This window comes from Ceratotherium simum, chromosome 20 (assembly GCF_057802395.1).
Source record: "Ceratotherium simum simum isolate JZ-2026a chromosome 20, ASM5780239v1, whole genome shotgun sequence".
NCBI classification, from domain to species: Eukaryota; Metazoa; Chordata; class Mammalia; order Perissodactyla; family Rhinocerotidae; genus Ceratotherium; species Ceratotherium simum.
Window position 1 is genome coordinate 7,347,933 of NC_141919.1, and position 126,632 is coordinate 7,474,564.

General features: G+C 39.1%; 3 protein-coding genes and 3 pseudogenes across 36 annotated transcripts; 5 read left to right on the forward strand and 1 right to left on the reverse strand.

Moving 5' to 3' along the window:
* The first annotated feature begins 34,872 nt into the window (after positions 1–34,872).
* Positions 34,873–35,184, forward strand: LOC101397119 (ATP synthase F(0) complex subunit g, mitochondrial pseudogene; annotated as a pseudogene).
* Positions 35,185–63,873: 28,689 nt separating this feature from the next.
* Positions 63,874–82,771, reverse strand: RMI1 (RecQ mediated genome instability 1). Of its 24 annotated transcripts, XM_087444372.1 has the most exons (8): positions 82,516–82,737; positions 81,046–81,097; positions 80,205–80,261; positions 76,363–76,423; positions 75,685–75,797; positions 69,145–69,242; positions 68,689–68,785; positions 63,874–67,867 (listed from the first exon to the last, which is right to left on the reverse strand). In XM_087444372.1, the coding sequence occupies exon 8, from the start codon at positions 67,858–67,860 to the stop codon at positions 65,953–65,955; it is 1,908 nt and encodes a 635-aa protein (XP_087300498.1). In that variant the 5' UTR covers positions 67,861–67,867; positions 68,689–68,785; positions 69,145–69,242; positions 75,685–75,797; positions 76,363–76,423; positions 80,205–80,261; positions 81,046–81,097; positions 82,516–82,737; the 3' UTR covers positions 63,874–65,952. The 24 variants fall into 24 exon arrangements, with proteins under 24 accessions (XP_087300498.1, XP_087300489.1, XP_087300488.1 ...); XM_087444363.1 differs by lacking the exon at positions 75,685–75,797 and having other exon boundaries at positions 82,633–82,762; XM_087444362.1 differs by lacking the exon at positions 75,685–75,797 and having other exon boundaries at positions 81,046–81,111; positions 82,633–82,742.
* LOC106803591 (V-type proton ATPase subunit G 1 pseudogene) lies at positions 68,773–69,521 on the forward strand (annotated as a pseudogene).
* A 98-nt stretch (positions 82,772–82,869) lies between the features above and the next one.
* On the forward strand, positions 82,870–94,846 carry HNRNPK (heterogeneous nuclear ribonucleoprotein K). 11 transcript variants are annotated; one of them, XM_087444387.1, is made up of 17 exons: positions 82,870–83,012; positions 85,069–85,145; positions 85,255–85,342; positions 85,847–85,944; positions 86,801–86,857; positions 88,327–88,370; positions 89,251–89,323; positions 89,851–89,922; positions 90,423–90,536; positions 90,913–91,041; positions 91,680–91,987; positions 92,116–92,170; positions 92,497–92,580; positions 92,854–92,869; positions 92,946–93,028; positions 93,431–93,600; positions 94,371–94,846. In XM_087444387.1, exons 3-17 carry the CDS (start codon positions 85,285–85,287, stop codon positions 94,399–94,401), a joined length of 1,392 nt encoding a protein of 463 aa, XP_087300513.1. In that variant the 5' UTR covers positions 82,870–83,012; positions 85,069–85,145; positions 85,255–85,284; the 3' UTR covers positions 94,402–94,846. The 11 variants fall into 11 exon arrangements, with proteins under 11 accessions (XP_087300513.1, XP_087300514.1, XP_087300515.1 ...); XM_087444382.1 differs by having other exon boundaries at positions 82,871–83,012; positions 94,311–94,846; XM_004440787.3 differs by having other exon boundaries at positions 82,871–83,012; positions 85,258–85,342; positions 94,311–94,846.
* Positions 94,847–97,777: 2,931 nt separating this feature from the next.
* Positions 97,778–105,268, forward strand: LOC147914343 (phosphoserine aminotransferase pseudogene; annotated as a pseudogene).
* A 3,863-nt stretch (positions 105,269–109,131) lies between these two features.
* Positions 109,132–121,631, forward strand: QNG1 (Q-nucleotide N-glycosylase 1). The gene is made up of 4 exons (XM_004440786.3): positions 109,132–109,569; positions 110,095–110,354; positions 116,244–116,439; positions 120,806–121,631. The coding sequence occupies exons 1-4, from the start codon at positions 109,233–109,235 to the stop codon at positions 121,036–121,038; spliced, it is 1,026 nt and encodes a 341-aa protein (XP_004440843.1). The 5' UTR covers positions 109,132–109,232; the 3' UTR covers positions 121,039–121,631.
* The last annotated feature ends 5,001 nt before the right edge of the window (positions 121,632–126,632 follow it).

A 126,632-nucleotide genomic window follows, 5' to 3' on the forward strand; every position in this document is an offset into this window, starting at 1 on the left:
GCCAATGTGCAAGTCTAACTAGGAAGTAGCAGGACCCCATGTGAAAATCCTCCAGGTAGCCCTCCATCCGCAAGGACAGGTTACCCTAGAGCCCTAAGACTGCATAAAGCACCACATTTGGGAGTCCTTCCCTCACTCTTTCTCCTTCCCTGCTTCCTGACTACTAGCCCTTCAGTTTCTAATGAAGCCCATCTGGGTGGGAGTGGAGGACTAAAGGAATAGGATGCTGCCACTCTGGCAAGTACCACATGCACCAAATGCACAATGTCCACTTCAGCTAAACCCTCTTAACTTTCAAGAGGTAGCAAGCTGTATTTGAGCGTTAATAACATATGTGGCCCTGGTAATGAGAGGGGAACTGAGAAAGGGGAATGGAGCTCAAATCAAAGCAAAAGCCAGCTGCCCGTTCCTCTCTCTCTCTGTAGGCATAAATCAGCCATGAGTAGCCCCTGTTTGGGGAGGGTGGGGAGTCTGGGAGAAAACACAAAGGGGAGGCCTCTCTGAGGAGTTCTATTTATTTTTTTACAAAGGTTAAAGGGCTTCTTCTGAAATGCAAGCCTAGAACTTAAACCACTACCCCAAATAAGACAGGACATCATCTGCAGATATCACCTAATCCTCCACTGTGTAATTAACATTCATCTAAAAGACGGGAGTTTTCTCTGTAAAGAACTGACCCTTTTTAAAATTTTTTAAATTTAGATGATTTTGGTTTAGCAAACGAGAAGAATTAGAACTTATCCAAAAAAATTGGTTTCAACAGACTTTTTGTTCTTTGCTAAGATTTTTTGTTCAGAAATTTGGACTCCTGCTGCGTAAGAAATCTTTGGCTTTTGTGATGCCGAACAATGTTTACCTGATTTGGAGCTGTGAGTGAAGCTTCTTCTCAAATAAGGCTGAGGTATCTTATCTACAACACCCCAGTTCCTGGCACAGACTGCCTGAATCTCAGTGTTTTCCCAGTGAAGCCGGCTGGGTTGAGGCACAGCTTAAAGGAGTCTCCTCTTGTAGTTTGCACTACCTCAAATTCATTATTACACTTCATTTAGAAGTGTAATGCATTCATTCACTTTTTAAATCATTGAGTGTGCTAATGGGCAAAGTGGAAATTAGTAAAATTTCCCTGTACCTCACATCTGTTAATTTATGTTTTGAAAAAATTAAGAGTAATAAACTTTCGTCTAAGCCTCCCCAAATGTTACACCTTAGGGCAGTTACAAAGCAGAGGGATTATCAATTGTGTGAATCAAATGCAAAGATTACAAAAAGTTCAAAATTCATAATGTTCTATTCAGGAGGAAAACCTATCTGTTTTGAGCATTACAGTCATGAAGTGGTACATTTCTGCTTTGGTTAATAAGAGTCCGATTATATTTGAAGTGTAGATTAATTCTCCTAAAAGTGTTAACCAGTAATAGGGTCTCTTTATTGCTTCCATAGGGAGATTGTGCCCCCATAATTGTAATCAGCTTATTGATGCAAATACCTCTTCCCTTCAGTTAATTCAAATAGAACATTTCGTAGCTACTTTCAGCTGATGGGATGGTAAATAATTTTTAGACTAAAAGTTGAAGTAGATTGATTAGAAGCAATTTTTTCTGTTTTGCACAATAAAAAGATGAACTACATGGTTCGCCAAGCCAATTTGCAGAGCAACCTCTCCTCTCTAATTGCTGCCAGACTAATGTAGTAGAAGCCGAGTCCCAGGAAGTAGAGAAATCCATTTACCCAGCCATGACATTTAAGTAGCAAACACAAGTACTGGATTTTTCCATTACCCTTCATTTCAGCCCTGCTATGTTCCACCTGTGACCCTTATGCGATGAGGGCAAAGTGCTTTCATACAATTTGGTAACTATAATAAAGGTCCACTTCAAAATGTTTGAGAGCAGACTAAAAACATTTTTTAGAAAAGCATAATTAAGTCCATAACCAATCTCACTAATTCCTGATAATGTATTGGAAAACCAAATTATTTGATAAATGCTTTAATAAACGCACACCGTATCAGAGGGGAAAAAAATTGCATAGTTCCTCTATCACAAATAACACAGTGTTTATCACCAATAGTCCCAGCCTTGAATAGTGCTTTTAGTTCATATAAGACTTTCTTTCAACAATAAGAAGCAAGCAAGTTCTCCAAAAACAGCCTGTGCTCCTCTGTTATATACCTTACCAAAAAGAAATGGGAAGGCATCTTCAAATAGAATCCATATTGAAATGCATATCGAAGAGGAAAAAAACTCTGTATCTTTATTTTTCACAACTCTCCTAAGACATTTTAGTCTTACCCAGAGTTTCCTCAGGTAAATTATCACTGAACTGGTACAGAGAAGCTCCCAGGAATGTGTCTTTCTGGGGTTTGGTCACTGTACTTCCTGGTGCAGACAACAGTACCTGGAATGTAGTAGATGGCCCATAAATGTTCACTGAATGAAAGGTGAATGTTTACACGGCGCTTGGACTTTGAGGGTGGGGAGAAGACCAAAGCAATATTTTTAAATGAAGCAAAGTAAGTCAGTTTTATTTTGTTTTCTTTTTTTTACCCAAAGGAGGTACTCTTGACCTCCAACAAAGAAATAATTAAAAAGAATTTAGGATTTTTACCTCCAATTGAAATTTCTCCAGTAATTCATCAACCCCACACTTGAAGGTGAAACATTCACTTCAGGATTGAATTCATAAGCTGATTCCACAAAAAGTCAACCTCAAATGTAGCATCTTCAGCCTCAAACAACTCTGTACAGTGCCGCAAAAATAGAGGACGGTCCTTGGAGGATATGTTGTCTGAAAGCTAAACGCTTTACCCTTTTCTTTATTTTTGTTGTTTACTTAAATTGCTTTGGTAAAAGATTTATCCGCCAGAGTCCTTCGTGGTATAAATTTAATAGCCTAGATATTAAAACCATCAAATTTGAGATTAGAGAAGAAAATGCCAACCTTGCTTCATAATGTCAGCGGCCCACCCAAAGACGCTTAAATACTGTCAACAATATCCTTGATGCTTTAACAAGTGTATTTAGAAAGCAATTAAGTATGCCAATCTCAGGCTGAAAACAATTTTAAAATAACACAAGCAATAAGTCCCTGCTTCTTGACAAAGTAGTGATTTGCACTGACATGATTTAGATACTGTGCATTGTTTCCGCAAAGTAATTTCCACAAGGTGGGGGAGCGCAGGAGCACGTGCTTAGGAAGATTCATGTTACTGTTTTTTCTCCCCCATTAAAAACTGATATAACTGACTCTAACAGTTTTGAGTAACTACCAAAAACTTCACCACTATAGGAAGCATTGATATTAGCTGCTAAGAGCTAAAACTTAATATTCATTGATCTTTGACTCTGACTGTATTAAGATACAGGAGAGTGGAGGATGGTAGGCAGCAGGATGGAAAAAGAGGTGTAGGTAAAGAACTTGGACTGAGGAATTTTTCCAAGAGGGTACATTGAAGTTGAGATTGTGCCAAAGGTCACAGATGGTGTCAAACACCACTGAGTTCTCAGCCATCGTAATTGGGGAAGATGACTAACAGCTAAGTCCAGGAAGTTGAACTGGGAGGACAATGACAAGATGGCTACCACCTGGACAGCAGAGCCTGCACAGTAGGGTGGGTTTTAAGGCCCACCAAGAGGCACTTCCTATCCCAGGAGGAAGGCACAGCCCATGGCTGATTGAAGACATATTTGAGGGAGATCATTTAGCAGAGGATAAGACAGGGCAAGGGATGCAACGGCAAACAGGAAGGTAGGACTCCAGGTGAGCAGTCCCACAGCCGTGTCCTTTGGTCAAGCCAAGACCACATGGATATAAAGGTATCTCAAAGCTTTCCACTTGTCTGGAACCAGTGTGTCTGGGCAATCATCAAAGGTTTGGGGGTCCACTTACTTTCTCAAAACTATCCTGGTAGGATCAATCCAACCCCTTTCTCAGATGGGATCATTTGACTTTAACAAATCTGGTTCCTTCATGTTCAATGTGGGCAATGCTTCAGACTCTGAGATCCACTTTAAAGATGCCCAGGTGTTTTTTCTAGAAAGCAGTCATAGCTGCATAGCTTATCTTCATCCACAAAATCAGAGGCAGTAGGGTGAAGATGTTAGGAACACAGGTGTCAGAGCCACACAAGCTGGGTTCCAAGTGATGCTTCCTCCATGCGCTAGTCACAACTGTGTGACTTTGGGCAAGGTAATTAACCTCTCTGAGCCTCATCTGTAAAAGGAGGACAGCAAGTAATTTGAGAATTAAATAAGATAAACCAGGTTAAGTATTTAGCACAGAACTTGACACTGTGGGCCATCCAGGAATGATGACTATTGTCATTATTATCAGACAGCAAAATACCACACTGGACAAGGAGTTGGAATCTTACATTTGGGCCTCGAAAGGCATAATGCTCCCAGTGTGAGCCACAGCTATTATTCCACCTCAAGATCTTTTTTTGGAGTATAGAAGGTATCAATAAATAATTGACTAAATGTTGATTCTTCTGATTCTGAACATTTTACATTTCCCTTTGGCCCATGTCCCAACTATTTCTAGATTGCCTCTTCTTAGAAGCAGTTTGGTGAATACTCTAGAGAATTATTTATTTTAATACTAGTCCAAACCAAATGTAATTAGTAAAATAAGCTTCTGTGAGAAAAAAGTTGTATCGTGCATTCCAATGCCAGATATTTTCAAATTATCCATTTGATCAGTGCCTCTTGTGCAGATAATTGAGAAATAACTGCATGCCATTGCAGTGTAGACATTCAGAAATTAAAATATGTGTATTGGGGCTGGCCCCGTGGCTTAGTGGTTAAGTGCGTGTGCTCTGCTACTGGCGGCCCGGGTTCAGATCCCGGGCACGCACCAACACACCGCTTCTCTGGCCATGCTGAGGCCGCGTCCCACATACAGCAACTAGAAGGATGTGCAACTACGACATACAACTATCTACTGGGGCTTTGGGGAGAAAAAGGGAAAGAAAAAAAAAAGGAGGAGGATTGGCAATAGATGTTAGCTCAGGGCCAGTCTTCCTCAGCAAAAAGAGGAGGATTGGCACGGATGTTAGCTCAGGGCTGACCTTCCTCACAAAAAAAATAAAATAAAATAAAAATTAAAAAATATATATATATATTGTCCATTCAAATGAGACAATATTTACCCCTTGAGAAAAAAGTCACTCCACCTGAAATACTCAGAACTCCTTTAACCTGGGTCATTCCCACTGATAAGTTATTACATTCTTAAGTGCTTATTTCTATCAAAACGTGTTTTATTCTCAGAGTAAGATGATATACAACTGGAGCCTTATAGGAAAGGTAAATTTTGTATAGGAAAATAAAGACAGAAAGGGAAAGAAGGGGCCTGCCAGGTGGTGCAAGCAGTTAAGTGCGTGTGCTCCCCTGCGGTGGCCCGGGGTTCGCAGGTTCGGATCCAGGGCGGGCACCCTGGCACCGCTTGTCAAGCCATGCTGTGGCGGCGTCCCATATAAAGTGGAGGAAGATGGGCACGGATGTTAGCCCAGGGCCAGTTTCTTCAACAAAAAAAGAGGAGGATTGGCGGATGTTAGCACAGGGCTGATCTCTTCACACACACACACAAAAAAAAGAAAGGGAAAGAAGACCAGAGGCAGCAAGAAAAGGAACAATAAAAGATGGAGAGGGAGAAGAAGGCTAGATGGTGGTCAGGCGTGACGGTGGCTCTAACTCCTAGGTATCCCAACTGGGAAAGGCAGCAAGCTACTCACCATGCATCCTTTTACAGGTAGCTGTACCTGGCTCCTGAACAGTGCTGAGTAATACCCAGGGGCTGCACATGAAAATAAGTCCCAGACGTCCAGATCCCAGAAAGGGGTTATTTCTTGAAAAGCCCCTTAGATTCCAAAGGTTTAGGGACAGTTCTGTGACAATTGTCTAAGAAGCTGAACATGTATTGTTACTCCAGACCCTGACTGCTTCATTCTCTTAGACTTTAACCCTGGTCCTTTGTCTGTGTCCCACTGCCAAGGCGTTTAGGTAAAAGTGAAAGGGAGCTTGCTACAGCCACTGAAGAGGGAGTTAGAGTAGCAGGGGGTGGGACAGGAGAGAGAGGAAAAACGTCATTTAGAGGCCCTCTAAATTTCGGTGTTGGGGGACAGAGCTTCGGTTACACTTCTCCATTGCACATTATTTTAATAAGTTTAGAAAAATGGTGATGTTTCAACAGCACTGTGGAAGCATACCGTACTCTTTTTCGGTGATGTTACATACAGGTAGAGAGGATATCTGTTTTCAAATGTTCAGTCGTATAAGTTAGCGTGAGCCCCAGACTTTAATTTTGAAGGAAAATTAGATTGGATCTAAATAATTGAAGACAAGTGGAGAAAATATTTTAATAAAAATTGATAATTTGGCTTGCAATTCCTTGAGCCATTTGTGCTCACTCTCATTCGATGAGTGATTACCAAGTGGTTGGTGAGTATCAGTTAATAACCTGAACATTTGGGGGCCTTTTTACCCAGCTGAAAGCTGACTATGTTTATTAGAACTGCGTTCATCCAGCTTCCCCAACCCGAATTGCCCATTCACCCTCGATGTCATTTTCTACCTTGTTTAAGTATTATTTTTATATTACAATGCATGCCAAAAAATAGCAATACCACATGTTTATACGGTGCGCTTCACAGAGAACTTTCGCAATTATTATTGAATCTACATTATTTAGCTTCAGGTTTAAATTAAAGCTTTCACTGTAAATCCCTAGAAGACAGTGGCTGAATATATGCAGATTCTCTTGATACAGTTCATACTCAATAATATTTTCTGATAATGATGCTTTTTTTAGATAATGATGAAGCCGTTTTTTAAATATGTACCATAAACAAAGCCCTGTCAGCTCCGTTCACAATAGAAATTTAAAACACAATGACTCTTACAACCACAGAGGAAAGGATCGTTAATATTAATGAGGAAGATGAATAAACTAGGCCAAGGCAGCTGAAACTGTCCAATATTTTCAATTCTATACTTTACATTTATTAACAAATTTAATTATTTTGGTGAATAAGTGAGCTGTGGGCAAGTCACTTGCTAGTTCTCTGGAACCAATTTGCCTTGAAATTATTAAAAGATATTTAATTGATCTAACTTGAACTAAGAAGACAAGGCTGAAACACTTTGCATCAAAACAGGAGCTTCACTAAAATGATTTGATGTGCACTGAGCCTTGAAGCCTGAAAAGAAGAAGAACAAAAGCCCTTTAACCCTAACTGCCCGCTTGAGAAAAGCTTCCTGAATGAGACGGGCCCGACCAGGGAAACCTGTCTGATTCCACTGCTGCTGCTGCGGCCGCCACTGCCTTACGTGTTATTTCTGCAAACACTTAATAGCTACACCAAAGGCACCAATTCCCCTAAGTGTGTACAAATCTGAAATAACATTCATTTCTTTATTGTACCAACTAACGAATACAGAATATTTCTTAGATGAAATATAATCGTTGTCTTCATCATTTATTTTTTATATTTTATTCAATTTTTAATGGCAATATAGTCAATGGTTCAAGAATCAAACAACATATAAAAGTACAATGAAAAGTGTCACACTCATCCTGGTTCCTATCATTGCTCCAACAGGTAATCACTTTTATTAATTTCTTTTAATCCTTTTAGAGTTTCTTTATGCATCTAGAAGTAAACATGAATATGTATTTTTATTTCCTTCCCTTTTTCCACAAATGGTTGCATATTCTATAGTCTTTTTTGCACTTTTTTTTAACTTAACAATGCAGTTTATCCTGGAGATCTTTCCATGTCAACTCTTCTTTAGTTTTAGTTTTGTGTTTTTAACAGCTGTATGGTATTCCATTGTATGAATATGCCATAGTTGGAGTTTTTTTTTAACCTTTTCCCAATTGATTTACATTGGAGTTGTTTCCAATCTTTTGCTACTGCAAAGAGTGCTGCAATGAGTAACCTTGTTCATTCATTGCAATATTTATTCTAAGGCCAGTTTGTGAATGTTTTAATCATCACTGCCATTTTATACACCATTTCTCCATAACGATTCAGTATGTCTCAACAGATGCAGCCGTGGGAACATAATAAGAGCCAGAAGAAATAAGCACCCTTATGCTGTGATGTCCATCTTATGTATCAGGTGCTAGATGCAAACCACCATCTTCATCAAGGGTTAGAGTCCTCACATTCATTCCTTCTCTCTTTTGACAAATATTTGTTAAGGGTCTGTGATGGGTCAGGCTCTGTTCTAAGCACTGGAGAGACTGCACTGAAGAAAGGAGGCAAAGTCCTAATTTTGTGGTACTTACACCCTAGTGGAGAGATGCATAAAACTAATAAATAAATACATAACAGCAGCCCTCTCTTCCTTACAGAAACCAGAGGAGACCGGGTACAGCCTAAAGTTCAGAATGCCCTGGTGAGTAAACTGCCCTTCATGCCCATAGTTTAGAAAGATATGAGCAGTGGCCATTAAACCCTGGCTTTCTTAGAGCTGTGACTTATTTTAATTATTTCTGGACAAGTTTTACTTACCTGTTTATGTTCACACTAACAATTGAGAAAACTACATATTATAGAGATGATGATTCTCAAAAAAATTAATCTATACAAATATAAGGCAATTCCACTCAAAATCTCAACAGGATTTTTTGTAGAACTTGACCAACTGATTTTGAAGTTTGTCTTGCCCTACCTGATGTGAAATATACTATAAAGCTATAGTAATTAAAATTTTAAAGATTACAGCATGCTGCAAGTGAAGAAATATAGATTGATGGGCAGGGAAGAAAATCTATAAACATTCTAATATGTATAAGATAATTTAATATTAAATTGACTGAAATTGCTGTTTTTAGAGGTCAAAAATGGCTGAAAGTTGTCAGTTTTATATGGTACAGTCAAATATATGAATAAGGGTAACATTTTATATAGGTAGAAAAAAGATAAATTATCCCAAAAAATTGACTGTCCATTTGTTGTGGGGTGGGGGGGTAGTTAGATCCTTATCTCATACCAAGCATAAAAATAAGTTATTTTATCAGCTGTATTAAAGATGTAAATATTAGAAATATATATATATGTAAATATATATTAGTTAAGGTAATCAGTAGCTGTAACAGATAAATCCCCAAATTTCAGTGGCTTAAGATTCATGTAAAATTCAAAACAAGTGTTTCTCATTTAGTAGTTCTTCTCCGAGGCGTGGTTCAGATCCAGGCACCTTTCATATTGTGGTTCCATCTTCAATACTTAGCTCCCCATTTTTCCCTGGGGGTTGTATCCATTACAGCCAACCAAAAGGGAAAGGAGCATAGAAGATCACACAGGCAAGTCCTGGAAGATGGCAATCTGCCTCTGTCCATGTTCCATTAGCCAGAACTCAATAGCATGGCCACACCTGGTTGGAAGGATGGAATATAAATCTGGTTATGTGCTCAGGAGGAAAAGGAAAAGAATTTGCTGAAGAGCTAACCTGTTTTTGCCTCATCTACACATTTTTATGCAGGAGAAAACTAGGAGGATATATTTGTGAGCTTGTGGTAAGGAAGATTTTCTTAAGCCAAAAGTGAAAAAAATGAAAGATTGGCAGACTTGACTTCATAAAACAGAAAAAGCTTACTGTAAAAGACACCATAAGCAAAGTTTAAAGGACAAGTGAGAAACAGAAAGAAAATATTTAAAACATATAAAGCAAAAGATTAATATTACAGAATACAAAAGTTACAAACAGCCAATAAATATGTGAAAAATGCTCAATCTCACTAGAAATCAGTGAAATGTACTTTAAAACAAGAAATGGATAATCTTTTTTTACCCATCAGATTTGTAAAAAATCTTTAAGTGTTTAAAACATCCAGCAATTCCTCTTCTAGATAGCTATCTTAGAGAAATGCTTCCAAAAACGTTCAAAGCAGAATGAAGAATTTTGTTGTAGGATCATTTATAATAGTAAAACATTGGAAACAACTTGGGTCACCGCTGTGGCATAATGGGGTTAAGTTCAGCACACTCCACGTTGGCAGCCCAGGTTCAGTTCCTGGGTGTGGACCTACACCTTTTTTCAGCAGCCATGCTGTGGCAGCAACCCACATACAAGACAGAGGAAGACTGGCACAGATGTTAGTTCAGGGAGAATCTTCCTCAAGCAAAAAGAGGAAGATTGGCAACAGATGTTAGCTCAGGGTGAATCTGCCTCAGCAGAAAAAAAAATTGGAAACAACTTAAGTGTCCATAGAGAAAAGAACATTTAAATAAACTCTAATACATCAATATAATGGAATATTATGCAGCAATTTTTTTAGGTAGGTCTAGATACACAATGTGGAAAGTTCTCCAAACATATGCTAAGTGAAAAGTAAGTCACAGAATAATATATACAGCATGATCTCATTTTTGCATATATACTTATGTGATTCCTATATGAATTAAGTGTTTCCACACACTTACATTTAAATATCTCGAAGGATACACACCAACCTGACAGATAAGTGTTTTTTCCCTGAGGAGGGAAGTTAAATAAGAACATAGGAGTGAAGGTTAAAAGAGGATATTTTCCTTATATAATCTGTATTCTTTGAATTATTATAGGAATATATAATGTGTTACTTGTACAAATAAGAAGTGTGATGGGGGGCTGGCCCAGTGGTATAGCGATTAAGTTCACAGGCTCTGCTGTGGTGGCCTGGGGTTCACAGGTTTGGATCCTGGGCGCAGACCAATGCACCACTGGTCAAGCCATGCTGTGGTGGTATCCCATATAAAGTAGAGGAGGATGGGCACAGATGTTATCCCAGGGCCAATCTTCCTCAGCAAAAGGGGAGGATTGGCAATGGATGTTAGCTCAGGGCTAATCTTCCTCACCAAAAACAAAAAAAACAAACAAACAAAAAAAACGCATGATGGAATTTTTTTGGAAGTGAAAAATAAAAATATGACTTATGGTTTCCATTTCTGGATGTAAGGAGCTTGGAAATCTCTGCTCCATGAGACTTCAAATCTCAAAGTGTTGGATCAAACACATGACCAACTATATGTTGTCTACAAGAAACCCGTTCTAAATATAAAGGCACATACAGGTTAAAAGTACATGGATGGAGAAAAATATACCATGCTAACACTAATAAAAATAGAGCAAGATTAGCTATATTAATTTCAGAGACAGCAGACTTCAAAGGAAGGAAAGTTATCAGGGATAAAGAAAGTAATGAGAAAAGGGTGAATTCTCCAAAAACACATGAAAATTCTTAATGTGTATGCACCTCACAGCAGAGCATGAAACTGCATGAGGCAAAAACTGATAGAACTGCAAGGAGAAATAGATGAATCCACTATCATAGTTGGAGACTTCAATATTCCTTTCTCAGAAATGGACAGATCCAGCAGGCAGAAGATCAGAAAGGACGTAGTTGAACTCAACAACACCATTAATCAACTGAATATAATCAACTGAATATAATTGATGTCTATAGACTACTTCATTCAACAACAGCAGGATCCACACATTTTTCTCAAGCTCACATGAAACATTCACCAAGATAGGCCACATTGTGGGCCATAAAACACACCTTAACAAATTTAAAACAATAGAAATCATCCAATATCTGTTCTCAGAACACATTGGAATTAAACTAGAAATTAATAATGGAAATATTCCTGGAAAAATCCCAAAATACTTGGAGATTAAACAACACACTTCTAAATAGCACATGGGTCAAGGAAGAAATCTCAAGAAAAACTTAAAAATATTTTGAACTAAATGAAAACAAAACACAACTAATCAAAATTTGTGGAACACAGCAAAAGCAGTGCTTAGAGGGAAATTTACAGCATTGAATGCAAAGATTAGAAAAAAAGAAAGAGCTAAAATCAATAATCTAAGATTCCAACTTTGGTAACTACCAAAAGAAGAGCAAATTAGGGCTGGCGCAGTGGTTAAGTGCATGCACTCCGCTTTGGTGGCCCGGGGTTCCCAGGTTCAGATCCCGGGCGCACACCAATGCACTGCTTGTCAAGCCATGCTGTGGCAGTGTCTCATATAAAGTAGAGGAAGATAGGCACAGACGTTAGCCCAGGGCCAATCTTCCTCAGCAAAAAAAGAGGAGGATTGGCATCAGATGTTAGCTCAGGGCTGATCTTCCTCACCAAAAAAAATAATAATAATAAGAGCAGCAAATTAAATCCAGAGTGAGCACAAGAAAAGAAATAATAAAAATTAGCTCAGAAATGGTCTCCCAAGAAATTAGGATTTATGAAGCAGGAGGTGAGAGGAAATTAAAAACAGGATGTCAACAGAGAAAATCAACAAAACCAAAAGCAGTTTCTTTGAAAAGATCACTAAAATTGATAAGCCTCTCACCAGGTTAACTAAGAGAAAAAAAAAAGAGAGATACAAATTACCAATATCATAAATGAAAGAGGATATCACTAAGATCCCATAAAAATTAAAAGAATAATAAAGAAATGCTATAAACAACTCTATGCCCACAAATTTGATAACCTAGATGAAATGGACCAATTCCTTGAAAGACATAATTGGCTAAAACTCACACGAGAAGAAATAGATGATCTGATAGGCCTGTATCTATTAAAGAAATTGAACCCATAATTAATAACCTTCCAAAAAAAGAAAAAACCAGGCCTAGATGGATCCACTTGTGAATTCTACTAAACATTTAAAGAAGAAATTATACCAATTCTCTAGAATCTCTTTCAGATGATAGAAGCAGAAGGAATACTTCCTCACTCATTCTATGAGGCCAGCATTGCCCTAATACCAAAGCCAGACAAAGACATTAAAATAAAATGAAAAAACAAACCTACAGACCAATATCTCTCATGAACATAGATGCAAAAATCCTCAACAAAATATTAGCAAATCAAAACCAAAACAGCACAAAAATAATTCTATGCACAACACAATTCCAATGTGTGGGTTTTTTCCCCCAACCAAGTAATTCTCCGACACCACCAGCTGGATATCCTACAATTCAACTCAATTCTGACACTGTCTACCCAGAAATAACATCAGATTCCACAAGTTAAGGGCTCAGTCTCACAAGACTACCCCCACTTGAGATGCAAATTGCAAGTCCAGGTTGGTACCTGGCTATAAATCAGAGGTTCCCACAACCCCCTCCTTGGGTTTGATTAATTTGCTAAAGTGGCTCACAGAACTCAGGAAACCATTTTACTCAGTAGATTAGTGGTTTATTACAGGTAAATAATAGAACTCAAATAATATACTGGTTTATTACCAGTAAAAGGATATAACTCAGGAACAGCCAGATGGAAGAACTGTTTAGCACAAGATAGGGGGAAGGGGTGAAGAGCTTCCACGGTCTCGGAGTGCATCACTCTTTCTGAATCTCCAGATGTTCACCAACCCAGAAGCTCTCCAAACCCCACCCTTTTGGGTTTTTATGGAGGCTTCATTATGCAGGTATGATTGATTAAATCATTGGCCATTGGTAATTGAACTCAATCTCCAGCCCCTTTCTCCTCTTTGGAGGCCTGGAGAGTGGGACTGAAAGTTCCAACCCTCTAATCATAGGGTTGGTTTCCTTAGCAACAAGCCCACATCCTTAGGTCCTTTCCAAAAGTCACCTCATTAACATAACAAAAGACACCTTTAGCTGTCATCACGTAGGAAATTCCAAGGATTTTAGGAGCTCTGGGCCAGGAACAGAGATGAAGACCAAATATATATTTCTTATAAATCACAATATCACAATAACCAAGTGGGATTTATTCCAGCTATGCAAGGCTGGTTCAACATTTGAAAGTCAATTAATATAATCCATCACATCAACAAACAAAAAAAGAAAAATCATATGACCATATCAATAGATGTAGAAAAAGCATTTGACAAAATCCAATACACATTCATGACAAAAACTCTCAGCAAACTAGGAATAGAGGGAAAATTCCTCAAGTGGATAAAGACTATTTTAAAAAAAAAAAAAGAAAACTACACTTAATATCATACTTAATGGTGAGAAACTGAGAGCTTTCCCACTAAGAGCAGGTAAAGGCAAAGATGTTCCCTTTCACCACTCCATTCAACATTGTACTTCCAGTTACTGCTAATGCAATAACACAAGAAAAGGAAGTAAAGGAATACATATTGGAAAGGAAGACATAAAACAGTCCTTGTTCACAGATAACATGATCACCTATGTAGAAAATCTGAAAGAATCAACAAAAAAAACTCCTAGAACTTATAAGTGATTACAGCAAGGTTACAGGATACAAAATTAATATACAAAAGTCAATCACTTTCCTACATAACAACAATGAACAAGTAGAATCTGAAATTAAAAACAATACCATTTATATTAGGACACCAAAAACGAAATTCTTAGGTATAAATCTAACAAAATATCTATATAAGATATATATGAGGAAAACTACAAAATTCTGATGAAAACAATCAAAGAAGAACTAAATAAAGGGAGAGAGATTCCGTGTTCACGGATAGGAAGAAAATATTGTCAAGATGTCAGTTCTTCCCAACTTGATGTATAGATTCAATGCAATCCTAATCAAAATCCCAGCAAGTTATTTTATGGATATTGATAAACTGATTCTATAGTTTACATGGAGAGGCAAAAGACCCAGAATAACCAACACAATACTGAAAGAGAAGAGTAAAATTAGAGAACTGATGCTACCCAACTTCAAGACTTACTGTAAAGCTACAGGAATCAAGACAGTGTGGTATTGGCAAAAGAATAGACAAATAGATCAATGAATAGAGAGCCCAGAAATAGAACCACATAAATATAGTCAACTAATCTTTGAGAATGGAGCAAGGTCTATACAATGAAGCAAAGATAGTCCTTTCAGTAAATTGTGCTGGAACAATTGGACATCTACTTGCAAAAAAAATAGCTAGACACAGACTTTACATCCTTCACAAAAGTTAAAATGGATCATAGACATAAATGTAAATTGCAAAACTATAAAACTCCTATAAGGTAACATAGGAGAAAACCTAGATGACCTGGGGTGTCGTGATACCTTTTTAGATACATCACCATAGGCATGATCCATGAAAGAAATAATTGATAAGCTGGACTTCATTAAAATTAGAAACTTCTGCGAAAGACAATGTCAATAGAATGAAAAGACAAGCCACAGACTAGGAGAATATATTTGCAAAAGACATATCTAATAAAGGACTGTTATCCAAAATATACAAAGAATACTTAAAACTCAACAATAAGAAAGCAAACACCCAGATTAAAAAATGGGCCAAAGACCTTACAGACACCTCACCAGAGAAAATATACAGATGAAAAATAAGCATATGAAAAGATGTTCCACATCATATGTTATTAGGGAAATGCAAATAAAAACAACAATGAGATATTACTACACACCTATTAGAATGGCCAAAATCTGGAACACTGACAACAGCAAATGCTAGCATGTTTGTGGAGCAGTAAGAACTCTCATTCATTGCTGGTGGAAATGCAAAATGGTATAGCCACTTTGGAAAATATTTTGGCAGTTTCTCACAAAACTAAACTTATTTTTACTTTATGATCCAGCAATCACACTCCTTGGTATTTACCCAATGGAGTTGAAAACTTATGTGGACACAAAAACCTGCACAAGGATGTTTATAGCAGCTTTATCCATAATTGCCAAAACTTAGAAGCAACCAAGATGTCTCTCAGTAGGTGAATGGATAAAGTATGGCACAATCAGACAGTGGAATATTGTTCAGCACTAAAAGAAATAAGCTATCAAACCATGAAAAGAAATGAAGGAAAATTAAATGCATATTACTAAGTCAAAGAAGCCAATCTGAAAATGCTACATACTGTATGATTCCAACTATTTGACATTCTGGAAAGGCAAAACTATGGAGACAGTGAAAAGATCAGTGGTTGCCAGGGGTTGGAGGAAGGGAGAGATGAATAGGCAGAGCATAGAGGATTTTTAGGGTAGTGAAATTATTCTGTATGATATTATAATGGTGAATACATGTCATTATAGATTTGCCAACCCCATAGAATGTACAACACCAAGAGAGAACCCTAATGTAAACTATGGACTGTGGGTGATAATGATGTGTCAGTGTATGTCTATCAGTTGTAACAAATGTACCACTGTGTTAATGGGGAAAGCTATGCATGTGTGGGGACAGGGAGTTTATGGGAAATCCCTGCCTTCCCCTCAATTTTGCTGTCAACATAAAACTGCTCAAAAAAAATAAAGGTTTAAAGAAAAGAACAAATTCAAAAAAACTATATAACTTGCATACATATTTTTCAAAAGGAAAAGGTAGACTAGCAAAAATATTTGTAACATAAGTATTAAAAATGTGATTAATATTGTTCATATGCAAGGAATACCGATACATCAATACAAAAAGAAACTCAATAGAAAAATCCGTAATACATTAGAATAAAAACTCATAAAAGAAGCAATATAAATGAAAACTAAGTACAGGAATGAAAAAATGCTCAGCCTCATGAGTGATAAGAAAAATGACTTCCCAAATTAAGGCTTCCCACACCAAATTGTCCAACTGCCTAACTGAAGTTTAAGGAGATGAGAAACCACCAAGGATCCCATAGAAGCAGATGGAAACTTGGGGCCATCAGGAAATGTTTAAAGAAATGGTCTCCCAAGAAATTAGGATTCATGAAGAAGGATGTGAGAGGAGGCAGCCAGAAGCAGCTTCAGAAGTAAAGACGTCAGAGAGGGCAGGAGCCAACGAGATGAGCCCTTATGTGTGTATGCTAGTTAATATTCCTGGCTTCATTTTGTTGAGTCTACCCTTATTTTCCTTTCTTTTTTCACTCCTGGTTTTCGTAGGCAATTTTTTTTGTTTGTTTTGTTTTGTTTTTTGTATTTTATTCATCTTGTAAACTGTTTTCCATGTCTGGAAGATTTTTGAGAACAGAAAGTCAAATGAATGGATGATTTATTCATCAAATGGTGAAATGAATGAGTGGTTGAATAAATTGTGATGGTTTTTGAGAAGAGAAAGGTCCTCAAAGTGATTTGGTGGGATGGAAATGCCAGACATTCTGAAAAAGAACTACTTAGCATTATTGGACAATAACCTAGACCTCAGATTCCCAGAGAAGGGAATGCATGAGGATTAAAAGTTATACCAGGTGCTTAAAAGTGTCCTGGTCTGTGTCAGCAGAACTCATTGCCCTGTTAAAATGTATACTGTGACTGAAAGTGTAGAAAAAGAGTAAGCTATATTTAAGATAGGTTAACTGCTATAGCAAATAAACCCCCAAATGTATAATAGCTCAAACGCAACAGAAGTTTATTTCTTGCTCACAAAACAGTACTGAGCAAGTGAACAGGTTGGCAGAACAATCATTCAGGGAGCCCAAGCTCATGGAGACGCTGCCATCTTCAACACATGGCTTCCAAGGTTGCCTTGGGGGACACCTAGTTCTAACTAGCCAGAGGAGAAAACAGCAAAGAATTTGTGGGAGGTTTATATGGACCAAGCCTGGAAGGAGGACATACCAGTTTTGGATAAAAGTCAGGCATGTGACCACACCCAACTATATGGGAGGTAGGGAAGTGTAGTCTAGATGAAGAGGAGAACATGGATTTGGGTGAGCCCCTATATTTCCTGCCACAGACCATGAGCAGACCTAGAGTCAGGCTTCAATAAGGGACCTCAATAAATTCCAAGCTGTGCATTGTGATTCCCCTTCTCAGGAGACTGGGAACATGTGCCAAACACCTGTTCAAGAGTTACTGTGGTAATAAATGCCAGACGAGAATTCTACCTCCCAAAATTCCATTACTGGAGGCTTTTTCAGGAAGCTCTCCCATCCCAGCATAGAGGGAGGAAAGGCAAAGAAAGGCCACCCCTGCAGTGCATTTTAAGAGTCACTGTGGTATCAAGGAGAAATCAAGAGATGGAAGATTGATTGTACTTGTAAATAGGGGAGATTTTTCTGTGCAGCCTTGTGCATTGATGGAGATAGTGTCATGCTGATGTCAATCTTTGTTAAACCACTGATCAATCCTTTGCAGAAGCACATTTTTAAAAAATATTATTTCTTCTGTTCACTTCTGGCTTGCTCTGGTAGGGCTAATTCCACACTGAGTGGGAGAAATAAAGGAACAGCTGCACCACATCTCTTAACCATGAACCCTAATAGGCACCCATTCTGCTAAAAAGAGGAAATCAATTTTTAGTTTTACAAGAGAGAAATAAAGCCCATTTAAAAGGAAATATTAAGAATGCCTATTGAAATGCAAATTGGACTACGGCATTTACGTGTCAATTAAAATCCCTCGAAGAATTTTCTTGAAATATTAGCACTTGCTTATGTGAATTTTTTGTTTTAAAGAAAGAGACTCACAATTAAAAGTTGTTCTGGGGGCCAGCCCGGTTTCGCAGTGGTTAAGTGCTCGTGTTCCGCTTCGGGGGCCCCGGGTTCGCAGGTTCAGATCCCGGGCTCGCACCAACGCACCGCTTGTCGAGCCACGCTGTGGCAGCGTCCCATGTAAAGTAGAGGAAGGTGGGCACGGATGTTAGCCCAGGGCCAATCTTCCTCAGCAAAAAAAAGAGGTGGATTAGTTTGGAAAACTGGCAGTTTCTTAAAACGTTAAACATACACCACCATACGATCCAGCCGTTCCACCCCTAGGTATCTGCCCAAGAGAGATGAAAGCATATGTCCACGCAAAGACTTGTACATAACGTTTGCAGCAGGTTTATTTGTGATAGTCAAAAACTGAAAAAAACCCAAGTGTCCATCAAAGGTAAATGGATAAATTATAGCAAATCCATACAATAAAATGTTATTTAGCAATAAAAAGGGATGAACTTTTAGTACATCCAACAGAATGGATGTATCTCAAAATAATTACGTTGAATGAAAGAGTCTAGACTGTGGCTAAATAAGAAATATATTTGGTCTTTGTTCCTGATTCCTGGCACAGAGGTCCTAAAACCCTGGACTTCCCTGAGTGATAGGAGTGTCTTTTGTTATTCATAATGAGCCCCTTTTGATCACACCCAAGTTTACGCTAATGTGGTGACTATTACGCTAATGTGGTAGGGCCCCTAGATAGCCTCAGGATGGGGCTAGTCACCAGAAGGACCAAGTGATTAGAGGGCTGAAACTTTCAGCCCCACCCACTAACCTCCAGGAAGGGGAGGCGGTGCCTTAGAGATTAAGCTCTATAAAAACTCTTAAACAACAGGATTTGATGAGCATCCAGGGTGGTGAACACATCGAGGTACTGGGAGGGTGATGCTCCTGGAGAAGGCATGGAAGATCTGTCCACCCCTCCCGCACACATTGTCCTATGCATCTCTTCCATTTGACTGTTCTTGAGTTGCATCCTTTAGAATAAACTGGTCAACATGAAAAAAAAAACAAAAAAAGAGGAGCATTGGCATCGGATGTTAGCTCAGGGCTGATCGTCCTCAAAAGAAAAAAAAAGTTGTTCTGACTTCCATGGCAGTTTTTTAAAAAGCAAATCATTATTAGCTCTGGAAACATTTGAGTTCAGGGACTGATTTAGTTTCAGCATGAAAAACATGGTGACCCCTTCCCCATCCAAGAACAGTAGTGCCCATGATTTCCCCCTTGCTTGCACCCTGTTAGAAGAACCAAAGTGAGTGGTGACTGTTGACACCCACAACACAAGCTAAGAATAGTAAAAAGCTAACATTCGCTGAGTACCCACTGCCTGTGCCAGGCCTTCTCCAGATTATGTCAGTTGGTCTCCACAATCGCCCAAAGAGGGAAGTGGGTAAACATTACTACCCTGTTTTAACAGATGAGGAAATCAAGTCTCAGCGAGGTAGCAGCTTACCCTCAGTCTCACAATTAATAAGTCGTAAATCCAAGATTCAAAGCCAAGTGTGTGCCATTCTAAAGCCCATAGTTCTAATCACCCTTCTAAGCTGGCTCACATATGGCCAGGTCAGGTAGGCTCTTCCCAGTCAGATGCTTTTCCCCCACCTGCATGGAGGCCAAGACTCCTTGGGCTGCATTTGCAAGCTGTGGGTCTTTTTCAATGGAGTAACTTTTGCAGGAAGAAAGGAATAGCAGCCACTGACCCTGATATGAAATTCTACCTACTGGCTGGCACCATTTCATTTGTCTGGCCTGCCCTTTGATCCTGTCCGTCCCCTCTTCCAGTCAGGGAAGGCTCCCATGTTATCACACACAGATGAACATGATGGGTCTCACTGAATGTACAAGAAATCATGACAGGATTCAGAGAAAGTCTGCCCACCAGCACCCACTGCCTTCCTCTCCCCCAAAATTTCCTACAACTGCTCACTGATCCTGGAAATGTTATTGTTAGGGCTGCTTAAATAGCTATGATAGATATGTAGTCACAGGTTAGCATAAGTTAGCATAAGAGAAGCCATCTTGTAGAAGGGAACTATAAATGACCCTGATCCACAAGACCTCCCCGCCCTTCTGAGTCAGCAATGCTTTAGTGTGCACGTAGTCCACACCTGCTTGTGAGCAATATGCATGCCCTGCTACTTTCTCAGCCTTGGCATATACATAGACCTCCCTATTGCGACAAGGCAGTAACTTTGTTCTTTAAGTTTTCTCAGGAATGTAACGACCTCCAGAAAGGAGCGCTATGCTGGTATCCGTCACTGGTGACAAGGAAAAGGGATGATCTGGCGTCTCAAGGACTGCAGCACCAGATGGTCGCATTCCGAAACCCCCTCCTTTCAGCCCCTGTGCCCTATATAACTGCTTCAAAAGTTTGTAGTTTTAAGATGGTTCTTTATGGACAGCAGTCTGCCATCTTCCCCCTTGCTAGCCAGCTGTAATAATAAAAGACCCTTTCACTCGTACCACCTTGCCTCTGGACTGTTGGCTTGTCTTCGTGGCGAGTAGAGGACCCCTATTTGGCGGTGACATTATCTCATCCCCTCACCTCAATACCTCCCACCAGACCAAACTCCAACACCAAATACACACACACACACACACATCACACCTATTATCTGAATGTCTTCGTTAAAACTGATTTTCACCCAAATTATCAAAATAGTTGCCTCAATTCATTTTGAGTGTGCAGAGGCAGTCTTGGGCATAAGGACAGAAGGGAGCAGGGAATCAAATTAACAGTGAGATTATGAGATCTGCATAGAGGACAATTTTAAAAGGAATTTCAATGTGCTCATATATGAAAATTGCCACCCACACATCCCTGCCACGTTGGTCAGGTTACGTTTGATGGAGCTTCCTAACACCATTATGTTCTCTGGTCATAACATAGTATCTGTAGCTCAATTAAAGAGGAATAAAATATGATTATTTAAAAAGCATAAAGCTTCTTAGAAACCTCAGTTTATGGCAGTTATTTGGAGATTTATTTTCTCCCCACATACAATGTATCTGAGCAGTTTAGAACTATATCAAGCCCCACTTCACGCCTACTCTTGCAAGAAAAGGGTTTCATGCAAAATGTGAAAATTGCAACTGGAGACATTATATGTAGGCTACTTAACCTATGATAGGGGAGATCTACATGCTATATATTGCCCTAGATGGACACGGAAAAAGGTAGTTAAAAGAAAATAAAGATTATGTTCTGAGGTTGTGTTTTTCCCCTGAGGCTCTTTAAACAACGCCTTTATCTGTTCCCCTTTTTCCAGTTGTCTTCTCCAGCGATGTGGCAATAATGTAGCAGTATTATGTGCTGTCACTTCTGCATTAGTGAACACCAGGACTTGCTGAGTAATTACAGAATAACCTCATAATGAAATGCAGTGAAGAGTTCTAATTAAATTTTAATGTTGCTTAACTATTCTACTTTAAAATGAGAATGTTCCAACCATGTATCCTAATGAGTTATCAGAATGCATTACCCCAAAAAATGTACAAATGAGAAGGTAAACATAGAAAATTACCACCAGTGGGCGTGTGTGTGGGAACATTTATAATCAAAATTAATATACCACATTAAAAATTATTAAAATATAAAAGCACATCAAAATGCTATAACAACTACAGAGTAGGATTTTTTTGAAAGCTCTTATTTCACTTTGAAGGGGGAAAAGTGCTAAATTATTCTCTAACAGAGGAATTAAGGCTGTCTTCTTCTGAAGATGGGATTAATACAAGTTAAATTGAGAATGTCCGTTCCTTCTTAGAAAATCACAGAGCTAAAAGAAAACTCACTAGCAAACAAGGCCTTCCATTTCCTTCATTCTTTAAAAATCTGCCAAGAAGGAGTACCCACCCATAGTCTATTGTTCTACTGTTTTCATCTACACAAGGTCCTTCTGAGTATTTCTGTAAATCCCTTTGACGCTGACCTAGGTAGACATGGTGACAATCTGTTACGCGTTTCTCTTCTCATAACACAGAAGAATGTCACAATCCTCCTTCTCTAGTTACATGGCCAGAATAAACAGGTTCAATCCGTTTTGCTTTTGGAAAAGACCTATCCCCCAACTCTTCCACCATCAGTTGCTGAACTCTGCGGTAGCTCCTCCTCACACTTCTGTCAAAACACAAATTGCTTCTTCTACTCATAAGGCCTAATTAATGCCCTTTCAGGTATAAAATTTTAAAACACAATCGTGTTGAGCCCAGCAAGGAGATTGCCTATAGAATTCTGCACAAAGTGCTCCTGTCTTGCCCTTCCTATCAGCTTTCTCTTTTTCTCCAAGATGCAGAGCTAACGTAAGTACTGCCATTGACAAATTTGAAGGCTTTATTTCTGTTATCCAAGCTCTTCTGTTATTAGGGATATGTGCCCACTTCACTGACCTGACTCTTATAAAAGTTGTTGATGCTGCTATTGATGAAGATATTTGTTTACAGGTGACTGTGACAAGATATTTTGGGACCTTTTCCGTCCTGCCTATACCAAATAAGTAGACGAGGTGACATCTCAGCTTTTCTGGGATTCTCTTTGGCCAAGGCTATGTATGGAACAAGGCTAGAAGCTCTGGGACCTTCTGCTGAACAGCCTGCACAGCCTGAGAGAAGAGGGAAGGAAGGAGAGGAGACACCTGGGTCCTCGCTCAGACATCTCATATTTCATTCCCGTACCTTTGCTACAGCAGCTAGACAGGGAACTTTCCATCTGTGTGCAGGGAATTGTCTGTGTCATGCAGAACCAACATGGTGCTGACCTCTGCTCAGTCACCAGACACCACAAATCGTTTTTGAGAAGTGGCGGGACTTCCCCTGCTGCCATTTGCAGAACATGAAATAACTTTACTAAGCAGTTTTCAGGGGGATAGTGCTTCAGGACACAAGCTTTGGAGTCAGATAGACTTGAGTTTGAATCTCAGCTCTGCTGCTTACTAGTTGTGTTACCTTGAGCAATTTGCTTTATCTCTCTAAGCCTCTATTTCATCATCTCTAAATTGGGACTAATAATAACTCACCTCACAAGACTAGTGTAAGAAATAAGTGATATGTGGCACCTAGTGATATATGATAAGCACCTGGCATGACTGATTCAAGTATTCAGTTAGTGGTAGCTGCTATCATTACTACGACTGCCCTGATTAATGCTGTCTTTCCCCACAAGTAGCAACACCTCTTGGCTTCTATAATAACAGTGCTGTTCTTCCCAGGAAAAACTTTCAAGTCACTCTTGCCTCTTACCCCTCCCTCAGTCCCCACATCCAAAGAATCACCAAGTTTTATTAATCCATCCCCCCCTTTCCATTTCCATTGTCACTCCTCTAGTTCACACCTTCATTACCTCTCACCTGGACCTTCACTCAATAAATGTTTATTAAAGCACCTATTGGGTTCTAGGCATGGTGGAAAATTCAGACATGTATAATACTTACCTCAAAATACTTATAATTTCGTGGTACAGTGGGGAAATACAGACATTTACACAGGTAACTAGAACAAAGGGCCAAATGAAACAGAATGGAATATATACGAAGGTTTCACACATATATGATTCAACAAAAAAACTTGATATATAGGGAGGTTTTCTGGAGGCATTGCCCCTTAAGATAAAACTTGAACAATGAGTAAAAAGAAGAAAAAAAGACATTTCAGTCTGAGAAAACGGCATGAGCAAATGCAAGGCCTCAGGAAATACATCACGTGGAGAGAATGCTGAGTTGTACAGTGGGACTGGAGGATGGGCGGGGAAGGACAGAGCAGCTGAGGATGGAAGCCCTTGGGGGCATTCAAGGTGGGGAGCATAGGTGTCAGGCAGCTCTCCTTCAAATTCTGCCTCCACTCTTAAAGGTCATGCAGCCATGAAAAAATTATTTATCTTCCCTGAGACTCAGTTTCCTCATTTGTAAGTTATAGGCAACAAAATATCTACCTCATATAGTTGTCGAGAGGATTAAGTGAAATAATATATGTAGAGAACTTTGCACAGTACCTAGAAGATAGCAGGCACTTCGTGGATGGTAGTTATTGTTTTCATAGGAGGCTGTTATGGTCTGAATATTTGTGAACCCTCAAAATTCATATGTTGAAACTCTAAAATAGAAAGAGACAGCCTGGAAGAGAAAGAGATTTGGGGGAGCAGACTTGCCCAAGAAGCAACAGGAATCGCTTGATGTGAGTGCCTTGTAAGCCTGACTGCAACACCCGCCCCCCCCAATTCCCTATAGAGCCTCCATCACTCATTACCCTCCCATGCAAGGAAATTCTCAGCAGTACAGGGTGAGACGCTGGATGAGACAGATGCTTATTAGGTGGCAATAATCATAATTCTAGGTAACACATGTAGAAGATATATCTGGTGCCAGGCATTGGGCTACAATACAGGTTTTCAGTATTATATACTATGTTCTTTTTCAGTACTGAAATACATGTCTTTCTGTTGGTATAATGCTGTTATTTGGGTGTTTTTTAAACCTCTGAAATCTCAGTCTGAGGTTTATCCAGAGAATTACATGCTGCATTAAAATAATGACTCCAGTCAAGGAGCATTCATTTAAAAAGTTCTCTAACCATATCCCTCCCCTATTTAAGACCCATCATCGTATCTAACTTTTGTTTTAATTCCTATTTTCTGGCTTATAATGAGGGCAAGCAACTTTTTTTACGTCATTAATCACTTATACTTGCCCCACCAGTCTGTCCAAGTCACTGGGGACCACTGGCAGAGAGTGTGGGGGGGGGGGAGGGACTTGGGGAGAGTGATGCAAGGAGGGAGGCTCCCAGGACCACCGCAGTCCCTGGCCTGGAGCCTGGCTGCCTGCTTCTCCCAGGGCTCCTCTCGGTCCCCTCTCCTCTCTTCTATTCCTCCAGAGCCAGCCCCTACCTCTCCTAGGATATTTTAACTAAGAACTTTCCAATAATTCAACCTGGAGATACTGAAGTCAGAAGGACAAAAAGACCCACAGTCAAAATCCTGGCCCACTCACAGGTGAAACAGCATCTGGGGACAAAGTTTATTTTTTAATTAAATACAGAGATTTCTCGTTACATGAAATAAATATACAAATTACCAGTATTATCAATTTGCTTTGATGTTTGTAGTTACTAGCCAGGCCCTTTGCCCTTTACCTGCATTATCTATCTTGGTCCTCATGGAGGAAGGTACTGAATAATTACTGTCTCGTTTGGCAATGGGAAGGGGTAGGAAGTTACGGGTCAGGAACTCTTCTTTAGATGCCTCAGGGCACTGAGAGTTCTGTCTTAACTTTGATACAAGGAAAATAAATTTTGCTCTTTGCCCTCAGCCAGCTTAAGCAAGAAAGGGGGAGTCTCACTTCCTATTTTAATCAACGTATCACTGATTTAAAGGAGCCACACCCGGGTTCGGATCCCAGGTGTGCACTGACGCACTGCTTCTCTGGCCATGCTGAGGCCGCGTCCCACATACAGCAACTGGAAGGATGTGCAGCTATGACATACAACTATCTACTGGGGCTTTGGGGGAAAATAAATAAATAAAATAAAATTATAAAAAATAATAAAATAAAATAAAGGAGCCGCAGAGGCCTTCAGCACTAACAAAGCACAATTTCTAGAATTCAGGAATGACAGTGAGGCCAGCACTGTGGGCCTGAGGCATGATGCCACAGGGGCACTGAAAGCAGATGGTTTGTGTCACATCTCACACCCTGCCTGGAGGAGGCAACTTTGCTTTCTAGGCCAAGTTCCAGAGGCTGAACCTGACACTCATTGTTATAATGTTCAAGTTAAATAAAACTGCTCCCAGGAATACAATCACTTTCCTGTTTTTAAATCTTTATTGTTTTTTATTGCAAAAGCAAGTACACCACTCCCTCACTGTTGCTGTGCACACCTGCAGCTTCTTATTGCAAACTCTTCCAGCCCTCTGCCTGCGGCTCTCTCTGGCTGCAAGAATGAGCTCATCACTGCACAGGGCAGGCCCGAGCTGTCAGGCGTCAGCTAACCCCTGCTCCAGACAAGTGGAGGCTGAGGGGGTCGACGACCCAGCCTCCTCAGCTATCAGGTGGGACAATCTGAGGTGTGTTCTACACAGTCTTCAGAGGCCCACGGTAAAACTTGGCCCAGTTGTCCCCAGCAGCTCTGCACTGGTTTCCTTCCTTTCCCTCTCATGTCCCCTCTCCCGTTTAGGGTTTTCTGGGATCATCTCCCAAATAAACAACTGGTGCATAACTCTTCATATGCATCTGGGAAGTCCAACCTGATTCAATGCCCATGTATTAGTCAGCTCAGGCTGCCATAACAAAATACTACAGAGTGGGTGGTTTAAACAATGGAAATTCATTTTCTCACAATTCCGGAGACTAGAAGTCTGAGATCAAGGTGTTGACAGGGTTGGTTTCTCCTGAGGCCTCTCTCCTTGGCTTATAGATGGCCGTGTGCTCCCTCTGTCTTCACATGGTCTTTCCTCTGTATGTTTCTGTGTCCTAATCCCCTCTTAAAGGACATCAACCATACTGGATTAGGGCTCATCCATGTGATCTCGTTTAACTTAATTACTTCTTTAAAGGCCCTAAATCCAAATATTGTCCAGTCACATTCTGAGATACTGGGGGTTAGGACTTCAACATATGAATTGGGCAGAGGTAGGGGGGTTGGCAGGGGCAGAATTCAGCCCATTATAAACAAAACAAAAAAGACATAAGTATATAAAGTTAAAACATGTGAGCTCCTCCAATTCAGCCTTCAGCCTTCTCCAAAGGAAAAAGAAAAGAGGCGAGAAAAAAGAAAAAACCTATTCTGTATATCCTCAGGCTCCTTTTCTATGTGTGATAGGAATGATGTTACAATGACAAATTTAGGTGTAAAGAAAACATCAATTTCCTTATTTTCTTTGATTCAATTTAAATGAGAACTCCTGAGAGAATGAGAAGAAATGGGAAAAATTCAATCTCGATCAATCCTAGACTCCTTTCTTTTCCTCAGGTCACCCAAGAATCACCGAGACTTGTGAGATTCCAAGAAAACGTGAAGTCCTCACCTTCAGTCCACTGTGGTCATTGCTTATATCTCAAGGTCCAGCTGCTCAAAGGTAGACAGCTTTCGTGCCTGGCTTGGGACACTAGATTTTGGGGGCCTCAGGATCCAGTCCTGCAGATGTATCTACTCCCCTCCGAGGCCCAACCATACCCCCAGGCCACAGGTCCCCACTGCCAGGAGGCAATAGAGAGAGAGAAGCAATTAAGAGCATGGACCAGGAGGCTAGACCACCACGGGCTCAGTCCTGGCTCTCTGTTTTGCTTAGTTATGTGACCTTGGGCAAGGTGCTTCACCTCTCCATGGTTCAGTTTCCTCATTTGAAAAGTTTTGAATAAAATAGTCTCTGTTTCATGACTAATACTCGTATTTACCCATTTACTCATTACAATAAACCCTATCATATGTTTCAGATGAAAAAAATAAAGCCCTTATTCAAAATCACACAGCTAGAAAGTAGCAAAGCTAGGATTCATACCCAACAGTCTGACAACTGGTACCAGCCTCAAGGAGACAATAAAAATCAGGAGGCTGATATAAAAGTTGTTAAATATCTTCTTTCTATTTTTGTCTAATGTAATTTTATCACTAGACCATGAGAATCCATGATAATGGGCAATTCCAAGAAAGTTATAGCAAATATTTTCTTTACACACATGTTCGTGTTGACTTGGCCCAATCAGTGGACAAGACAAGCTCAGTAGGCTGCAGTAGGATGCTCATTCTGAATCTGTGCATGCTGGCTGATGCTTTGGCTTCCAGGGACACACATGTTCTGGTGACATAAAGTAGCCATCAACATTAAGAGATTTGCCCACAGTCAGGAATTTAACCAAGAATTTAACCCAGGTCCTTTAATTCCAAATCATTCTACTACATCCTAGGGTTACCAACTCATCCCAATTTGCCTGGGACTGTCCTGGTTTTAGCATTGGAAGTCCTGTATCCTAGGACACTCCTCATTCCTGGGCACAGCAGATGATTGATCACCCTTAGTCTCTCATATTCAGGGGATGAGGGTGGAAGATCAGAGGTGGGTGGAACGAGAGAGAGAGAACAGATGACCATTTTGTTTATAAAGGCTGGATCAGATTTGATGATTTCTGAGGCTGTTTCCACTCTAATCAGTGCAACAAAGGAAAGATGTTATCAACTCCTTGGATGTTGATTTTGCAATTTAGTAGCTAGTAAGCAAGTGAGACCAAAGATGAGAAAAACAATAACTCTAGGCAATACTCCAAGAGAAGCCAAGTGAAATACAGTGGAAGGTGAGAGAGAAGATCATTCAGGAAGGCTGTCCTCACACCTCCAGACAGAATAGACCCTAATCTCTTTCTGACACTGCACTCTATGGTCACACCCAAAATTGTTTACTGAACTTATTTGCATGCTTCTTTTTCTTACTGGACACCAAAGTTCCTTGAGAGACTGAATCTTACTCATCATTACAGACCCTGGCACAGAACGGGTATTTGTTAATTGTTCATTGATTAAATGAACAAATGAATGATGACTTTTTTCCTCCTATATTTCATTAACAATACATTTTGCTACGGAAACCAGCATTATCTCCAGTGGGTATCAAAAGTACCTTGAAAAAAATATTATGTAATGAGTAGTATCATCCACAATAATCAAACTAATCCTGTTACTAATAGAATTACTGATTTCTGATGCCCTTTTGCTCCTTGAAGTTTTGCATTTATGGTAAATTTACACTATACATTTCCATTTGAAGCATGCAAGATCTAGCTGCATGGTTATTACATGCTGTAGCCATTTCTCAACCAAGAGTGGTTCTGTTGCTTCACACTATGTATCTAATCTGATAGATAAAGTCTTGTGTCTCTAAGGTTTTCCAATGTTTTTGTTGGATCTGTCCAACATTTATTAAGCACCCACTGAATATTTTGTATGAATACCTCGGATTCATTCAATAAATTTTTTGTTGAATGTTTTAAGACTAATGAGAACAGCAGGGTTGTATTATGTAATCTCTGCCTTCAAGGAATTTCTGGTCTACTGAAAGAGATAAGACTTGTATACCATGAAAAGATAACTAATAATGGATCTTATGTAAAGCAATATATTTAATGTGCCAAATGAGTGGCATAGAAAATAAATGACAGTATCCTTATTATTTCACCTGTCTTTACCATTCTACTGTGAGTGCCTTAAGGATACATTATTTCTTACCTCAGCACCTGCTTTTCAAGAAACAACTGATTTTTAACAAGTTTTCCAGGTGATTCTGATGTACAATGAAGTTTAAGAATCACCATTGTAGACAATAGGGAGGGATTTGGGGCAAGAAAGTGTCCTGATAGAAGTGTTTGATGAAGATTCATCTAGTAGAGTGCAAGAGGAAGAAGAGCATGGAGAAGCTGGAGATTGAGGATACAGAACAAAAGCTGCTACATTTTTCCATGCATGAGATGATAAAAACCCGAAACATTAGGAATAGTATGAACAGAAAGGAAGGGATGGGCATGGAAAACACTGGGCAGGAGGAATCACTAAACTTGGTGACTGAGTGTTTGCTAGAGAAGAAGAGGGGGAATGAAAAATAACTTCAATATTTCTAACTTAAGGAACTGAAAAAATAATAACAATAATAGCTAACATCTAATAATCACTGTGGCAGTCACTGTGGTCTAGCTACCTAAACAACATGCCCAACTCTCTTTTGCTCATGTCCAATTACAGAGGCTAGAAACTAGAGAGTCACTTTCCCAGCTTCTTTCACAGACAATGGTGGGCAGGTGACTTAGTTCTGGCAGTCAGATGTGAGGAGAAGTCCTGTGGTAGGCTTCTGGGAAAGCTTCTGCTTTCCTGATGAAAGGGACAGGTGATGCTGGCCCTGCCCTTCTCCCTTCTTTCTGCCTTGAATGTGACTGTGATGTCTGGAGCTGCAACAGCCTGGTGACCATAATATAATAATCATGCAGATGAAAAGCCAACATGCTAAAGACAGCAGAGGGGAAAGATAGAAAGAAATGGAGTCTTTGGTGGCATGACTGAACTACTGCAGCAAACCTGGAACTACCCACTTCCAGAATTCTCCTTATGTAAGATAATTAAATATGTTTATTGCCTATGCTACAGTTAACCAGTGTTCTGTTTCTTGCAGCCTAATACAACCAAACTGATACAAACACTGACTACGTGCCAGGCACTAGTCTAAGCAGTTTAACTCAGTGCTTACAACAACTTGATGAGGGTTGTGTTATTATTATCCCCATTATACAGATGAGGTAATTAAGGCACCAAAAAGTCAAATAACTTGCCCAAGTCCACACACGTAGTAAGTAGCCCAGCCGGGATTTGAAGATAGGCAGTCAGTCTCCCAAGCCCTCAATCTTAACCACTATATATCCCATCTCTCAATAACGGTAACATCTCTTCATGTGCCTGTTAACCATGTGTATATCTTCTTGGAAGATATGGGAAAATGTCTGTTCAGATATTCTGCCCATTTTATAATTGAATTTTTGTTTTGTTGTTGTTGAGTTGTATGAGTTCTTTATGTATTTTGGATATTAACCCCTTATTAGATATGTGATTTGCAAATATCTTCTCCCAGTTAGTAGGCTGTCTTTTCATTTTGTTGATGGTTTCCTTTGCCATGCGAAAGCTTTTTAGTTTGATGTAGTCCCATTTGTTTATTTTTCCTTTTGTTTCTCTTGCCTGAGGAGACATACTCAAAAAGATACTGTTAAGACTGGTGTCAAAGAGCATACTGCCTATGTTTTCTTCTAGGAGTTTTATGGTTTCAGGTCCTACATTTAAGTCTTTAATCCATTTTGAGTTAGTTTTTCTGTATGGTGTAAGATCATGGTCTACTTTCGTTCTTTTGCATGTGGCTGTCCAGTTTTCCCAACACCATTTACAGGAAAAGATGTTCAACATCACTAATTATTAGGAAAATGCAAATCAAAACCACAATAAGATATCACCTCAACCTGTCAGAATGACTATTATTAAAAAGACAAGAAATAACAAGTGTTGGTGAGAATGTGGAGAAAAGGAAACCCTCGTACACTACTGGTGGGAATGTAAACTGGTACAGCCACTATGGAAAACAGTATGGATATTCCTCAAAAAATTAAAAATAGAACTATCATCTGATCCAGCTACTCCATTTCTGGGTATTTATCCAAAGAACATGAAAACACTAGTTTGAAAAGATATATGGGGGCTGGCCCCATGGCATAGTGGTTAAGTCCGGTGTGCTCCGCTTCGGCGGCCCAGGTTCTCAGGTTTGGATCCTGGGCACAGATCCTGGGCACGGACCTACACCACTTGTGAATCCATGCTGTGGTGGCAACCCACATACAAAATAGAGAAAGATTGGCACAGATGTTAGCTCAGGGCTAATCTTCCTCACCAAAAAAAAAAAGAAAAGAAAAGATACATGCACCCCACGTTCATTGCAGCTTGTTCACAAGAGCCAAGACTTGGAAACAACCTAAGTGCTCATCAATGGATGGATAAAGAAAATGTGGTGTATATACAATGGAATACTACTCAGCCATAAAAAAGATGAAATGTTGCCATTTGTGACAAAATGGATGGAACTTGAGAGTATTATGCTAAGCGAAATAAGTCAGATGGAGAAAGACAACTACCATATGATTTCACTCAAATGTGGAGGATAAACAATCAATCAGACAAACCTGTAGATAAAGGGAACAGAGTGGTGGTTCCCAGGGGTGAAGGGGGTGAGGGGAGGGCAAAAGGGGTAAAGGGGGACATTTGTACAGTGACAAATGGAAACTAGACTTTGGGTGATGAACATGATATAGTCTATACGGAGGTCGAAATATAATGATGTACATCTGAGATTTATATAATGTTATAAACCAGTGTTACCTCAATAATAAATATAATAACAGTAATGGTGATAGCATAGATAGAAATAAGGAGCTTGGGAACAGGTGTTAACAGCTGGAAATCCAAGTGGAAATGTCCATCAAGCAGTTAGAAATGCCAAGTCTAAAGCACAAGAATATAAAAGATATTATTTAGAACAACGAGCTATCTGCATTGAAATATGAGTTGATTTAGAAGCTACAGAATTTCCAGATTCTTCTCTTCTATCTACATGGTGAGTTGAACAGAACCATATATGTAGCAACCCTAGCTTGGCCTGAATAATGATGCTTTGTTGACAGAATGCCTTGACTATCCAAAAGCTGGCTTCCTTGTTAGTGCAGCATTTAAATGCTGGCTTATGAGGACATCTTTTAAAGGAACGCTGTTAAGTGGGGTCCAAGGCTGCTCTTCACTTCTTGTTGCCAGGGAAGATTGTTGGCTGTGCATAGCAGTTCCCAGTGTAGGCCAATGCAGAGCATGACCTCAATCTTCCAGGCAGCTGCCAGTTTGCAAGGCTGTGCTGACCCAGCAAAATTACCTGGAGTAGGACTTCCAGGGCTGCTGACTGTGTCCTCTCACCTTCAGCATCAGGGCAGCCTGTCCGCAGAAAAGAGAGTGAATGCTGTTTACCTTCATACCATTGAGGTTCAGAGTAAAAGATGCTTGTGAGGACCAAAATGGGAGAAAGAGAGGAAATAGGTGACATTCATTCCAAATAATAAAAATAATGGTAATAAAAGCTTGCATTTATTGAGCACTGGCCCTCTGCTGAGTGAGTGCCTTTCATGCATTATCTCACTCGAAGCAAGATAATTTCTGGTCTGCTTCTATTTTAACAGAATCACAAAGTGTCTAAAGAAAATTGTTGTTAATCACTGACGGTAACTTGGCACTTGCCAATTGTTTTTCGTTGTTGTTGCTGTTTCTGTCTTTCCTCAAAGGCCTAACAAAAGTCAGCTGGAACATTCCGCTGATGCCCCTGACACTGCAACAATTGTTATACAAGGCTGACAACCAGGACAATAGACGAGTCCTGTGGAAAACAGACTGGCCTGCCTGGAAGAACTGAGAGGTCACATATGTGAAAAAGATACATCTGTGAACTTCCTATCGCCAACTTTGAGAGATTGGTATTTACATGGTTCTAGATGCGGAGCCGACCTAATCCTCACTGATCCACCTTAAGATTGTAAATGCTCTGCTGCACTAGAAAAGGACTAAAGAAGAGAAAGATATCTATTACACAATCCAGGTATTGGTCAGAATGTTTTGTCCTTTCCTTGGTGATGAGCTTCAATTAACCCACTTCTGATCTGGATGTGCTGATCTTCATCACAAACCACAGATGACATGGGAACAATTTCACTATCGTTAAATGCTTAAATGATGTTACAATCTCTTAAGCAGCTAGAGTACACATATTAAAGCTTTAATTTATAATCCTTTTGCCAAAGCACTTCTGTTAGAATTTAATTTAATATTTCTCTAGACTCACTCTCCAAGTCCAATAATTACAATTAATTCCAGTCTCCCTAATCAAGGATGTATATCTTTACTTCTTCTCCCTAAAAGTAGCGGAGATTATAAATGGATGAATTTCACTACTGTTCATGATCGTGGTCAGTTGTTCTCAGGTCTTTGGTCTGGCACCCTTCCCCCCAGGGAGGCTATTTGAAAACTAAAGAATCCCACATTTAGCTGCTAACAACAAGAAGAACAAAAAGAAGACAGGGGAAAAAAAAATACACATCAAGCTTATTACAGAGATAAGAATGAGACAGGCTGAATCACCACTGAAGGGGTCAGTAGTCCAAGGCCACTCATGCCTCATGGTTGGCAGCTACGAAGGGTTCCCTCTGCCAAGCCCACTGGCCAGAGGGCAAGGGGTCAGAAGAGCGGCACACTGCCTTGGAGAAGTGGCTCACCCAGTGTTAGTGGCTAAATCCTGACGGACCGGAATAGCACCTGCAGGCAGGATCTGATCAGCATTTAAAAGCACACGGACAGGGAAGTAGTTAGCAAATCCTCTCACAATTCTGCAAAAGTTGGTTTTTTGTCCTAAAAGGGAATAAAGGACAAGTGAATTCCCTCCTAGACGTCAAACTCCTTGAGGATACAGCCCTAGTGGATTATCCAGCACACAATAGGAGATTACTAAATGTTTGTTGGAACTGAAATTAACTGACATGTGCTATCATTGAATCTGCAAAACTACCTGACAAAGCAGGCACTGTTGTCACATTTTACTGTGAAGAAATTGAGAAAGATGGGTGGGTAACTTGTTGAAAAGGAATAAAGCCAAGACTCAACTTGGGTCTTTCTAGCTCCAAAGTTAATGCTCCTCCCATTACATCATGCTACTGCAAACCACCTGCTTTGCTAAACCAAGAAAAACCCTTCCACATCTTTTCTAATTATAAAATTTATAAGACTAGTCTATATTTGTAAAAGCCCCTTCTATTCTGGTCTCTTTATTCTCTGCAGATGATCTGATTCATTCCTGTATTCAAACCGTGGAGATGATTCCACATTAACACCACATCTTTGTCTTTTCCCCATCCTCCCTTCCTTCACTACTGTCACAGAGAAAGAGATGACCCTTTGGTTCTGGGTGACAGATTTTTCCAGCCCAGAATCATGGCCCAATTTGTCCATAACCTTGCAGAGAAGGTTCCAGGCCTGGTAAACGCTGCTGTGACTTACCTGAAGCCTCGATTGCCCACATTTTGGTACTATGTCAGAGTTGAACTGGTTCCTCCAACCCCTGCTGAGATCCCTACAGCTATTCAGAGCTGTAAAAAATAGTCACTAGAGCTCAAACTAGTAGCTTCAAACAGCTCACAGTTAAGGAAGCTGTGCTGAATGGTTTGGTGGTTTTATTTTGGCCAGATTATAGGCAAGCATGGCATCATTGGCTATAATCTTTGGAAACCAATCTTTAACATCTGATTATATTTAGTTTATTATTTGAGTACCCTTGGACCATGTGTAACCAGACTGCTCTCTGAATAAAATAAGATAAGATGTCAAAATCAATGTTTTCTCTATCAAACACTGCATGGAAGGTTACAATTTCTCTTGGTATTAAGTTGGGTTGTCTTTTGTTTTGATACATTAATACAGCTCTAAATGTCTGTCTTTGCGTAGCCTCAAATTGGAAAGTATATATGCAAATATATCAACTGGGTACATGCATATATGAGAATAACATTTTAATTTGAAAGTTTGAAATAAATGATATTTAAGCTTTATTTCCAGAAAAGTTGAGGCAAAGGCCTTGAAAAAACTAGAACTCGCTAGAGTAGGAAAAATAGCAATACCATGTGCCAGAGTAATGTAGTTAAATCATGTCAGTAGTCATAAAGAATAAAATTTGGACTGTTTCTTTTTGCTAAAATCACAGAAAGATCCTTTTGATAACAGCTATGTCTACAAATGTTGGGGTACTTCTTGTCAACTTGCATATAATCTCCTTAAGAGAGAACACCAGGGTGGCCTTCTAAATATGTATCTGCAACATCTTTAACAGTAGGACAGAGTGAATGAGAGCCATGACCTACATTTTAAATCTAAGTTTGAATATGTGTTATATTATTAATCTGTCTGGTTTTATGATTTTTAGAACCTATCTTTGCCAAATAAAATATCCTACACATATTTAAACAGGGTTATAACTTAGTATCATCCATGGGTCTGAATAGTATATGATGTCCTGAAATAAATAGAAGTGATTGGTATCAAAAAAAAAAGAAATGATCCTCCTCTATTTCAAGGTGAAAGCCCCCTCTGTGGCCCTCATTCTCATCCATTCTCTGGGGGCTTACTCCTTCAATAATCCCCCCAACCTGACCACATTTTATTACATCTTCATTCTTTCTTCTGTGACTTCTACCTGCCAGTGTATAAATGTGTGGGAGTGCTTCCCATCTTAAAATACACACGCACACACACACACACACACTCCTCCACTTACCAGGCTACCCCTTGAACTACATTCCTGTTCCTCCTCCTTCCCTTCACTACCACGTTTCTTTCTCACAGCCTCCACTTCCTCACCATCTAACCATATGCATCCTCACCATGTGCAAAAATTCTCTCTTGATAACCACTGAAGGATCAAATCTAACAGCTTTTTCTCAGTTTTCATCCTTCTCAAACTCTCTGCAGCAAGCCACTAAACAACTCTTAATTCTTCATACTATCTTCTCCCATGATTTTTTATAATGCTGTTCACTCTCAGATCGACCTCTCTTTCTCTGATTCCTCTTTCTCTTTCTCACCCTAAATATAAGTACTCCCTTTGGTTATGTCCATGGCCCATTTTTCTTCTCTCTACGTTCTCTCCTCCGGGAATTTTACTCAATCTTTTCTACCAATCTTCAGTCCTGACTAGTACTGCAGTCCACATTTCCAACTGCCTGTTGGACATCTGCCTGTCCTACTAACATCCCAAACTCAGTGCACTCAATATATAGTCATCTTTCTTTTCTGTACATATCTATTTATTATATTGTAAATACTATTCTCCCAATCATTGTGGGAAAAAAAATTCACAAGTTAAGGTTGCAGATGTCCAATGCTACAGAAGCCAAATATTAATCACAGGAGATCTAATATTCAAATAGGACTTATTTTCTTTTGTTTTCTTTTGTTTTTTGTTTAAAAAATGATTATTCAAAATTAATGCGTATTTTTCTAAAATAATGTACATAGTAAAAAGAATAATTCAAAAATACAAAATAGTATATTATATACAGTAAAAGGTAGGTTGTCCTCCCATCCCTGATCACCATACCTTCAATTCCCATTCTCAGAAGCAGCCAGTGTTGTCAGTTTGCTATATATCTACCCAGATGTTTTATGTATTTACAAGTATACATGCCCCTTAAAAGTTCAGCATGCTTAAACGGTAGCATGCTACATACATTTTTCTCCAGGTTACTTTTGTTCACTTAACAATATATTTTGGAGTTTATTTCTTTTTGTGTGTGTGTGTGTGAGGAAGATCAGCCCTGAGCTAACACCCGTGCTAATCCTCCTCTTTTTTTTTTTGCTGAGGAAGACCGGCTCTGAGCTAACATCTATTGCCAATCCTCCTCCTTCCCCCCGCCCAAAGCCCCAGTAGATAGTTGTACGTCATAGTTGCACATCCTTCTAGTTGCTGTATGCGGGACACGGCCTCAGCATGGCCGGAGAAGCGGTGCGTCGGTGCGAGCCCGGTATCCGAACCAGGGCCACCAGTAGCAGAGCGCGCGCACTCAACGCTAAGCCACCGGGCCAGCCCCTTGGAGTTTATTTCTTATGAAACATACCTTATTCATTTTTAAGGACTGCATAATATAATCTTGCATGGATGCATTCCCTGTTGATAGACATTTAAGTTGTTTCCAGTTTTTGCTTTACAAGCAATGTGTCAATGACTAATCTTATATATATGTCTGCAAACTTGTGTGGGTATATCTGTAGGACAAAGTATGGCAAGTGAAATTGTTAGGTCAAAGAGCATACGCATTTTCCTTTTTAATAGGTATTGCCCCCCCCACAACAATGTATGAGATAATTAAAACAATAATAGCTGGAGTGAATTCAAATGGTCTTAAAACTTTTGAAAATGTCCCACCCTCCATTTTCTGTCAAGCATCTGACATTCTCTCATTATGGGGGTAAAGGGTGGCAAGGGAAATGTGGTGGGAAAACAAGCAGGTGTGGGGCAGTCTTGGATATTGCCAATGAAGGCCACCTGGAATAGTGTGACCACCTCAGCAGAAAGATGCTAAAGATGTACGGACAGATATCCAGGGGTTATTGAGGTACTCATAAATGACAAGCCAGAGGAGGTCTGTTCACCTCTGTCAAAGCATCTGCAAGTGGAGATCCCCAGCAATGGGAGGTGGAGGGTGGTCTCTGAAGAAACCACTAAAGTGCCCCAAGAGGTTCAGACAGAATTAGCCTTAAACAAAGGCTTGGGAACAATAGCAAGTTAAAACCTTTCCTATGCCTTATCTCTTCAACTTTGAATGTGTGAGAAGTAATGGCTGCCCGGGGCAGGGGGTAATAGAATGGAGGTGCAGCCCAACCTAATCTTAACTGACACATAAGCACATGCCTTCAAAGAATGATTACACATGTGCACCAAGACCTGTACAAGGATATTCATAGCAACAACATTTGTAAAATCAAAATACTGGAAACAACCTGAATGTCCATGGATGCATGGATGCATAAAATGTGGTCTTTTCCCACAATGAAATATTATGCAGCAAAACGAATAAACCATAGGTACATGCATCAACATGGATGAATCTTATAATGCTGAGAGGAAAAAGGCAAGAAACAGAGAGGCACATATTGTATGATTCCACTTATATAACTGACTTTATATAAGTTAATGCTTTTAAACTAAAACATGCAACACTAAACAATATATTATTTAAGAATATATAGAGCGTGGTAAAATTAAAGAAAGCCAAGAGCAAGAAAATGTTAAACACAAAATGCAGGATAATGATCCCTTCTGAAGGAGGGAAGTGGAATTGGGAAGGAGCTTTCTAGAGGATTGTAAAAGTACTGGGAACATTCTAGTTCTTAAGCTGTGAGTGGGGACACTGATGTTTGTTTTATCATCAATCTTTAAACCTTACATGTATCTTATAAATGTGGTTAATCTGTTCATTATTTAATAAAAACAAATTTTAGAAAAAATAGAACAGTAGATATTTTAATTAGTCTGAAAATCCCTGAGTTTTCTTTCATTTTCATAAACATGTGGAATGCATGTAAAGCACTTAGCACAGTACTCAACGAATGGGATCTATTTTCATGGGCTTCCAACTCACCGCTGGCTTGTCCGTAGGGATTTTAAAGAGCTAATGAGGGCCGGCCCTGTGGCTTGGTGGTTAAGTGCGCGCGCTGCGATGCTGGCGGCCCGGGTTCGGATCCCGGGTGCGCATCGAGGCACCACTTCTCCGTTCATCCTGAGGCCGAGTCCCACATACAGCAACTAGAAGGATGTGCAGCTACGACAAACAACTATCCACTGGAGCTTTGGGGGGGAAAAAATAAAATAAATAAAATCTTTAAAAAAAAAAAAAAATTATTTAAAAAAAATAAATAAATAAATAAAGAGCTAATGAGAGACTGGCAAGAGCATTGATTCTCTGAGTGCAGCATGTACTCAGCAGCTTTTCATGGTCCCAGGCAGGGTCAGCCCAATATCTCCAATTTGAATTATCTTGTCACCAAATTGACTAAGTCTGCCCTTCCTCTACATCTGTGTTCACCTTCACAACGTGTCACCACCAGCCTGCAGCGACCTGCTCCAGGACCCTTGGCAGTTACCTTCAGCATCACTGGGTCAATAATGGCCATAACTCCATATACTGCGTGGGACTGCTATCTCATTTAGCCCCCCAAAACCCCTCAAGGGTAATGAGAATTAACCCCATTTTACAGAAAAAAACAGCTTCAGGGAAGACAGACAATCTCTCTAAAATCACAGTTAGTAGCAAGGACTGGAGGCAGGATTGAAGCCCAGGTTTCTCTGACCAAGTGCAAACGTCTCACCTGGTACCCAGCAATCTCCACCACGGGACTTCCCCTGTCTATCCAGTTTCCCAATGAACCCTCCTCTCCCATGAGGCAGACAAATCTCCTTAATGTCTCCAGAAAAAGTCAGGCTCAATTTGTATCCATGCCTTTCCTTATGATGGTCGCCTGCTGCAAACATCCTCTCCTCCTTTCCTCCACTCATCCAAATACTACACTTCTTCCAGCTTCCATCTGGGACCGCTCTCCTTCTGAAGCCTTCCTGAACCCACTCAACTCCAGAGTGGTCTCACTTTCTCAGAGTCTTTTTTGTCTTCTGGTTGTTTCATTACATAGGCTATAGGTCCCATAAGAGGCAAGGTGCTATCTTCCTCTATGGCATTTAGTTTTGCTTTATTTGAGGTTCTCCACATCTGGTGACTGTAAAATAAATGAAGAAACTAGTGATCCAGGTACAGTACAGACACAATTGTAATCCCTGTGGCAGTGGCTCCAAGGAGATTCCAAATCCCTTTAGGGGCTTGTTAAATCTACAGATGCCAAGCGCCATTCCAGGAACCCGGTGAGTCAGATCTCCTGGGATGGGGGTGGGCGGAATAGGGTAGCTATATTTTTACACATGATCTTAAGTGCACCCTCAGATGAGAACCTTAACACTTTACTGCAGTTCAGAACCATGTCCATCCAGATATGGGATGCGCCACGGACATGGGACAGCCAGACAAGGGACAGCCACAGAAAGAAAAATGAGCCAAAATTCTAAGAAATACATATTTATAAGACATATAAATATGTATTTCAAGAAATCTATTTCCTTATGGGTGTGATTGTTTTGAAGGAAGAAGGAGAAGGAGGAAAGGATGGAAGGAAGCAAAGAGGGAGGAAAGGAAAAGAAAGGGGAGGTGAGGGGGCTGTGACTTTACGAAACTGCATAGAAGCTCAAGGCAGCTCATGCAGCATTTGAGCAGTTCTGATTGCTAGGACTTCCTTACCTTTGCCAAAATCCGTCCCTATGACCTTTGCTTCAGTGGCCCTGGCTCCTCCCTGACAGGCCTTACAGAACTAGCTTATCCAGGGGTTGCAAATTCAAATACCTACAAGGCCAAGGAAGATACATAAACGAGCGAAGCTGGAGCACGTTACACAGCAAAGGGTGGAATCTCAGGAGAATTGGAGAGTGGGAGCCCTAGCCAAAGGAGGGAGCAATGAAGTAGGTCTAGATAATCGTCACCAAGCAGCTCAAGCCCACTAGATCCTCCAATTTATCAAGAAAATTGTGATGCCTCCCAATTTTTAATTAATTAAAAAAAAAAAATTTTGACACTGGTCAGGCCTAGCTTCCACAGGATAAATATCCTCAGCTCTTCAACCGCTTCCTCCCCAGCACAGTGTCAAGTCTCTTCTGCCTGTAACAAAACACTACACTCCTGGTGCCATCTAATTAAAAAGACAAAAGTGGAGTGAGCACCTCATTCCTTCCAGATGCTTCCCCCTAGTAATAAAATCTAAGACCACTATTAGATTTCATAGTGGTCACGTTATATTGTGGACACCAGGTATTTTTAATACATTAGGTATTTTTATAAATGTGGCTGTTAAGACACATTTCCTCCCATTGTAAGCTTCTGCAATTGTGTTTTTGGCCCTAAGTATAAGACTTTTAAGTTATATAAGTTAAGTTAATAACTTAAGTTAGTACTATTAATAACTTACTATTAAGTTAAGTAATAAGTTATTACTATTAAATTTAAATTAAATTAAATTAAATTTGTCTGTCACCCTAGGCTGTCAAAATCATTTCTGGATTCTGATTCTGTCATCCAGTATTTGAAAATCCCTCTCATATTTGAAAAAAATGTTCTCTCTCTACTTATGCAAGTCATTGATAAAAAACATTATGGAACAAGAGCAGACCATGGGGAGAGCCCTCGATTTGCTACTAAAAACCACAATCTTATTAATCCATTTCGATACAATCAGTCAACAAGAAATGGATCTACTTAATTGTTCTTAATTCTAGCTCATACTGTTAACAAAGATTCTATGGGAGAACATGACAAATGCTGTGCTCAACTCTACACTAAATGCATATTCCTGTTTTCTCTAGTAATCTAGTAACATTTCATTCATTCATTCAACATGTCTATCACTATATTCACAGCGCTGAGCTAGGCCCTGGGAATGCAGCAGTGAACAAGAAAGTCAAATCCCTAAGCTCATGGAATTTACATTCTGGCAATAGAGATAGTCATTGAACAATGGAGCTCACAATTAATTATTAAATGATAATTATGAGACCAAAATATTAGTGATTAAATCACATGATGTCTGAGATTTCCTTCAAAATAATTAGAGGATCATGTATAGTTCAAACAAGATTGACCTTGAGTTGATAATTGTTAAAACTGGGTGATAGAAATGCAGGGATTTATTATACTATTCTCTCAACTTTTTTCTAAGTTTGAAATTTTCCATTAAAATTTTAAAATTAAAATTATGATAAAAACTGTGGAAAAGTATGAGATATTAAGAAAATACATAACAGTGAGGACCTAATCTAATCCGATGAGGCAGACAATGTTTCTCTGAGGAAATGACTTTTAAATCTGAAGAATAAGTAGAAATTATCTAAATAAAGGGGATAAGGGGAACGGGAGAGGAAAAAGCCTTCCAAACAAAGGGAACAGCATGTGAAAGCACCCTAAAGCAGGAAGGAACAGTGTATGTTCAAGGACCTGAAAGAAGCCCAATGTGGCTGCAGTACAGAGGGTAAAAGAAAGTGGCTTGGTTTAAAACGAAGTGGTCAAGTAGACAGATGCCAGGTCATGGAGGCCATTCGAAGTTTGCTTTTTTTTTCAATGGAAATTCATTGAACAGTTCTAGGCCAAGGAGTAAGTAATATGATTATATTGACACTTTTAGAAGATCAATATATATATACATATATATATATATATATATACACACACACATACATACATATGTATATCAGTATACATATTTTTTGAAACTAAGTATAATAATAGATACTTATTTTTCAAGGGAAGGATAAATAAAAAACAAACAAAAATGGTTATCTTTATGGGGAGGGAGAGTACAGGGTGATGGAGGGAAAAGGTTTATAAATGAAGACTTTTTAAATATATCTTGATTTTTTAATTTGACCTTGAGATTATGTAAATATACTTCATAGTTATAAAATAAAATTTAATTTAAAAAATCAATCTCTAAAAATTGAAAGCAAAATAAATCTATCTATGCATTGAGTTTGTGGCATGACCACTTAGAAAAGAATATTTTTAAGTGTTAAAACATAATACTTACTGCACATCATTAGTATAATGTACTCCAAAAAAAAACAGAATTGAAAAAAATAAAAAACCCAAAACTGTTCTCAGCAATCATTTTGTTAGCAGTAGTGTTGGTATTGTTACATTGAGACTATTGTATGTACGTTTTGGAATAAAGCAAATGAATTATTTATTGGTGTGGTACCACTGGGAACTGGGGTTTTTGGCATGGGGGAAAATATATACAAAAGTGCGAAACATGAGATTAATTAAAAGCCTATGTCCTAAATTTAAATTGGAAATATCAACATAATCTCATGATGTATTTTATCTTAAAAGAGGATAGTGCTGGACAAAGATGGAACAATTTGAGTTTCAATAAGAATAACTACAGTGGATTGAAATGCATCACGTATTTCAAATCTATGAGTTTATAGTGATAACAAAAAATAACTTAAAAGTAAAAAAAATAACTCACTGGTTACCTTTGAAGCATACTAGGAAGCTAACTCATTATTTTGAAAGTGATAGAAAAATAAAAGGGAAAAAAAATCAAGCATTTATCCTGCTTTCATATATAATTTATATTTCAGGGTAACCAAAGAGTTAATGAGTAAAAGAAGCTTCTCTTAAAGAAGTATTCTAGCTAACAAATAAAGTGGAATTATAGAATTGGAATATCATTTTTGCAACCCCTAATGAATTAATGGATCTAGGCAATTATCATTAATCACAAAACCTATTCTATGACACTCTATACAATAAATAATCTGGTTTCTTCAACAAACAAATTGCAAAAAAAACAGGGGGTAGTAGGGGTTCCAGTCATATAGATTAAAAGAGAACAAAGGGACATATTAACCAATTGTAATGTATGGATCTTATTTGGATCCTGACTTGAATACATTAAAAAAAACTATGAGACAACCAGGAAAATTTGACCACTAGCTGGATATCTGATTATATTAAGTTGTTTTTAAATGTATTAATGGCATTGTGGTTATGTTTTTCAAAACAGAAATATTTACAGATGAAATGATGTGATATCTGGGATTTGCTTCACAATAATCAGAGGGGTAAGGAGGGAAGGTAAAGGTGAAACAAAATTGTTATGAGTTAATAACTGTTGCAACTGGATAGTGGGTTCACGGGGGTTGATCATATTATTCTCTACTTTTCTATGTGTTTGAAATTTTCCATAATAAAGAGGTTTTTCAAAGACACTTTAGCTGTTTTGTGGAGAATGGATTTGAGAAGAACATAATGAGATTGAGAGAGACTAGGAGACTATTATGATATTCTAGGTAAGAGGAAGTTTATGGTGGCTTGAATTTTTTCCTAGAGCTGAAGAAAGACATGAGTCTTCAGACTGAAATTGCCATGTGCCAAACAGGATGATTTTTTAAGACCCATATCCAAACCCATCATGGTGACATTTTATAACATCAAGGAAAAGAAGGAAAAACTATTTTGCCTACAAAGGAGCAAGAATCAGATTGAAGTCAGACTTCTCAGAAATCTGAATGCTAGGAGACAAGACTTCTCAAGGAAATTTTTAAATCTAGAATTATATATCCAACAAAACCAGCATTTTGTATAGGGCTCATGATAACTATTTTCACATATTCAAGAGCTTAGAAAGCTAACAACATCAGATTATTTTGGAATGAACTACTTGGTGATTTAGTCTAACAACCTGAAAAATATAACGTGAATATATGAAACAATGGTGAGAAAAAAATAGTAAGTATTAAAAAGTATAGAGTTGTGATTTACATTGTTATTTTTTTTTAATTTTTCTTATTTTCTTCCCCAAAGCCCCAGTAGATGGTTGTACGTCACAGTTGCACATCCTTCTAGCTGCTGCATGTGGGACGCGGCCTCGGCACGGCCGGACAAGCGGCGCCTCAAGCGGTGCCTTGGTGCAACCGGGATCCGAACCCAGGCCGCCAGCAGCGGAGCGCGCGCACTTGACCGCCAAGCCACCCGCCGGCCCTGTTTTTTAAATTACAATCTAGAACTAAAAATCCTAAGCAAATTCAATATCAGAGATAGTGAGAAGGGTGGGAAAGACAAGGTAAAGCTTGCTAAGACTAGTATCTTGTTAAGGGGGAAATGTAGATAATTATTAATCCTGGATGCCAAGAAAAAAAATTAAAATTTAAGTATATAAGTTAAAGAATTAAGAGTAACCATTGTAAGAATAGAAATAGAATATTCTATTTTCCCGTATATTTTTGCTGACTAGCTTTTTATTTTTTAAAGTTATATTACTAAGTACAAAAAGATTTATGACATCATTTCTTGGTAGATTATATTTTCAAATTATTATGTAACAGTCCTTTTTGTTACGCTTAATGCTTTTTTGCTTTGAGTTTTCTTTTGTCTGACATTAATACTGCTATATCTGCTTTCTTTTTGATGGTATTTTATTCTTTAACTGCTTTTAAAACATTTGCTTTGAAATAATTTCAGACTTGAAAAAAAAATTTGAACAAAGGAAACATATTAACCCAATAAGAGACAGAAAAGAGAAAAAGAAACAAGAAGATAGCATTAAATAAATAGAAAATATAAATGATATGACAAGGGAAAGTCCAAATCAATTAGTAATAGCAATAATATGAATAGGTTATATTATGTTAATAACATTCAAAGAATTTTAGGGTGAGTTAAAAAAAATTAATTCAGCTATATTCTACTTACAGGAGACACACCTAAAACAAAAATCACGTAAAAAGTTTGAAGAAAAGGAATGGGAATGACAACTAAAGACAGCATATGACCTTGGACTGGATCACCAGAAAAAAAGTTCTTTTTCTTTTGCCAAAGGACATTAGTAGAAACAGTGATGAAACTTTAATAAAATCTGTAGATAATAGTTTTGTATCAATATTAATTTCCTAATTGCGATAATTGTATTTTTTGTCCTGTTTTTAGGAAATAAACATGGAATTATTTAGGAATAAAGGTGCATCAGGTCCGCAACTTACTCTTCAAAGTTTCAGAAAAAAAATATTTTTATCACACACATAGAATGATAAAACAATGGTAAAATGCTAACATTTGAGGAATCTGGGTAAAGAATATATGGGAACTTTCTGTACTATTTTTACAACTTACCTGTAAGGCTGAAATTATTTCAAAACAAATGTTTTTAAAGGAATTAAAGAATAAAATACCATCAAAAAGGAAGCAGAGGGCCGGCCCTGTGGCTTAGCGGTTAAGTGCTTGCGCTCCGCTGCTGGCGGCCCCGGTTCGGATCCCGGGCGCGCACCGACGCACCGCTTCTCCGGCCATGCTGAGGCCTCGTCCCACATACAGCAACTAGAAGGATGTGCAACTATGATATACAACTATCTACTGGGGCTTTGGGGGAAAAAAAAATAAAGTTTAAAAAAAATGTTAAAAAATTTTAAAGCTCTTGAGTAAATAGCTTGATAATGTTTAGTGATGTTCATATTGTAAAATTACCAGGGACAATCTGTCAATGTGTATTTCCCAGAAATGTAACCTAACAAAAACATCTTAGCCCTCTAGTTCTTTTCCACAAAAAGAAAAAAAAAAAAAAAACAGATTAAATAAATTTGGGCTTATGCAGCTCTGCTTCATTTCATTAGCATTAAGTTCCCACAAAATTGACATAAAGAACCAAGCCATCATGGAAAAGTAATAATGTCAAATACGTATTTAAAGTTGATTTATATTGAGTCCTTTAAATGCACTGAGTCTGCTGCCCTGAATCTCAAAGCTACAATGAAAACCAATAGCATGAATTCACAAATATATAAAGGAAGATACCAAATTTATTGAATTTACTTATGGGATAATCATGTCTTTTACTCCTAAGTGTTAGAGACTGTTCTAAAAACTTGGTGTCCTATTGTTCATCTCAATGTTTGAGAAATATATATATATATTTTTTTGCTTTTTTTTGTGTGTGTGAGGAAGATCGGCCCTGAGCTAACATCTGCACCAATCCTCCTCTTTTTGCTGAGGAAGACTGGTCCTGTGCTAACATCTGTGCCCATCTTCCTCCACTTTATGTGAGATGCCGCCTCAGCATGGCCTGACAAGCGGTGCATCAGTGCGCGCCCAGGATCCGAACCCCAGCTGCCAGCAGAGGAGCGCGCGCACTTAACCGCTAAGCCACAGGGCCGGCCCCTTGAGAAATATTTAAGACCATAATCAAGGAAGACAATTCATAAAAGAAGAAACACAAATAATGAGATTGGCAAAGTTTTTTTTTTAACGATAATAACTTGTATAAATGTTTGAGAGGTTGCAAAGTCACAAACTCTTAAACACTCCAGGTAGGAATATAAACTGGAAGAAATTAAAAAAAAAAAAGTAATAATAGCTACCACTGAGTACTTACCATGTGTTAAGCACTGTGCTAACTGCTTTAAACAATATGTTTTCACATTATCTCCATTTTATGGATGCTCAAAAAGGTTAAGTAACAGGCCCAAGGACACAAAGCTAGTAAAAAAACAGAACTAGAAGGCAGTTTGGCACTGTATCAAAAGTCTTTAAAACTAGTATATTTTTAGAGCCAGCAATTCCCCTTGGAGTTCATCATAAAGAAACATTGGAGAAATATAAAATTATATTTGTACAATGACATCCACTGTAATAATGTTATTTATGAAAAGGAGAAGTGGAAACAACCTAAAGTTCCAACAACAGCAGAAAGGCTAGTTTCAGTGTATTGTGGATTAATGCAATGGAATACTATATAGCTATTTTAAATGATGGTATAACTCTATACTTATTGAAATAGAAAGCTAGTCCCATGTTAAGGGAAAAGCAAAATAGAGTAGTGTATATGGTATAACTATTATTAAAAATAGTATAGGTAGGGCCGGCCCCATGGCTTAGCGGTTAAGTGTGCACGCTCCACTACTGGCAGCCCAGGTTAGGATCCTGGGTGCGCACCGACGCGCCGCTTCTCCGGCCATGCTGGGGCCGTGTCCCACATGCAGCAGCTGGAGGGATGTGCAGCTGTGACATGCAGCTATCTACTGGGGCTTTGGGGGGAAAATAAATAAATAAATAGTATAGGTATAAAAACGCAAGAAGAATATACTCAAAAATGTTAACTCATTATATCTTGTGAGATTTTGAGTGATTTTTTCTTTACTCACATATATTTTTAAATATTTCTACAAGAAAAAGGAACTGCCTATGTAAATATTTGTTTAAAAGGTCATAATAGAACTCGAATACACTGCTCATGGGAACATAAAACAATACTATCACTTTGGAAAACTCTGTGATAGTTTCTTATAAAATTAAGCATACACCAACAAAATGATCCTGCCATACTGCTCCTAGGTGTGCACCAAGAGAAATGAAAGTGTAGATTTACACAAAGACTTGTGACAAATGTTCACAGTAGCTTTATTAACAATAGCCAAACACTGAAAACAATTCAAATATCCGAGAACAGGTGAAGGAATAAACAAAATGTAGTATATCCATACAATGGAATACTACTCAGCAACAAAAAGAAATGAAATATTGATAAATGCCTGGACACACAACATGGATAAACCTCAAAATCATCACGCTGAGTAAAAGAAGCCAGGCAGAAAAGAGTACACATTATATGATGCCATTTACATAAATGTCACAGAATGCAAAACAATTTATAGTGACAAAAACAGATCAGTGATTGCCCGAGGCCAGGAGCAGGAGGGATAGACCACAGAGAGGGATGAAGAAATTTGGGGGGGCGGAGGGCGACGATGGAAATATTCTGTATCATTATTATGGTGGTGGTTTCACTAGTATATATAACTAGCAAAATTCACCAAATTGTACCTTTAAATGAATGCAGCTTACTGTACATACATTATAGTTCAATGAAGTTGTTTTTATTTATTTATTTATTTTTGTGAGGAAGATCAGCCCTGAGCTAACATCCATGCTAATCCTCCTCTTTTTGCCGAGGAAGACCGGCTCTGAGCTAACATTTATTGCCAATCCTCCTCCTTTTTTTTTTTCTCCTCAAAGCCCCAGTAGATAGTTGTATGTCACAGTTGCACATCCTTCCAGTTGCTGTATGTGGGGCGCAGCCTCAGCATGGCTGGAGAAGTGGTGAGTTGGTGCGCGCCTGGGATCCAAACCGGGCCGCGGTAGCGGAGAGTGCGCACTTAACCGCTAACCCAGGGGGCCTGCCCCAATGAAGTTGTTTTTAAAAAGCTTACAGAAGCTTAAGTCTTAAATATATATACACATATATATATTTATTACAGTAATTTTTTTCCTAAACTCTTTTTTTTCCCCCCAAAGCCCCAGCAGATAGTTGTATGTCATAGTTGCACATCCTTCTAGTTGCTGTATGTGAGACGCCGCCTCAGCATGGCCAGAGAAGCGGTGCGTTGGTGCGCGCCCGGGATCCGAACCCGGGCCGCCAGTAGTGGAGCACATGCACTTAACTGCTAAGCCACGGGGCCGGCCCCTTTCCTAAACCCTTTATACAGGAATTCCAGGTCATCAAATTGGTTTTAAACTTAATAAGAACAACAGTAATTTCAGCTAACATTTATAATATTCCAGGAACTATCTTATCAAAATCCCAATGATGTTTTTGCAGAAAGAGAAAAATCCATCCTAAAATTTATATGGAATCTCAATAAACCCTAAATAGCCAGAACAATCTTGAAAAAGAATAACAAAGTAGGAGGTTTCACGCTTCCTGATTTTGAAACTTATTACCAAGCTACAGTAATCAAAATAGTGTGGTACTGGCAGAAACCTCACATGTAGAACAATGGAATAGAATAGAGAGCCCAGAAACAAACACTTGCATATATGGTCAAGTGATTTTTGACAAGAGTGCCAAGACCAGTCAACACATCCCAACAAACAGCATTGGGAAAACTGGATATCCACATGCAAACAAATTAAGTTGGACCCTTATACCCCATATACATCATATGTAAAAATTAACTCCAAATAGATCAAAGACCTAAATGTAAAATTCTTAGAAGAAAACATAGGTGAAAAGCTTCATGACATTGGATTTGGAGTTCAAGAATCATTCCTAAGATATGACATCGAAAGCACAGGCAACAAAAGAAAAAATAAGTTGGACTACATCAAAATTAAAAACTTTCAGGCATTAAAGGACACAATCAACAAAGTGAAAAGGCAACACACAAATTGGGAGAAAATGTTTGCAAATCATATATCTGATAAGAAGTTAATATCCAGAATATATAAAGAACTCCAACAACTCAACACCAACAAATAATTAAACAATTACAAAATGGGCCAAGTACTTGAATAGACATTTCTCCAAAGAAAATATACAAATGGCCAGTACACACATGAAAAGGTGCTCAATATCACTAATCGTCCCAGGTCAAAAGAAACACCCAACTGTTCCCGTTTATTATTAGTTAGGTGCAGAACTTAACAGCAATAGTTAGTGTATTGTGTAACAAATGAAGCTGTGTCTCTCTGGTAAATGTAAAATATCCTGACCCTGTAATTCACTGGAACGCTTGGAGCACCTCAGCAAACAGTTTGGGAACCATGGATATAGTTAATCACTAAAAATAGGGAAGAAATGTAAAGTGAGGTTGAATGTAACAACTCAAACTAAATTTTATTCAAGGTTTCAGACTTGTCTAAAAACTGTGAAGTTTTTAGAAGCTGTAGTCACAGTTTTAATAGTGCTACCATAATATGGGAAATCTTCTCACTATAACATTAAATTGTGTTGCTCAGTCTTTGGCTTTGCCTTCCAAGTCATAAACTGAAGTACTCTATTTTTTTCTTCAAAATGCAGCAAAACTGTATTTGATTAAGATTTCTGCTCTACAAGACATAAGTTGATCTAGTATTAAGTGCACTCATAATTTTAGTTTATAATTTAAATTCAAAAGCCCATAGGGTATAGTGGCAGTTGTGAACAGAAAGCATATGTGTCACTTCTAGGCAAAGCCAATTAAGAAACAGGCATGCCTTCACCACCCTTTCTTACTCTGCTGGCTGGATGCAGAGAACTCTGAAGTCCCAAAGGATGGAAGAGCCACAATATGGAAGAAGCCTGGGCTTCTGAATGAGCTGTAGAACAGCTACCTGCTGATGAGGAACAGCCACATTGTACTGTTGCATTAGCAAGAAATATACTTCTATTTTGTTAAGCTACTGAAATTTTGGGGTTGGTTTCTTACAGCAATTAACGCAGTCCAAACATAATTGAGAATGCTTTTCAAGTTTTACCATTAAGTATGACACTTGGTAAAGGAGCTTTGATACATCCTTTTCATCATCTTGAGTAAATTCCTTCTATTCCTAGGTTGCTAAGAGATTTTATAAACAAGTGTATATGTTTATGGAACGACATTTTTTTCAAGAATGGTGAAGGGTCTGAGATTTTACCCTGCTTGCAATGGAATACTGCTCAGCAATAAAAATGAATGAACTACTGCTACACACAACAACATGGATAAATCTCAAAATCATTATGTTGAGTAAAAGCAGCCACACAAAATAGTGTATCAGTGCTCCTTTCCTTTTAATTGATAAATAGTATTCCATTTTATAGATATACCATATGTTGTCTGTCCATTTGTCAGTTAATGGACATTCGAGTTGCTTCCACTTTTTGGCTATTATGAATAATGCTGCTATGAACATAATGTACTTTTATGTATAATCATACATACTGTCTGATTCCATTTATATGAAGTTCAAGAACAGACAAAACTAATCTCTCATGGTAGAAGTCAGAAGAGTGGTACCTAGGGGCAGGCAACTGGTGTTTACTGAAAAAGAGGCACAAAAAAGCCTTCAGAGGTGATGAAAATGTCACATATTTTTATCTGGGTGGAGGTGACAAAGGTGCAGATGTGTAAAAAGTCATCTAACAATGAGATACCAATTCACACATAATAGAATGGCTATAATCAAAAAGACAATAGTAAGTGTTGGAAAAGATATAGAGAAATGGAAACCAAGGTACCATTTTACATTTCCACCACCAATGTACATTGCTGGTGGAAATGTAAAATGTCACAACCACTTTGGAAAATAGATTGGCAGTGCCTCAAAATGTTAAACATAGAGCTACCATATGACCCAGCAATTCTCCTAGGTATCTACCCAAGAGAAATGTAAATATATGTCCACACAAATGTTCATGGCAGCATGATTTGTAATAACCAAAAAGTGGAAACAGCCTAAATGTCCACCAACTAATGAATGGATAAACAAAACGTGGTATATACATAAAATGGAACACTATTTGGCAACAAAAAGGAATGAAGTACTGATACTTGCTACAACATGGATGAACCTCAAAAACATTATGCTAAATGAAAGAAGCCAGTCACAAAAGACTACATATTGTAAGATTCCATTTATATGAAAGGTCAAAATCGATAAATATATAAAGATAGAAAGCAGATTAGTGGTTGCCAAGGGCTGGGGAGGACAGGGGACAAGGAGAATGGTGAGTGACTGCTAATAAGTACAAGGTCTCTTTTTGGGATAATGGAAATTTTCTAAAATTAGATTATGGCAATCCTTGCAAAATCTGTAAATAGGCCAAAAACCATTGAATTGCACACGTTAAACAGGTAAATTTCATGATATATTAATAATAACTCAATAAAGCTGGGGTTTTTGTCATCAAGCAATATATTTTATATTTGCATATTCAACCATATGTAAATTATACATCAATAAAGCACTGATCAGGGCCAGCCCCATGGCATAGCATTTAAGTGCGTGCCGCTCTGCTGCTAGTGGCCCGGGTTCGGATCCTGGGTGAGCACTGACACACCACTTGTCAGGCCATGCTGTGGCAGTGTCCCACATAAAGTGGAGGAAGATCGGCACAGATGTTAGCTCAGGGCCAGTCTTCCTCAGCAAAAAGGGGAGGATTGGCATTGGATGTTAGCTCAGGGCTGATCTTCCTCACAAAAATAAATAAATAAAAATAAACAAAAATAAAGCACTGATCAAAAGGCATATTAAGAACCACTGAAATAAAATAAGAAGGACTGGGTAATGGAATCAGAATTTTATGGAAGAGTAAGATCTTTGAGATCATGTGGTCCAGCCTCTTTTTTGTATAGATGAGGAAACAGGTTCTGAGAAACATGACTTGCTGCTTCTCAATGGCAAAGCTGAATAGAAGATCAAGGAGTTACCTCGATGGTCGGCTGCCAGGATATATACTGACTATTCAAAACCAGGTTTCTAGTTTTCAATACATAGATTACTGTATTCAAACACACAGGTCCCAGCTAAAGTTTACAAAGCAATATTTCCTGGAAAGTGTTAACCAGGTCTCAGCATGGCCATCTGATACATTCTGTTTTATATAAGTCCCTTATGAATAAACCTTCAGGGGAAAAGGATTAGGAACAAACATCTTTTATGTATGCCACTTTAAATCACCCCACTTTCCCTTTCCTGTTATTGTTCATTTCTCCAAATGATATGCTGGTTTTTTCCATCACACTTCTCTGATAAAAAAACATTTTTTAAAACAGAGGAAAACAATTCCAAATAAGTCAAATAATATGTAGCAATTAATGATTGAATAAAGGGACGTGAAGTGGAACAATCCTGAGAAAAGATAACTTGATTCACTTTAGAATCACCTGTTAAACATAGTTAATTAGGAGTCATATATTTACCCAGGTATCTTCTGGGTCTTTTAGAGTGAAATAGTCCAAGATACAGTATTTCTCTTATCTCCTAGGATACTTCTAAATGCCTTAGAATTTCATAGTAGTGAATTTAGAGAGAAAACAAGAACACGAAGCTCTGGAGTTGATTTTCTGGGATTTAATCCCTGCTCCATCTCTAAACAGCTTATTTTGTTTAGATTAATCTATTTAACCTTCTTGTGCCAATGTTTCCAAATCTGTAAAATAGAATAGTATAGGGTTGTTCTAAGAATTAAAGGAGATAATTTGTTCCTCTTCAAGATGATGGAAGAGCTATATGCTTTTTGTTGGTCCCTCCTAAAACCTTATTTAAATAACAGTAAAAATTATTTTCAGGGTATAAATCCACAACATTAAAGAGAAAGGAAGGAAAGCCATCAGCAAACAAGTGATTTTAACAAATTTTTGGAAAACAGAAAGAGGATGGAAGATTGATGACTGATGAAGCAGGGCAGGAGGAACCACTACTTAGATTATGGGTGGAAAAGACTGCAGGGGAGGAGTGCACCAATCTTGCCTGGAGAAACCCAAAATATTTAGAACCGGAAAGTTCCAGTTAGAATGGATAATAGGAGTAGGGGCTGGGTCTGAAAGCAGGGGTATTATTTAAAGCCTGTATATGGAAAACACCCACTCTCCTCCCCAAAACCAGAGAGCAAAATGTCTATCAGGCAGATGATTATCTTCCAGGCAAAAGAAAGTAATAATGATAATAAATTAAAAAGCAATTTTCTATAAAGAAGTTTATAGAAAACTTCTTTTCTATTTCTTTTGAACCATCTAGGAAGAATTGGGGCAGCTAAACTGGGCATTGTTGCCCTAGAAGCTCACTCAGTTTTACAAAGTTCAAAGTCAATCTTTCTACTGCCTCATTCTTCAAAGTGAATGGATTCAAGGATTGACAGACTTTTGAAGAAAATCTGTAATGTGAATGAGAAATAGAAAAGTAAACAGAAAAATTAATTAAAAGAAATAAAGAGAAATTCATAAGACAATTCAGGAAACATAAGAAAACTCTTTAAAAATACTAATTGATATCATCAGGGATGCATGGAAGACACTACATTCATAAAACAAGAACAGGCTGCTAGTAAATAAGGAACAATTCAGTTAAATAACAAGAAAGAGTTTTTGGAGATAAATAATTTGACTGCCAAAAAATAATAATAATAATATAAGCATACAGTTAGAAGATAAGGTCAAAAAAGTCTTTCAGAAAGAAGAACCAAAAGACAAAAAAGCGGACAATCTGAGAGGAAAGTTAATAGACACTAACTAAGCCCAATCCAGGAGCCCAATGCTCAACTAATAGGATATTTCAAGGAAGAGAAAATGAAAGGGAAAAGATTTTCAAATACATAATACCAGAGAAATTTCCAGAAGTGGAGGATGAGTCTTCAGAATGAAAAAAGACCGCTGGTAAATGAAAATGTGGTGGCACTCACATAAACAGTAATCTTTACTGTACATATTAAAGATTTTGTTCTCATTATCTTTAAACTAAATCAGGGTATAGGGCAGTTGTTTTTGTCTCTGATGCATATCCAGTAAAACAAAAGATTATCAGGAACTAAGACCAGATGTCTGCTCTACCAGGAGACCAGCCCCTAAATAACTGGCCTGTAGTCTTTATTCTGTAAGATGGGCTTTAAGGACACTAGTCCACCATCATCCATCTTTGCTGGCAAAAACAAATAAACGCTTTCTATCCCACTGACTTGCCTCCTGACTTTTCAACTAGTCTTACAGCAAGCAGAAGGAGTCTGTTGCTCAGTAACAAAAAGACTAGCCTAATGAATGAAGAAATAACCACACCTAGATTCAACACAGTGAACTACTAGAGCCCCAGGGATAAAGATAAAATCCAAAAACTTTTAATAATAGGGGAGGGGCCGGCCCAGTGGCATAGTGGTTAAGTTCGCACAGTCTGCTTCTGCAGCCCGGGGTTCGCGCGTTCGGATACTGGGCACAGACCTACTCACTGCTCATCATGCCATGCTGAGGGGGTATCCCACCTAGAAGAGCTACAACTCTACAACTGTGATACACAACAGAAGGACACACGTAACCCACATAGGCGTGACCCCTGGAACATTGAGAACTGAGGGAAGCACACTGCAGGCCTCCTAAGGCATCACTTATATAAGGTCACCTATCCAAGCGCAAGAGATGTAGCTGATCTACCTAATATGTAGACACAAGCACAGGAAAAGAGGCAAAATGAGGAGGCAAAGGAATACATTCCAAGTAAGGGAACAGGACAAAACCCCAGAAAAGGAACTAAGTGAAACAGAAATGAGCAACCTACCCCACAGAGAGTTCAAACAAAGAGTGTTAAGGATGCTCACTGATCTGGGGAGAAGAATAGATGAACTCAGTGAGAATGTCAACAAAGAAATGGAAGATATAAAAAAAGAACCAATCAGAAATGAAGAATACAATACTGGAAATGAAAAATTCACTAGAGGGACTCAAAGGCAGAGTAGAGGACACAGAAGAACGGATCTGCGAGCTGGACGAAAGACTAGAAGAAATTACCCGAGCTGAACAGGTAAAAGAGAAAAGAATTAAAAAGAGTGAGGACAGTCTATGGGACCTCTGGGACAACATCAAGTGCACTAACATCTGTGTTATAGGTGTCCGGGAAGGAGAAGTGCGAGACAAAGGGGCAGAGAATCTATTTCAAGAAATAATAGGTGAAAACTTCCCTAACCTAAGGAAGGAAACAGACATCCATGTACAGGAATCACAGAGAGCCCAAAACAAGATAAACCCAAAGAGACCCACACCAAGACACATCATAATCAAAATGTCCAGAATTAAAGATAAAGAGAGAATCCTAAAAGCCGCAATAGAATGTCAAGTTACATACAAAGGAAACCCCATAAGGCTATCAGCTGACTTCTCAGCAGAAACCTTACAGGCTAGAAGAGAGTGGCACGATATATTTAAAGTGCTAAAAGGAAAAAACTTACAGCCAAAAATACTCTACCCAGGAAGGTTATCATTCAAAATGGAAGGACAGATCAAAAATTTCCCAGACAAGCAAAAATTAAAGGAGTTTGTCACCAAGAAACCAGTGCTACAAGAAATGTTAAAGGGACTGGCCGGCCCTGTGGCTTGGTGGTTAAGTGCGCGCGCTGCAATGCTGGTGGCCCGGGTTTGGATCCCGGGTGCGCATCGAGGCACCACTTCTCCGTCCATCCTGAGGCCGAGTCCCACATACAGCAACTAGAAGCATGTGCAGCTATGACATACAACTATCTACTGGGGCTTTGGGGGGAAAAAGTAAAATAAATAAAATCTTTAAAAAAAAAAAAAAAAAGAAATGTTAAAGGGACTGATTTAAGGGGAAAAGAGAAGACCACAAATAGGAAAAATTATCTATTTCCATGCTAAGAGGGTAATTGATACAAATGCACAAAAAAGAGGTTAGATATGATATTAAAAACATAAAATGAGGGAGGAGGGGAGTTAAAGAGTAGAGCTTTCAGACAGAGATCAAACTAAAGAGACCATCAATTCTGTATAGAAGGAGAAATGAACAGAGAAGGACTACTAAAACACTGAGAAAAAAAAGTTAAAATATGGCAGTAAGTACATACTTATCAATAGCTACTTTAAACGTCAATGGACTAAATGCTCCAATTAAAAGGCATAGGGTGGCTGACTGGATAAAAAAACAAGACCCATATATATGCTGCATACAAGAGACACACTTCAGACCTAAAGACACTCACAAACTGGAAGTGAAGGGATGGAAAAAGATACTCCACGCAAATGGCAATGAAAAGAAAGCTGGCGTAGCAGTATTCATATCAGACAAAATAGACTTTAAAACAAAAACTGCAAAAAGAGACAAAGAAGGGCATTACATAATGATCAAGGGAACAATCCAACAAGAGGATATAACACTTGTAAATATCTACGCACCCAATGTAGGTGCACCTAAATATATAAAGCAATTATTAACAGACATAAAAACAGAAATAGACAGTAACACAATAATAGTAGGGGACTTTAACACTCCACTTACACCAACGGATAGATCATCCAAACAGAAGATCAATAAGGAAACATTGGCCTTAAACGACACACTAGAACAGATGGACCTAGTAGATATATACAGAGCATTCCATCCAAAAACCGAAGAATACACATTCTTTTCAAAGGCACATGGAACATTCTCCAGGAGTGATCACATATTAGGCCACAAAACAAGTCTCCATAAATTTAAGAAGATTGAAATAATACCAAGCATCTTTTCTGACCACAACGGTATGAAACTAGAAATCAACTATAGGAAGAAAATCAGAAAAGCCACAAATACGTGGAGATTAAACAAAACACTACTGAACAACAACTGGGTCAATGAAGAAATCAAAGAAGAAATCAAAGAATACCTGGAGACAAATGAAAATGAAAATACGACATGCCAGAATTTATGGGATACAGCAAAAGCGGTTCTAAGAGGGAAGTTTATAGCAATACAGGCCTATCTCAACAAACAAGAAAAATCTCAAATAAACAATCTAACAATGCACCTAAAGGAACTGGAAAAAGAAGAACAAACCAAGCCCAAAATCAGTAGAAGAAGGGAAATAATAAAAATCAGAGCAGAAATAAATGAAATAAAGACTAAAAAAACAATAGAAAAAAATTAATAAAATCAAGAGCTGGTTCTTTGAAAAGATAAACAAAATTGACAAACCTTTAGCTAGACTCACCAAGCAAAAAAGAGAGAAGTCTCAAATAAGTAAAATCAGAAATGAAAGAGGAGAAATTACAACAGACACCTCAGAAATACAAAAGATTATAAGAGAATACTATGAAAAGCTATATGCCAACCAATTCGACAATCTGGAAGAAATGGATAAATTTTTAGAATCATACAACCTTCCAAAACTGGATCAAGAAGAAGTAGAGGATTTGAATAGACCAATCACCAGTAAGGAGATCGAAACAGTAATCAAAAACCTCCCCAAAAATAAAAGTCCAGAACCAGATGGCTTCCCTGGTGAATTCTACCAAACATTCAAAGAAGACTTAATACCTAACCTTCTCAAACTCTTCCAAAAAATTGAGGATGGGGGGAAGCTCCCTAACTTATTCTACGAAGCCAACATTACCCTGATACCAAAACCAGACAAGGACAACATAAAAAAAAGAAAATTACAGGCCAATATCACTGATGAACATCGATGCAAAAATCCTCAACAAAATACTAGCAAATCGCATACAACAATACGTTAAAAAGATTATACACCATGATCAAGTGGGATTTATTCCAGGTATGCAGGGATGGTTCAACATTCGCAAATCAATCAACATAATACACCACATTAATAAAATGAAGAATAAAAATCACATGATCTTTTGAGGAATCTCCGTACTGTTTTCCATAGTGGCTGGACCAGTTTGCACTTCCACCAGCAGTGTATGAGAGTTCCCTTCTCTCCACATCCTCTCCAACACATGTTGTTTCCTGTCTTGTTAATTATAGCCATTCTGACGGGCGTGAGGTGATATCTCATTGTAGTTTTGATTTGCATTTACCTGATAGTTAGTGATTTTGAACATCTTTTCATGTGTCTGTTGGCCATCTGTACATGCACCCCTGTGTTCATTGCAGCGTTATTCACAATAGCCAAGACTTGGAAGCAACCTAAGTGCCCATCAAGGGACGAATGGATAAAGAAACTGTGGTATATATACACAATGGAATACTACTCAGCCATAAGAAACGATGAAATCCAGCCATTTGTGACAACATGGATGGACATTGAGGGTATAATGCAAAATGAAATAAGTCAGAGGGAGAAGGTCAAATACCATATGATTTCCTTCATTAAGTAGTAGATAATAACAACAGTAAACAAACACATAGAGACAGAGATTGGATTGGTGGTTACCAGAGGGGAAGGGGGGAGGGAGCAGGGCGAAAGGGATAATTTGGCACATGTGCGTGGTGATGGGTTGTAATTAGTATTTGGGTGGTGAATATGATGTAATCTATGCAGAAATAGAAGTATAATGATGTACACCTGAAATTTATACAATGTTATAAACCAATGTTACTGCAATAAACAAAAAATTTTTTAAAAAAAGTTGGAAGAATTTAAGGATAAGATAAAGGTGGGAAATTCCCCCCAAAATGGAAAGGCAATTAACCTCTTCCCAAAAAAATCTCTATAGAAAGATTGGTAATCCCAATATACTACATACCTACGCAATGACAATACTTAAATAGTTGTAACAATGTGATCATGCTTAATGATTTTTAAGTTTTATAATAAGCTTATAGAGAAAACAGATATCATAAATCTGATTAATTAACAGAACGCAAATGTTATCAGCCTGATAATCTTAAAGTAAAAGTATGGCTGCCCAAAGTTGAGAGGTAGAATGGGAAGATAAGAAATGGAAGGGAAAGTCATGAGTGCTAATGAGCCTGCTTTGTAATGAGCAGTTAGGAGAAATGGCCTATAGCTGAAATAAGAAATCAAGAGGTAAGTTCATCATTTCATGCTTTAATGATAATGAAGGGGTTCAGAACATGTCACCCCAAAATATGCCACTATGGAATTTTCATTATTTTGAGCTGAAGGCACTTGAGAAACAGCAGATGCAGGAAGGGCTCCCTAAATCCCCCCTTTCTACCTAAAAGCAGGTCATAAATTTTCCCATAGGAAAGGTGCCCTCATGGTACCAGGAAGAGAAGAACATCCTTGTCACCAGAGACTGGGAGTCAACACTGAAACGGACCTTTACAAGCAAACCTACTAAAATAACTCTTATCCTCCATTAGTTTCTCTCATATGTTTCCTATTCATTGTCCCACAATTACTGCCCCTAGCCCAAGTCCTTTTCTCTTGTCACATACCCACAATTTACCATTCTTTGTTTAAAAAGGTATATAAGCTTTTTGGCCTAACAGCTTCTTCAGGTCTTCATTTTCCTTTTGGAGACTTCTGTGTACACATAAAAATATTAAACAAAGGGCCAGCCTGGTGGCATAGTGGTTAAGTTCCTGTGCTCCACTTTGGCCACCCGGGGTTCGCAGGTTCGGATCCTGGGCACAGACCCACGCACCGCTCATCAAGCCATGCTGTGGCAGCGTCCCACATACAAAAAATAGAGGAAGATGGACACAGATGTTAGCTCAGGGCAAATCTTCCTCACCAAAAAGAGGAAGATTGGCAACAGATGTTAGCTCATGGCCAAACTTCCTCACCAAGAAAATGCATATATATTAAACAAAATTTGTATGCTTTTCTCCTGTTAATCTGTCTTATGTCAGTTTAATACTTAGGCCCAGCCACAGAACCTAGGAGGGTAGAAGTTTTTCCTCCCTTACAGTAACCAATGGGGAAACTAAAAAGAGTGATATAATTACACAGAGAGGAGGGAGAGAAGAGAGATAAGTAAGCTTACACTTTATCAGAGCTGAAATTTGATTGATAGATGTCTAAATAATGGAAATTCCCGTATTATTTAGAGATTAGGAAAAATCAATAGATACAGTAAATACAGAGTTTAGGAGTTAGGGAGTAGAATGGGGCTGGGTGGGAAAGAGTAAAAAGAGGATTGCTGCTTTTCATTATAGGTCTTTCTATACTATGTCATTTTGTAATTGTTTATGTATTACTTTGATAAAAGGTTTTTTAATGTTCTAAAAATCTTTTAATGTAAAATCCTTTGGAAAGCATTTAGCACAGTGCCTGGCATTCATCAAGGAGCTTACAGCCTGAGCAAAGATTTTTGGATCTATGTGTGGCACAAAAACTTCAAAGCCCACCTACTTCCAGGTTGGGGCAATAGAGTGTACTCTTAACAGAGAATAGAGCAGGATCTCCAAATATTCTGCTCAAAGTAAGACCTCTCAGGACATTTGCATGATCCTGGTAGCTGTAATGAGAGAACTCCAGTAATGACTGAGATTTCGTTTCCCACCAGCCTGTGCTCCAGCACCAGCAACACAATTTGTGGGGCTCAGTGAAAAATGAAAATTCAGGAGAAAAAAGTTCTGTTGACAGAGCAAGGAAAAAATACTGTTAAAGGTACTAGAATATAAAGCTGTTTCCTTTCTTCTGCAGTCTCTCTCAACTTGTGGTATTTTATATTTGCTTTTTAACGTAAAATTTTAATTAGCATGAATGTTACTGATACCAAACCTCTTAATCTCAAATTCCTGTGCCTGATGCACTGTAAGCCAATCACTGAGATTTGGGTGCTTAGAGATGGAAAAAGGTTTATTTGAATTGGCCAAAATGAGAAGACAGGAGGATAGGTTCTTTCAAATCCACCTTCACAAGAGAATAAAGGAGGGGGTTTTATAGAGCTAAGGGGCTTGGCAGGAGGAGTTTTAGAGAAACAAAAGGGAAATCAGTGTTTCTTTCACTCCAGATAAGCCCTTGGGCAATCTGACTTTTGGGCATCAACAGCAGCTGGGGGCTGGTTATCTGGTGATCAGATCATAAGTGCCTTGAAGGAATTCTTTTTCTTCTCCCAAACAAGCTCATAAATCCTTGTGACCCTTGAGTCACCCCTCAGGTTAAACAAGAAAACAGCAAATTGACAAAATTTTCTTTTTCATCTATGTCTGTGCTGGGAACAAAGTTGAAAGGTAATCATGTTTTTATTGAATATTTACAGCAACCCTCAGATACCTGGCTTCATTACTTTTCATCTTTATATTGTGCAATGCCACTTTCAAATGCAAATATATGAACATTTAACTCATGTGGAATCACCAAAATTACATAATTCTGATTTTGTAGCTTGTACAAGTATACGTATTTTGTTTTTACCAGAACAGTGAAAACGCTGTGCAAAACTGTCAACAGCTTTTATTTCATTTTACACATCTACCAATACTCTACCTTCAGCTAACTGATGAGCAAGAGAGAACTGAAGGAAAAAAGAACTGTAGGTTGCACTATCTTTCCCTCTCCTTCTATGTCATCATTTTCAGGGTAAGTGGTTGGCTAGAACGGAAAGTAACACAGGTAAAAAAGGATATGATAGGGTTCCTCAGTTGTGTTTCTTAATATGCCATTGCCTTCTGTCTGCAAAAGAAGTTCCGGTTCAAAAAAACCCATGATCTCTATGACTGTCAGCCACCCCAGGCCAGCCTTTACCCAGTGGTAGACCTAACACTCACACTTTTTACTCCTTTGACACATGCTGAATTCTAATGCATTGTGTGTCCACTGCAATTCTGTAATCAAGGGGCATCTCAAAGGCTATATGCCAACAGGGCAGCAAGGAAACGCATCAGATACATATATTGTGTTTATCTCCTCTGCTCAAGTGCATGCTCTACAGTTCCATTGGATGTCACTTACAAAACACATGCCCAAAGATAAAATTTTCAAGAATTTCAAGACAGCAACAACAGAGCATTGAACCAAGCATGGAGCCCTGCTAGGAAAGTGGCCCTGTGAGACCACACAGGTCACACACCCATGAAGCTGGCTTTGCTGAGCTGAGTGTAATTTAATTTGATTTCAAGAAAATAAATAAACATGACATTTCTCACACATTTAAGTTTGTGGAGTAAGATTCATACCTGCCACAGGTGAGGGTTTTGTCCAAAATTGTATTAATACAAGACTAGAATTTGGTTGTCTCTTAAAATGACAAGTTGTCTTGAGTATTAGGCTTGCTTTTACCTATAATTGGCCCTGATAGCAGAGATTCTATACCATAAACTGACTTTGGCATGCCCTTAATTATATTTTTTAAGTCTTAAAGAGCTAAATTTCCTTATATTATCTTATTCTATGTTTATTTTAAAATACTATATTGTAACTTTGATTACTCCTCTGACTATCTCCCTGACTATAATGGAAGACCCCTGAGACGAAGAATTTGTTATATCCAGCTGCTAGTACAGGAAATGCTCTATAAATGTTAAATATTTGAGTCAGTGAATGAATGAAGAAATAAAGTTGCAGGATAATTTAATGAGACGTTAATAGGTTTTTTTATGGTATAGAAGAACAACAACAAAAAATAAGCATTTTGCTTTGTTCTCTGGGTTTTTCCCTTTTTAGATCCCGTAAGTACTGTCGACGCAAAATAACCAATAACCACTCTATACATAAGAGAGAGAAGGTGAGTTTTACTTGAGCCAGGGTGAGCATTATAACTTGGGAAGGCAGTTTCCACATAGGAAGAAAGCATTCCGGAGAAGCATGGTTTTCAGTACAGTCTTATACTTTCTTAGAACAAAGAACATACATTAAACACACCCAGGATACACATTCATCAAAGTTTCAACGAGGTATTCAGTTGCAAATTAGCAGGTCAACATAACTCTGATGCTGGGAAAGGAACTAATTCAGGCGTTACAGATACTGGCGAAGGAGGGGAAAAAAGCATTCTTATCTTAGGAGAGTGCATTCTTTAACAGTTAAAGCAGACATACAATGTATGTTTGACAGGCCATACGTCAGGCTTCTTCAGTTCAAGCCAAATCAGTTTTGAACTAGAATAGTTGCCCCATATACCTCAATATGTGAAAATCTCTTGTCAGTAGCCAGGAAAGCATTCCCCTGCCTCAGATTCTCTTCCTAGTTTTTGTTAAGAACATGCCTGGAGTCATTCAGGGAAATAGGCTACAAGGAGGTAGAGAGGAGAAAAATGAGAAATTTGGAAAGGAGAGAATTTCCCAAGACTGGAAAGCAGATAGTGGGGTATGGGACCTGAATAATGAGACCCATGTCCTCCTCCCTGCCAGTGCCCTAGTAGGTGACAGGACTCAAAGAGGAATGGCTGGACTTGACACTGGGGCTCAAGAATCTAAAGAAACCAGGGGGCCGGCCCCGAGACATAGCGGTTAAGAGTGCATGCTCCGCTGCTGGTGGCCCGGGTTTGGATCCCGGGCGCGCACTGACGCACCGCTTGTCAGGACATGCTGTGGCGGCGTCCCATATAAAGTGGAGGAAGATGGGCACGGTTGTTAGCTCAGGGCCAGTCTTCCTCAGCAAAAAAAGAGGAGGATAGGCATGGATGTTAGCTCAGGGCTGATCTTCCTCACAAAAAAAGAAGAAAAAAGGAAGAAGAAAGTTAATGCCATCTCATTTAGATCTCTTGTAGTAAAAGAGCTATGCAAGTATATAGAAGATGTTACCATTACAGCATATATCAGCAAAATCTGTGTTGTGCCTTGAACTTGTATTATCATCCTTCAAACAACAATGGCAAAAGATTTTTAAAATATTTTTCTACTACATCTATATCACATTTTTATATATGTATTTATCTTACTTCCAGGTATTTTCCTATTATATTACTTTAACTAAAACAAAACACAATGTCTTCATTTTATTATTTCTTTAATGTTTTAAAATTCAAGATACTTTAAATTTTTTAAAGACAGAAGATTAATAAAAATAACTTTACCTTTCAAATGTGACTTTTTAACAGCAAAATGGAAAAATGGTAAGTCTCCCTTAAAAAATAAAATCAGCACTTCCAACAAAACTAAAGGAAGGCTTACATATAGAGCTAATTCAGAAAAGGGGAAAACATCTAAGGAAATGGATAAATACCTTATTTAACCCAAAAAATTAAATACCTACTGGATCTTAATAATGAAGTTTTCAATATGCTATTTAAAACAAATTATCCTTAAAAATAAGTTTTTCAAAGCATTCAATGTAATCTCTGAAATGGTACCTTTGTTAACATAATATGTGCCTTAAATATACCAGACAATTATTTAGAACCAGCAAAATAAAAACCAGCAAAATAATTTGCATCTGAAAGCCTGATATTCTGATCCACTGGATTTACATTTTCCTAAGTATAATAATAGAAACAAATCTTTTGGGGTACTCAACATATTAGAAGCACAACTACTTATTTATAATTGTTAACTTTCAACAATATGACTCAGTAAACAACACAATACTTTAGCAATCATCTTATGTGAAATGACAAGTGGAAAACAAATTTCTCAATAACAATGGGTCACCAAATTCTTTCATCTAAGTTACCATAAAAAATTAATTTATTTAAAAAAATCTAAACACACAAACATGATGAAACATTTTTAAATTAAACTGAAATAAGCTATGAAACTTCCTTTCTCCCTTTTACAAAAAGAAAGTTTCAAAAATAAAAGGATAAATTTAATTCTAAATATTTCTTATTGTTTTCTAATACTATTTGGTAAATTATTTATTCAATCGCTTTTTTAGGTTCTCAAAGTGTTCCATATCAACATCTTGTAATGCTAGTACCATTGCTTTAGACAAGGTGGGATTAAATGAAATAGTCATTAGACAGCACAAATCTATTAGATCTCTCTGACATTTCTGCAAACCTTCCAGGAACTTTCGATATTGAAGAGGATCTTTTTTTAACTGTTTCATTTCTGGTACTGAATACCCTATCAGGCTAGTAAGTATTTCATCTACAAAGTCTACATCTAGATATGCAGTACCATCAGAAATCTTTGCTGTTATACTCCAAAGGCCACCAGAAGCTGAGAGATTTCCAGTTAAGGTTACAATAAATGCTTTGACTGTCACTGTTGTAACTTCCTTTGGTTTGCTGGCCATTAGAACAGACAAATAGACAAAAGGTGGAGAATACAAATCCATGGCAATGGAAAGATTAGTGTTATTCTCTGATGATCTTAAAGAATGGGTCTGTAAATGGTGATCACTTTCATCAGAAATTTGTGAACTCTTTTTTGGTACATAATTGACCAGCTCTCCATTTAATATTTTATTATTTAAGGAATGTCCATCTGAATTGCTGATGGTTTGTTTTACTTTATTATCTGTCTCTGAGTTCTTATCTTTATTTGTAAAATCATGGGGTAGGGGTACCTTATGATGAATTGAAAAAACACTACTGTTTTGGTCTCTAGCAGATGGACAACTAAAAGATTTGTCTTCATTAGTCATTTGTTCAGATAAATTTTTTTCATTCCAATTACTGTTTCCATTTTTGCAAATCAAAGAAAAATTATTTGGAGTATTAGGTTTATGTGAAAATCTCTCTATACTTTCATCTGTGGTTCTGTTCAAAGGCAATGGCTGCAATTCTTTAGTCTCCGTTTGTTCTTTCTGGACACTTTCTTCTAAAAGCAAGGCCTCCTCCAATGAAAAGTCATCTAATTCCCCAGCAATGAAATGCATGGATTGATTTGGTGGTTTCTCCTTTGGTCTTGGAGAAATAATAAGTCCTGGTTCAAAACTTGACTGTCTTGTGGGAACAGTATTTGAGGAACTACCTGTACTGAAACATCTTCTTTCCAAGGAGGTGTCATTATTTGCTGCAAGCTCATCACTTTCATCCAGACTTGCCAAGAGTTCTTCATCAGACGGTCCCAACGCAGGATCTAGAGCGTCTGTAATTCTGGAGATGCTTTGGTTAGAATTACTTGGTGTGACTGAAGCTACAGGATCAGGTTCCCCAATTAATCTTGCAAGTACTTTTTCTTGGGCATATTCCTCTAAAAGAGAATCTACTTCTCCTCCTAATACCTTCACATTTTCTGGTTTCAATAAGAGAACACCAAGACGGAAAGAAATGTTCCCATAAATCAAAATTTTTGTACCTGGAGGAAGATCACTATTAAGAGCTGGGATAGACTGATATTCCATTCCCTGCATTTGTACAATTCCATCAGTTAGCTGTAGCATCAACAGTCGTGAAGGCTTTGCTTCCCAATGTTTTTGGGTTACTTGTGTTTCAGCTGTAATTAGATCATTTGTTGTATTCTTTCCTCTTAATTTTTGTATCTGCGAATATGCAGGTTGACTTACATCAACCAATGAATTAATCTGCAGAGCAAAAAATCCATTCAGTTCTCCTTTTGGAACTTCTAAAATGCCATCAGGCAAAAGAGGATGCTCCAAATCTCTCAGGTCGGTAAGAAGCCATTGCTCAAATACTTGTTTATTCAATTGTTCCTGACTCAAATTAACATTATCATTTTCTTCTTGGATCCAGTTAATACAAGCTTCCAGCCACATTAGAGGTACCTTAACATGCCACGTAGCTAAAAGCCAGGTTTCAACTCTTAATGCAATACTAGTTACACTCATTTCTCTTAAATAAAAATTATGCATCTATTACCTGAAAACAAGAAAGAAAACAATTATGATAATTCAGCACACTGAAGTATAGTTTCTATAATGCTCTACAATACACAAACAGGCATAACCACACCCTTTCGATTTTTCTCTCTTCAGCATCTTAAAATTCTTTGACTCTCTATGTGGCCAAAATTCAAATACCACAAGTAATCAGATGGTATAATGAGGAAAAAAACAAAAAGGTTTAAGAGATGTGTCTAGGTTTGAAAGCTAGCTCTGTCCAATTACAAGCTCTGTAATATAAATTTTTTAACTTCTTTAACCCAGCTTTTCTTCATCTGTAAAATGTCAATACCACCATTTATCTTACAAGGTTGTTGTGAGGATTACATAATTAACATTTGTAAAGTATGTCAGACCTATGAAAGACACACAGTAAACAGACACACAGTAAACAGTAATTATTATCATATTAATATAATAATCAGATCTAAACATGTAAAACTTAGTTAAGAAACTATTCACTAAGGTTCTTTTCATATCTATAATTCATACTCTATTAAAATTTATACCATTATGTTTGGCCATTTAGCACTTAAATATTTCGTCTTAGGATAAAATTATAACAAATAACAATAGATTCTGAGCTGATGTAAAGCATCTTATTTGTTTGGCAAAACAATTCTCAACACTCCTATCAGGTAAATATGCTTCTGATTTTCTCAGTATGATAAAACAGCAGCAAAACACTAAAGACTAATTAACCTTGTGTTCACAAAAGTATATTTTTTCCTTCTAAAGATGAAGCTATCTAAGAATTAGAATTTATAAAAGTTTTAATACGTCCATAAGAAAACTTACCATTTGGAACAGAAGCACAGGACTTGATGACAGGATTTGGAAGTAGTTGTTCAGTGGAGTAGTTGTAACCTCTACTGCTCAGAAATGGCCCTGGGGGCTAAGACAAGAAGCAATAACGGTTATAAGATGAAGCTGCAAAAACAATCACTGGCCTATTTTCATAAGTGCAAGAGTCTGATGGTAGTTTTGGGGGTTCCTGTTATCAATCAGGGTAGAGTGGAGGTAAAACAGAATAAAAACACGAGGTTTGAAGTAAGATAAATAGAAGTGACCATGAGAAACTTACACAATCTCTCTAAGCTTGTTTCCTTGTCTACATACTTACTTCAGAGGGCTACTGTGAAAACTGAAGTAGAGAGGAGAGGACAGCCAGCAGGGCACAGGCACAGGCTCAGACCTTGGGCAGCTGGGTCAGCTGACCCAAGGCGGCAATTTAGCCCCACGTAGGCCACTAACCTTGGCCTCAGAGTCATCACTGCCACGGCCAGTCAGCCACAGGGCATCCAGCAGCTGCTGTAGGCCAAGAAGTGGGTTGCCCAGAAGGTGTCCAAGGCCTGCAAGCAAAAGAACCAGAGGCTGAAGCAGGCCAAAGCAGCTCAGGCTGCAACTGAACAGTACTGCCTACAGAGGGAGAAAGGGTTCATGGCCAGGGAAGCCGCAGCTCTGGGATCCACGGCAACAGCAGCACATAAGTGGAGAAGGAGACCCAGGAGAAGACGACCATCCTCCAGACCTACTTTCAGCAGAACAGGGATGAAGTCCTGGATAACCTCTTGGCCTTTGTCTGCGATATCTGGCCAGAAATCCATGAAAAATGCCATACAAATGGATAGGGGAAGAAAAAAGAAGTGCCTGTTCCATGTACTAGCATTTTAGATGCCTTCATGGAATATGAAGCTTTAGCAAAGCTCAAGTTATATTCTTGTGAAAAGGAATTAAACTATTTCTGTATGTTACATAGTAGCTCCCTTCACTTTTTGGAGAATAAAAACCTGGCTTCTTTGTACAAAGTCAGAGCTTAGTGCAAAGGTTAAATTTTTTATCTCATATTTCTTTAAAATTTAATGGGTATACATTGTCTGGTTTCCTATGTCTTTTAGCTCAAGCAACATATATGTCAATACTTTCTTTCTTTCTTAGATGTAGTAAAAAAATTAATTTTTTGAAGAAAGAAAAGGATTAAAATTTTTAAAAAATTAAAATCGTCCCATTTGCAACAACATGGATGGGACTGTTAAGTGAAATAAGCCAGAAAGAGAAAGACAAACACTGTATGATCTCACTCATATGTGGAATATAAACCAACACATGGACACAGAAAACTGTACTGTGGTTACCAGGGGCAGTGGGGGTGGGGGGTGGGCACAAGGGGTGAAGGGAGTCATATACATGGTGATGGACAAACAAAAATGCACAACCCAAAATTTCACAATGTTAAAAACCATTAAAACATCAATGAAAACAAAATGTTTATTTTAAAATATTACACCCTACAGTGTAAATAAAATATGATTTAAGAATAAAAAAAAAAAAGATAAGGCCTAAAACTGAAAAATCAAGAAGTAGCAATATTTGCATGGTTTCCAGAGCCAAAGAAGCGAATACAAAAAAGTATCAGCTAGAAAAATATAAAGTGGTTGCTTCTGGGGAAGAGAAACAAAGGAGGAGGAGGGCAGGGGATTACTATTTTTCAAAACAACTCTTTAAAGTTTGATATTTTAAATGATATATACAAAACTTTTGTTTTCTTTCATCTTATCCTATGTTCCATTGATTTCTTTGTATTGATGTTTAACTTTTGGGGGAGATTTTCTTAATGTTAACTTCCATGTCTTCTACTGAGTTCTTCATTTCTGCTACTGGCAATGAACAAAATAGTACAACAGTATGTATGTTTAAAAATTAAAGGTATGAAGGACAAAATGCTGTCCCCCTAAGATCAAGAATAAGGTGAGCCAGCCCCAATAGCCTAGCGGTTAAAGTTCGACGCTCTCCGCTTTAGCGGCCTGGGTTCAATTCTGGGTGCAGAACCACACCACTCATCAGTCAGTAGCCATACTGTGGTGGAGGCTCGCAGAGAAGAACCAGAAGGATTTATAACTAGAACATACAAATCTGTACTGGGGCTTTGAGGATGAAAAAAAAAAGAGAGGCAGATTGGCAACAGATGTTAGCTCAGGGTGAATCTTTCCCAGAAAAAAAAAAAAAAGAAGGAAACTAAAGAAAAAAAAAAAAAAAGATGTCCACTCGCAACACTCAACATTGTACTGGAGGCCCTTGCCAGTGCAATACAGCAAGAAAAAGAAATAAAAGGTATACAGATTATAACAGAAAAAAATAGCATAAAGACAGACATATAGACCAATAGAAGAGAATATAGAGCCCAGAAATAAACTCTCACATATATGGTCAAATGATCTTCAACAAGGGTGCCAAGATGACACAATGGGGAAGGGACAGTCTCTTCAACAAACGGTGCTGTGAAAACTGGATATCCACATGCAAAAGAATGAAGATGGGGGGCCGGCCCGGTGGCGCAAGCGGTTAAGTGCGCGCGCTCCGCTGCGGCGGCCCAGGGTTCGCTGGTTCAGATCCCAGGCACGCACCGACGTACTGCTTGGCGGGCCATGCTGTGGCGGCGTCCCATATAAAGTGGAGGAAGATGGGCACAGATGTTAGCCCAGGGCCGTCTTCCTCAGCAAAAAAAGAGGAGGATTGGCGGATGTTAGCACAGGGCTGACCTCCTCACAAAAAAAAAAAAAAAAAAAAAAGAATGAAGATGGACCCCTATCTTACACCATAGTCAAAAATTAATCCAAAGTGGAGATCTAAACATAGGACCTGAAACTATAAAACTCCTAGAAGAAAACATAGAGGGAAAAGCTTCATGACGTTGGGAAGGGCAATGATTTCTTGGATGTAACACCCAAGACAATGATTTCTGGGATATAACACCCAAAACAAAAGCAAAAATAGATAAACAGGACTATATCAAATTTAAAAACTTTTGTACAGCAAAGGAAACAACAGAGTGAAAAAGCAACCTAGGAACTGGGGGAAAATATTTGCAAACCATGTATCTGATAACGTGTTAATATCCAGAAAATACAAAGACTCTCTCAACTCAATAACAAAAAAACAAATAACCCAATTAAAAAATGGGCAAAGGGGCCGGCCGGGTGGCACAGCAGTTAAGTGCATGTGCTCCACTTCAGCGGCCCGGAGTTCGCAGGTTTGGATCCCGGGTGTGCACTGACACACCACCTGTCAAGCCATGCTGTGGTGGCGTCCCATACAAAGTAGAAGAAGATGGGCACGGATGTTAGCCCAGGGCCAATCTTCCTCAGCAAAAAAGAGGACTACCATCGGATGTTAGCTCAGGGCTGATCTTCCTCAAAAAAAATAAAAAAAAAAAAGCGGGCAAAGGATTTGAATAGACTTTTCTCCAAAGAAGATATATGAATGGCCAACAAGCATATGAAAAGAGCCCACCACCACTAATCATAAGAGAAATGCAAATCAAAACTGCAACCAGACATCACCTCACAACCCACAGGATGGCCACTAATAAAAATAACAGAAAATAACAAGTGTTGGTGAGAATGTGGAGAAATTGGAACCCTTGTGTACTGTTAGTGGGATTGCAAAATTGTGCAGCAGTTATGGAAAACATTATGGAGGTTCCTTAAAAAATGAAAAATAGAACTATCACATGACCCAGCAATTCCACTTCGAGGTATATATCCAAAGGAATTGAAAATAAAATCTCAAAGAGATATTTGTACATCCATATTCATTGCAGCATTATTCACAATAGCCAAGATGTGGAAGCAATCTAAATGTCCATCGACACATGAATGGATAAAGAAAATGTGGTATATATAAGAAGGAACATTATTAGGAAATCCTGTCATCTGCTACAATGTGGGTGAACCTTAAGGATATAATGCTAAGTGAAATAAGCTAATCATAAAAGACACATGATTCCACTTACATGAGGCATCTAAAGTAATCAAACTCATAAAAATAGAAAGTAGTCTTGTGGTTGCCAAGGGCTGAGGGGAGGGAAAAATGCAGAGTTGTTCAATGGATAAACAGTTTCATTCATGCAAGATAAAAAGTTCCAGAGATCTGTTGTACAACAATATGCATATAGTTAACATTACCATAACGTACACTTAAAAATTAAGAGGGTAAATTTATGTTATGTGTTTTTTATTACAATTAAAAAAGAGAAAAATCAAGAGAGAGGAAGAGGGAAACAAAGGAAAAAATTAAATTACCCTTTTCGCAGAAGACATGAATGTTTATGAAGAAAATATGAAAAAAACTACCAAAAAACTACATCACCTGATAAATGAATTAGCAAGATGCAAGTGTCTTTTTCATGCTCTATTTAGTGCCATGTTTTTCACACTTTTGTGCTTTTTTTGATGATTTCACTGTTTAAAACAGCATAGTACTAAAGTGCTGTCTAGTGTTTCTAAGCGCAAGAAAGCTGTAATGTGTCATATGGAAACAATACGTGTGTTACATTAAGGTTTGTTTAGGCATGAGTTATATTGCCAATGGTCATAAATTCAATATTAATGAATCAACAACATACACTGAATAAAGTGTCTTTAAACAGAAACACACATAAAACAAAGTTACCTATTGATCAGTTGATGAAAATATGACCAGAGGCTCACAGGAACCTAACCCTGTATTTCCCCTAGGAGCAATAGTTGAGTATTTGCTAATTCACAGTGTTTACAGCAACTTTATAGAACATAACTCAACTGTACTAGCAATGAACAAAACAGGACAGTTTAGGGCTGGCCCCGTGGCTTAGCGGTTAAGTGCGTGCGCTCCGCTGCTGGCAGCCCGGGTTCAGATCCCGGGTGCGCACCGACGCACGGCTTCTCTGGCCATGCTGAGGCTGCGTCCCACATACAGCAACTATAAGGATGTGCAACTATGACATACAACTATCTACTGGGGCTTTGGGGGAGGAAAAAAAAAAAAAAGGAGGAGGATTGGCAATAGATGTTAGCTCAGAGCCGGTCTTCCTCAGCAAAAAGAGGAGGATTAGCATGGATGTTAGCTCAGTGCTGATCTTCCTCTCAAAAAAACAAATAAATAAGTAAAACTGTTAAAAAAAAAAAAAAACAGGACAGTTTACAATAGCAGCAAAAACTTAAATCTAACAAAATATGTCAAGGATGTGTATGCTGAAAACTACAAATTACAGATGAAAGAAATCAAAGACAACCTAAATAAATGAAGAGATACGCTATGTTGAAGACTCCATCTTGTTAAGGTTCCAGTTCTTGCCAAATTGAACTATAGATTTAATGCAATTCCATTCAAAATCCCAGAAACCCTTTTTCGTAAAAAACGACAAGCTGATTCTAAAATTTATATGGAAAGGCAAAGGAATTAGAATAGCCAAGATAATTTTGAAAAAGAAAAACAAAGTTGGAGGACTCATACTACCTGACTTCAAGACTTAGTATAAAACTACAGTAATCAAGACAGTGAGGTACTGGAAAAAGGATTAACACACAGATCAATAGGAAGAGAAGATAGTCTAGAAATGGACCCACACATACATGATCAATTGATTTTGTACAAAGTTGCAAAGGCAATTCAATGGAAACAGGATAGTCTTTTGAACAAATGACAGCTAAAACAACTGGACAGCCACATGCAAAAATATGAACCTCAACCAATACCTCACACCATATATAAAAATTAACTCTAAATGGATCATAGACCTAAATGGGAAAACTAAAACTATAACATAGTTATAAGAAAAGTTAGGAGAAAAATCTTTGTGACCTTTGTTTCTTAAGTTTTCTTAGAGACAACACCAAATAATCCACAAAAGAAAAAAATTAATAAATTGGGCTTCATCAAAATATTAAAATTCTGCTCTATGAAAGACACTCAAAAGTATAAAGACAAGCCATACACACACACCCCCATACATATACATGACAACCACAGACTGGGAGAAACATATAATTGACAAAAGACTTGTATCTAGAATGTGTAAAGAATTCTAACATTCAATAAGAAAACAAACTCATTTTTAAATGAGTAAAAGATCTGAATAGACACTTCAAAGAAGATATGTAGATGGCAAATAAAACACATTAAAAGACGCTCAATATTATTAGACATTAGGGAAATGCAAAATTAAAATCACAATGTGCTAGTATACATCTATTAGCAAAGCTAAAATAAAAAATAACTGACAATATCAAATACTTGAATTCTCATACATTGCTGGTGGGATTGCAAAATGGCACAGCCACTTTGGAAAACAGATTAGTAGTCTGTTAGAAAGAAAAAGAGTTTCTTGGGCCGGCCCCGTGGCTTGGCGGTTAAGTGCGCGCGCTCCACTGCTAGCGGCCGGGGTTCAGATCCCAGGCGCGCACCGACGCACCGCTTCTCCAGCCATGCTGAGGCCACGTCCCACATACACCAACTAGAAGGATGTGCAGCTATGACATGCAACTATCTACTGGGGCTTTGGGGGGGAAAAAAATAAATAAATAAAATATTTAAAAAAGAAAAAAAAGAAAAAGAGTTTCTTTCTCACCACACACACTTACCATACAACCCAGCAATCACATTACTACGTATTTACTTAAGAGAAATGAAAACTTACACTAATAAAAAACGTCTATGTGAATGTTTATAGTAGCTTTATTCATAACACCCAAAACAACCCACATGTCCTTCAATTGGTGAATGGATAAATAGTGGTACATCATTACAATGGATTACTATTCAGTAATAAAAAGGAATAAACTACTAATAGATGCAATAACACGGATAAATGTTGCTATAGACTATGTCCACCTCAAAATTCATATGTTGAAATCCTAAAGCACAATGTGATGGTATTAGAAGGTGAGGCCTTTGGGACATGCTTAGGTCATGAGAGCGGGGCCCTCCTGAAAGAGATTAGGGCTCTTATAAAAGAAAGCCCCCCAAGAGACCTACCTTGCCCCTTCTGCCATGGGAGGTTACAGTGAAAATATGGCCATCCATGAACCAGGGAGTGGGCCCTCATCAGACACCGAATCTGCCAGCACCTTGATCTTGGACTTTCCAGCCTCCAGAGAAATAAATTTCTGTTGTTTATGAGCCACCCGGTTTACGTTATTTTGTTATAGTAGCCCCAACAGACTAAGACAAATCCCAGATGCAGTATGCTCAGTGAAAGAAGCCAGACAAAGACCATATAATTCCATTTATATGACATTCTGGGAAAGGCAATACTATGGAAATGGAAAATAGTTCAGTGGTTGCCAAAGGCTAGAGGTATGAAGGATTGACTACAAAGGGCACAAAGAAATTTTGGAGGTGATGAAACTGTTCTATACCATGAATGTGGTGGTGGTGATGACAATGATATGACTACATGTTTGTCAAAACTCATAGAGCTATACACCAAAAAGGACATAAATTTTACTGAATGTAAGTTATACCCCAATAAAAAAACTGAAGGTAAACACCAAAAGAATAGAAAAATAATAACTAACTTTCAAACTAGCTGAGGAAAACATAGAATAAAGAAAGGCACAAAAGGAGTGGTCAAGCACTATAAACAGAAATAAATAAGATGGTAGAAATATGTCTAAATATGTCAGCAATCATAATGAACATAGATTAACTTACCTGTTACAAGATACTCTCAAATTGAATAAAGCAAATCCAGCTGTATGCTTAAAAGATAGACCTAAAACAAAATAACATCAAAATATGAAATTAATTAAAATAAAGGCATGTTAAAACCTCCAAGCATGATTCCATGAGCTCAAAGCTTAGTGACATCTTATCCTCAAGACACAGATCTATACTTATATATTCTAAGATTTCAAAGCGCTTTTTTATTGCATGTTATCATTTTTTTTTAACCTCAAAAATTAAGCCAGATCCTCGGCTCTTAGGTGCACTCATTCAATAAGTTACCTATTTCCTCCACTAAAATTTAAAGAACACAGTACTGGCCGGCCCCATGGCTTAGCGGTTAAGTGAGCGCACTCCGCTGCTGGTGGCCCGGGTTCGGATCCCGGGCGCGCACCGACGCACTGCTTCTCCAGCCATGCTGGGGCCGCGTTCCACATACAGCAACTGGAAGGACCTGCAGCTATGACATACAACTATCTACTGAGGCTTTGGGGGTAAAAATAAAATAAAATAAATAAAATTATAAAGAACACAGTACTGACAAATGGACCTAGTATAATTTGCAAAGGTGTCAGTCATTAAGTAAACTGAAATCAGGACGAAGAGTACTTTCAGTAGAGTTATAAATTAAGTGAATTTTCAAGTATAATGCCACAATTACAATTAAGTTGTTTGCAGAATGTTTTGTACTATAAATCACTCCGGATACAGTATAGAGCCCTAACTATTACATGCAGCCATATTACACAAACCCTATTTTCTACCTGAACCTGTTAAATACTAGGAGATAATACTGTTGATACTTCTAGGAGGAGGAAGCAACCAGTAAAAAGGAAAAAAAACTGACCGGTTGGGTATTGAAAAGGTCACGGCTGGACAGAAAATGAAATGAACAAGGATGAATTTCAGGGATAGTAATCCTATATCCCAGCAGGTACAGCTGTATAGAGAACTGAAGGTAAGAGTTTGCTGAAAATAAAAATTAAAATCTCTTATTTGTAAGATTTTAAACTTTTTTCAAAATACTTTTAGATGCTTAATATTATCTAAACCTCAAAATAATAATTTATGATAGAAAGAGTAGGTTTGTCATCTATTTGAGAGAGAATGAAACTGAAGCATGAAGATTAGGACATAAAGATCATACCTAGTAGCAGATGCAGAACTAGAACATAAATTCTGCCAATCTCCATTCCTATACCGTTTTTAGACCCTGTTGACTTAAGCAAAAAGAGAAAAGAAAGCCAGGCCCTCATTTACGTATAAAACTCATTCATAAATGGCCATTCTATAAGAGCACTACACTGCTATTATAATGAACAGACTTTTCTCAGATTTCATTTAAATAACAAGCTCCCCTAGTGCACTCTCAATTATTTCATTTAAAAAGTCAAATAAAACAAAAACTTGAACATCACCTACTCCATCTATCTTTGTAACAGTGTCAAAACTAGTGTTATGATTAAGTACTACTTTTCCTGTTGCTATAACACTACTAAAATACCACATAAAATAAGTCTTAAATTTTTTAAATATTACAAACATATTTTAAGGCTTATGTGTCTGTTTATTTTTAAATTTTTTATTTATTTCAAACATGCACTTCCTTGTTTGTGCTGTTGAACACGGCAAGTGACAAAATTCCTTTGAAATGAGGGCTAGCCCTGCGGCCTAGTGGTTAAGTCTGGCATGCTCTGCTTCAGTGGCCCAGGTTCGGTTCCCAGGCGCAGCCCTACATCGCTGGTCGATGGCCACACTGTGGTGGCGGCCCACATACAAAATAGAGGAAGATTTGCCACAGATGTTAGCTTGGGGCGAATCTTCCTCAACCAAAAAGAGGAAGATTGGCAACAGATATTAGCTCAGGGCGAATCTTCCTCAGCAAAAAAAAAAAGAAAGAATTCCTTTGAAATGACAGTTGGGACAAATTCTGAGAAACACTACTCAGTGAATCACAACTAAATTGTTCTATTAGTGTGTGGCAGTTCTAATTAATAATTCACTCCAAGGACTACCCTCTAGGATTTGAATCTCTACTTTTGGAGCTAACTGATGTACTATAATTTTATAATAATGTTATCATAACTAGGCAAAGAAAAAAATTCCAATGACTAAAACCTTAAAAGATAATTAAGACATTTTTTAAACACAGCAAATGTGATAAGAGATACTTAACATTGTTCAAGGACTCAAATACAGCTAATCACAAATATTTTATCAAAAAGTCAAGAACTCTGGGGAAAAAACTGACTGCTACATGCACATTACACAGAATTCTTCATGTAACAGCAAAATAAGAAGAGTGGTGGGTATATTGATCTGAGACATGGATACAGTCCCCACAACTGCATATTTATAACAATTGCAATAAAAAGATGATTGTATGTATAACAGGATGTTTTCCTACAGGTTAGAAAGAAAAGTTGATTACAAATTTTAATTAAACAGAAAAGCATTATCACGTGGGATCTATATTATAAAGTTTAGACTGTTTCAATAACCAAGCTCCTTAATAATTTAGTAAATTGTATTACTTGCGCCTAGTCCTTCAGAGAATCCCCAAGGTTTCTGTTATTCCCTTTCTTGAGAAATTGAGTAACCATAGTCACTGCAGGTAGAAGCAACTCAGAGGGGAGGCATCAGCTAGGGCAGCAGAACTTCCCATCTGCTCATACACAAAAGACAGCCCCCGATCCTCAGGAACATCATTGTCCAAGAAAAGAAAAATATGGAAAAGTATATGTTTTCTAAATTGTACATTAAGAAATGTTCATACCATATGATCTACTTCTTTTACTTTCCAAAATTAATCTTAAGAAAACAGTCAGAAATGAGGACAAAGATTTATGTGCTAGAGTGTTTAGCGTTGTTTGTATAGAGTGGAAAAAACAAAAACAATGTAAATGGTCAACAGAAAAAAAAATTAAATATATTACATTTGATCCATGAAATGGAAGGTTATAGAGTCTTTAAAAAAACATTTTTAAGGACTATTTAATGATATGAAAACATGTTCATATTTTGTTAGGAAAAAGGCCAGATATAAAACTACATACTTTTTAAGCCCCATTAATTTTATAATCACACACACAAAAAAATTTTTTTTAATTCTTTGACATTTTGTGCATGCTAAACTTGGCTGGCCACGATAATCTATTTTCTAGATCATGACTGCAGGAACCGAGCAGAAGAGAATAGAGTGTGAAAATTCTATTATTCACCACTAAGACTTAGGCATATTTGATTTATAAATTAATTCTCAGTCAGCCTTACGTATTCCAATTTTTTAAAAAATAGAGAGGTACCATTCTTTTGGACACTGTATGTGGCATTCAACCAACAGCTGAGACTTAAAAACACTAACAAATACTTAAATCATAATCACTCCATGTTTCCACTAGCTTCATCTAAAATACAAAGGTAAGTCTGTGTTTTAACTCATTGGGGACGACTTCAAGGTAATCCCAGAATTTTGAGAAGGTACTCTCTGAAAAGTAGAGAAAAAAATTTACATTTAATGACTGAAATAAAAGGGCCGCCCCGTGGATTAGCGGGTAGATGCGCACGCTCCACTGCGGGCGGCCTGGGTTTGGATCCCAGGCGCGCACCAACACACCGCTTCTCTGGCCGTGCTGAGGCCTCGTCCCACATACAGCAACTAGAAGGATGTGCAGCTATGACATACAACTATCTACTGGGGCTTTGGGGGAAAAAATAAATAAATAAAATTATTAAAAAAAAAAAGAAGTAATCAGCAGGGCTGTTTGTGGATCCTCCACAACCTAATGTAAGGAAAAGACAGAGAATAGGTTTAGGAGTTTGAATCTCACCTCTGCTGTGTGACCTTAGACATGCTCCTTAACTTCTCTTAGTCTTAATTTCCTCATCTATAAAACAAAGATAACCACAATTTACTCGAAGAACTGTAGTAGATATTAAACCGACAGCAGAAGGTCTGGTACATAGCGGGGAACTCAGAAAATTGTAGTTATATTTTTTTTTTTTGAAGGGGGAAGACTGGCCCTGAGCTAACATGTGTTGCCAATCTTCCTCTTTTTTTTTTTTTCCTTTTTTCTCCCCAAAGCCCTCAGTATATAGTTGTAGGTCCTTCTAGTTCTTCTATGTGGGACCCACCTCAGCATGGTTGATGAGCGGTGAGTAGGTCCGCGCCCAGGATCCAAACTTGTGGAAGGCACGGACCACGAGAACTTAACCACTGCACCACCGGGATGGCCCCTAATATTTTAAATAATCATCCAGCTGGCTAGTGACAGTCTCAATTATATCAGCTTATCTAAAGTAAATCCTATAGCTAAGTAATACCAGCTCTAAATTCATTGCAAGTCCAAGATGATCATACAATTAATTACACAAAACAGGAGCCAGTGAATGGATCGATCGAGTTGGCAAGTCCTTCAATGAGCACAGGTATAGTTTGGTTGAAAACAGAGGATGAAAGGATGGTGAAAAGACAGCCTTTCCCGTTATTTAAAGAGTAAACCCAAAAAGCAAATTAAAAGAGGTAAGGAAGAAAACAAGCGGAAAAAGAAAGGAAAAAGAAAACTATCCAACAATGGCATCTAGAAAAGGGAAGTAATGGCTTTCACCAGTTGGGTCCAGTCAGAAGTCAGTAAAATTGGGAGGAATAAGTTCTTAGATAGGGCTGCTTACTTTGCATGCCTGCTCATCACTCATCGCTGTTTATTAAGGCAGAAAACGATGGCTGCAACAGAAATACTAGATTGAAAGAAAGCATCATTATTATCACAGTACCCCTATACGTGCCTATTAGTGTTAGTGAAATATCCCAGGCTTTAAATGACAGATTCAATTAAATGTTGCTAATCCTGACTGACAATTAAATCTTTATAATCCAAGTATCCCCAGCCCCTACATAAACTCATCAATTCTTGGTTAACATTTAATAAAAATCTGGTATCAGAGAACCAAATACCCTAAAAACAAAATGTGAGTTAAGTTTTACCTCCCAACAAAGACTGTAATACACTCTTCATGGTGGAGGTCACTAAAAAAAAAACTGTATTACTAATTAAAGAGAACTTTTATAAACTCCACAATCCCAGACACTATACTCTAACAGTATTTGTCAACTACCCTCCCAGCCAGTAAATGTTGGTGCTTCATGAAGTTCTCATTTCCCCCTAACATGAGTTTTATTCCAAATTAGGCAAGTAAAAGATAATGGATGGATCCAATCACAGCCATTAAAAAAAAATGCTGGTTACATCTATTTGCAAATTATTCAAGAGAGAAATCAAGTTACAATGGAATGAATCAGCACAAATTCATCATTGCAAAAAAAAATATGTATTCTGCTAATGGTGGATTTAGCCTTATATATAAATTATAACATTTTTATGTTTCAACACGAGTTTAGGGTTGTGCGTGAAGGCTGGGAGTTGAAGGACCAGGATGTGGACATCAGGTACTAACAGGCCTGCCGATTTCCCAGGTTTGTCACCGAATCGGAGTGACCTTCCGTGCCTTAACAAAAAAAATCATCAAAGCTTGGCACAGGGGCCTTAAAAGTAACCGAACACAAAGCAAGTATAAACTGAATACGCTAGAACGGTAACATATTTGAGGCGAAGTTTTTCGTCTGTTTTAATCTCTGCGTAATCCCCTGACACGTGGTAAACGCTTTAAAGAGTTGAATGAAAGGAACGCGGATGTTTACAACGTGTTCTGCGATTTGCATTCATTTTAGGAGATGAATGAACTTCCAGAATTTTTTCTTAGTACTTAGTACTTCCAGAAAATTTTCAGATAAACTGCAGCGACACACTACAGAATACTCGTGTCACAGGCCTCATGAACAAAAAGAAACAGAAACGAATGAAAGGTCTCTTCAGAACGGAGAGTCCCGTAGAGACGCCTGGGCTCTCCCGCGCGTCCCGGCTCAGGTCGGACCCAAAGAGGACAAGTTCTCCAGGCTCTCCCGCAACAGCCCGGCCGACCGGCCCGCGTTTCCCGGGATCCCGCCCGAGCAGACGGCGGATTGTGGGCCGCGAACCGCCAGCCGCGCCCCTGCACGGGCCACGCCTGAGGGGCCTGCGGCCCGTTACAACAGCGGGTTTCTGCGGCGTGGGCCGGGCCGGCAGGCGGGCAGGCTGCACTTACCGCCGCGCAGCTCGCCCCGCAGCCGGCAGCCCGGGCAGGAGCGGGGATTCCGGGCAGGGAAGGAGACGCGAGTACGGACTGAGGAAATGGGGGCATTCGTCTGGGCCTAGGACCGACCTGGGCGGGGCCGCCTTCCCCTCGCGCAACTGCAGTTCCTGGGCCGCGCGACTGTGAGAACGGGAACAGCCGCGGCGCGCGCCCTAATCCTTTTTTGCCTCTTCCCGCCCGATTTGCCGCGCGCTCATGCCCCTCCTCCAAACTCAAAAGACTCCTTCGGGCCTCGAAAACGCCCCTTTGCCGCCCCCTCCCTGTGCGCGTGAACGAGACAGCCTTTAGGTCTCGCGAGAGGCTTTTCCCCTCCCCCCAGTCAGTGAATGCGCGAACGAGAAAGGAGGAGGGCGCTCCAGGCGAAAGCACTGCAGACGCCATTATCCTCTGTTTCTCTGCAGCACCGAGCTCGACGTTTTGACTTCGTCCCGCTTATTTGCGGCCTATAGGTAATTAGGGTTGTTGGGGTTTGGGTATTATGGATTCAGGCAGGGGTTTGGCCTCCCTAAAGGCTGCGTTAACTTTTCCCAATGCCGGTTTTTCTCGGGCCCTCAGTGGTCTTTACAGCCTGAAGGGAGGCGCCGGCGGGAGGCGGTGCGGTCGCCTCCTCCGACGCCTTGATTGACGCGGCCTTGAGCCAGTCGCTTCGTCCTCGCGCCACCGCTGCGGCCCGGACAGCCAATCGGGCGCGGCGGCGGGGTAGGAGAGTGCGAGGAGGCGGGGGAGGGCGGTGGGGGCCTGAGCTCGTTCTCCGTCTAGCTGTGACCGGCTGAGGCGGCGCGGCGGCTTAGGGACCCGGGCCTCGCGCGGTGAGGAGCGGGGCTGGGCGAACGGCGCGTGGGGGCGAGGGTCGGAGACCTACTTTTCCGCTTGTGGGAGGCGTTTGGGGGCTGATTGGTGGTTGGCCGGTGCTCCGAGAGGGAACGTTGCCCGGTTTCCCCTCCCCCACCTCCGCCATTTCCCTGAGCGTATATCCGCAGTCCGCCTGGTGGTATTGGAGGCTTGGGGGCATCGCTAGGCAAGTGCCTCTCGGATGAGCTGTAGTTTTGTAGTCTCGGGAACTAGGCTCCTTGTGTGGGAAGGAGAAGGAGCCGGCGGGCGGGACCGAGGGCGGTAGAGGACGCCGCCGTTCTCTTTGTGTGGGTCCCGCCGCACTCGGGCGCTCACGGCCTGGCTTTGGAGCTGGAGCGGGGGAGATGGAACGGTCGGGGCTGCCTCCGTTGCTTTGTTTCTCCCGCAGTGGGGGGAGGGTGCGGGGGATGAGATCGCGGGACCGCGTGGTGGGTGGGGGAGGGTGTCCGCGCTCGGCTCCGCCTAGTCGCACGTAGTCGCCATTACGCGGGCCGCCATTTCCTGTCGGATCCTGGTGAGGAGCGGTGCGGCGCTGCTTGTCTCGCCTCTGGCTTGTTCAGCTCCGGTTACTTGGCCGTTGGCGATCCTGGTACCGGGCGTGGGGAGGGGAGGACGTGTTTGCGCCTGGCTGGTCGCGCGCCTATTTAGCGATTTTCGTGGTCTCAGGAAGGGTGACTAAAGGAAAGGACCTGAGGGACGAACCGCGGCAACGTTATCCTTACCAGTAGACCCTGCTGTTTGTCCTTCAACTCGTTGATCCAAATCTTCCACCATACTCAAGTGCTTAAGTGAGTGATGGGCCAGAAGGGTAGCGTTTCAGTTAGTCGTTAGAGTGGATTATCGACAAACGTTATGGGAGAAAGAGAGGCATAAATGTTGCCTTGGTTTTTAGTTCTAGGCTGTCCAGCTATCCAGCTTCTAGCAGGGGCCTGGTGTGGCCTCCTTGTGCCAGTCATGAGAGGGAAGCTGAAGGGCTGTTTGCAGTCTCAGCACCAGTCTGGTATTCGAGGTATAATTGTTAGGTTGTATCTTTTTTTAGCCTAATTAAAAATATCTCGCTAGTGAAGGTGTTAGCGTTTTCAAGGGCTCCCTTCGCTCTGTTGAATAATCCAGTAGTACTGGCAGTTTGGTTCTGTCCTTGTTATCAAGTTTTGAGATTTCTCTCTCCAGTAGATTGACCGATTATTGTATATGGCTTGAATTTGCCTTTATATTTGTAAACTTCTGAGATTTCAGAGAATAGCATTTTAAGTCACCGATGGGAAGAAAACTAAAAGCTATTAAAAATTCCAACATAAAACTAATTTTGTGTCTCTCTTCATAAATTTATATTTTCGGGGACAAAATTGAGACTCGTGGGCTTATATGCCTTCCATGCCTCTGGTCTTCTACGTATTTATGGTATATAATAATTAGTTGCCCAGGTGGGACTTGGATCCACTGCCTGAAAATCAGTGCTTTTCCTTTTTCAAAAAATCGGGTATGATCCTTTGGATTTTGTTTTTAAGGGAATCATTTGAAAGTTTAAGACTCTAAAACAAAGAAGCAAGTTTAAGAACTAGCTGTTTAATTTGTTGTGTTCAGATCAGACTTCATTAGTATTCAGTAATGAGCAACCAAAAAGGCAAAACTGATTTGTGTTGGTTTTTATAGGCTACTGCAGCGCTAGGGTGTCAGTTGGTCCTGCCCAGAACACTTCAGTTCTGCTCTGCAAGGATATATAATAACTGGTATGTTCCAGAAGTAATAAGAGTCATTTCTTTGCTTTTTTTTAATATTTAACAAGATGTGCAGCTTACTTTCCAGTAAGCCAAATGTACTAGCCTCTTTCTTTTTCAGCAGATTGGTGTGTCCATTTAATACAAGAAAATGGAAACTGAGCAGCAGGAGGAAACCTTCCCCAACACGGAAACCAATGGTGAATTTGGTGAGAAGACATTTTAATTGTAACAATTTTATATTTTCCATTCTATTAATTTCATTATTACTTTATGGTTGTGAGTTTAGTCTGAGATAACCTGTCAGTAACATCTTGGCTTTTATTTAGGGACTAAAAGTAAACCATTTGTATAGGTAGCCGTAAACTAAAGTTGAAGATAAAAAAAAAAGAGAAAGCCAATAAATATTAAAATACCACTTCCTTGCGTTTTGGCATTTCTGATCCTTAGAAATGTTTTGTCACAGTAGTTTGTGTTTAGAAAATGTTATTGGAAGGGAACATGCTTTTATTCACACTTAGAAGTTTTAAGAAGTTCAAGAATATGAGTGCGTTTGACCTTTCTAAAACATTTGAGGTTAGGAACAAATTTTTTCAGAACAGAATGGAGTTCTTTTCTCTATTTTAACCTGTGGGTTAAAACTAAAATAATTAAAGGTGCCTTTTCTTGGCGATGTTGGTGCTTTCTTTGATATCTGAACTGTTGATTTCTAGGTAAACGCCCTGCAGAAGATATGGAAGAGGAACAAGCTTTTAAAAGATCTAGGAACACTGATGAGATGGTTGAATTACGTATTCTGCTTCAGAGCAAGGTATAAATGTTATTATTGAAAATTTAGAAGTGGTTCTTCCTCAGCTAGAAATGAACACGTGCTGGTTTGGTCCTCTGGGAAGCCTTAGAAGTCTTAAAGTTTGAAGAATATAATCGATTTGTGTGGCTCTTTATAAGCAGACTTGTAGGCCATGGTGGTTATTTTGCTAACAATTAAAATGAAAGCCCTTAATGAGTGTCGTATAATGACATTTCAGTCAACAATGGGCCAAATATATGGCAGTGGTCCCGTAAGATTAGTACCAGATAGCCTAGGTGTGTGGTGGGCTATACCATTTAGGTTTGTGTAAGTACACTTATGATCACACAAAGACAAAGTCGCCTAATGACTCCATTTCTCAGAATGAATCTCTGTCACTGTCATTGAGTGACAAATGATTATAGTGAGCCACTACAGGTCAAACAAGGAGAAGGGTGTGGGCGATCCTTAAAGCAGTAATGGGTTAAAGATTATATCTTGATTACATTGTGGATTCATTAGAAAATGTCTTGGTTGGCAGCTTGCTTGGTTAATATCACGTATTAGGAAGGTACCTCCTAATATTTAAATAGATTGTTTCACAGAAGGGTACTGTAAAATTAAGCAGTGCTGAAGTTATATACTCAATGTATTTCTGGCATTCTGAATACTCCAAAGCTCTGTCTTGGTGTTTAGTTCTCCAAGCAGTGGACTGTTGGTTTTTTGGGTTTGTTTTTCACTTGATGGTTTGGATATCCCCAAGTAGATTTTCAGTCCTATAACAGAGGTTAGAGAATTTTTTTGCTAAAGCCTAAGCGCATAGACATTAGTTTTAGAAAAAGGCAAAATAAGTTTCTTGTCTTTTTACTTTCTCCAGAATGCTGGGGCAGTGATTGGAAAAGGAGGCAAGAATATTAAGGCTCTCCGTACAGACGTAAGTATTAAAGAGTTTAAACTACACAAGCAGCTTCAGTTTATGTGTTTGTAGAAGTTTAAAGGTTTACATCATAGAAATCATTTAGTAGTTTTAGATACAAGCCATTTGTAATAATCGATTGCATAGATAATTTCAAGGTTTGCCGTTCCTGATTTAACAAAGCTCAGACTGAGTTGGAGGGGGTTATATTAAACCTCTTCACTTTCTAATAACTTGCCACCAAATTATTCACTTCAAGCAAGATAACACCTTAATTGGAATAACTGTAAAAGCCCTAATTGCACCATTTCTCATGTGTTTGAAGCAGTTACAGTGTAACTGAAAACCATTGTAGGTGGCTGATAAAACTTGTTTTTATTTATTTTTTCTTTGTAAAGAAAAAATTGTCCATCTGTTCTTTAACGCTTGCACATGGAGCACAAAGAAAGTAATGTTGAGGTTGCATGATTTAAATATGGGTAAAGAATAGAGTAGGGACTTAATCTTAAAATTGGAAAATTGTTTGTCAATGCCAATGATTTGTTTGAGTCTTCATATTTTATAGTGGGTTGACTCTTGTGATTAGACACATTAAATGTTAGTATCACCAGAGGTGAGCATATTTATAGGACTTGGCTACACCAAAATTCCTAAATTTTTTTCTCATAGTGTACATACTCTTTTAATGTTTTCGTGCTCAGTAGAGGCAAATAATAACTTTGTGTTGAATACTTATTGGATAGTATTTCATTTCTCTCTTGGTCGCAGATCTTTGTATGTTCCTCTTGATTACTGTAAACTGAACTTGAAAATTTGTTTAAAATTTTACAAACTTGCTTGTTAGGATCTAGGAATGCGTTTTAAACCTCCAGGAAACCAAACTAGTCTTTTAAGAGTTAGGGTTTTTTGGTGGTGTGGGAATTTTTGTTGTCTTTTATAAACCTCTCTCCTCTAATCCAGATGTTCTGTATAATTATCTGGGTTATTAATTTCCCCATGTCCTCAAGAATTTCAGTAAACTGAGTCATGACAGGTTTTGTGTCTACCCTCATGAGCCAGCCTGCTACTGAAACATCGTTTGTTTAAAAAAAAAAATAGCTAGAACCATCATTTAAGGTCCTTAAATGTTAAGCCACAGTCAGATGTAGAGAAGTCCATTATTGTGTTAGTCTTCAGAACAACTTAAGCTTGTTTCATTAATTGAGAGTATGAGTATAGTTTGTATTAAATTAAAATTTATTGCTTTTCCCCCTTTTCCCTCTCCTTGTTTTTTTGGCCATATATCTCCGTTGCCCATGTACTGGATCGACTTACCCCTGCGTTGCCCACCATGACGTTGGCCCATCCGCCCCTGAACGCCCATGTGAAAACCCTGGTTGGCTATGCCCAAAAATGTGCTCGTTGCCAAACGGGTACCATACTTGACAACTTCTGATTGAATGCCCATGCCCAATGCCAACATCCACGAACGCCAATGACCAATGCAGTACAATGCCAGTGTTTCAGTCCCAGACAGCAGTGGCCCCGAGCGGTATGTCCCAACAGTTTATGCCTCACTGCCTGATTAGAAAGAGAGAAATGTATTTTATTACCTGCCTTTTATATAATTAAATAGTATCCCCTTTAGACGGTGTATTGTTTTTCAAGTTTCTGTCTTATTTTCCCCATTAAGTCTTTTTGTCACTGAACTTTTACCGTGAGTTGCCCACCCAAACGATCCACTAATTTTATTTCGATGGAAGGAGCACAGCTTCAAGTGTTGCATATTTGCTGCATTGTAAATCAAATTGTTACCAGAATAGTCTCTCGCTCTGTCTTTGTGGCCCACCTTGCTTCCCAACATTGCCTGTTCATAATTTTTTCTGATGAAATGCTAACTCTGGTTCACTTTCCTTCACTTCTCATTTGTGTTGTCTTTGTTTTGTCTCGCATTTGTATTTGTTTTCTTGCAGAGCCCATTAGTGATCTAATTTCTAACTGGTATCCATAACTTTACTCCAAATATAATGTTCACCACTTGCATATTCCCCCACTTTGCCTAAGAGAAGGTGTGCCAGTTTTACCAATGTAACAGCGAGGGTATCCTTAATTAACTTAGTGGTGGCGGGGAACATAAATATTCAACTCTTGCTTCAGTTCTGGTCAGTTTATTGCCCACTTAATCTGAGCCCTTCCAAGAGCCCATTCTCTCTGTCTCTCTGCAAGTCTCCTAATATTGTTACCATGTCTGTATTGGGCATAAAACAAAATGCATGTGAAAAATCTGTAAATAGGCTACTTTAAATGGGGAGTATTAAATTAATTGTATGTTACTTCTCTGTAAAAGTTTGTATGAGTGTTGGTGATGAACACAAAACTCATTTTTCTTTTCCACCTTTTTTGTACTATCTGGTATTTGTGATGTTTGACAGCATATTGAGTATCAGTGCTGATATTGAAACAATTGGAGAAATTCTGAAGAAAATCATCCCTACCTTGGAAGAGGTAGGCTCATTTTTTTTATGTATTTGGCAATTGAGGGGGGAATGTTTAAAGTATGTGTTATTGGGGCCTAATGGGGGCGGTGGAGAGACTGGACATAACAGTTTGTAGCAGCAGTATCTTTAAAACCTGCCGCAAAATGTACAGGGTTATTGTACTCACATTATTTATTTAAAAATGTAGTCTGGCCACTCCAGACTGTGATCATGTACTTTCATGGGTTTAGCATGTCTTATGGGCTTTAGTTTTAGAGAGGTGTTTTCTTTAAGATAGAATATCGATTGTGGGACTGTGTTAGAAAGGACTATGTTTGATGTAGTTTGAGGATTTTAAAATTCTGTATAATAATTTCTTTACTGGGTATATATAGAGGAAAACACTGTAAATTGATTCTTAGTGCAGATAAGCAGTTTCTCATCATTTACTAATATAGATGCGAAATATATGTTGTAGTAGCTTTACCAATATATGCGACAATAGCCTGATCACACTAGACACTTAACCTATTACTCTTATTTTTCTACTTTCAGGGCCTGCAGTTGCCATCACCCACTGCAACCAGCCAGCTCCCGCTCGAATCTGATGCTGTGGAATGCTTAAATGTATGTCATAGTGCCATTGAACCCCACTGAAGTATGGAGCCTGGCCCATAGGATCAATTTTATTTTTAACATAGCGTACTTTTCCCGTCTCTATAGAAAAAGGATTAAAAACATGATAAATGAATGGTCTTACAACTCACTGTTGACCCTGCTCCATGCTGCAGTGGGAATTAACTACATTTGCAAAGTGCTTTGCAGTCATTTTTATTATGGTGTTATTTGAATGTTAATAATAATTTTGTGGTAACAGCGACATGCTAAATGGCTGCAGTGTGGGTATGGTGTTGCAGGACCTGAAAATAAAATAGTTTTTTAAGGTGGTGCAGAATGTCCTTTTTGGGCCTGGCTATTGAGGATAATAAGCACATAACTGGTAAAGTTATTGAAATATAAATTCAGGTTGCTCACTGCAACAGTATATTGTTATGCTTATAGCAGATAAGTGTGTATTATTTGGAAATCCTTGATTTGGGACTAAAATTTTATAACTCTCTCCGCAGTACCAACACTATAAAGGAAGCGACTTTGACTGCGAGTTGAGACTGTTGATTCATCAGAGTCTGGCAGGAGGAATTATTGGGGTCAAAGGTGCTAAAATCAAAGAACTTCGAGAGGTAAAGGCACTGTTTTGTTTTCTCCTCCTGCCATATTACTGGGAAATAGTTTTTCATGTAGACTTGGTTCAGTGGGCTTCTTACTCCCCCTTTTCACTTCTCTAAGTTCCTCGTCACTTTTATATTTATCTAGTTTCTAGTATCTAGTACTTTGCTATTTAAATGTAACACAAAGGCCTGGCCATACTAGACAACTTACTTTGCCAAAATTTTTGTGCCATTGCAAAGTCCTAGAGTTACTAACTAGGTTTTTATGTTAAGGGGAAAAAATTACTGAGTACAAATGTAAATTTATGTGAACCTAGAAAACCTATTTTTAGTGCTCTTTTTTTTTTTCTGATTAACTTTTTTTTTTCCTTTTGTAAACTTACTACAGAACACTCAGACAACAATCAAGCTTTTCCAGGAATGCTGTCCTCATTCCACTGACAGAGTTGTTCTTATTGGAGGAAAACCTGATAGGGTTGTGGAGTGCATCAAGATCATCCTTGATCTTATATCGGAGGTACCTTTGGAACACTTCATTTACATTTAATCTGATTAAAATAAGACATGTATTTCTGTTTCAAGTAGTTTCAGTTTCAGAATGTTTAGACAAATGGCTTTCACTTGTCCTTTCCTTAGCCTGTCACCTGGCTTTAGCTATCATTTTAATTTAGAAATAATGTGGGAGAGTTGTCATGTGGTTGTTGGTGAGATTTTTATGGCCTTTGGTCTTTGAATGAAGTTGCTGTTGTTCCTCCATAGTACTCCATTGCACAGCTTCCCAACTGATGTGCCTCCTATGGGTCCCGGGCTTACCCAAGATACTGATCCCCTCAGCCCTGAGGATGGTCCGGTTCTTCTAAATGTGAAAGGGGTTTTGTAGTCTCTTCCTTAAGATCTAAGAGTAAAACCATACTGCCGAGTCGCCACCCCCATTCCCACCCCAAGCATTTAAAACTCACTTTGTTTAGGACTCATCAAAAATACTGCATTTTTTAAACCCTTCCTGCTATTATTTTTGCTTACATTCATTCCTGTTCCTGTCTCAGGTACCTGCCAGGAGAAACAGGACTAGAAACGTTTTGTTTGTGAAAAGTAGTTGGTATGAACCAAGGCTCTTTTCCTCAGTCTGTAACATTGGCTGTATTTTTGTTTTAGTCTCCCATCAAAGGACGTGCACAGCCTTATGATCCCAATTTTTATGATGAAACCTATGATTATGGTGGTTTTACAATGATGTTTGATGACCGCCGTGGACGTCCAGTGGGATTTCCCATGCGGGGAAGAGGTGGTTTTGACAGAATGCCTCCTGGTCGGGGTGGGCGTCCCATGCCTCCATCTAGAAGAGATTATGACGATATGAGCCCTCGTCGAGGACCTCCTCCTCCTCCTCCTGGACGAGGTGGCCGGGGTGGTAGCAGAGCTCGGAATCTTCCTCTTCCTCCACCACCACCACCTAGAGGAGGGTAAGTTTCTTTCATCCACACATTATTAACATATAAGAGGCTGCATTTTGGGGTAGATAGGGTAGACTTTTATTTGATGTGTGTGACATGTAAACAAGCTGAGATTACAACAAGTACTGTATTTGCAGAGATCTAATGGCCTATGATAGAAGAGGAAGACCTGGAGATCGTTATGATGGCATGGTAAGAAATTTAGTTCATTGTGTATGTATATATGAGGTATATGAGGGCTGTAAGGGATTTTAAAGTCTCAGGTAGTTAACATTTTGTTGAAGATTGTTGTTCATTGAAAAGCTTGTCTTACAGATGGACTTTTTAGATAGCTACTTAAATCATTATTTCGGTTGTTTGCGGGCATATTAACACTTTATTGAACCGTTTTTCTTCCCCCAAAATATGATTGCTGCCGATTTATATATTTTAGTGTTGTGCAATAGAAATTGGGCAGATAAAAGTGGTAGCTCTATGACAGATATAGTGCAGATTCATGTTAGTTTTATCTAACACAGGTTGGTTTCAGTGCTGATGAAACTTGGGACTCTGCAATAGATACATGGAGCCCATCAGAATGGCAGATGGCTTATGAACCACAGGTTGAGTATCATGGGTGTCTGCATTTATATCAGTAATAATTTTAAGATGCTTGCTTACTTGCCAATAAGTGTTTTATTTTCCCTCTTGTAATGTTTTCATTTCTTTGAATGCTGTATACCTGAATGGTTTCTTCCCCTAAAGAGTGTCTTCTAAAAATTACTTATTGGGGAGGATATGGGTGGACTTTGGTTTCTTTAACTGAGGGATTTTAGGAATACCTGAAGAGTAGTTTGAAGGCAAAGTAATTTTCTATTTTTCCTTTTCGTTTTTAGGGTGGCTCCGGATATGGTAAGTTTTCTCCTTTGTGAAATCAAACATTATTTCATGCTTTCTAAATGAACTTAATGCTCATTATTTAAATCAGATTATTCCTATGCAGGGGGTCGTGGCTCATATGGTGATCTTGGTGGACCTATTATTACTACACAAGTAACTATTCCCAAAGATGTAAGTATCTTTAATATTACAAGGACCGTTTAATCATTTTCTTTAAGTTTCCTGACTTGTGATAAAAGATTTTAACAAAAATAATTCCATTTTAGGATTAAAATTGTGTTTTAGGGATTTCAGTGAGGTGTCATTCTCCAGTTTGAGTCTTCTTAAGCCATGTTTAGTACTATTAAAAGCAGTTACGGGGTTTTGAGCCCTTGATTCATTTCTAAAAGGAAATATTGATGTGTTGTTGTATAACTGCATTATAATCCAAACCTTAACTAGTTAGGGGGCATTAAATAACAAATAATAGAATAAATAACTAGATAACGTTAGTGTAGTGTCTTGATGGTCATTGAAAATAACAGGTGATACAATTTCTTTTAAAGTATAAACGTGTTTTTTAAATCTTTTCAGTTGGCTGGATCTATTATTGGCAAAGGTGGTCAGCGAATTAAACAAATTCGTCATGAGTCGGGAGCTTCGATCAAAATTGATGAGCCTTTAGAAGGGTCAGAAGATCGGATCATTACCATTACAGGAACACAGGACCAGATACAGAATGCACAGTATTTGCTGCAGAACAGGTCAGTTGAGGTTTAGCTTTATGTTAGCCTACACATACTAAAACTTTCAAAAGCTTTTCTTCTCAATTGATTTTTCTTTTAGAAGCCATGGTGTCTCAACCTTTTGGGGACCTAACTTCTAAATATTCTAATAGCTTTGCTTTAATTTTCTTCTGCTTTCTTACTAAAAACGAAGACATTCAATACTAATCTTGCTGAAAGAAGCCTTAACCAAGCAAACTTCTCATTTCTCTGGTGAAAACTGCTGCCAGAACCACTTGTTATAAATTATACAGAGCCTGTAGAAAATGTAGAAGATTCAGTGGATGTTGGTCTAGTTCTGTGTGGAAGACTAGTGATTTTGTTGTTTTTAGATAACTAAAGCGACAACAAATCACAGTCTGCCATATGGCACAGGCCATGCCTCTACAGGACAAATGATTGGTGCTGTAGAATGCAGCATTTCACACCTTACTGGCATTTCTTTGTCTTTTCTACCAAATATTAACAACTTTTTGTTTCATTTTCTTAATTCTACTCTACTAATGTCTGATTTATTATTAATCATTTTTCCTGAATTTTACATTGCTCTAATTTGTAATTGCTAATGTATTCTTGTTTCTAATCGTAATGGACATGTTTATCAATTTAGCATTGAAATTGTCTTAATGTTGATTAAGATGTTACGGACAAAAATTCTAATTCGTACTTTTTTTTCTTTTCTTTTATAGTGTGAAGCAGTATGCAGATGTTGAAGGATTCTAATGCAAGATATTTTTTCTTTTTTATAGTGTGAAGCAGTATTCTGGAAAGTTTTTCTAAGACTAGTGAAGAACTGAAGGAGTCCTGCATCTTTTTTTTTTTATCTGCTTCTGTTTAAAAAGCCAACATTCCTCTGCTTCATAGGTGTTCTGCATTTGAGGTGTAGTGAAATCTTTGCTGTTCACCAGATGTAATGTTTTAGTTCCTTACAAACTGGGTGGGGGGGGGAAGGGCGTGCAAAAACTAACATTGAAATTTTGAAACAGCAGCAGAGTGAGTGAATTTTAATTTTTGTTCATTGTTGGTGGTTTAAAAAAAAATCCCCCTATGTAATTATTGTGAACACTTTGCTTTGTGGTCACTGTAACATTTGGAGGGGGTGGGACAGGGAGGAAAAGTAACAATAGTCCATATGTCCCTGGCATCTATTCAGAGCAGTGTGCAGAATGTAATGCTCTTTTGTAAGAAACGTTTTATGATTTTTAAAATAAATTTAGTGAACCTATTTTTGGTGGTCATTTTTTTTTTTTTAATGGTCATTTTTCAAATGACTGAAATCCTCAAACTAAACACTAAGTTTGATTTTCAGCTCCTCTGTTGGGTATAAATAAATGCATCTCTTGGACATAGGCAAAATATCTTGGCAAATTCAGTTCTGGTGATTTCTTGATGGTTTGAAAGTCCATTGCTTGAGAAAAGATTCCATCCTACACATTCATGCTTATAATAAGCTGGGGGTTTTTTGTTTGTTTTTGCAAATGCTGGCCCCTACTTTGCAAGAGATTTCTGTTAGTAATTGTGATGAAGAACCAAGTTGGGGAGCAATACTACAGATTGAGTAGTGGTATAAGTATATACCAAAAGCCTAATGGCAGCAGCAAGTTTTATTACTTGGTTATGGAAGTGACTGATGCTAAAAAAAATTATTTTTTATTAGGTAATTTCTCACCTATAGACTTAAACTGTCAGCCTGCTAGTGTCTATTAGTTAAACTTTGTAAAATATATATATATTCTTGTTTTTCCATTGTATGCAAATTGGAAGAAAAAGATGTACCATTTCTCTGTTGTATGTTGGTTTATGTAGGAAATGTTTGTGAACAATTCAAAAAAGATGAAAAAGTTCCTGTGGATGTTTTGTGTAGTATCTTGGCATTTGTATTAATAGTTAAAAGTTCACTTCCAAATAAATAAAACTCCCATAATGCTAGATTTTATGTGTGCCCGATTTCAACAAGGCTTGATTGAACACTTGTAAAATTTGTTAAAACGTTCCTCTTGTAAGGAAATACAATAATCTTAAATTATGTATTTTTTGTGTGAAGTGTTTTTCTAGCATTTATAAATGAAATCTGGTAGGGGTGGTAAATAGGAAATTCCAGTAGTTGGGTCTTAATTTGTTAAAAGGGAGTCTAGCATCACAAGAGTTGAGTCATCCAATTCTATAAGTCCTATTCTCACATTACCTATGAGAAATTTGAGTGAGTTTCTTAAGTTTGTCTTTAAAATAGCTCTAGTTTGATGTTTGAGAATATTGACAGATAATGTAAAATAACTGCAGAGTATGATTCCTGGCTCATAAATCCCTAAGATATTACCTGTTAACCTCCAAATGTCCAGAAAGCATGACAACTCAACAATTACGTAAAAGGATTCATGGATGCAATTCTGCTTGCTTAATTTAAGATTTTAAGGTAAAATCTTCAGATTTAAGAAGAATTTCAAGTGAGCAGTTTTTCTGAAATATATATATATTCAAGTAGAACATGCAAATGTTCCACATGAAGCAGTTAGAATTTCAGTGACACTCCGCTTTTAGTTTGAGGAGGGGGCTTGAGTGTTTTCTTAATACGTGGAAAGGTATCACAACCTGGCTTAAAACTAGTGAATGTTAACTTGTGCTGTGGTTTCCCCAGAGGTGAAGTTAGGCTGAGTTGCTGCTGCTGTTAGTTTTCCTCTTGGGTATTTTAACTAGGGGAGAGTTGGGGTTGCTTAGGGTGGTATAGCCTACTTCTGTTGAAGTGACGCCTTCCCCTAGAGAAAAATTACCAGTAATGATATTTTAGTCAAATTGTTGATCCTACTGGAGGGAAGCATCCCTGGAGAGCACTGGCTTTCAAAGTCTTTATTGGTTATTTTAAAATTAGTTATGTAAGTACGTGGACTATGGGCTGAAAGTGTGTTCATTTTTGCCTTTTACAAGTAATTGAGAACTTGAATATATGAACCTACTGAAGATTAAATAGATTGGAGAATATCTGGCCTTAATAAATTGGGTATACAACTTTGGAAGGGAGAGGCCTTTTGCATTACCACTGTTATTGGTAGCTAGTGTTTGAACATGGGCTGGAAATTGAGTTAGGTTGAGAAGATTCTCAGGAAGTGAGAAAAGTGAACAAGCTTAAAATTCACTAAATATAAATGGACTGTTGAACCTATTTTTTAAATAGCAATTAATACATATGTTGATTTAATGAAACTTTAAAAATTTAAATGTAAGGTTTCAAAAATGGTTTTAGCTAAACTTTGAAAGCTATTACCAACATGCCAACAGACATGTTGGACACCAGGTGGTTTTCTAAGGAATGAAGAAAGGAATTTAAAACGTTTCCCAGGGCCGGCCCCGTGGCTTAGCAGTTAAGTGTGCCCGCTCCAGTACTGGCTGCCCGGGTTCAGATCCTCGTTGCACACCGAGGCACCACTTCTCTGGCCATGCTCAAGCTGCGTCCCACATACAGCATCTAGAAGGACGTGCAACTATGACATACGACTATCTACTGGGGCTTTGGGGGAAAAAAAGGAGGATTGGCAATAGATGTTAGCTCAGAGCCAGTCTTCCTCAGCATAAAAGAGGAGGATTAGCATGGATGTTAGCTCAGGGCTGATCTTCCTCACAAAAAAATAAATAAAACGTTTCCCTACTATTAATTCAAATTTTAATTCAGTAGTTTTCCTTTTTAAAGAGACTATAATGTAAAATAATTTTATTGGATAATCCAGTAGTTACTCCTAAATCTTGGGTCATTCTTACCACTAGAACTGTGTAGAGCCTGAATCTTTTAGGAAAATGAACATAGGAATTTTTCCCTTAAAAGTCATTTCAGTGGTTTTTCTTAATGCCTTATGGTGTTAGTACACAAAATAGAATTTACTCTTCCACAAATGACAGGTTGTGATTTGCTTAAGATTGCTGCTAGATAAAGAGGTCTGTATTTTAAATTTTCCTTTCAGACCAGTGGAAACTTCTGTCTATAAGGTTAGTTTGATTTTTTAAATGTTCAGTGCCATCAAAATTTTTATTGGACAGAGATTCAGTCTTGAGAGTGGTTAAATGTAAATTAAATCAGTCTTAACATACTATATTTTACATTTCCCATTTATTATCCCAAAGGTTGCCAGTTGCTGGCAAGTTTGAAGTGAAACTCACCCAATTTCTTCCCCCCCCCCCCATTTTTTTCCCCAATCAATTTCTTGATGGTGGCACTGAACTTTTGTTAACAGTGCTGGTTAAACATGAAAATTTCTGGACTACTCAGCTCTAGTGAATCACAATCTCTATAGAGACACACCAGGAATCTTCATATTTAAAAATTCCTCTAGTTAAAAACCATTGTAATATAGCAATATATAGTAAGAAGCACAAGTATGTTTCCATACCTTTTCATTAACTCATCAAACAGGTATTTAGTTCCCACGGTGTACAGAGATGGTGGTAGGCCCTAAGGCTGCAGTGGTTAGCAAAAACAGTCTATCTGGAGAAACAATCCAGTGATTATTACAATCAACTGATGAAACCTCATAGTACTGTGAGATGTGTTTAAGAAGGCAGAAACCAACGTGTGTATATATGTGTACATGTTCACAAGCATGTTGCTTGAAACAACACTGGGTAGAGTTAAACTAGGAAAATCCAATGTGTTGACCTAAAAGTCTGCCTCTGCTCATCTTAGCAGATGAAAAAGACATCAGTGCTTGTGTACACAGATGGACGTCATTGGCCCAAGCCAGGCCTCAGCACTTCTAGTCAGGAAAGATCTGACCTGAGGAAAAGGAGAGAAGGGAATACCTGGAAAATTAAAGCCCAGACAGTTGTACATTTATCTATATTTAAAATGCGGAGCTAATCTGCTGAGTCGAGGTGGTAGAATGTGCAGATATGCATTGGAAAATGTAAGGTGCAAATGTGTGGGGTTGGAGTCCCCTGTTTGCCAAGTAAGCAACAGGCACTAGCAACAGGGTTGGGGTAAACTGATAGACCAGCTATCCTACGACAAACCTTTCTAGCTTCCGCCTCATTTTTTGTCAGAACCCAAAAGGATTTCCTGTCCTCCCACTCAACAGCTCTCCCCCTATTTCTCCCTGCTCCTCCAAACTCAGACCTCTAACCCCCAGCCCTGTAATTGTGAGGGAAAGGAAAGATATGGTCACCAATACCTTAACACTTGTCGAAATCCTCTCAGAAACATTTCTCTTTTTGGTCATCCTATCCCCCATGCCACGTTATTCCCTGAAGGTTTTCTACCATTAATGACAAGATCATGGAAGGGAACAGCCAATTCATCTAGAACAAAGAAGTCTGTAGGGTAGGGGGGCAAAAACATGACAGCTGTTTATCAGACCAAAATGGATAGAAGTCATTTTGATAGTAAAGAGAAAGATTTGGCAGGGACAGAGTAGAATATAAGGTGCCAACTAGGTCCCTCAGAGACCTACCTGAGGTTCAGCCTGGGGCAGGGCAAGTTGGGGTTGGTTAGTAAGAGTGGGAACTCCGGATAGGTTGAATAGGAAACCAAAAGTAGAGAAGCAAGGCTCAAACCTCGCTTCTATTTGGAACCTTGCAAAGCGTCCCTGTGATCACATGGATTAGTAAAGCACAGCAGAAGTTGAGGCATATCGTGTTTTGGCACACACAGACCTGAGATTTCACAGGCACACTCCACAGAATTGCCTTTGATTCCCATATGGCATAAGAGGGACACTAGCCAAGTGCTAATGGGCTTGCCATGGGGTCACCACGATGAAAGGGTGGTTACTGCACAGCAGGAGCTATAAGCCAGGGGCTGGATGGAGAGACAGCAGAATCCCAAAGGATTGTCAATATCAATGAAAGCCGAAGTGAGATCCAGTTAGTCAAGGAAGACCACTGGGCTGAGTGCTGAGAAACCAGACCACCAGTTATACTAGCTTTGGTCGTTCAGTGGTAACTATGGGGAGAGCAGGAGCCAAAATTCAGACACCAGACAGACAGACTACACCTCAGCTAGAGGTCAGAGACAGCTTGCTGACAAAGGCCCTTTCCTCCCATTATCAGAACACCTGAACTTTGCACCCAGAAGACCTCGGAAAGTCTTGGAAAGGTGGAAGTAAAAGAAAGATCTTTCAGAGAAAACAGCCCTAATAAGGGGGCTGACCTCTAAGTTAACTGAATAATTATTTTCTTAAATTAGACCACTTAAAAACTGAAAGAGACCAACTTACTTTTATTTGGCAAGTTTAGGGTTTTTCTACCATCAATGGGAACTTATGAGAAAGAGGGCATATGGGAATTCGGTAGCTCTGGAAGTCCCCATAAAAGCAGAGGAGGCAAGGCTAATACTATCAAACTGTAAGTTCTAGGTGGAGGTGGCCCCATTTGAGTAGGGGCCTTCATTTGGTAGATCAGGTAGCCTTTTTATCTAGATCGTTTATTCATACCGTGTCTCAAACTGGCACCAATTCTGTGTACAGTTCAGACTCCAGAACTCGGTAGGATCAGTCTACGCTAATCTCCAGCTGAGACCAAATCATGGCTTGACTAATTCCCTGCCCTATCCTGCTTCCCTGGCTCCCTTTCACCTGAGAACATTTCCCCACTGAATCACTTGCAAAGAATCCCTGGCTTAGGCTCTGCTTCTAGGACTTGATCTAAAACATCTGAGCTGGAGCTAGGGCAGAAATTTACATCACCCAGACATCCTTGATTTAGATTTTGATGCACTAAGTAATGAGCCATTGAGTTATCTCCTTCTGAGGAAGGCGTGAGAATTTTTTATTTTATAAGGAATAACTGCATTCTGTTAGGCAGTAGTATTTTTGAAAGTATATGTATGGGAAGAACATAGTTTGGATGCTGAACAGCCATCGAGGTGAATTATAATGGACCTTTTGTTCAACAACACAGCATTAGTTTCTCCTTTCTAACAGTACCCAGTTTTCCTTTTGGAGTTTTTCTCTCCAGTTGTATGTAGACTTAATGAGAGAGTAATCCTGGTCCTTAGAGATTCCTTATCACCCAAGATGGTGGGCATTTGACTCAGGCTTACCCAACCAGATTCTTTGTCCTGAGAATTTGAATCTTGAGCAGAATGATGCAAGCAAGTTAGAATGATCGTAGTTTTTCAGCAGCAGTAGTGGAAGAGAACTGTGGGCAGTTTCTGCTCTCAATAGTCTAGAACTGCCTGATTTCTTTTTTTTTTTTTTAGAATCTTGTTTTTTTATTGTGAAATTTTTGTTGTACATTATTGTTTATCTGTCACTATATAAGTGCATCCCTCCACCCCTTGTGCCCACCGCCCCACCCCCCAGCCCCTGGTAACCAACAAACAGTAGAACTGCCTGATTTCTGTTTACAAGTCTGGTTCCCTAGCCTTCCCTCCCATCCTGAGAGCTTTTTCATAAGTTCAAAATTTATTTTTCCTTAAATTAATTAGCCAGCCAGTGGCTATTATATGCAGCCCTTCAATGGAAGAGGCTTATCTTGTACAGGCAGCACTGCTGATTTCAGGGAGGACAGCAACAAAGTATGAGTGATGGCTGCTTGCTCCATCTCAGCCACCACTGCTGCCACCCAATGTCACTTGGGCCTTCACAGTTATGCCATCTGGGGGGTAAATCAGTCATTTTCTAGGGGAGTGCCAGACCCTATTTCCAGGCTCCCACTGAACATCCAGGGCAACCAGCAACATGACCCTAGTTTCTGGCTTTTTCCTCCACTTTCAGACTTAGATAAAATGCCAGACTACAGGCAAGGGATTTGATTTCCTGAGCAGCCACCAAAGGGGGCTGGATGATGCAATCTAGAATGATGGAGGAGTCAACTCCCTGTGGGGAAAACTCTGGCCAATGGGAGATAAGAGGAGAGAGACACATGCTGCCCTGGGATCTGTCCTATCTGGCCACTTGGCCCACACCACCAGGGACACACAGTGGATAGCCAGAGGCAGGCGGTCAATTTCAGCCCTGGCTGCCAAGCTGCCGTGCTCGGTGGTGTTAGAGATACAAAAAGAATTATTAGACTACAAGGAGTTGGCCTTAGTGTTCTTGAAATGAACGACAGGCCATCAGCTTTCACTAAGATTATTAACAGAGAATCTTGTGCCAGAATTGTTAGCCATTTCAGACGACAAGGTGATTTTTGTGCAAAGAGGTGGGTTGGGCCAGTTTAGTGCTGTCCCCTTAAACCTAATTGGCTTGAAAGCAGGAAGGTGTGCCAACTATGTGGTGACAGAAGCTTGGTCAGCTAAGGCTGCAGAAGAAGCCTAGAAGTTTGGGACTGTGACTAAACTAAACTTGGGAGTTACACAAAAATTCCGGATCCAAGCCCCTGGAACCTCAATCCAGATGCCTCCTATGGGTGTTACTGCACAAATGAGACTGTGTACAGGGTGGATTTGGACTTTATACCCAAATCAAGGAAGTAGTGGTGGTTTGCAACATGTCCTCAAACTCTTTATTTAAGCCAGTGGATGTTTCCAAGTTTGGTGTGATTTTTGCTGGTGCCCAGAAGAACATTAGCTCTATGGGGGTCACAGTGGTGACCATCTGAGATGACCTGCTGGGGTTCTCCCTCAGAGAGTACCTCTTGGTCCTAGAATACACAGTGCAGGTCGGAAACAACCCCTTGTACAACACACCTCTCTGTTTCAGCATCTATGTCATGGATTTGATCCTGAAGTGGATTAAGAACAATGTTGGTGCAGCAGCCATGGAGAAGCTTAGCTCCATTAAATCTCAAATGATTTATGATATTTTTGATAATTCTCAAGGAATCTATGTATATCTAGTGGACCCCAGAATAGAAACAGATGAATATTCCATTCTGCATTGGCAACGCCAAAGGAGACGATGCTTTAGAAAAAACAATTTCTTGATAAAGCTCTTGAACTCAATATGATCTCCTTGAAACGGTGTGGGCCTGTGGGAGGCATTGGGCCTCTCTGTATAAAGCTTACAGGACCAAAGATGTTCAGAAGCTGGCAGCCTCCATGAAAAATCCTTTGGAGATACATCAGCTATGAACACATCCTAACTAATATATACTCCGCCCTTGAACAATGTACAACATTTAAAGTAACTTGAGAATGGCTACAAACACTTAACAAACACGATATTTTTCTAGAATGAATATGTTTATTGTAGATTCTTGTTTTTTCAAAGAACAACAGCAAAACATCCAAGCTCTGCAAAGCTGATGGGACTTAATGGACACCTTAATTCTGACTTGAACCGGAAGTATTTAAAAAATCTTCCTCTTGCTTTTCTAACAAATTTCAGCTTATGTTGTCTTTGCTGCTACCTTTTCTAGCTAGATCTCAGTATTCAAACTTGTCTGTGGATTTAATTATGCAAATTTCAGTAGATTGTTTCTGGAGACACACATACAGCATGGAGGGTAGGTGGGGTCCTCTAGGTGCTGAATCTTGATCCTTTCCAAAATGACAGCGGTGGGGTCTCCTGGGTTCCACAGCTGTTAGCTCAAGTCAACAATGACCGTGTGTTAAGTGTTTAGGAGTTCCAGGCTACAGGGCTAACTGGAATCTTTCTTTATACTGTTATTCTCAGAAAGAGATAAAAGTGACATACTATATGTTTATATAGCAAAATCTGTTTTTAATACCGAATAGTTTATATCTCTATACATTTATATTTCTTTGTTTTTGTGTGTGTGTGTGTGAAGAAGATTAGCCCTGAGCTAACTTCTATTGCCAATCCTCCTCTTTTTGCTGAGGAAGACTGGCCCTGGGCTAACATCCGTGTCCATCTTCCTCTACTTAAATGGGACGCTGCCACAGCATGGCTCAATAAGTGGTGCGTCAGTCCACGCTTGGGATCCAAACCTGAGAACTCAACTCCGGGCCGATGAAGCAGAGTGCGCGAACTTAACTGCTACACCACCGGGCCGGCCCCTATACATTTATATTTCTAATAATACAGTTCTCAGTAATACACGTAGCGACTTTTAGAATTTGGTAGAATCCTTGACTTTGTGCATTATAGCACTACATTAGCAACAATTGTGGCTCCCATCCTCCCCATCTTTTTAAGCTGCTTCACAAAATAAGTTCTCTGATTCACTTTTGCTTTCCTTTCAATGGGTAGAAGAGAAGGTAGGTTGTTTGGTTGGTTCTTTATTTTTTAGATATGCGTTAAACTAAAATTCCCTGTTAAACTCCCTTAACCTTTGTTCACTTGACTGTTCTCTCTCTAGAGTTTGACCGGTGATGCTGTGAGTTCCAGATGGTATTTGCCGAAGAGTCTTTTCCCCTATTGTTTATCCACTGTCAGTATTTTCTGTTGAATATGTGAAGGACATAAAATTCCTAAATTCTGAAAAAAGAGAGAGAGAGAAATAGGAGAGAGAATTTCCTCTCCTTTCTCCCTCCCACAAACTGCTCTGAGGCAGTTTCTCCATACAGTTTGTCCAAAGACTTCCCCAATGATGTGAAAACACTCCTACCTAATGACTAGCTGTGTCTCTTCAAGGCTCACCATGAAGCAGAGACCAGCACAGTATACTCTGTCCCTTGGTATTACTTGTCATCTGAACCTTCTCTTTTCCTTCCCCTCACTGAGTCGATGCCCTCAGACTGCACCTCATAGATAAAATATCAGCACTTAATCCCTGCCTCAGGTTCTATTCAAGATAAACATTCCTTTGTATCTGTTTATTTTTGTACTTTAAAAGCAGGTTTTTACATTTATTATTGTTATATATTTCCTACCCCCCTTTTTTGCACTACAATCTAAGCTGAGTGATCTATTGCCAACTGGCACCAATTCTCCAAATCAAAGTGTACAAGAGAAACATACTTGTGTAATCCTCTTAAATAGAAGATATATCAGGCAATCTGTCTGTCTACTTCAGTTCCCCAGAAATAAAATAACTAGAAGGGCTACTGCTCCTCTTCCACTTATTTAAATTTCAGTTCTGGAAATTTCTTCAGCCTGTCTTTGGGCAGTGCAACAACCCCTTGCTTGATGATTTCCAGGACCTGTTTACTGACAGCTTAGCTCCAGCTTGTAGCAACCTTGAGCTAAACAGGGTGATTACCAGATCAATATTTTGCCTTATATCCTGAAATGAAGGGTGAGTTTGAAATTGTTCAAAGAGATCTCATTTGTAAAACAGTGCATACACCAAGTCTGGATCATGGTGAAGAGAATTTGGCAGGCAGGAACTGATGATCTCTAATGTCATTCAAGTCACTTCTTCAATGACATTTAAGTCTTGTGCATAATCTGGTAAAGGAACATCATTGGAACTCAGCAAACGTCTCAAGGTTTGTGTGGCTTGTTCTAGAACTTTGTTGTGTTTTTTAGACAGCAAGGAAAACAAACAGATTACCAGTTTATTATAGAAGGATATAACTCAGCCAGATGGAAGAGATGTATAGGGCAAGGTATGTGGGAAAGGGCATGGAGCTTCCATGCTCTCTGAGCATGCCAATCTCCCCAAACTGCTATGTGTTCACCAACCTGGAAGCTCTGTACTGTTGTTGTTTTTTTGTGTGTGTGAGGAAGATCAGCCCTGAGCCAACATCCGTGCCAATCCTCCTCTTTTTTGCTGAGGAAGACTGGCCCTGGGCTAACATCTGTGCCCATCTTCCTCCACTTTAGATGGGATGCCACCACAGCATGGCTTGACAAGCGGTGCGTCGCGTTGGTGTGCCGCCGGGATCCGAACCCGGGCTGCCAGCAGTGGATCGCGCACACCTAACCACTACGCCTCGGGGCCGGCCCCTGTACTGTTTTTTATAATACTTAGTTCTTTATCCTAAGTAGGAAATACTAATTTCACTAGTTAAAAGCAAACTATAGTTCAAAAAGTTGTAACTGGTTTTGAACTGTAGTAATAATGTTAATGATACATAATGGAAACAATATATTTATTCCATTATAACTAAAGGCTCTTAATGAGAAATTGAAGTATTTAAGAGTTTTCACCAAAAAGAGTCCATTCTGTCCCTGAGCCATAGCCTGTGGATGGGACATTTTACACTCAATAAGAAGAGAGTAGAAAGAGAAAGAGTCTCTAATGGTACTGAGAAAACTAGGATAATATAATGCCCTACAAACCAAGAGTGAATGTCAAGGAAGTGGTCAATCTTAAATGCTAAATATGGATAAATCAAGGAGAAAAAGAACAGAGAAAAATTACACAGTAGTAAACCACATCTCTTTTCTGCTAAGCCTTCTTGGGGATTTAGTCTATTGATCACTTTGGGAAAATCAGGGGAAATTAAAACAATTGAGATGTCCTACCTTCACAAGATCCATTCTACTTCTCTGCTTACCTCCTGTGTATATGAGAAACTACAGCCTCCTCTCTAGCGATGTCTATTGTCCATTCACTGCTCTAGCCAACTTCCACAACTTTTCCTCAAGAAAACCTCTTAACCCACTTTCCTTTATGTATCTGCTATAGCCTATCATGACAGAAAATAGCAGATGTAGCAATGAGTGTTGCCAGTGCTTGACATTTAATTTAGCTATTTAGAATGATGGCTCTCTTAATGATCCGAATAATCTAACTCACATACTGTTCAGGAGGGGGAAGTGACAGGGACACAACATCATTGACCATGCCTCCCTCCTTTGTTAACCTTTAAAATGCAAACTTAGGAATATTTTAGAGGTTAGCTTGATCTTCAAAAGCCTACGCCTATGGGGTAGAGCTTCTAGCAAAGGTTTTCAAGAGAAACATACTCAGCTGGCATGTTCCTTTGGCCCTCTGTCCCTTTACTTTCCTCCTCCTTTCTGTGGACACAATGCCTATAAGGATAGAGCCATGTTACAACCATAAAGACAAAAGCCACATGCTAGGGATAGTGAGTCAGAAAGCGAGGAGCCTAGTTCCTTGCTGACATTCTCAAATAGCTGCACAAGCCCTGGAGTGCCTACTTCTGGACTTACTTATATGAGAAAAACAATCCCCCTTTTGTTTAGTCACTATAGTTTGGTTTTCTGTTGCTTGAAGCACAACCCAGACATTTGATTGTCTGTGTTCCCCACTAGATCATAAGATGTCGGATACCATGTCTGTATCTGCTACCTGCGTAAAATAGGAAGCTCTCATAGCAAGTAAGAGAGGACTCAACTCAAAACTGCTTTAAAGTGTAAGAAAGTTTAACAACTCACATAACTGGAGATCCAAAAGCAGGACAGACTTAAGAGTTGATGTAATCCCATTATTCCAGTTCCATTTCTCTGCTATTCTTTTGACCTCCCTTATGTGTTGACTTCATGCTCAGGTTGCCATCAAAAAGAACTGTAGCAATTTCAAGCCTCATATTCAAGCTCAACCATGTCCAGAGGGAGTGTGAATCACTTCTGGAAGTTCTCCTGGAAAAGCTTTTCTGGAAGCATCCTGCAAACTTATCCTTGCAACTCACTGGGGTGAACTGGGGAACATGCATGATCCTAACAAAGTCCCTGGCAAGAGGGCGATATTACCCTCAGGCCAGTCCAGACCACCCTTAAGACTGAGGATGCTGAGGTATGCCGACTATGGGTAAGAGGGAGGGATTCCTGAACAACATCAGGATTCTGTTGGGAAGGAAGAAGGAAGGAAAGGAAGCTGAGTAGTAAAGAACTCACTTTTTGTACTCCCAGCATCTTGTAAACATACTTAAAAAAAAAAACCTCCCCCCCACACAAAGTTTATGCTTTATATCTATGGTAAGTACCTTGAGAGAGGAAGCATGTTTAACTCTTGTTTATGTGTACTACTTCTACTGTCTAACTCAATATCCTGGATATAGTAGGAATTCAGTTTGTTGATTTTTTTTCTGTCAACAATTTTTTTCTCTCAGAGAGAAAATGGCCCAAATTATTTAACCTCCTGGATTCTTTTGAAGATCGTTAGATTTTCTTGCTAAGCTAATCAATTTCTTTGACTCCCAAGACTTAGAGCTGCTGGGGTAGACAGGAAAAATCTCAAATCAACAGATTTACACTTATTCAATAACTGTATTAATGTACTAGTGATTTTTTCTGGAAAAGCAAATCACAGTGGAGTCTTTAAAGTTCCTTTTTCTTTTTTTTTTTTTTTTAAGATTTTATTTATTTATTTTTTGCCCCCAAAGCCCCAGTAGATAGTTGTATGCCATAGCTGCACACCCTTCTAGTTGCTGTATGTGGGACTCGGCCTCAGGATGGACAGAGAAGTGGTGCCTCGATGTGCATCCGGGATCCGAACCCGGGGCCGCCAGCATCGCAGCGCGCGCACTTAACCACCAAGCCACAGGGCCAGCCCTAAAGTTCCTTTTTCTTAAGAAAATGAAGAAACTGGAGGGATGAAGATATTCTGCTTCTCTAGGGGCACACACAGCTGCCAAACTTAAAAGTTCCAAATCCTCCCCAAATTCCAAGATTCTTTACCTCAATAACCAAAGATGACTGATGATTATTTTCAATAGTTGATTTTTGAAGACATGAACGTTTTTATATCCATGGAGAGAGAGAAAAAGACACGCTTCTATACTAAAATTTCATCACTAGGAAAATTTGGATCGTCACTAAATTGACTCTTGTTACGGCTCTCCCCATCCTATTAAAAAATTTTTTTTTTTAGTTTGGGGCTGTAAGGTAATACTGACTTATTTCCTCTATTAATGTCTTCTCAGCAGGGCCATTGATATACTCACTACTTGACGACCACAATGGTTGGTATTGGTGAGCTTGGCTTGTAGAAAGTGCACTAATACTTAGGGATCCATAAACAAAAGTTCGAGTCTCAAGCCAACCATTGCTGTGACCAGGGGCTAACCACTGAACCACTAAGCTTCACTTGCAAAACGGGTGTTACACCCGACACTTTTGTCACGACCGGGACTAAATGAGATTCGGTACTTAAGCCAATTCCAGGCACACAATGTTAATTTAATAATTTAATACACTTGTTTGCTCAACCATTTATCGAAACGTTCCAACTAACAGTTAACTCCATTCGGCCTCCAAAGGGGCCAGGAATTGAGCAAAAAGAAGGAGCCTGCCTGGGGGACGGAGGTGGGGGGACCGCCGCCCTGTATGGCAGTCGGGGGTGGCTCGGACCCTCGCACCGAGACCGGCGGCCATAATGTTCGTCGCGGCCCGGGGACACCGACGGGGGCCTCGCCAAGGGCATCTAGCCCAGACTTCGCCCTCCGGGCTGTACACAGGCTGGAGTCATCACGACCCGGGCCACAGCGGCCACCTAGAGGCCCACCTGCCCGAAGAGAGGATGGGAGAACAGACAAGACGGCCCAGCCGCACGTCTCAGACTGGACAACTCCAGCAGCGCGCGCCTGACCCTTCCAGGCGGTTTCCGGACCTTCGGAACCGGAAACGGGTGCCCGGCGCGCGCCCGGGCGAGAGTGGGCGGGGCCGCCTTCCCGGAAGTGCTTGCAGCCTGGGCCTGGGGCGCGGCCCGGCGGTCACCGGCGATCCTCGGCCGTGCGGCGCTGCGGGAGGGGTCCTCGCGCCAGGCCGCGCTCTCGGTTCTCAGAGCCCCTCCGGGAGGCGGGCCCTATTAGGGCAGCAATCCCACGGTGGGCAGGGAGGGACCCCCGGCCCTTGCCCAGACTGCTGAGGGAAGAGAGTTTGGCCAGCCCGCGGGCAAAAGCGTCGTTCCCGGTCCCAGAGGGGAGGGGCGGGATGGACGGGCTCCTGAGTCCCAGGGAGTCCGCAAAATTCGTTGCAGAAAACAGTCGGGATGTGTTCATTGATGGCGGAGGCGTGCGGAGGGTGGCCGAGCTACTGCTCGCCAAGGCCTCGGGGCCGGCGCTGTGCGTGGAGGCCTGGAAGGCCCTTCACGAGCTGAATCCCAGGGCGGCCGACGAGGGCGCGGTCAACTGGGTGTTTGTGATAGACACGCTCAACTTCTCCTTCTGGTCGGAGCACGACGAGCACAAATGTGTGGTGGGGTACAGGGGGAGCACGTACAGTGGGTACTGGTCCCTGTGCGCCGCGGTCAACAGAGCCCTCGACGAAGGTTGGTGCGCGTTCTCCGGGTCGGACAGACAGCCTTTGAGGTTTCGGTTACTGGGAGGGTCCCGAGGAGCGGGCTGGGAGATGGAATAGTGTTAATACGGGGAACTTGAACTTCTTCATTGCCAATCCTTCTACTTAAAATAAAAGTAAGAGAAAAGGCTGGCAATGAATCTTTATTCAATGGGAAATGGTCCTAATATTTATCATTATCGCAGCTAAGTATAAAAGTCAGTGTTCTAAAGAACGCCGCTTTGATGACACCTGAACAAAGGGACAGCTGTTATAACACGTTTTACGCAGTAAAAATACATCTGATGTAATATGACAGTTGTTAGAAATGGATGAATAAGTACAGACAAGCAAATAGAAAATAAGGGGTCTGCTTCTGATTTTTTATTGTTCATCCACTTTTAGTGCATTCCTGTAACACTTACTTGGTTTCCTATTAATCGTACTTACAAGATACAAGGGTCCGATGGATGTAAAAGAGTGACATTTTCCCTCTGCATTTTCTTTTCTCCCTAAGGGGTACCAATAACGAGTGCTTCGTACTATGCCACAGTGACCCTGGATCAGGTTCGGCATGTCCTCCGTTCTGACACAGACGTTCCCATGCCTTTAATAGAAGAGAGGCATCGGATTCTCAATGAAACTGGCAAAATTCTGCTTGAAAAGTTTGAAGGTTCTTTTCTTAATTGTGTTCGAAAAAGTGAAAAAAGTGCACAGAAGTTAATGAATCTGATAGTTGAAAGCTTTCCTTCTTACAGAGATGTGACTCACTTTGAGGTGAGTTGCTTCTGTTGGGGATTTTAGAATTCTTAACTGTCTTCTGGTAGTTAACTCTTTTACTTCCAGAACCTCTTTTGAGAATAAAAACTTAAATTCTGAAGTTCATTCCTTATGGATGAGGAACAGTAACAAAATTGTTAAACAGTGTTTCAAAGACAGTACTCCTCTTCTGTTTTCTAATCAGTGTATTTTCTTTATTCTTTTGTCCTTTTTTCTGTGTCCTTTAAAAATGTTTCAAACCTAAAAAACACTGGACCTTCAACATGATGTCATTTAGGGATAATGAGGTCCTTTTAGTACTTCAAAAAATTTACTTCATTGGATGAAAATCAGAATGTATACTGAATTCTCTCTAATTAAAAGTATTTTTTGCAAAGTTCCAATGTATATATATATAGTCTATGTGTTTTCTTTTTCATGCACAGGGTACTTTAACAGCATTATTTGCTGTATGGTACAGAAAAAAAATTTAAGTAGATATACTCTTAAAATGGTGAACATTTTGTATACCCTCCCAGTGTACACCTGGATTTTGTTTTTGTAAACTTCTTTTAGAATCCGTTATCACTGTGTTTTAACTGTGACGTAGAATTGAAAGCAACTTCAGAGGAATCACACAGTATAAATCTATTGAATAAGTTAATACTTATGTCAAGTTGAAGTTTTAAAGCCACACTTTTGTAATCCCAGTTCAACAACTAAAATTACCAGTAATATTGTTTAAATTGCTCTTTAAGATTTACAGAGTGTTTGTGCATACACTCTCATTTGGTCCACAGAACAGCTCTATGGGGCCTAAGGACAAGGAGCATTATTGTTCCGTTTGCTGACCAGGAATCAAAGTCTAAAAAGAAAGGTTAACTAGTTTATCTTAGGTTATTTAGTCAGGAAATAGCTTGCTTTTCGATCCTACTATAAAGTGAGAGATGTCTGATTATGAATGTTAAGAGTCTTTTAATTGCAAGTGACAGACACAAAACTAGAAAAAACTTAAGCAGAAAGAAGAATTTCCGGGTGGGTATTGGGAGGAGGAACATCCAGGGTCAGGAACTCAGTGCCATGAGGATTCAGTCTCTCCTCTTCGCTTCTGTTGGCTCCCTTTTTCTCTTACTTGCAGACCAACTGTCTCCATGAAGTAGAAAAGGGCTGTGAATTTTGCATCTTACTGCTTCAGCCACCAGGGAGAGAGAGAGGGACACGCTCTTTCTCGGTTCCTGTTGTAAAACTGGGCAAGGGCTGCGTGAACTGGCGTAGATTATTACCAATTAAGTGTGGCTGCGGGTGGGGGGTGGGGGGCAGGGGGAGTGTGGATGGGGCAGAGCAATTCCTAAAAAAGAGGCCCTAGGCTGCTGTTGAACTTCATTCTGTTCTGACTAACCATTTTGCTAATGCAGAGTACTTGGAGGTTTATCTGTATCTTCAAAGTATATCATTTCAGTCTTGTTTTTCAAGAAATTATGGATCAAGAGTCTTGGACCATCATTCAGGCCATCTAAATATATTAAACAGTGTATAAAAGAAATCAAACTGCCATTCATGTGACTAAGAATCCATGTATTCCAGAATCGACATGGTTGTAATAGAAGGGTTGATAATAACTTTAAGATGACTTCAGGATGGGCCAGCCCCGTGGCTTAAGCAGTTAAGTGCGTGCGCTCTGCTGCTGGCAGCCTGGGTTCGGATCCTGGGCGTGCGCAGACGCACCGCTTCTCCGGCCATGCTGAGGCCGCGTCCCACATACAGCAACTAGAAGGATGTGCAGCTATGACATACAACTATCTACTGGGGCTTTGGGGGGAAAAAATAAATAAATAAAAATCTTTAAAAAAAAAAAAACATGACTTGAGGATGAAATGAATTCAGGACACCATGCTGCTTATTTACTTTCAAGTTGTCCTGAGTTTTTGTTTTTGTGGAAGAAAGGAGTGAATTTTTTTTTAGATAATAATATTGAGTAAGCATTTGCTGAGTTTCTATTTTATTTACAGCACAGTGCTTTTGATTTGCTTTGCTTAAAAGTTCAATTTTTAAAAACTGTACCAGGATATAGATTAATTTTAAGGCTGATACATTTTAAAATGAAAATTAGTACCTGAACCATTTCCCATCAGTACTGTACTCATTTCTAAAATACATTATTATGGAAAAATCCCCAAAATGTAATAACAATCATACTTAAGAATTTTAACACTTTCTTAAAAGAGTATTATATTTTTTTCATTTATTTTTCCATAAGATTATCATTGATGTTACTCTAAAGCACTATATTTCTGTAACCCCTATGATTCCTAACATAACACTGAGCACGTAGTGGGTGTTCACTTAATGCTTTGATTGGTCAGTTTACGGGTATCTTTGCATATTAATTTTACAGATGCACAAATAAAGCATTCGTGCCATTAATTCCAAATCTGGAGGATTTCTAAAGAACTTTTGGGACTGCTTTAGAAATTCAGGAAGTGTTAAAATCAAATATATCTTTTTATCCATATTTTAAAAATTTCAAATTGCAAAAGTAAAATGTATTAATTATAGAATTTGGGAAGTACAGAGAAGCAGTCGCTATTCTACCAAGAGGTAATGACTGTTCACAGTTTGGTCTTTTTCTCTGTGTGTACACGTGTATACCTATGGGCAGGGGAGAATTAGGATCCTGCTGTATAAACTGTTTTAAAATTTAACATATTATGGGGGCCAGCCTGGTGGCATAGTGGTTAAGTCCGGGTGCTCTGCTTCCCATGGCCTGGTTCCTGGGCGCCGACCTACACACATAGAGGAAGATTGACAACAGATGTTAGCTCACGGACAGTCTTCCTTGCAAAAAAGAAAGAAAGAAAGAAAGAAAAAAACGCTTGCTCTATTTTGTATGTGGGACACCACCACAGCATGGCTTGATGAGCAGTATGTCTAGGTCTGCACCTGGGATCCAAACCTGTGAACCCTGGGCCACCAAAGCAGTGCATGTGAACTTAACCACTTTGCCACCAGGCCAGCCCTGAGGAACTATATTTTTAACCTCTTCAAGTGACTCTGATTTAGAATATGCAGTAACTATGTAAAAATCCTAATTAATAAATTAGCTTCCTTAGGCTGTCATCTTTACTCTGACATACTGATAAATATACATGGAAAACAGGAGCTTTTTTTTTTTTTAGGGTTTTTTTTTTTTTTTTTTGAGGAAGATTGGCCCTGGCTAACATCCCTTCCAATCCCCCTCTTTTTGCTGAGGAAGATTAGCCCTGAGCTAACATCTGTGCCCATCTTCCTCTACTTTGTATGTGGGATGCCACCACAGCATGGCTTGATGAGCGGTGCTTAGGTCCACACCCGTGATCCGAACCTGTGAACCTCAGGCCGAGAAGCAGAGCGCATGAATTTAACCACTACGCAGCTGGGCTGGCCCCACAGGAGCTTTTTTGATATTTTAATTGTTATGTTACTCTTAAGCATTTGTAATTCTTGCCCTTTCTAATTTGTTCATGATAAATTTGTTGAAGAAAATCAACTCATGGTCATAGAGTTTTTTCATTGATAATTATTTTTTAAAGGTACTATTTTGAAAATGTTTTACTCACAAAGCAATATTATGGAACATATAGGACATTGTTATTTTGGGATTTACTGGTATTTTCAGTGATATCAGTTAATATTTTAGAAACAGAATTTGATTACTAAAATCATTTGATTACTGAAATCATTTGATTACTAAAACCATATCAGCTTAAGAAAATGTTTTATAGGTAATTTGAATTTATTTTTGGATTTTTCACTTGAATCTTATTGTTTTTTTTAAGTTTTAAGGGTATTAGAATCTAATCTTTCTGATATACTTGTTGGCTACCATGGAAACAGTGTAACAATTTGTGTTTTGTTAGATGCTAGCATTTTTGTTATTTAAGTCCCGTTTCTAGATTTTTCCGTTTACTCTATGAATCTTGTTAGAAATAGGAGACAATATCTTCTGTCTATTATAGTAAACATTGTGATGTAATAATTGTTTGATACACAGTTTTATTTTGTAAATTAAGTTTTATGCTTGCTGTTTAATAAAATAGACTTGTATTGGAAACCTAGTTACTATATAGAAGTTCAGTTTATATAGAGGAAAAATTGCCAGGTTGTCATGTTTTGATAGGTTTAGGAATATAGGTTATTCCCAAATTATGTAAGGATACTTCTTAATGGTGATTTGTGCCCCCAGCACTCAATTTAATTTACGAACTTTATACTGTGTCAAAAAATGAGCATATATATTTGCCCTGGAAAACAAGGTACTGAATTTCTTGGTGGCCCTAGAAAATTTAATTTACTTATTAACAGGAGGTCTAGGTTGATTGCAATAGGGTATACCTTAAAGTTAAGCAATATTAGTTTATTTCTCATTTGCGCAGAGTATTATTGGAGTTTTTTTTTAGTAAATAAAGGAGTCTATAATATGATCTTAAGGAATTTTTGTGTGGAACCTTTCCTTGAAGAATTTCATTTCATTTTTTTTTTTTTTTTAAAGATTTTATTTATTTTATTTTTTGCCCCCCAAAGCCCCAGTAGATAGTTGTATGTCATAGCTGCACACCCTTCTAGTTGCTGTATGTGGGACTCGGCCCCAGGATGGACAGAGAAGTGGTGCCTCAATGCGCACCCGGGATCCGAACCCGGGCCGCCAGCATCGCAGCGTGCGCACTTAACCACCAAGCCACAGGGCTGGCCCTCATTTCATTTTTAATTTAATTATTTATGTCATTTACTTATTAAAACCTTCTCTGAGGCGGTCAAGATATATTTTGAGAACTAGTAATATTGATTATTCCCATTTAGCAGATAAGCAGTTATAAAAGATGACTTGAGGTTATTACCATTTGGTATTAGGACTAGGAATAGATTGTAATTATCTGTTTGTGTTTTTCCATAGGCTGTGCTGATCTGCATTTGTAATTTTACAGAGAATTTTTGAGTTAAATTATAACCCACTATCTTATAATGCTTGGTTAAATTTATTTCTTCCACGTATAAATACAATTGGTAGTTTATTTTATTATATGGGCTTACATATTGACTTGGACCATTTCCAAAAATGGTAGACTGGATAAATTCTGGCTGTGTATCAGTTGTGTCTTTATCTCTGAAATAAGTTAATCATATTATCTGAAAGGAAACAGTTAAATGAATGTTGTGATTCTCATCAGAGGTGAGTTTAAGGATGATTAGTTTCCTCTTTATACTCTTCTGTGTTTTGTACAGTTAACATGAATTATGTTGCAATCAGAAAAACATATATATATATCTTTTTTGTTTGTTTTGTTTTGTTTTTAAAGATTTTATTTATTTATTTTTTCCCCCCAAAGCCCCAGTAGATAGTTGTATGTCATAGCCACACATCCTTCTAGTTGCTGTATGTGGGATGCGGCCTCAGCATGGCCGGAGAAGCGGTGCGTCGGTGTGCGCCCGGGATCCGAACCCGGGCCGCCAGCAGCAGAGCGCGCACACTTAACCACTAAGCCATGGGGCTGGCCCTATATATATCTTTTTAATTTAAGAAACTTTCTAAAGAAATACTATCTAGCCATTAAAAATAATAAGCAGGAGGATGACAGTGACACAGAAATATGTATGTGAAGTAATGCCATTGAAAAAGAACACGAAATAGTACCGTGATTACATAAATTGTGTTGTATGCACCTTGAAAAACATAGGACGTAAACTTGGAGTGATAGAGATAATTTAATATTTATTAGCCCCCCTTTTTTTTCTGTAAAAGGTCTATAAATTCTTACCAACAGAGTAAGATTATTCTCCTTGAAAAATGTTTTCAATGTGTGCCCTTTTTTTAATAGCATGCTTAAAGCTTTCAGATACCCAGATAACATTTATATTCTCTTCATTCATCAGGGGAAAAGAATTTCTTTTTACAAACGGGCCCAAATCCTTGTGGCAGATACATGGAGTGTGTTAGAGGGAAAAGGAGACGGCTGCTTTAAGGACATCTCCAGTATCACCATGTTTGCTGACTACAGATTACCTCAGGTTCTTGTTCACCTGGGAGCCCTGAAATACTCGGATGAGCTACTGGAGAAGCTTTTCAAAGGTTTGCCAGCTTTATTAAGACATTCCTTGTTATACTATGACTTGTTGAATCTCTGTCTAATTTCTTTCACAAAAGCTCCTTTCCTTAAAAAAAGCACTGTTTACTGTTAAAAGCACCTGTAAAGAAAAATGCAAGGGCAATTAAAATATAGAGAAAATTGATTTTTGTTGTTTACACTGTGGAGTGTGGATATTGTGGGAAATTGCGCTATTTGGACATTATAATTTCAGAGCCTCATAATAAAATGAAACCTAAATTTATGTTACATGAAGGTGTGCAACACTAAGACAGTTCATCAGATGTAGTATTGAAGAGTGTTAATTAAGCTGAAGAGAGCACTACACTGTGAAATATAAAGTGGGCTGAGAGGTGGGTAATATGTACTGGATTTCAAGTCAGGAGGCTCCAAGGTCTGCCACTGGGTTATCTTGCACAAGTCACTCACTGTTCCAGGCTTATTTATTTACCATTAATGGATTTGACTGTTGAGTCTCCAGAGTGGGAGCCTTATTATAATATATGAGTATAGATAATTGTGTTTGTGTGAAAATTAGCTTTTTGTTTTTTAAATATTTCTTTGTTTAAGAAAAATAATTATATTGTATAATTTTCATGTTAATCTCTTTTGGGTGCAGTATTTTCAGCTGCTTTTTTCTTCATATTTAAAAGAAAGTAGTTTTTATGACCGAATAATTTTCTCTTGTGAAACAGATTTCAATCACCTAAAATAACAATAACACAGAATATAAAGGTACCATTATTCCTATGGTTGCTTCTACCAGGTTTTTATGCTGCCTTGGGCAATCCATTTTGTCCCTCTGTTTCCTTATTTGAAAAATAACAAGCTATTTTATGTCGTAATGCTCATGTCCTGGGTTATTAATTGTTGGATACCTTTAAAAGGGACAACATCTAGCAGTCAGGGCTTTTACATACAGCCATACTCAGCTGATCTTTTTTTTGCCGTTGTATACGCCACTCATTCCTATCTCTGAACACTCTCTTGCCTGGTTTCCCTCACCCAAATTTTCTTTTTTTATGTCAAATCCTACACATCCACAAAGCCTTAGCTCAAATGCTACCTCTTCCATATAGCTTTTCCCGACTCTTCATGATTTATCCATCTTCTTCTCTTGAATTTTTATAGCACCCAACTGTCTGTGCTACTGTGAGAAAAACCCTAGTGAGAAGGGATCGTCCAGCATAGTTGAACCGAGTTGTCTGAATTTTCTTATGCTGTTTCAGCTACAGAGGCTCTTTTCCAGATGTCCAGCTGCAGCCGTTACTGCCTCCGTAATGTCCAGCTTCTAAAAGGATACTCTGCGATCCTTAGCTGGTTTGACGTAGGGTGAACAAATTCCTTTGCCCCTTAGTTTATTTAAGCAAAGGTGGATTTTTTTTTTCCCAAAATGTACTTTACTAGCAAACTAGAGGAGAGGCAGAAACTATAAATGTAAAGGAGTGCACACACAAGTATAGTACACTGATTTTTAAAAACTATCTTAAGTGAAATCTAGAACCAAGTGGCTTAACTAGATGAGGTAGAACCTTCCTTAACTGGCCTCCAGTGACTCTTCTTCCAGACCTGAGGATGTGCTGCACTTACATTCCTTTTCCTCTCCCCTCTTCTGGAATCTCCAGGACAGCTCTTGGAAAGCCTACCCAGACTTCTGTCCATTTTATCTTTAACCCATGTCTTTACCTAAGGCATATTTTTTGGCCAGTTATAAAGACTAACAATGTAGTTTGGCTACATTTAGATTCTTCACTGTGATTCTAGGGCCGACTTTCAGGCCTCACACATTGGCCATATTACCTTCCTTGACTCTAACCTGTGTTTGTCAGTCCTCTCAAATGGTTTCATTCTTTTTCTGTTTCAAAGTCCATGTCCTGGGCAGGCCCATGGCTTAGCGGTTAAGTGTGCGTGCTCCGCTGCTGGCGGCCCGGGTTCGGATCCCGGGCACGCACCGACGCACCGCTTCTCCGGCCATGCTGAGGACACGTCCCACATACAGCAACTAGAAGGATGTGCAACTATGACATACAACTATCTACTGGGGCTTTGGGGGAAAAAATAAATAAATAAATAAATAAATAAATAAAATTACAAAGTCCATGTCCTATCCCATACTATAAATTGGTGTATTAGTTACTTTATTAGCTTCCTAAGGCTGAGATAAATTACCACAAATTGGATGGCTTAAAACCACAGAAATTTATTCACTCACAGCTTTCAGAAGTCTGAAATCAAGGTGTTAGCAGGGCCATGCTCCCTCTGAAGGCTCTGGGAAGAATCCTTCCTTGCCTCTTTCTAGCTTCGAGTGGCTCCCAGCAATCCTTGGCATTCCTAGGCTTGTAGCCACATCACACCAACCATGGCCACCTTCCCTGTGTGACTCTCTGTCTCTTTGTATCCTCTTCTTTTCTTAAGAGGATACCAGTCATGGCATTTAACGGCCACCCTAATCCAGTATGACCTCATCTTAACTTAATTATATCTGCAAAGACCCTATTTACAAATAAGGCCACATTCACAGGAACCAGAAGTTAGGACTTGAATGTATCTTTTTGGGGGACACAGTTCAGCACTACAGTTATTTATTGCTCTGTAACAAATTATGCTGAAAGTTAGTGACTTAAAACAACAGACATTTATTATCTCACAGTTTCTGTGGGTCAGGAATCTGGGTGCTGCGTAACTGGGTGCCTTTGGCTCAAGGTTGCAGTCAGGCTGTCATCTGGGGCAGTGGTCCCATCTAATGACTCTAGTTGGATGTGGTATCTGCCTCCAAGGTCACTGTCATGGTTCATTTGGCAGTTCTGACAAGTTGATAGTCAAGTTTGGAGGAATTGGTTAACAAGAAAACTGAAGAGGAAGGGATGGATTTGTATGCTAGCACCTGGGGCAGAGTAAGGTAATGGAGGGCACAGCTTGTGTCTGTTCTTCCCCCTGCCCCAGTGACCAGTGCCTAAGCCCTAGGGAGACATGGAGGGAGGGGACACAAGTAACACTACTTAAGATCTCAGATGACAGAGTGGAACCCAGTGGGACTGGGCATTTTCCCTACGTCTCAGTGGATCACAGTGCTGGTTGGGTACTGTAAAGCTCTATGCAAGGGTTCAGATTGGTGGCCAGAGGCCAAATATAGCCTGCAGATGTGTTTTGTTTGGACTGAACAGTGCTTTAAGCAATTTTTAATTAGTTGTCAACACTTGAAAATTAGGTTTCACATGAAAAATCAAACTTTCTGACTTCTCTTGTAAAAATAGAGATATATGAGAACACTGGGTCTACCTTTAGATAGGGCAGTCCATACTCTCCAGCTCACCACAGTTTGCAACTAGCTGCTGCATTCACTTACTCTTTCTGCCTGATCCTTATAGGCAGTTGAGTTGATGAGCCCAACTCCAGTCTCCATGGCAAAGCACAGCAGTGCCCACCCTGCAGGATCAGATATGCCCTGGAGATGGGCACTGAATAGACTGCGGGTCCTGTGGGAGCTCTCAGCTCCATATTCAAGCAGAGCTGACTAAAGGATCCTGAATCTAGAGAACGATCATGGTTTTCCTTGCTCAAGTTAACAACTTTGATTTCCCAGGTTCTCTTTGATGCATCTAGGGTATCCCCAAGACAGCGTTCAGTTCTCAAGTGGGGAAGGGAGGTGCTATTTATTTGGCTCCCTAGGAGTCCTCCAAATTTTGCAATAATATTTTTTTTCCTGGCATCAAACCCAATTTTAAATCTTTTCTTTTCAATGATTTAATAATCTTGCTGTCATATTTTACAATTTATGGTTACTCCATATTCATTTAGCAAATATTTATTGGGGAGCTAGTATGTGCAAGGCGCTATGCTAGGTCCTAGGGACACTGAGACAAACAAGCCAGACATGGTCCCTGTCCTGGTGGAACTTAACTTGCAGTTTTGAATTAATGTCTGAGTTTAGAAATGGTTTAAATTACTGAAAATAAAGTCTGAGGTTTACAGTTTTAAAATGAGTACTATTTAGGAAGCTGGCCCTGTGGCATAGTGGTTAAGTTTGGTGCACCCCACTTTTGCAGTCCGGGGTTCACAGGTTTGGATCCTGGGCATAAACCACCACTCATCAAGCCGTGCTGTGGCAGTGACCCACGTACAAGACTAGAGGAAGATTGGCACAGTTGTTAGCTCAGGGCCAATCTTCCTCACCAAAAGATATAATAAAATAAAAAGTGTCTGGTGCAACTGAGGACCTGAATTTAAAAATAAATAAATAAATAAAATGAGTACTATTTAAATACTGTGTTTTGTTCTACAGTAAAGTTCTGAGTAGGTTTTATATCATTGACTCTTCATGCTTCTTGCTCTGTTTTTTCTCCCTTGCAGGAGAAATGCTCTCATATGGGAATAGGCAAGAGGTGGAAATCAGAGGCTGCTCACTTTGGTGTATTGAGCTGATCCGGGATTGTCTTCTGGAGCTTATTGAAAAAAAGGGTGAAAAAACTAGTGGAGAGATCAATTCCATTCTTCTGGATTATTACTTATGGGACTATGCCCGTGATCACAGGGAAGATATGAAAGGAATTCCGTTTCATCGCACACGTTGCATATATTATTGACTCAAAGTGTAAACTGATCCAAAGAAAACTCCTTGCATTTTTATATTACATAATCATTTGTATAATTTTGCTTTGATATTAAAAAAAGGTGATAGAGGTTACAGCAATAAGAAAATTGAATACCCAGTCTCACTTAAAATAATTTTCCTGACATATCACTCTGTATTCCCAATTTTATCCTTTGTCTGCTTGTTTAATTTCACCTATATTTTCCTTTTCTGTGGACACGTGACAGAAATAGTGAAGAAACTTTAATGCTTTCTTTAAATCTCAGATTTCTTAAAATTAATCATGCCTTGTAATGTGATTAATCTTCAGTGATAATATTTCATCCATTCAGTTGGTATCTTTTCTCAAGGTGTAGTAATTTTCTGTATACCTAATCATTTGATATGAGGGGGTAGGGTCTTTGCTGTATGAATGCTGCTGCTCTTGTAAAAATCCATCTTGACAGCTTATTTTAAACTTTTTATTGGCAATTACAGTGGATTTTGTACATAGGGATTTTCAATTTATGATATCTGTCTGTCTAGTAGTTTTTTCCAGAGTAACGACATTGGAATTGAATAAAGATTTTTAAAACTTCTCTTAAACCTGAAATGGATTATTTCATTAAAATAGAATTTACCACATATAATTTTTAAAGGTTTACAATGAATTTGATTATTTACTTTATGTTGCAGAACTCTCATTTCCCACCTTCACCTCCACCCTCCTTCTAACATAATTTTTTTCTTTTCAGACGTGAGGACCTTAGTTTTTGTTTTGTTTTTGTTAATCTTCTTTGTCAGCCCGCTGTGACTTTGTGTGAGTCAGAAAAAGGCGTCCTTTCCCCAAGCACTTTACTGCCATCTGCTGGAAACTTCTCATAATCACCTCACAAATGACAATGACTGAATGTGAATGGGGCCCCCTCGAGTTGTGCCCTGCACAACGTGCACCGCCGTAAATGGTGGTCCTGTATCTATCCCTCCCCTAGTGACTCGGGACGATGATCTCATCCCCAGTTCCAGAGGTAGACTCGAGTTAATATGAATGGTTTCTTATTCATGATAATCCCATCCTCTGCCTGTGATTGCTTTAGTAAGGGGCATGTAATCTAGTTCTGGCCAGTGACACTGGAGGGGAAGTCTGTAGGGAGGCTTCTGGGAAAAGATTTCTTCCCTTTTAGGAAAGAAACATAGAAGAAGGTCCCTGTTCTTGCTCTGAGCAATGTTGTCTAAACGTCACACGGGAAGCTGTAGTAGCCACTGTGTGGAGCCAGAGCCCACCACGCCTGCCATGCTGCACCAACCCTAACTATGGACTTCACTCCTGAGATAATAAACACATTACCTTACCCTTTCCATCATTTCGAACTGGTTTTTCTGTAACTTGTAGCAGAAAGTTTCATAACTAATAATTTCCAATTTAACCCGCTCTCTTGAGGACCCAGGAAGCAGAAGTGAAAACAGTCACCTGGACCTCAGGCCTCGCTGACTCCTCCTGCCACCCTTGCCACTCGTCTCGCTCTCCTCCCTACCCCTGTTCCCTTTCTCCCCCTTCTTCTCTTTTCCCTCTTCCCCCTCCTCCTTTTGTCCTCTTCTCACCTCTCCCTCTCCTCTCCCTTCTCCCCTTCCTCCTCTAAGGTCAGCCAGCTTTGGGCTTCCTGCTTCCCCACAGTTTATTTCTCCATCGTGTAAAAGACAGGGAAGGCAGTCCAGAGCTGTATGGTGCTCCAAGATCCAGCTGTCTTTTCTCATGTACTACCGAGCAGAGCCTGGACTTGTGATTCAAGACGTCTACATTCTAATCTAGGCAGCAGGATTGAAGAAGCAATGAAATTGAAGAGTGCAAGGTTGACAGGAAGGCTCTAGCAGCTACCACATGCATTTTTGCTTTCATTTAACTGACTAGAACTTAGACTGCAAGGGCTGGCCTGGTGGTGTAGTGGTTAAGTTCATGCACTCCACTTCGGTGGCCCGGGGTTCGCTGGTTCGGATCCTGAGCGTGGCCTTACCACTTATCAAGCCATGCTGAGGGCGGCGTCTCACATAGAGCAACTAGCAGGATGTACGACTATGCCATACAACTATCTACTGGGGCTTTGGGGAGAAAAAGGGAAAAAAGGAGGAAGGTTGGCTAACATCTCTTAGCTCAGGGCCCATCTTCCACAAAAAAAAAAAAAAAAAAAGGAACTTAGATCACAACTAACTGCCATGGAGGCCAGGAGAGTAGTCTCTATTCTGGGCATCTGGTACCAGCTAAACTATGTAAGTAGTATGGATGGATATTGGGAAACAGCTGCTTTTCACTGCCATGCATGGATTTTATAATTTCATACCTGATACAGACTAAGAATTTAAATTAAATAACATTTCACCTAATGGTCTTAATATTGATGATCATTTTCCAGATCTGTTATTTCATTAGGGATTGCAAATGGTAATGTTCTAATTCTAATATTCTTGGTTTTGTGGGCCTTGTGCAGGGATAATTTCTCTCGGTGGATTTCAGGTTAGTCTGGGGAACCTAATGAACGTGGAGTCGGCTCCTGAAGTTCCAGAAGATGAGAATGTAGAAATAGGACCTGGAAAGTTTTTTGGTTATGTTGATTCATTCTGCATACTCTCTTGAAGACAATTAAGGAAAATGTGCACAGCTCCTGGAGGCCCCTCATCACAGCCCCTTCATTCAGAGAAGTCCTTTGTTCACTGTCACTAAACCAGTTCCTTAGCAGAGATTAAACATTAGTTCTAATTCCTTGGTGACTCAGTTTCCTTTAATAGCTTTTGCTTTGTAACAAATTAAGAAACATTTTGGCTTTTTTTTTTTTTAATAGTTTTTAACATTGTGAAATTTTAAGTTGTACATTTTTGTTTGTCCATCGCCATATATATGTCTCCCTTCACCCCTTGTGCCCACCCCCCACCCCCATTGCCCCTGGTAACCACAATGCAGTTTTCTCTGTCCATGTGTTGGTTTATATTCCACATATGAGTGAGATCATACAGTGTTTGTCTTTCTCTCTCTGGCTTACTTCACTTAACATAATACCCTCCAGGCCCACCCATGTTGTTGCAAATGGGGCGATTTTGTCTTTTTTTATGGCTTAGTAGTATTCCATTGTATATATATACCACATTTTCTTGATCCAATCATCAGTCGAGGGACACTTAGGTTGCTTCTACTTCTTGGCTATGGTGAATAATGCTGCAATGAACATATGGGTGCATAAGCCTCTTTGGATTGTTGATTTCAGGTTCATTGGATAGATTCCCAGTAGTGGGATGGCTGGATCATAGGACATCTCTATTTTTAATTCTTTGAGGAATCTCCATACTGTTTTCCATAGAGGCTGCACCAGTTTGCATTCCCACCAGCTGTGTATGAGGGTTCCTGTTTCTCCGCATCCTCTCCAACATTTGTTGTTTTTTGTCTTGGTGATTATAGCCATTCTAACGGGCATGAGGTGGTATCTTAGTGTTGTTTTGATTTGCATTTCCCTGATGATTAATGATGTTGAACATCTTTTCATGTGCCAATTGGCCATCTGTATATCTTCTTTGGAGAAGTGTCTGTTCATTTCCTCTGCCCATTTTTTGATTGGGTTGTTTGATTTTTATTGTTCTGTTGTGTGAGTTCTTTATATATTATAGAGATCAACCCCTTGTCGGATGTATGTTTTGCAAATATTTCATTAATTCTTCTTCAGCTGCCACCTGATGGTTTGCCTCCCTCTACAAACTCTAGTAATTTAGCCACAGTACTGTGTCAGTGTCCTCCAAGCAAAGTAAACAGGTTGGGTTAATTCCTTGTTGCAGCATAGGACATCTCTGTAAGAGGATGATTTGTGTGGGGCGGGGGGGCATGGCATCTAGGGAAGCAGGGTTCTTTCTAGATTGGATGCTGTCAAAAACAGGAGCAATTCTACCACTGGCTATCTCATCAATCTTATCTATAAGGAGGGCAGGCTAGAGCAAGGAAAGAGCTGAAATTGGTAAGAGGCAGCAATCACTCATTTTAGCCAAGACAGAAGGATGTTTGGTACTGTGTATATAGTGCAGTGGCCTTGTTTTTTTCTGTACTTAGACAAAATTATCAAGTGGTCTTATTTTGTCTCACTTTGTCATATTCTCTGAGTAACCTAGTCTGATGTTGGTATTCTGTGAGATTATGTTCAAAAGGAGAATAATACGTCACAGCTGTGAGTGCCAGCCAGCTCTTGTCAGGAGCAGCTTTTGTTCCTTTCCCAACATTTAACTTCCCCCTAATTAGCACTAAAGAAATTAATAGATTTCATTCAATTCAATTCAGAAATCATTTATTGAGCTCCTTCACTGTGCCCCTCCCCTGAAGCTGAATAAGTAATGGCTTAATAATCTGGCTGAGGAGGCATAGCTGTAAAGACAGTATGTGACCCAGGAATCAGCCTTGAGACAGCTACACCTTCCTTTTCCTTATAACTCTGTGACCCATCTCTCTCTCTCACTTTTGAGAAAGTGAAAAAGTGAAAAGATCACTTTTTCCTTTTTTTTTTACTTCAGTTTTTGATTCTCAGCTCTTTGGTGGATGCTATTGACGAAGACAAAACCTGAACAAGTAAGGAAATTGATATTATTCAGTCTATTGCAATATGAAGAGCACTCCAGGTCCAAAGGTGGGAGTCTCTCATAAGGAGGACTAGACAAGTTACAGGTCGGGGGACTTACAGGTGGGGTTGTTTTGCAAGTAGGAGAAGTCTCAATCAGGTGACTGAACTGGAAATGTTTACCTCTGTAGCTAGTTTCAGATGGACAAAGAGTTCTAATCTCAGCTAATCATTCACGAGACAAGGAGTGAGGAATTGGAGAGTCTGTGTCTGCCCTTATCAGCAGGTTTAGGCAAAAGAGGAAAGATTTGTGTTTGGCCTTGTCATAGGTAAACAAGGGAGACATGAGAAAGAGTCAACAGTTAGTCTTATCTAAGTCACATCGACAAGGGTGGTCTTTTGGGTAAACCCGTTTCCCAGAACAATAAAGGGTGGGGGATTTCAGAAAACAAAAATTTGGAGGGATTTCTTAATGTCACTGTTTTCCAAAAGTACAGAGCTCAGGTCAAGTTCAGCCTGCTACCGTCAACCTTTTCTTGTGCTTGTGCATTGGTTGGGAACAAGGTAGGCTGCTACGGCCCAGGCAACATTTTTCTTTGCTCATTCATTTTATTTGCTGCCAAACCGTGGGAGGTAATGACCCTCAGAGTAAGAAACTCCAGAATTGTGAGTTCCCCACAGTGTAAAATGTTCAGACTCAAAATCCAAGGGTCTGGGTTCTCCTAAGGGGAAGCACTAGATGCTCACTGCCTCAGTTCTGTTGTCAACTTTTAAACAAATCAGTTAAAATCTCTACGCCTGTTTAATTTACATATTAAATGGGATAATCTGACTCTGATTTTCTAATTCTGCTTCCAGTTTTCTTTTTGTATCATTTTATAGAATGTATGCATATCTTGACTCATTTATAGGATGAGATTGTAGTGGTTAATTTTATGTGTCAACTTGGCTAGGCTATGGTGGCCAGTTGTTTGGTTAGACACCAGTCTAGATGTTGCTGTGAAGATATTTTTTAGATATGAGT

What these genes read in the sequence shown, in the direction of transcription:
- RMI1 (XM_014795556.2), bottom strand. Translation starts at nt 67,860, where the DNA reads ATGCATAATTTTTATTTAAGAGAAATGAGTGTAACTAGTATTGCATTA.
- HNRNPK (XM_087444382.1), top strand. Translation starts at nt 85,285, where the DNA reads ATGGAAACTGAGCAGCAGGAGGAAACCTTCCCCAACACGGAAACCAAT. An exon ending in GTATTCTGCTTCAGAGCAAG is followed by an intron (nt 85,945 to 86,800) that starts GTATAAATGTTA and finishes TACTTTCTCCAG; the next exon opens with AATGCTGGGGCAGTGATTGG. An exon ending in TCCTTGATCTTATATCGGAG is followed by an intron (nt 91,042 to 91,679) that starts GTACCTTTGGAA and finishes TTTTTGTTTTAG; the next exon opens with TCTCCCATCAAAGGACGTGC.
- QNG1 (XM_004440786.3), top strand. Translation starts at nt 109,233, where the DNA reads ATGGACGGGCTCCTGAGTCCCAGGGAGTCCGCAAAATTCGTTGCAGAA. An exon ending in CAACAGAGCCCTCGACGAAG is followed by an intron (nt 109,570 to 110,094) that starts GTTGGTGCGCGT and finishes TTTCTCCCTAAG; the next exon opens with GGGTACCAATAACGAGTGCT. An exon ending in GAGATGTGACTCACTTTGAG is followed by an intron (nt 110,355 to 116,243) that starts GTGAGTTGCTTC and finishes TTCATTCATCAG; the next exon opens with GGGAAAAGAATTTCTTTTTA.